General features: G+C 36.9%; 7 protein-coding genes across 12 annotated transcripts; 3 read left to right on the top strand and 4 right to left on the bottom strand.

The window, feature by feature from the left end:
- Positions 1-5,152: 5,152 nt before the first annotated feature.
- On the bottom strand, positions 5,153-24,395 carry ERP27 (endoplasmic reticulum protein 27). The gene is given in 8 exon segments (XM_070947709.1): positions 5,153-5,200; positions 7,794-7,991; positions 9,322-9,447; positions 13,241-13,357; positions 21,041-21,178; positions 24,085-24,185; positions 24,294-24,354; positions 24,357-24,395. Coding segments are annotated over 8 exon segments (828 nt in total).
- A 2,437-nt stretch (positions 24,396-26,832) lies between these two features.
- Positions 26,833-42,843, bottom strand: ARHGDIB (Rho GDP dissociation inhibitor beta). Of its 4 annotated transcripts, none has more exons than XM_070946938.1 (6): positions 42,750-42,843; positions 36,643-36,829; positions 35,252-35,335; positions 29,876-29,952; positions 28,664-28,727; positions 26,833-27,535 (listed from the first exon to the last, which is right to left on the bottom strand). In XM_070946938.1, the coding sequence occupies exons 2-6, from the start codon at positions 36,818-36,820 to the stop codon at positions 27,336-27,338; spliced, it is 603 nt and encodes a 200-aa protein (XP_070803039.1). In that variant the 5' UTR covers positions 36,821-36,829; positions 42,750-42,843; the 3' UTR covers positions 26,833-27,335. The 4 variants fall into 4 exon arrangements, with proteins under 4 accessions (XP_070803039.1, XP_070803040.1, XP_070803041.1 ...); XM_070946939.1 differs by having other exon boundaries at positions 42,746-42,779; XM_070946940.1 differs by lacking the exon at positions 42,750-42,843 and adding an exon at positions 42,619-42,675.
- Positions 42,844-55,282: 12,439 nt separating this feature from the next.
- PDE6H (phosphodiesterase 6H) lies at positions 55,283-59,139 on the top strand. Its single transcript, XM_070947423.1, has 3 exons — positions 55,283-55,422; positions 56,856-56,896; positions 59,063-59,139. The coding sequence occupies exons 1-3, from the start codon at positions 55,283-55,285 to the stop codon at positions 59,137-59,139; spliced, it is 258 nt and encodes an 85-aa protein (XP_070803524.1).
- An 8,797-nt stretch (positions 59,140-67,936) lies between these two features.
- On the top strand, positions 67,937-112,759 carry AGBL3 (AGBL carboxypeptidase 3). The gene is made up of 21 exons (XM_070947357.1): positions 67,937-68,002; positions 71,388-71,448; positions 74,363-74,545; positions 77,943-78,050; positions 80,412-80,559; positions 86,492-87,274; positions 87,885-88,047; positions 89,001-89,127; positions 89,902-90,002; positions 90,088-90,179; positions 90,346-90,394; positions 92,362-92,460; positions 93,332-93,400; positions 94,754-94,867; positions 96,608-96,701; positions 104,803-104,874; positions 105,758-105,931; positions 107,692-107,722; positions 108,657-108,868; positions 111,321-111,570; positions 112,528-112,759. Exons 1-21 carry the CDS (start codon positions 67,937-67,939, stop codon positions 112,757-112,759), a joined length of 3,228 nt encoding a protein of 1,075 aa, XP_070803458.1.
- A 3,379-nt stretch (positions 112,760-116,138) lies between these two features.
- TMEM140 (transmembrane protein 140) lies at positions 116,139-119,107 on the top strand. 2 transcript variants are annotated; one of them, XM_070947244.1, is made up of 2 exons: positions 116,139-116,310; positions 117,679-119,107. In XM_070947244.1, exon 2 carries the CDS (start codon positions 117,694-117,696, stop codon positions 118,303-118,305), a length of 612 nt encoding a protein of 203 aa, XP_070803345.1. In that variant the 5' UTR covers positions 116,139-116,310; positions 117,679-117,693; the 3' UTR covers positions 118,306-119,107. The 2 variants fall into 2 exon arrangements, with proteins under 2 accessions (XP_070803345.1, XP_070803346.1); XM_070947245.1 differs by lacking the exon at positions 116,139-116,310 and adding an exon at positions 116,978-117,034.
- A 2,634-nt stretch (positions 119,108-121,741) lies between these two features.
- CYREN (cell cycle regulator of NHEJ) lies at positions 121,742-125,875 on the bottom strand. 2 transcript variants are annotated; one of them, XM_070946860.1, is made up of 5 exons: positions 125,783-125,875; positions 125,054-125,191; positions 124,212-124,335; positions 122,615-122,681; positions 121,742-122,278 (listed from the first exon to the last, which is right to left on the bottom strand). In XM_070946860.1, exons 3-5 carry the CDS (start codon positions 124,331-124,333, stop codon positions 122,048-122,050), a joined length of 420 nt encoding a protein of 139 aa, XP_070802961.1. In that variant the 5' UTR covers positions 124,334-124,335; positions 125,054-125,191; positions 125,783-125,875; the 3' UTR covers positions 121,742-122,047. The 2 variants fall into 2 exon arrangements, with proteins under 2 accessions (XP_070802961.1, XP_070802960.1); XM_070946859.1 differs by having other exon boundaries at positions 125,753-125,832.
- Positions 125,876-127,744: 1,869 nt separating this feature from the next.
- On the bottom strand, positions 127,745-143,916 carry WDR91 (WD repeat domain 91). Its single transcript, XM_070946668.1, has 15 exons — positions 143,737-143,916; positions 140,950-141,129; positions 140,129-140,336; positions 139,502-139,584; positions 138,952-139,082; positions 138,220-138,397; positions 137,891-138,049; positions 135,043-135,242; positions 134,770-134,920; positions 132,967-133,061; positions 131,807-131,975; positions 130,913-131,021; positions 129,691-129,803; positions 129,119-129,316; positions 127,745-128,477 (listed from the first exon to the last, which is right to left on the bottom strand). Exons 1-15 carry the CDS (start codon positions 143,857-143,859, stop codon positions 128,313-128,315), a joined length of 2,262 nt encoding a protein of 753 aa, XP_070802769.1. The 5' UTR covers positions 143,860-143,916; the 3' UTR covers positions 127,745-128,312.
- Positions 143,917-144,179: the final 263 nt, after the last annotated feature.

Here is a 144,179-nt window from a genome sequence, read left to right as displayed (position 1 = left end):
ATATCAATGGAAAGATAATTTAATCAAGAATGTAATGCAATAACTTTTATGAAGGATTTGCTATTAGAATAGCAGTTAAAGTATAAAGAAGAAAAGTGAAACACGTAAAAAAACCGAGATATACAAAAATTATCACATCCGTTAATACTTAGTTGGGTAACCTTTAGCATGAATTGCCATGGAGTGAACCAAGTTCTGCAGCTGTTATAATGCGAAACCAAGATTGAATGATTGCTTCTATTAACTGGGTTTTATTGCTGGGTCACTTCTGACTAACAAGTTTCTTTAGTCAGCTCCATAGATTTTCAATTGGGTTAAGGTCTGGGCTATTCCCAGGCCATTCTAGCAGTGGAATATGATTATCTTGAAACTCCAAAAAAAAAAAAAAAGTGGTGTTATTAGCCCTCAAACCTCAAAAATACACTTTTCCCAAAAGGTTCCACAATTTTGGCCACTACTGTATAATGTATAAACCTGCAAATGTAAAGATTTTCAATATCCAAGATATGGACAGAAACAATCCAGCATGCTTTCCCTTTGGACATAAGCATTCTCTTCTTGTTGTAATCATGAAATCTAGAGTGACAGATCAATGTATATTTCAGCCAATATTTCTCCTATTGAGGAGACAGCAACTTCCTTTTTGACTTCTATTTCTTAAGAGGTTGTTAACAGTTTCAGGGCAAATGGTTAAGGGGAAAAGTGACTCAGGTTTGATTCTAATTCTAAAATTCTGCTTAGAAATCTCACATCATAAGAACCATATCTATAGCGATTTATAGTCTAGTATATTTCAGAATTGTAAATGGTGGCTAGTCTTGGACACTGGAAAAGCAAAAGAACCAGTCTGTTTATTAATAAATGTAAGTAGAATTATCTAAATGAAATTACAGGGATCATATTCTATTTTTTCTAAGAAACACTCGGAACATTAGTAAAGATTGACTTATATCTGCAAAATTAGATGCAAACACATTTCATCAGGCATAAGAAGAAATTTCTATTTCCAGCTTTCAGGGGTTCTTGTTGGACTGTAAGATCTTCCCTTGAACAAGATGAAAACTAAAATGCATATAAAATTATAATTCTTTGCTGCCATCTTGGTGTTTGGTTTGTTTCGAAGTCCAGCTCCAGTAGTCCTCGTGTTCAGATATTTGAGGGCTGGATTTTGGATCTCCTGCAAGTCATAAGTAAATTGTTCCTGTTGATTGTACCAAAAATTAGACAAATTAAAAAATAATGCAAGTTAAATCAGATATGCACTGTACAGCTCTTACTTTTTTTTTTCTATGCATGGAAATTTTAATAAGCAAATTCCTTAAAACAGAGCATTTCTCTTTTTTCAGTCTCACCCAGAAGCCTGAAAAAAGGTTAGGTTCCTTTGACAAATAACAGAGAGATGCTATGCTTGCACAACATCTTCATCACTTATCTGATTTTTGAAGGATGCAAAGCCCAAGTGCCTAGACATGTTGGTTCCATATCTCAAAAATGCAGTTTTGAAATTCTTAAGGAAGTCACTATCTTCTAGCTAAAATCTTCATAACCATTCCAGTAGTTGAAGGACATCTGAGGACATCATATTATACTGTAGGTTTCAATGTTTTAGTATTAGTTGGGTATGGACAACTGTGGGAGGATTGGGGCCTTCTTAGAAAGACTGTGGTTCAAGGGCTTACTGTTTGAGATGTGTTTATCTATACAAAAAATAAGGGGGATTAAATTTACCAGTGTGCAGAACAAGCTTCTTTAAAAAGTTGTATATAATTATCAGTGTAGACGTGCAAAACAGTACTGTGTATAATTCTTCTTCCAAGGACATAAGCATAGCCACAAGACCCTGTTACCTTCTGTTTTATTTTTCCACTAGTTTGCATGTGTAAAAGTTATTTTCATTATTACATGTGAGAGGCTGATTGGTGAAGCTGTTCTACCCCCTTCTTTTGTTAGGATGTAGCTCTTCTCTGCTCCTTACACGGTACTTTTGGCCAAGCCATTTCACTATTTATAAATATTGCAAGTATTTCAGGCAACTCTGAAATATTTAAGATTCTTTCAACACCTAATGCTCAAATCAAGGAAACAATTTTAGCTTCAATGTGGAAGACACCATTATATTAGTGAAAGAATTCACCACACTGTTGGATTAATTTTGCATACACATATGGCCCTTTTTTTCAGGTGACTGTGGTTGAACTAGGTTTGAAATTTTTTCCAGGGAAAGGAAAAATTCTTTAACAATTTCTTAAAAGTAGGATTCCCTATAACACCACTGCTGAAGGAATCTAGTTAAATGAATTCCTTCTTAATCTCTTTCATGGGATTTAATGGACATGAAGAAAGGATTATACAGTAAAAGTCAGGCCACTCAAACATAGCCTTCAACTACCTGATAACAAATAATGTAGAACAGGGCTGTCAAACTCGTGGCCTGTGGGCCAGATGCATCGTGCACTGGCCACACCCATGCCAGGTTTAGCGAAGGGGGGGAAAAGTCACGATATGTCACATGACAACGCCGTGATGACACGGGTTTGACACCCCTGATGTAGAAGAAACGCACAATCCACCATAAAAATGTCTCCTTTGATAGAATTTCTAAAGCAAATTTCCTTTCCTCTAATTCAGTGGTTCTCAACCTGTGGGTCACGACCACTTTGGGGGTCGAACAATCCTTTCACAGGGGTCACCTAAGACCATCAGAAAACACATATTTTCAATGGGTTTAGGAATAATTTTATGGTTGGGGGTCACCACAATATGAGGAACTGTATTAAAGGGTCGCGGCATTAGGAAGGTTGAGAACCACTGCTCTAATTGAATGATAATTTGTAGGGAAAAGAAGGAACATCATTTATCTGCAAAATGCTATTCTGCAGGAACACGAAGACTTCAGTTGCATGGTAATATGTGTCGTGTGAAAGCCTAACTTGTAATAGCAGGCATCATAGCAACCCTAATATTAAATTGGCTTTAATCAAGTCACATCTGAAAGGCATTGGGGAAAGTGATCAATTTAAGCAGAACAGCCAATCCAACACCAATATACACAATATAGCTCTCTGTATGAGCCCTCCATCTGTCTCTGTAGTTCTTTTGAAAGTTGACTTACTACTTTTTAAATAAACTTGAAACTGATGTGAAAATTGTACTATTGGAATCAAAACTTTCTGAGTGTGGAGTATTTTAAACACTAGATCCATGCAAAAAGCAGGGGGGGAATCCCGCCAGATCAAAATTACTATTGCTTCCCCAAGAGGAGAAGAGTTATTTTATTACTCTTCAAAAACTGAGCCTTGGAAATCTTTACTGTTTTGTTACTCAAAATTCTAATAGATCCTGATCAATCTCCCAATCAATCTTGGTGCATATTAGTAAGTTATTACAGTAGAAACAAATAACACCCATTGGTTAAAAGATGGAGATGTTTTCTATCTTTTATTTATTCATTTGGGGACCAGATTTGCATGTGGTGTGTGTGACAGTGCATGCAACTGATATGTGTGCCTATGTATATTGCTGGGTGTTTTTCAGATTGGATGCTCAGCATATTACAAGAGATTTGCTTTGGCAGGTCTAAGGATTGAACAATCCAATCCTCAACCGTACCATTTTGATTCATGCAGCTCTGGCAAAATAGCATGATTTTGGCTTAACAATTCTGGTGTGTTAATTAGTTCAAATAAGAGTAGAAAAGTGAAGTTTTGGGATGAAAAAAATTAACAAGAGATAAAAATGAGACACCAAATGCATAAAAGATTACTTTTGTGATCCCTCATTTTCTTTTTTTCATCCTAGAACTTCATATGGTAAGACAGAGATTTCCTAAAGAACCATTTTCCTTATCTGGATTATTACCATACATTGATTTTGGAAACTTCAGGCTTAAAAGATGGTGACTTGAAGAAGATAAAGAAAATAAACCCTGTTTTTTATTCTCAGCTCTGCTCTTTGGACCAATCTCACACAGGAGCTGTTTTGTGATTTCTGCATTTGGCCATTCTTAAAGCTGAACACTTTTCAAAGAGACAGTGTGGTGACTGTTTGATGGCAGTAGCAAACATTCGGGCTAGAAAGGGCTAACCATTCATGAGGGAAGCACCTTGGCACAGCTTCAATGGAATGAATCAATGTAAAGGAACAGAACTGGCTACTTAATGTGCCCATGACAAATTTTTCTGGCAAAGGGCTTTCCCTTAACAACAAAACATTTTAAAAGAAGGTGCTTTTATCGGACTCTGATTTCCTTTGTTCTAAGAGCAATGTATGAAAATAAACACCACCTCCTTTCATGGTGGATATGAGAGAACAAAAACCTGTTACCCATTTTTTATTTTTCTATTTAATATTTTTAATTATATCTTCAACTTTTTCATTCTGATAATGAAAAGGTTCTCAATGGCCTTCCTTATCTGTTTGTGTTTGTTAGCCTTTTTTCATATTTCTCATCCCCACATTCTTTATCTTTTGTACTTCATATTCATTTGGTTGAAATGTCTTTCTTTGATTCATTTATTTCATGTTAACTCGGAAAAAGGCTTTAAAGATTCCTCATCATGAAAAGTTTCCATAAAAGTTCCTCACTTTCTTAAAAGGAGACAGCTGAACCTACACCTATTCCTCAATAATTTTAGGACATTTTAAACAGTTTATGAGAAGGACAATTTCCCGTCATATAGGCATATTAATTGATTCTGCTGCTATCACAGTCCAGAGATGTTTATGACATAAAGCAAAATCTGAAAAATTTCCTTATCAGAGGCAAATAAAATTGAGATACAAGATATGCAGAAATCCTTGTTCAATCTATATTCAATACTGTGTAAACAGCTATGGTCTGTTTCTACCATTCCATATGAACATTTCTCCAATATAGTATGTATTCCTTTAATAGGACTTTTGTTTAATATACAAACTCACAACTTTATTTATTCAGCCATATAATATAATTTATTCAGAGTATAATGCAAAAAGTATGTAATGTCTCCAAAATTAAAATGAACAAACACAGGGTTTGAGAATGAGTTAACACTTGTCTGGAAATTGATTCCAGATCTTAATGACAACCTCATAGAGAGAAGACATTTTTCTAGGTTGCTGTTGATTACAGTAATTGCAGTTGTCATATTTCTGTTATGGAGCTGAAAAAAATTCAGAGTTCCTCTCTGAAAAGGTTGTCCTCTGGTTTAGACGTTTTTTTCTGAAACAAAGCAGAATAAAGAGAAACACATCATATCATGAAGGGAAATATATGTAGCTTAACAAAAAGAGTTAAGCTTAAGCCCTTCCGCCTCCAATTTATTTTTCAATTTTAGCTCAGTGTCACTTGCATAAATCAGAAACATGTAACCCTAAAAATAAAACTACCTTACCACAAAAATGAATTCCTGATCACTTCTTGTAGCTTAATGGCAAAACAGATATTATGTATTTCAAAAGCCCTAGATTCAGTTTCTATTATTACCAGGTAGGATTGGGAAAGTCTCATCTCTAAAAACTTGTAGAACTTTATCCACTATTCTTCATTAGCTGGACCAATGGCCTCCTTCAGGAACAAAGCATTTTCCTCATTTCTTGAGTAATACATAAATGGGATATTGAAACTCAGTTCTAATACTTTAAAACGGGGGTCCCCAGGACCCGGGCCATGGTAGGCAGCAGCCCATTTGGAACTGGGTTGTGTAAGTGGAGCTGTGCACATGAAATGGAGTTGAGCACACACACCTGCCACTTACACAGAACCATTTCTTCTCTCCCCCCACCCACCCACCCCCAGCCACGCTGTGCCTTAACCCTAACCCTAACCCTAACCCTAACCCTAACCCTAAGCCTCCTGGTACTCAATTACCATATCATAATCACTCAGTTATATATTCCTTGATAAAAAGCAATTTCTTCCATTGTCCTCATGATGTTGTTCTCATCTCTAAGTGTTCAGATATTAAAGTAGTTACCCCTCCCCCCTTATTTCAATACCATCCAACAACAGGTAAGTAAAATCTGGTATGTTTTGCCACTTATTCAAGGAGAAGGTATTCAGCTGAAGAAAAGTGGGTATGAGCTTGTCCAGCTGCCATTCTGTAACTTAAAGAGTTATATATACTGGCATGTGCAATCTCAAAAAACCACAAAGAATCGAACAGTGATAGACAAAGCAGACTCAGGAAAACAGAGCCTTGAAATCAGACCCTCCCCATTTCTTCTCATTGGTGGGTGTTTTTCTTGCTAGCTGGTATAAAATGAGGATGGAGGACGACACAGCCAGAGGATTTAACTAGTTACTTTGCATACCAAAAGTGTTACGCAAAAAATTAGGATAACATCATTGGCAATGGTGGCAAACACAGATGGAACAGAGTGTGGCAACAGGAGCTGTATATTGCATGCCAATATTGTTTTCTGACAACTGAAAAATTTGTGGAGAACAGCACTTTTGTTTAATAATGGAGAAAGGTCCTAAGGTGTTTAATTAGCAGTTTGTGGCCCTTTTTGGCTAATAGCCTAAGAATCTGTGCAATGACTGCATTCAAATGACACATGTCATCTGATGTGCTGAACTACTAGTACTCATGAATCAACTGTCAGGATGCAAAAGCAGGTTTGAAAAGAACAAGCTAGTTATTGCTCAAAGACTAAGTATTTTACAAAAGTCTTTAAGGAAAAGACTTTAAATATAGATATCTTAAAGCAGGTGGGTCTCTAAGTGTTCCTGTTGTTTATAATAGAGACATTGTAATAGAAATGTGCAATATATGTATTTTTCCTCTAACAGAACACAGTTCCTTGGTGGGAGACACTGGTAGGCAACCTGGTAATTGGGGAACAGAGAGCATCAGGGCTTTTGACAACACATTGTATGCCATTTCTGATTACCGGTATTTACATTACAAGAATGGGTCTTCCTTTTTAACAACATCACTAAGGTTTATAATTAATTCTTAAGATTGCTTCTGTCAAAGAAGTGAATCAATTTTATGCCTATTAATTCCCAAACCTTACCCAAGGTCTGAAGTATCTGTACACACAAAGTTTACCACAGTTCTCTATTTTTCCATGAGTCTAAAGCTTCCTTTCTCTAATCCCTAGAAACACATAAATAAACATAAACCCAGAATTTCCAGAGGTTGGAAAAACAAATTGTGCAAAGGAGAAAACATAAGACACTGAATGTAATCATTCAAACTAGTCCAATTTGTATTACCTATTCCAATTCTAGAGTTTCAGGTTTAAAGATTAATAACTAATAGAACATTTCTAAATGTTATGGAATTGCACAGCTTTTCAAAAGGAGAAAGCAGTTCTTTGGTAAGACATTAGCTAAATGAGATAACATTTTCATGTCTTTCCCCTTTTTAAATGGAAATTTTAAATTTGGTTTTAAATTATTGGGGTTTTAAATTTGTTCAGCCAAATTATTTAATTCGTTTTAGTTTATTTTAAATGTTGTATCTATATGTTTTATTCTATGGCTGTTCTCCGCCCTGAGTCCTTCGGGAGTAGGGCGGTATACAAATTCAATGAAATAAATAAATAAATAAATAATGTTAACATCTTTCTGAGGAAAAGCATGAACTCCAAATACACTTAGAGAACACTAGGTTGGACAAAGCTGATAGGGGATAGGAAGAAATGTTTTGAAACCCCACAGTTTTTTTCAGACATAAACTTGGAAATGATGTTGACAGGGAGAGAAGAGCTAGCACCAAATTTCCAGGATGATGTCAAGGAAACAGCAAGCTGTTGACTAGTCAAGGAATCATGTGTGCAAAAACTCATTCTCACTTCATACTCACTTCTTCCTTTCTGTCCAAGAAGGCATTACAAAAATCAGTTATTCTCTCCACAGAGACTTCATCCAGAAGCAGCACATCCTGCTCCTCATCTGCAGTGTAGTAGGCAGCCAGGGCAGGTAGCTGGGACTTCTTTAAGTGGAAATAAGACAGAACCCGATCATTACCCTCGATGCTGATGTCCACCAGGATAAATAGAGCCTTCAAAGAAAGAACAAAAACATAATTTTAAAAAGTTCATGGAGCAAATAAATATAACACATATTTATAATGATGAGGAATTAAAGGATGATAAGGTTTCGCCAGAGTTGTCTTTGTAAATCCAATCTTTAAGGCTTCTAAATTTATCCAAAGAAGTGTAAACCGGTTGGTTTAAACTACTGTTTTGTGCCACACAGGCCTCTTAGCTTCCCTGTTCATTCTATTTAAATACAGCTTTACTACTCTTTCAACAGCATGAGGACTATATTAAAACTGTAACCATTTTGGATCCTGGCAATAAAGCAAAGTGATGCCTCCCGCATCCCAAACCAAACTGACCATGGAAGACTGTGCTAATAATGAGAGAGTGCTCCTATATTAAATGATTATGGAATCACCAGTATATTTTCCAAGGGCCAAGTAGTATTTAGGAAAATAACTTAAACAGAAATAACAAACATTTCATCCTCATAAATCCAGAAAAACTGATTTAGTGTCCTCAGTGCCCTGTTCATTTGGCAAGATTCATGGACAAGAGTGCCATGATTCTTGGAAGAAATTCTAAAGGTAGCTGAATTTTCAAAGGCCCTGGAAAAAGGCAGATGGAACACTAGTTCTACTGACTTCTCCAAATTCTTTTCTGCAATTAAAGGGTGCCCCAGATACTATATAATAGAAAAGCTAAAGAAATAAAAACTGCAAAATATACCCTGAAGGTGGTATAAAATATGCAATATTTTTACAGCCGCAGTTAACTACCAATATTAAACAAAAATGATCCAATTAACTTTTCTTTCTGCTAACAAAATAATTATCATTGTAGCATGGTGCCAGTAAATGGGTGGTATAATAAATATTGAGCCTTCTTCATTTCATCAGCTTTCCTCTAGAGAATGTATGTGAATGGAGCATATGTTCCAAATCCGTGTTTACAAAAATTTGGTTTCTGTTTGCTAACCTAGTTTTAAGTCTCACACACATACACACACACATATATATTGAAAATTCGAAGAATCTTATAATTTGAATTAATAATATGAAATTATAGAGGGAAAGAAAAGATTAAAAAATCTTAGGTGATTTTTCTAATCAGAAATGTGCATGGAGTTGGGTCCTTCCAACTCCATGTATTTATTATATATAAAATTAAAAGTTTGTTGTGTCATTCTTAATTTGAGCAGGGAAGTTGTGGGGTTTTGTGCAGTATCACACTCATGCTTAATCCTCCTGCTTCCCCCATTTGTATTTTAATATATGAAATATTATGTAAACAGAACTAGCACTTCCAAAAAATCTTTTGTGACATTGAAAAGGAATATTTCAGATTTACCTTGCCTTGAAAGGCTACTGCTGCTTCACGGTACTTGTTAATCCTCTCAGTATGTAGTGGGGAAGTCTTGTCACTGAATAGAAGAAGATGGGTCTGAACTGCACTATCAAAGAGGCCGACTGCAATCTGTCATGATTAACAGAACAGATGAAGTAATATGTTGATTAGAGAATGTAAGCATTAATCTTCACATGTTCCAAAAAACCCTCAGCCATGAGATAAATTTATAGTCAAGGGTTGGAAGAGAATGCAACTGAGTTGAAGGGCTAGAGAAACAACAAAGGAAGATAATGCTCAATAGCACAGGTAGGCATTATAGAAGTCACAAACACCTGTTTTGGTATTTACAAAGCTTCACTTTTTTTACTGTCCTTTAAATCACATTTACTTTTTTTAAAGTGGGAAATTGATATATTCTAGTTGACCTGAAACTATAAATAGAAAATTAAAATGGTGACTTTCTTTTTAAATCATTTGCTAGTGGCATTGCTGACATAAACACAATTTCCAAATGATGTATTTAAGGCTATTGAACCAAGATATAGGCCTGGTTTCAAGGAAATAAATATGGAGAGGAGGAAAGTATGACTAATGTTGGCACATCTTCTACTGAGTAATCTGTATACCTCATCCCCTCTATTTGTACAGCAAACATGACTGATAAAATGACATGAAAGAAGTTATGTCAAAGGCTAAATCTCCAACCTAGGGCTTGCTGCAATCCACACCGGAAGTGGCAAATTTTCTTTAATGTTCATTTTAATGTTGATTTTTGTATTTGCCATGGTTGTTGCTGTTATACATCTAAATACTTATTTGGAGATTTCTACCCCACACTTCATTTCACCTCACTTTACTTTACTTTAATACCTCAGTACTCATCCTTACTTGGTTCCAGGAGGTGCAAAGAGTACCAAAAACAAGGACTTCCAAACCATTTTTTTCCATAAGGAATAATGTAATGAGTCACAAAACAGCTGACACTGACATATTCTAGCTTGTGTGTTGAGTACCAAATAAATGATGAGTACCAGGATAAAATTTTCATGTCAAAATGCATTGGAAAACAAATTCGATGAATTTCAAAACAGTTGAATACCAAGGACCACTGTACTTTAATTTAATTTACTTTATTTTACTTTACCTTACTTTACTTTACCTTGCAATTCAATAGAAGGAAGTTTCACTGAGTTCAGTGCTACATTTTTTCAGTTGCAGTCTTCTTTGTTTCTTACTTATTTAAATATTTAAATAACTTGAAATTTCATGTCCCAGTAATTTTTAATAAATGGATTGTTTACTTTCATCATGAATTTAATTAAATTGGCTGTATGGCATAGTGTGCTCTTCTAAGTCAGAACAGAGTGAAAGCAAACCTGCTGAAAATACTGAAATGGCCACATATGTATTCTCTTTAATATTACAATGATTAAATTATAAAAACATAGCAGAAACCTGGAAAACATCATCTGGAACTGGAAGTCACAAAGTTGGGGCAGGTTGGAAGACAACACTAAAAGAAGGCACACATCACCTGGGGGTGGCATGATGGAGCAGCACACACTAGGTCTCTGTGAGCATCCTCCAATCCCCTGGCATTTATTGCATAGTCTCTAGGTGGTAGACAATTTGTCATCTGACTTTTCCTTTCCCCTTTCTCCCCCTGACACTTCCTGGACTGCAGCTGCTGCTCCCACAAGCCAAACAGAGAACTGGAGAGTCTGCAGCTGACCTGCTGCTCCTTCATGTGCCTCATAGAATCACAGTGAGAGAAAGACCTCTATGTCAGACCTTGCCAGCTTTTCCATTAAAAAAGAGGAATATGTGAAAGGATTCCAGAATTAATAAGAAAAGGTCAGTGAGTGCACTTCTTGAAGAACCTTCCAGCTCAGACCACTGGGACTCTACGTTGTGGGAGGTCCAGAATATTCTGGCCTTCAGTTTCAAAGCTCCATTTCTCTTTCCATGAAAATAGCTAGACTACAAGACTCAAGAAAAGACCAAGTCAGACATGGGCAATGTTCTGACTATTAACCCACAACAGGGACAAAAAAGAAATCTCAGCAAGAGATGTATTCCTCACATGCACAGTTCAAATGCCCTTGAAGTGATGTCCCAGTGTCTGGAGGCCGTGCGGATCTGGATGGGGAGGAACAGGCTCAGGCTCAACCCATCCAAGACCGAGTGGCTATGGTTTCCGATGTCCCGATATAGTCAGTTGATGCCATTGCTGACTATTGGGGGCAAATCGCTGGCCCCCACGGAGAGGGCTCGCAACTTGGGTGTCCTCCTGGATTCACGGCTGTCTTTAGAAGAGCACTTGACGGCCGTGACTGGGAGGATTTTTCATCAGGTTCGCCTGATTCGGCAGTTGCGTCCCTTTCTGGATCGGGACTCCCTACACACAGTCACTCATGCCCTCGTCACTTCCCACCTGGACTACTGCAACGCTCTCTACATGGGGCTCCCCTTGAGGAGCACCCGGAGGCTCCAACTGGCGCAGAGTGCGGCCGTGCAGGTGGTTATGGGAGCAACATGGCGCTCCAGTGTGACACCTCTCCTGCGCGAGCTGCACTGGCTCCCGGTGGTCTTTCGGGTGCGCTTCAAGATTCTGGTTACCACCTTTAGAGAGCTCCATGGCTTAGGACCTGGTTATTTACGGGACCGCCTACTACCACAAGCAGCCTCCCACCGGCCGGTACGCTCTCATAGAGAGGGGCTCCTCCGGGTGCTGTCAGCTAAACAATGTCGACTGGCGGCCCCCAGGGGGAGGGCCTTCTCTGTGGGGGCACACACTATCTGGAACGAGCTCCCCCCAGAGATACGGAGGATCCCGGATCTACGCACTTTCCGCCGTGCTCTTAAGATTCTTCTATTCCAGCAAGCCGGCCTGGTCTAATTTTCTCCCCTGTTTTAAAATTCTTTTACATTGAAATTTTAATTTGTTTTAAATTATTGGGATTTTTTAATTGTCTTGGGCTAAATTATTTAATCTGGTTTTAATTATATCTTTTAACTTTTGTATTTATGTATTTTATTTTGTGCCTGTTCACCGCCCTGAGTCCTTCGGGAGTAGGGTGGTATATAAATCTAATGAATGAAAGAAAGAAAGAAAGAAAGAAAGAAAGAAAGAAAGAAAGAAAGAAAGAAAGAAAGAAAGAAAGAAAGAAAGAAATGCAAATATCTATTATAAACCTTAAATTACACCTGTGCAACTTTTTCCAGAGCAAGAATTGCAACTTGCTTTTGAAAAGCATTGCTTGCAGATCATATTTCAAAAAAAAGATATTAGGGCAAGAAGCAAAAGAAAATACAATGTTTATATTTATGTTTACATTTAATCACAATTAAATATACTTAATGAAGTTATTTCTCTTTTTTAGAATTACAGTGGTACATTGGTGCTCAACTGCTTTGAAATTCATTAACTTTGATATTCAAGGCATTTTGACATGAACATTTTGTCCCAGTACTAATTGGTTGGTACCCAATGCACAAGCTAGAACTTGTCAGTGTTAGCTGCCTGGCGACTCACTACATTATCCTTATGGGAAAAAATTGTTTGGTACTCATCATTTTTGGTACTCATTACGCTTACAAAAACCAATTAACAATGAGTACCGAGGTACCACTGTATAAGTCATTCATTTTGGAGGTCTCTGGAAGCCACATGCAACCTAACTCTGGGGTCAACCTAAGTCTGAGGTTTGCCCTTTCTGCTCACATGACATGCACCAAGCGTATGCCAATGTGAATTATTTAGGGTAACAGATAATCTGACATTAAAACTTTCCTCCTAATATATCAATTCTTTTCTTTATAAGAATAAATTAAACCTATTATTATAAACTAAACCTAAATCATTATAAACTCAGCAGTCAACTGTACTAGTTAGGTTGTAGAAAAATTCCTTTGTTACCATGGGGTTGTACTCAGTCACCCAACGGAGTTCATTCATCCGGACAAAGCGACTCAACTTTGCAACATCGACTTTGTTACCGTCTTGGATTTCCAAATCTTGCCTTTTGTTATCCACCTGAAGTAAAGCAAATAATCTTGCTATCATCACTGCACTTCAGCCACTGTTCTTTAAAACACTTGCAGAAAGCATTTCAAGTGCAATAAGAAACAATAGCCAATAATAATCCTTCAAGACCCAGACATTTATTTCCCCACTTTCAAGCAATATGTTTTCTACACAGATTTTTAGCCTTCTGCCTCTCTCCAAACAAATTTCTTATTCCATTCATTTCATTTCCCATCGATGCTTTTGCTTAAGATTTTCATAGTACTGACTATCCTAGAAAATTAAAACAATAAAGTCTTCGCTTTTTTGATTTAGCTAGAGAAATAGTTAACATAAATTTCTGAACTATTAGCAGCTGAATTAAACCATCCTGGATTCTAAAAAACAAGGTGGATTATTAAGTGTTTGTGGGGCTTTAGGAATGAGATCTTTAAAAAAAAAAAAACTAATTTCTACTTTTTGCAAAAGTTCATCTGCTAATTGCATTACTTCTAAGCTTAATAAACACTGGCAAAAGCATGTATGGATTTCCTGGAAACATTGTGCAAGCAAGAACCCTCTCCAATAAATACAGGCATTTTTCCAGAAGATCAAGGAAAAATATTCAGACTCCAAAAACTCCATTTTGGGGAACAGATCTTCCACTGACATTTTCCGGGATCTTGTTGACAGTCCCTTAACAGACAGGCAAGTAAAACAGCAAATTCCAGAGGATTAAGTCAGTGCTCAGTTAAATTTCCTTATTGATATATGCATGGCTCTATAGAGTATAAGTGAATGATTTGCACCAGAAAGGGAGGGAGAGGGAGATCCTGGGTAATGCACATCTCTGTATTCTTTTATATCCACCAAGCAAATGTGTTTTTTCCCCAGAAATATCTGTCCCAGTCTTTTTTATATATAGAAAGTCTTTTGACTTTGTTATTACTATATGCCTTAAAATATCTAAGCAGCCATTAATGTCAATTATTCTTTGACTGGTGGGAAGAAACTAAACCAAAAGTAACTCATAGAAAATAAGGAGTGTTAAACTGGTACAAAACAAGTGAGAGCCAGAACACATAAACTCTTGAGATACTCTTCCAGTGACCATCGGAGTCAATGGAAAAAGCATTTACTAGAGCAGCGGTTCTCAACCTGGGGGTCGCGACCCCTTTGGGGGTCGAACGGCGATTTCACAGGGGTCACAAAAGCCCTCTCTCCCCCCCCCCCACGCCTTCACTCACCCTCACTCTCTGCCTCTGTTGGATCGCCGGCCGTTTGCTTACCCCGCCCACTCCCAATCTATTGCTGCCTCCTGAGTCCCAGCTGATGGCTAGAGGGAAAAAAACTGTTTAAATTCTTGCCGCGGGGCTTCAAAGGGCCGCCCTACAGCTGATCAGTGTTAAAAGAAAACAAATGAGTAGACCGGTACCTGCAAAAATAGAAAAAACAGCCCCTTTCAGCTTCAGGATAGGTTAATTAGCACAAGTTGATTAGATCAGCCTCGACTCTCAGCTGATTTGCTCTCAGCTGTTTTGCGGAGGGCTCTGTTGCTAGCTGCAAAAAAATCTCGAGCAGATTTCTTCCCCCCTAGCTATGCTGAAAAAACAAAACTGAAAGTAAAGCAGGGTTTTTGCTGCAACGTGACAAAATAAGGCAGAGAGAGATTTCTTTTTCTTTTTCCTCACCAAAAAAAAGTAGGTGCAAAACTGCAAACAATGGGAAATTTAGGGCAAAAAAGGAGGTTCAAGATTTTAAAACACAAAAGAAAAAAAGCTCTATTTAACTAGGGAATTGTAATAATTGAGATACTATTAATTGTATATTGTGTTGAAAGCAGAAATGGTTAAGTTGTGGTTTGGAGGAATATATGGGGGAAATTATTTGGTTTATTATTATTGGTAAATATAATTAATTGATTTGTAAGAAATTGGATTGTATGGAAATAATTGGAATATTCATGTTCATATTGATTAATATACAAAAAAGATAGTTATATAACTAATTGATTTATATTAAAATGTTGAATTTGTATTAAACAACTGTATTACATAATTACATAATTACATAATTAACCAATGTGAGGATGGATATAAAAATAGATGACAATGCGAAGGGGTATAATATAGAATAGAAGGGAAAAATTGAATTTGATTAAGATTAGAGATGAGGATGAAGGGTAATATTGATTTTTTAAAAAAATAGATGAGGAATAAATATGGCAAAAAGGAAATATAGAAATTGTAAATTTAATTGAAATGACTAAACACTGTTTAAATTTGTGAACCGGCCAAATACTCTGTTCAAAGAAAATACATTGTATGTTTGTATGTGTGTTTCTAATTACTGCTATTTATTCATATTTGTTCTCTTTTATTCTTTAAAGTTTAACAATTCATTCTTTATCTTAATATCTTTATATTTGTTTGGGGTTGGCTTTCTTCCCTTTCATCTTTTTTATTGTACAGCAATCTTTCTCCTCAAACCTATCACCTCTCTCTTTTCTTTCCTTCTTACTTTCTCTTCTCCCCCTCTTCTTCTCCTCCCTACTTCCTCTTCCTTTCTCCTTCTCCTCCTTTCTTTCTCCCTCTCTCACCCTCATTCCTATGCTAATTTCTCTTCCCTTCCTTCATCCCTCTCTATTGCTGTATCCTTTTATGCATATGGACTACTCAGAGGGCTGAAAAAGTTATTTTTGACGGTCCTCGCACTTTTGACCAATCCTCGAACTTACGACTGTCCTCACATTTTACGTTTTTACCCTATCTTGTCACCATGGTGAAGAGAAGCAGTTGTGAAATGAGTGACACGGTTGTTAAGAATGCTACAATGGGCATAAATGATGACCAGTCATAAGTGTGAAGACCGGTCAAAAGTGCGAGGACCTGTCAAAAATCACTTTTTTCAGCCTTCTGGGTAGTCCTTTTGTGCGCATGGACTACTCAGAGGGCTGAAAAAGTTATTTTTGACTGGTCCTCGCACTTTTGACCAGTTCTCGAATTTACGACTGTCCTCACATTTTACATTTTTTGCCCTATCTTATCACCATGGTGAAAAGAAGCAGTTGTGAAATGAGTAACATGGTTGTTAAGAATGCTGCACGGGCATAAATGTGAGGATGGTCATAAGTGTAGGACCAGTCAAAAATGCGAGGACCTGTCAGAAATGACTTTTTTCAGTCCTCTGAGTAGTCCCTATATACATAGCCATGGCCACCCGGTCACATGACCAGCTAGCCACACCCACCCAGTCACATGACCTCCAAGCCACGCCCACAAAATAAGCCACGCCCACAGAACCGGTAGTAAAAAAATTTAGAACCCACCCCTGGTTGGGGGTCACCACAACATGAGGAACTGTATTAAAGGGTCGCGGCATTAGGAAGGTTGAGAACCACTGTACTAGAGGTTGGAATGGACTACAGACTCTGTAAAAACAGATCAGCCCTATTCCAACGCTGTACGTATTTTGTTGTTGCATAAAGAATCTCCTATATCAGGGAAACAACATATATACGTATGTTAAAGCAGACCTTCTTCATGAAATTATTTGGGGAGGGTAGGTAACTCATCCAATGCCATTGGATTAGGCCTGGATTAGTGTGGTTAGTTTTTGACTGCAAAACTCTGATAGTTCCATGTCATCTTAATATATCCAGAAACCCCAAAGAATGTCAAGTATTGAACATAAACCCATCAAAAATATTTAATAATCTATCCAGCTATCCCCAGTTTAATGTTTTCAATTTATATAGCACTGTAATTCCTGTTGCCTTCTGTTTACATGTTAGCCTTGAAGATGTAGTCCAATACAGCAGTTAACTAGTTAGTTATACCCTCCATCTCTACATAACAAGGGAAGTCCTCATTTAGTGACTGCACTTGAGATCCATTATTAAGCACAATAGTCACTAAGCAGAAAATCATGCGACCGTAATGGACTTACCACATCATTTCCTATTTGGTCATTAAGTGAGCCATCTCAAGGCTGTGACTTATAATTTTACTTCCATATTCTCCATTTATCTGCTTGTCACAAGTCATTTGGGAAGTACACAAATGTCAATCATGAGATTCGAGGATGCTACAACAATCATAAATGCATATTTGTTGTAAAGTGCCTAAATGACAATCATGTGATTGTGGGACACTACAACCATCATGTATGTAAGGATTGATTGCAAGCTATTATTATTATTATTATTATTATTATTATTATTATTATTATTATTATTATTATTATTATTATTTACTTTATTCATTAAACATGAAACTCAGTCAACTGAACATATAAAAATGCATCACAAATACCATTGACTGGCGTTGATGGTTGATACGGGTTGCTGCCAGCATCCTAGGTATCAACCAAGCATCTTCTTAAAGTTGTTTATTTATTATTTACTTTATTCATTAAACATGAAACTCAGTCAACTGAACATTCAAAAATGCATCACAAATACTATTGACTGGTGCTAATGGTTGATACGGGTTGCTGCCAGCATCCTAGATATCAACCAAGTCATTATTCATCATCAACCTATTATTATTGTTGTTGTTGTTGCTGCTGCTGTTGCTGCTGCTGTTGTTAATTATTAATTATTAATGTAAATTCAGATGGTTAGGAACAAAGCAGTTCAGAAAGCAAGGACTACCTGTAATAGACTGGGGTGAGCAGATCCTCTTCAATAGTGGAAGGGAAAAAGAGGCCTTAAAGTGAATCTTGATTCCTGGCAATTACTGTATATGGATAGGTCCATGCAGTGTTCTTAGCAACAATTTTGGAAGTGGCTCGCCACTGTTTTTTTCCTTAGGCTGAGAGAAAGTGTCTGGCCCAATGTCACCCAGCTGGCCCATTCCAGCATCTTAACTAGTATGCCACATTGAATGTCAATAAAAGTATTATTTGGATGTCTAATGGGAATGGATTTTTTAAATGAAGCAGATACATTCTGTGGTAGTTTAAGATGTTAAAAAGACATCATACTAACTGTCCAAGGAAACCTGCTACCTCTACTCAAAGTAACTTAAAGAATTTTCTGTACAAATCAGTCAACTGCAAGTTCAACTTAGTAAGTGGGGACTGTATTTGTAATGCCTACCCTGTTCCTCAATAAGGACATTGTTAGTTTAGCTACCTCTCAAGAAGGAAAAAAAAATCTTCCTGACCATACTTAATTTGCAGACATGATTTATTTTCGGTCTCTACCTCTTAATATTAAGGTTAAAAACAAGAAAAAAAATCAAGATTTATAGTAGAGAAACAAAATAGGGTGAAGGTCCTAAAACACGGATGTCAAACTCGATCACATCACGTGATGTATCGCGATGTATCACGATGTTTTTTGTCTTTGTGGAGCCAGGGTGGGCGTGGCCTGCACGTGACGCATCCGGCCCATGGGCCACCAGTTTGACACCCCTGCCCCAAAATATACAAATGGAAAAATACCATTATAAATCATATTAGATAATACCGTTTTCCCCAAAATAAGACATCCCCTGATAATAAGCCCAATTGGGCTTTTGAGCGCATGGCAATAAGGCCAAGCGCTTATTTCAGGGTTCAAAAAAACATAAGACAGGGTCTTATTTTTGGGGAAACACGGTAAATATGCATAGCTATCAAGTAGGTATATGCAAATGTTTCATGGTGAAAACTCTGGAATGGACTGTTCCAACCCAACCAGACATATACCGATTTTCAGTTCAACTGCCTCAATATTTTTTCCAATATTGTTGGAATGGTCTATTTTGAGGCTGAAATGTTGATAGAATAACGTTGGAACACTTATGATAAGGCAGAAGCAGCCAGTTGGAATAGGACTTTTTAGAACTGGGTCATTCCAACCACAAAATCTTTTAAAGCAGTAACAGACAGTGCCAGCTGGTGTCTTTTCAGATTGCAGAAAAGCAACTGGTTTACTTAATGCTTTTGCATGTTTAGACATACATAGATATGTAAATACAGAAGCAATCCATGCCAAACCTATCAAAAAAGATGTTTTATAATATAGAAGTATGCTAGAATACTAGTGCAATAAATAACTAAATGTTATATTAGCACTGTAACTCAGCCAATCATTCAACAAACTTGCTATTTCTCTCCCTTTCACTTTTCAAATTCTGAAGGAGAACATTTGGGAAAAAAAAGGTATCATATGCTACTTTGGGTTTCATGGGCCCAAGTTGGATAAAGCAGCTCATTTATTTCTTCATAAAGTATATAATGCCCATACAGTTTGTACAATTCTCCTGGGCTGAAACTAAGCACAAATTCTCCAAGGTAAAATGGGGATGCATGGATTTTGGGGGCAGAAAGGCAATGAACAAGCATATTACAGAGAATAAGCACAGCAGAAATGCTACTATTTAACTTGGGTGGGGGAGTATAAATTATCCAAATTTATAAAAATGTGTACTGATTAATATCATTTGATCTTGCTTTTTTAAATGCTGGAGTCATTCCAAAATATTCCATTGACTTTGAGGAGAGAAGTTCTTTTTTAAAAAAAAGAAGGATCCCCATTGGATATTTTTCCTATGCAATATATTCATAATTTGTTTCTACTGTTCCTGGAACCATCTCTTCATACCTCTATCTCTGCCTTCATCCAGATGATGTTTTAATGAGGTAATTGATTTGCCATATTTATAGTATCTTAAACCAGACCCAACAATGCTGTTATCCTTTAGCTGTAACGCTCCCATTTTCCTAATGCATCATTTGCCATTTTTTCCTACAAAGGAGGAGGAAAATATGGGATAGTTACAGAGTTTTCCCCCTGGAAATACTCCTGAGTTGCATTGATGCTTCAGCCAGGCAATGTTCAGTGAAACACATAATCATGGAAACTTGTTTGACAATTGTCATTTAGGTAAATGAAGAGTTCATACCAAATATCTTCAGTCCTGTTTTTATCCCATAAGTCCTTGTGGTAGGAGAATACTAGTAAATTTTTGTTCTGTAAATAGTGCCTCTTCAATTGATAATATTGTTGTTTTTAACATTTGTTCTGCTTCATTATACGGTTTACTTGTTTTGTATTTGAGCTCTCTAGTTCTAGGTAGCATGGTACTCAAAAGGTTTAGTTTTTCAGTTACTTGTTATAGTGTCTAATGCTACTTTGGGGACTTGATTGGCCCATAAACATCCAGCTGGTGTCCATGCAAAAGGGAGGACTAGAACATGGACTTCCCTAGTCTTAGCCCAGCATTCTAACCATTATGTCATGCTGGCTTTCATTCCCTACTGACAAGATATAAACCATCAATATTGAGAAGGCATGTTCCATGATTAACAGGATATAACAACAAGTTTTGTAATGAAGCATCTTGTGGTTTGGGCAACTCTTCACTCAGCTTCATCACTTTACCTTTGAGGACTGCCTGAGCAGGATGCTCAACAGTCCATTAAGTTTTTGAATTCATACAGCACAACTGAATCTAAGGGAAGAAAAATAAATCAAAAGTTGTCCTAATATAGTTTGGGGTTAAAACTAATTTGTTCTTACTCCAAAGTTGGTTGGGTTAATAAGCTGCAAAACACTATCCTTGTGACTGACTCACTTAAACTTGTTTTATGAACCAAACTTTAGAATACCATAGATTCCTACATACCATAAATATGGCTGAAGAAAAGTCCCTGTTTATACCTATTAGCTGTAGCATTTAGATATTATTCAAGGAAGAAGCAGAACTGCAAAACAAAACCTACCATACGAAAGAGGGAGATGGTATTTTGGGTGATATTATAATGAGAAAGAACTTGAGAACTGGTGCAGATTCCAAATGGTACATCTGGTATATGCTTTACCATGGTAAGGAACTCTAAGGCTTCTGGTTTTTCTAAATCCTGAAAAAATAATGAACAAATTGAGAAAGATTTTGTGACACTATGATGTACATAGAGATTGGTTTTTGTCCCCAGAGCTATTCCATTCATAATTCTAGGAACAGGAAAGGGTATAAAAATTCTCTTAGAGCTTTTCCTGCAGTGCAATTTTACCATCATGGAGCAAGTCCCACTTCAGAAATTTAACTTAATGCATTATTTAAATAAAGGTTTATCTGCCACTGTCATTCAATACTGAAGCTTCCAGAGCAACAAGCAAATTGGACAAAAGTATATTTGAGGCTTTGCCAATTTTTTAATTTATTTTAGGTACAAAGATAGATGAGGAGGATGAAAATACAGGAGAAAGAGGGGGGAAAGAGAGAGGGAGAAAGTGGGGGGGGAGATAAAAAGAAAACAATGAAAGAAAATGTCCCTGCATCCTGCATCACATCAAAGTTACCCTGATTATTGCCAATTAGACAATCTGTGTCCCCTTGGGTCATCATTCCAGAGATACTTTATTATCAGATTCCTCCATGCCTTCAACAGTAGCAGAGCTTCTAATGTACTGCCTTCACTGGAAAATTTCTTTACAATTCAGGGAAATTTTTAGACATGTAGCTGTCTTGAAAATAGCCTATGTTGAGCTATATAGCACAGTCAAACATTTGCAGTTTACCACAGGAAATGTTTTGTGATCATTTTTATGTCATAAAATGTTTTATCAAATTTACAAAATTTCAACTCTCCAGGAGCCATGGGTCCAGAATTTTGGATACATTCTGTAAGTTAGTCGTTTGATATACCTTGGTTCAAAAAGTATTGCCTTATGATGCACCATTTTACCCAGTTAAACGTTACAAAGTTTAAATTTTGTTTGTGTATGTGTGTGTGTGTGTGTGTGTGTGTGTGCGCGCGCGCGTGCGTGCGTGCGTGCGTGCACATATACACACCCAGAGCTTGCAGGGAATGGTGTAAAGAGTCATCAACCTGCAACAGCCTTCCCCAATATGGGGTTCTTCAGAGGGCCAGTTAGGAGACAAGAGAGTTACAAGCCAGCTCTTGACTGTACTTGTAAGAAAGGTTGCCCTATGGCAGCAAACAGGTCATCTGTGATGACCCAAATGTTGGTGAATTAGAACTCCCAGAATCTTCTTTACTAGTGATTGTTATGGTAGAATTTGGCAATTGTGGTTCAATAATGTCTAAACAGCTACAGTTTCCCTATACTACAGCTATTCTTTTATAGAGATGTAGTGGGAGGAAAAAGGTAGAAAAAACAAAAAGAGGACAGGAATATGAAGGTGATACAGAGGAAAGGCAAAATGGTGAGGACCAGAATTTTTTTTAAAAAAAAAAATACAACATACAATGAAAGCAAGACATATTCTAAATGAAAATTATAATTCAGTAAGAATTTCTTCCAATTTGACTGTCTTTTACACTTAGCAGCAATTTAAGGGAAGAATGCTGACATCTGGTGGCTATTTTCACAGACTCCATTGAAGATGCATTTTAAGATCATTTAAAATATACAAAAACTCAGAAAGGTCTTTTATGTTTATAATTTCTTGTAATCTTTAATAATAATGAATCAGCATGATTTAGAGAGTTAAAAGTGGTATATTGGTTTATTACAAAGTGTTTATTATTGCTGTTTTTATTCTTGGAGAGAAGCATTCTTGGGATATTTTATCACTAGTGTCAACAATATTTAGCTATGTTAATGTCCTTGGTACAGGAAAGGGGATTCCTGTTCCCCTCAAATAGCAAAATGTTTTAGACTATCTTTATGGAAAGTTTAAAAATGCCCTTTTAAAACCATAGTAGAAAAGTATCTAATTTTTGTAGGTAGGTACATTTTTGTAGGTAGAATTTACATGGGCCTTCTTAAACTTCACACCTGTTTGATAAATTGGACTATAATTCTCATAATTCCCGAACAATGTGGATCAAGATTGTGAGTTGTAGATCAATCATGTCTAAAAGGACTTATTGATGCCCTTTAAGGAGAGACCCTTTTGTAGCTCTGGCAGCTGCAGGAAGGTATGTGCTCAGTTGGCTCTGATTATGAGAAACAACCTTCAGAAAACATGTTGAGAAAATAGACAAACATATTATGTGCCCTTGAGGTTAATTTGGCACTGATTCAATAACGCAGCTGTCCCTAACCTGATGCCCTCCACATGTTTTTGACCCAGCACATCCTGGAGGGTAGCAGATTTGAAAATACAGCTGTCATGATTTTTAACTCAGATTTGTCTTGTGTCCCTGTTAACAGGCAGATTAATCTTTCCTGGATTAGTTGATATCTCAGTATTTTATAACATGCTAATTATACCTTTCCAACTTCCCACAATAAATTCCTCAATTAACAAAAAGTTGTTAGTTTAAAAAACTTCTATGGCATTTTTTAAAACCCTTTAAAATAGTATAGCATAGAGAAATAATATAAAACATTAATAAACTGTTTTCAAAACAATGTTAAAGTAGCAAGGACTGTTTAAAAGTTTGAATTAAAAAGACAATCTTGATTCTTTTTGAGAGCAATGAGGAAAAAGTATTTTCTGTGGGATTGAAAAGTGAAATTGGCCACAAGAAAGATGGTCCCCTAGGTCAGTGTTTCTCACCCAGCAAGTTTAAGATGCATATTCTTCAATATATTATATATTATTATAAGAGACTTATAATATATGCAAAATAAACTATCTCTGGGGGGTGATACGATATGCTAAATATGGTTCCCTTAAATATAGTTTATGAAATGAAACACATTTTTCATAGTTGACACAATGTGCTAAACTATAAATCATAGGTAATAAGCATAATGTCTAGGTTCCACAAGTACTAAGCCCAAAGCAGGCAAACCATAGCGCACTTTCTGTAAAACCAATCACTCGGTATCTTGTTGCATTTCAACAGACCTCAAAGAATCCAACAACTGCCACCTCAGCTCCATCAATGAAGGCTGCTGTACTTGGGATATCTTCCAGAAGCACAGGCTTCCTTTCCTCTTTGATAGTATCTGGAGGTAATAGAAGGAAGGTACTGTTTAGCCAGCATCTTTTTATGGCCAATTTCTACTGATTGTCATAAAGACCCACTTTGAATTTTCATATTAACAAATCTTCACCTGGACAAATAGTTCTTTCACATTTTGTCTTTAAACAATGCCTGGGAATAACATAACCAATAGAAAAAATGTCCTTTCCTGGTTTTGGTGCCAACCTGCCATGAAGCAAGATCTGTTGTAGCATGGAGCATTCTTGGATGAGGTACCTAATGTTTAAAATTCCACTTCTCAAGTGAGGCCTAGCGCCACCTGATTTTTCAGATGGGGAAATCTGCTTGTTCCATTTGGTTTTTAAGAGATAGATGGAGCTAAAGGATGACTAACTGCATTTAGGCTTCAAGTCTTATTCATGACAGATGCATTTCCTCTTAGTGTTTCTTTTCTGCAGCTGAATTTTATTCTTCTTTGTGATTATTTTTTTCAAATAAAAAGCTAACTAAAGCATGAATTGCTTTACTATGATCCATGGCTTTATTTCCCATCATGAAGAATTGAGACTGCTGTTTGAGTGATGTCATAATACACAGGAATTTGGAATGAAATAAATAGCAATTTGGTTTACGGTGATCCCACTTGATTATACCGATGAAGGGGACTAGTCTGTGCTACAATCTCTCTTTTCAAGGTTTCCTAGGAAAATCATGAATCTGATTGTCCCTGAGTTTTTCCTAAACCATTTTCGGTATTGAGAATTGTGTTCTAGCTAGGAGTTGAGCATGCTGCCTACTAAAACAGCATCACCACAATACCCCTCAGAATGATTACTCTTCCTTAATCCAAACTACACTAGTGTAGCCGTGCTTACTGCCAAGTGATGAGGGCAGGAATCCAGTACCTTTGAAGAGCACCAGTTTCTGAAAGTTGATTTAAATGTTGCTCTCCTTGTCTATTGATATATTTCTTGGTCTATTCACTATCCCTTTTTCTAAATTTGAGACAGGCTTTCTTACCTTCAGATGAGTTTTTCTCTCCAGATCCAAAAAGGAGCACACCACTGAGGAAAACTAAAAGAAACATATGCAAGAGGGAGTTTTCCATTGCTCTGACTTCTTTTCTCCTTCTCAGTTCTTCTGTTTCAGGCAGAAAAAAAAACCTTTGAGAACTGTCACTTAATCAGACGTGACAGCTCCAAAACCTGTGGGAGTGAAACAGTTGGGAATGGCCACCTGTACCTTTTTTTTCTTCTGATAAGAAACTAGTGGGGATATGAACTCCCAAGTATTTCTCTGATGTGATAAATCTAATTATTCTATTGTAAGACAAGCTCCATTTTCACAGCTTAGCAAATAAAAAACAAAATATTGAAGTTCAGGTAAGTTAACATAGACAGAACTCTGCTTATTTCTGTACAACCAGGCTAGCATTACAACTGTTTTTAAGAGTTTGTTTAATTTTAAAAAAATCACTATAGATTTTGAATTGATTAAATCTTCATATTGTCATGAATTCCAACCCCCTCCTTGGTGCCTGATGAGACACAGAGGAAAGAGAAAGAGAAAAAAAAACTTCTCAAAGAAGTTTGCATACAAAGAGATACTATCATGTTGTCAAACACCTTTGAAACTAGATAGCAATATTTTAATTATAAAAATTAAATCGCCAATTTCATTACATACATATTTTCAATTGAAACAAATATTTTCAATTGGTTAAATATTGCAGTTCTATTTTCATAGATGTTATTTGTACTTGTTTGTTGGCCTTTACTAATATCACCCAGAAATCTTATGGACTGAAATTTACAGTCTGAAAAATCTTTTTTTTGAAAATTTGTTTTGTGCCTGTTTCATTTAACCTCTCTTATCTCATGCACATTTTGCCTGCACCACCTCCTACCGTTGTATTTTAGGTTTCTATGAAATGAGCAGTGCTTTTTATTACAGAACCCGATTTCTGCCTATTACACAGAGTAGCATTTGTAAAGGGAACATTCTTTAAGTTATTTGCTTATTCATTTTGTTCCTTAATGCTGTGATTCTGAAAATAGCCTTAAATCATCAACTAGTTCTTGTTTCACCTCAACTCCCAGGTCAACTACCATGGGAGGCACATGCATCCCATTTCCTGATTCTGCAGGCCTCCCAGACACAGCTAAGATCAAACTTCAAAATCCGGAGCAAATTGTTTTTGTGGCAAAACAGTTTATATTTTAGAGGAGAGACTGTGACACAGAAGCATTAGCCTTCTGCAAAGAAAACTCCCAACCAAACATTTCAGCCCTACAGGTTCAGAGTTGTCATTGGCCATTTTAAAAAAGGGTGCTCCCCCGAGCAATATGTACTGCCTATCTTTAGCAAAAGAATAAAAATAGACCCATATGCTGGTGACAAACCATATTCTTCCTCTGTACAATCAATCTACTTCTCATGATACCCTGAGAGTGATCCAGTGGCAATGCCCATTATGTTCTCTACAATCCTAATCATTAAGTGTTCTGCTTATGCCTTAAACTGTTAAAATGATGCAAGAAGACTAAAGTGCCTGGATCTGGGGGCGGGAGAGATGTGAGGCAAGAACTGAATTTGATATCCCTAGTGTGTAAAGAGAAAAATACTTAAATCTATGTATTGTAAGAAAAACAAGAAGCTCACTCTGAAGCAAAGGACAAAATTGGCTTTATTTTCAAAGACACTGCTATCGTTACAGGCCAGGTCAGGAACCGTATCCTATATTACTAGACAAGGCAACTCCAAATGCAATTCTGGGAACCAAATTTAAACAAGACACTATCCGCTGACAGAACTTTTCATATAAGGCAGGGGGAAAGAGAAATTCCAAAGCCAACTCTCTTTCAGTCAACTGATGTGCCATGATAGCAATAGGTTTAAGTTGGTGACTATGTATCTTCTGACCAAAGGCACTTCAAGAATTGATCCTGTGCAACCAGAGAAATGTTTTGTCCCTGTTGATTTTTGTGAGATTATTTTCAAGGTAGCAGGAGGAGAAACAGAATCTCTCCAATAGCCTATACTGGCTAAATTTCTTTTGACAATAAAAGGGTTGGGTTATGTGGAAGAAGCATGGCATGCATGTGCCAGCAACTGACACATTTGGAATAAGCACAAGCAGCAGAAGAAGGAAAAAGAGAAAACTGGGTAAAATTCATTCTGTCCATTCCTTTTTAATAGCCAAGTTCCATTCCCAGGTGAGATGGTTGTGCTTATCATCATCAGTGAAGAGAGACTTATTGCAGTAGTTTCCTCGGGCCACCAGGCCCTTTGGTGCTTCCTCAATAGGTGTCATGAATTCATACTCTTCTGGCCGTGGCCCATAGCTGCCCACCATGAATACAGCCTTATCCACTAGGAGAGAACAAGCCACAGAAAGACAATGCATCAGAAGGTAGGACAAAAATAGAATGGAACACAAAACACAAATGATTTTAAAATGCAATACAAACATTTAATATAATAATGATTGCAGTTTTCCATCGCCTGGATTGAATTCAGATTATATCATCCTTTAGTAGATTTATCAGCAGCTGCTACTGCAACTAATGCTCAGAAACCATCCCAGAAAGGAATTTGGAACAAACGTTAATTAATTTATATTCCTTATATGATAGAAAATAACAACAATAGCATCCTCCAAACTTCCAAAATACAGTTTATAAAAAATGCCCCAAATCCTCCAAGATTATTAAATGTTTCCATATTTCAGTGTTCTCACATAGGTTTTCAACCTCCCTCAATTTCCCTAGCAATCAGATCATCGTTTCTTCAGAATGTCATTAAAACTTGACAGTTTCAAAGGGTCATGAGAATGGACTTGCTGTGAGTGGAGAATTTCTGGTTTTGAGAATCTATTTTCTGCTTGATTATTTCTTTGGTGTGAAGGTTTATTAAAACAGTTTTACATTTTTTCTTTTATGTGATTTTTTTTTTGTTGATACAATTTATTGTTTTAAATCTTATTGTAAGCTATCTAAGCCTCTTAACAGATTTTTCTGAAGCTTGTATACAGGGAGGGAAGGAACGAGGGAGGGAGGGAGGGAGGGAAGACGGACTTGGGGCAATTAAAATTAGGATAGAAGAGACAGCCCAAGTTAGCTCAAGTCCTCTGATGTTATACATATAAGAGAATTTTCTCTCTGGTGTCTGAGCATACCATATAAATATCTATAAATAAGGGGGGTTTCAGGCATCTAGCTATATGCCCAGTGTTTACCATGCAAACAGAAATATCAACAGAATAATTTCTGCTCCTGTGGATTGCGGTCTCTGTATTACAGTTTAGAGGCAAAGGCTTTCTGCCATATTTGCACTGTACAAAAAGGGAAAGGACTGCTTTATCTACAAAGTGTGAAAGGTGAGTTATTCAGCGCAATCACATCAAGGTGATTTTTGAAAGAATGTGCAAGCAAGGCTATGTTTATAGCAGTATCATCTACAGGTATTGAAGAGGAGAAAAAAATAATTTCACATATTCACCTTTCACTCCTTTCCGGTAAGTGTTCTGGAGATATTTCAAACCAGATACAATCTCTTTGTTTACCTGCAAGAGAAAAACTGCCCATTGAGTGGGGTAATTCAGTTCAAATTATCAATACCCTTACTTTGGGATATGGTAGGGAGAAAACACCATTCTGTAACTAAACTAAACAATTTACTCATTTATTTTTTCAGATTATGAGGCTCCTGTGATTAGGAGTCTAATCATCAAAACCTAAATTGAAGGTAAGTTTAACAGCCCAAATCTTCATACACTCAACCATAGTAGTTCAATTTAAGATTCCTCACAGCAGCTTGAATAAGTCATATCAGATCTTCAACTAGTTTTTATGTTGTGCCAACAAATGAAACTGCCACTATCTCTTTATGAGACATTTACAATTTGAATTAATGTAAGCATCAGTGGAAATGAAACGCTAAATCCAGCACAATTACTAGCTATGTTTGTCCAATTCTGGTTGCTCTTCTTTAAGAGGAGGAGGAAATAAAGCAGTTTTCAGCAATGTAGCCTATCAGTGTGACCACTTCTGCATTTTGCCCAGATGACACTTTCCGTTAAGGGGCCATTTTACATTATAATGATCAAATAAAGTTTAGGAAAAGGGGAAATTTCTGAACAGATTTTTAAGGACCAGCAATTGGATATATTTAGGATTAAATATATTTGGGGAGAAAAAACCTAATATATTTTGGGACAATACACTTCTTACTGATATTTGTTGCTGATGCACTGTTCTGAAATATAGTAATAGATCTGTAACCTAAACAATGATAAATATTAAGCTAAAACAATAAAAGCCAATTTAAGAAAAGTAATTGAGTTCATGTTTCTTTTTTCTGCTTCTAATTAAGTTGCACAAGGAAAAAAATAAAAACTTTTTATCTGTTTTGTTGTATCATAATGTAAGAATAATGTATAGTTTCATTTAAATTTATTTTGTCTTTAGTAGAATACAAATAATTAGTCCAGTTAAAAGAATTAAAGAATACAAGATTCACTGGAAATACTTTCCTTTCTGCCTGTAGACAATGCAAATTTCTTATTTTGGTTAATGCTTTATTATTTAAATTGACAGCTGTGACATTTATGAACCAGCAATGTACACATTTGCACTACAAGAGGCTATAGTGAAGATATGCAGAATGGAATAGAATCCAGCTCCGGAAAATTTCTACAGGAAAGTCACTTACTTTGAAGTGGATCTTGACTCTATATTCAGCTCCTTCTTTTAATACAAAGGTCTCTTTCTTCAGAGCCTCAAGGTCCCCTGGAACAGGGAAAATGCCTTAATCAATCAGGTTAAAAGATGTGGAAGAAAACAGCTTTTTTCCCATGGATTCATTTGATTGCTGTACATTGGAGTACCATATATATATATATATGCATAAGCAGTGATGTGCTGGTACACATTTAATGAAAGGCTCTGCTGACTCCATTGCTACCACACAGCTAGTTACCAAATAGCTGATAGGCGCGCTAGGCGTGGTAGCTCAGCTCTGCTCTCAATCAGCTGGCAAAATTTCAGAAAAATAGCTCTTACAGCTCTAGCACTTTGTTGTGTATAAGCATATCTGGGTTGCAAACATGTTAGTATTGTGCTTGTTTTAACCAGCATGTAGCAGTTTAAAAATAAACAAACAATCAAGTAAATAAATTCTCTCAAAGAATTCTAGAAATTACATGAAAAGAGGAGGCGGTTTCTTAGTTCTATGTCCCTATTCTTCCACTGCAACATAATGTTTTTCCAAGGAAACAGAAGCCACCCTTTTATGTTTAATGTATTAAATATGTTGTTTAGATGTACCAAATAAGCATGCAGTAAGTATCTTGCCAATGAACATGAAATGTGAAAGTGCATGAATTAATAAACCAGAAATGTCTGTGCTGTGAATTTGTGCATATGAGCACACTTATATCATTCCAATTAACTAAAAAAAACCCTATTCACTGGAATCATTCATGCATAGCTATCAAAATGCATATTTGTGTAAGTAAAAGCTAGAAGCATTTTCACACAGATTGTATAATGCATTTATCAACAAACCATTTGTGGACTTGCTTCCCCTGGAGATTTCAGCTACAGAGGAAGCATCTGTGCTTTGCTAAGCCATGACTTCCTCTCTTATCAAGCAAGAACCCATATAAGGCAAACTGTGACTATTTCTTGCTGGTGTTAAACTCCTGGGAACACAGACTGTTACTTAAGTATGCAGAAGAAATTATTGCACTGGTGCTGTGCCAACAATGAAGAAATCTAAGCAGGCAGCCTTCTGGCTGTACTTGGAACACACTAAAAACTTGATCTGTGAGAAGATTGACTATATCCACTACCACTATATTTTAGTTATTTAGTTCATTTAAATTATGTATTCTCTCAACATACATCTCAGGACAGTGTATAAGTAAAATAACAATAATGCTATAAAATATTTATTAGGCCAGAGGCAATTGAACAATCAAAGATAAACTCTCCAGACAGATTCACAAAACCACCTAATCCAGTGCCTGGAAGAAAAGCTAGATCTTCAAAAGGCAGGAAGGATCAGAGCTATCCAGTTTTCATAACATTAGAGATATGGAGCATGTCAACTCTGTTAGAGCTTATCAGAAAAGGCAGAGATAATCAGAGACAAGTGGTTCCACAAATGACTAGGCACCATTCCATTAAGAGCTTTACCAGTGATAACCAGCACATTGAGATGTGTCCAGAAGCCTATTGACAACCAATGCAGGTCAAAAAATAACAGCATAATGTAGGTATACAAAGATGAGCCCGTAATTATCCATGCCATTACATTCTGGACCAACTGTTACCTTCAGAGTGGATTTCAAGGGCAGCCATACACACTAATCCAAAGAAGAGGCGATGAAGGCATGAGTGACTATGAGCTGGAAAATATAGATTTCTGCAAAGGGCCTCTCAATCATGATTTCCACCTTCTCTTCGATAGATGTCATGAGCTTAGAGGTTCCTAGCCTGAACACTGGGTCTGCCTGGCAGAAAGCAATCCAGTTCAGAACTAAAAGTGGAAGATCTCCAGGTTCATCAGGCCTCAAAATCTTCAACCACATGGACTTGTTTAGGATTAAGATTGAATCTGTTCCTCCCCATACAGACCCCAGAACCTCCAGACATTGAGTCAATGACTTGAAAATATTGCATGAGCAACTAGAAGCTAAGATGTGTAATTTAATATCATATGGGCAGTACCTAACCCTATGCCAAAGGATGACATAACCCAGAGCCTCATGGAAGATGTCATACAGGAGCAGGGAGAGAATTGAGCCATGAAGCACCTCATCCCAAACAGAGATGGAATTCTTTCCCCACCCCCCAACCCCCACATCAACACTAACTGGAACTGGCCCTAGAGGATGGAGAGAAAGCATAATAGTTTTTCTCCCAATCCCAGCCCTCTGAGCCAGTCTAGAATTATACTTTGATCCATGATGCCAAAGCTGCTGAGAAATTAGGGATAGCCAGAATGGATGCATCACCCCCACCATGCCCATTCTGGTCTCACCATAGGTCATCCACAAGCAACCCAGGGCTAATCCAGACAGAAAGATGATCCATTTCTTCCTCTGAAGTTGCAGTCAAATACCTACTCCCCAAACTCACCAAAGAAGATTTGGAAATAGGTCAAAAAATACCCAACACTGTAAAGCAATAATTTTTTGAGGAAGGGCAGATTATTGTTTCCTTAAGAGCAGAGGGACAACCCCTCTCTCAAGTATTAATCACCCTGAACCCAGCCATATGACATCTCCCAAGAAACTTTGACAAGAATAGCTCTAATACGCATGTGGTTGCACTAAGAGCTCCAAGAACCCTGTCCTCTTCGGATTAACGGGTTCAAACTCTTTTGCCATTTTATCCCCCAGAGTTCCTCTGAAAACCTGGTGACCCTCCAGGATTCATGTACAGAGAGAGGCCACGTGTACACATAAAAACTAATCCAATGCTGAAGCCATCCTCTCATTCCAAGAGGAGACTGTTGAATTGGGTATCAGAGCCTTAAGAAGTTCTCCAAGCATTGTCTAAAACCCAGTGAGGTCCATCAGATGCCTGAGGTAGACCAGTGGGTTTTGGAGAGTGCCTGGAGAAGTTCCTAAGGTGGCCTTGAGCTCCTAAACCACTTCAGTCTCTGCAACCAGAGAAGTTAGAGCGCAGTCTTCCAGTACCATAGGTTTAGAAAATTCCAAACCCAGTCAAAGCAACACAGCCACAACAAAGCCACAACACAGGAAGGAGGCTGGCAGCAGCAATAGCAATAACACTTACAGTTATATACCACTTCACAGTGCTTTACAGACCTCTCTAAGCAGTTTACAGAGTCAGCATATTGCCCCCAACAATTTGGGTCCTCATTTTACCCACCTCGGAAGGATGGAAGGCTGAGTCAACCTTGAGCCTGGTGAGATCTGAACGGCCAAATTGCAGGCAGCCGGCAGTCAGCAGAAGTAGCCTGCAGTACTGCATTCTAGCCACTGTGCCACTCATTGCCAGCAGCAATCCCATCTGTTCTCTGGAACCCAGCTACACAAACAGGGTTTCACATCTAGTCGTCTGTGGAAAACTACTTCTGAAAGCCACAAGAGATTTCCAGACAGCAGTATCCATCCTCCTATCTCTACGTAGGAGATATAGCCAGTGCCACACCCCAATATTATCAAATATTGATAATATTTCTAAGAGCCCCATTCTCACCCACTAAGTCTCAGTAATACACAGCAGGTTGGCTCTCAGAAGAGCCTTCATTTCAGGCAGACCTGGCATTAAGCTGCTATAGCTTAAGCTAAGGACTATTGAGCATGTAATATCCAGGCATGGGAGCTAAGCCAAGGAGGCTAAAAAGCAACATCGGTACTAGCCACTAAGTGAACTTTCCCAGAGAGTGGTCCACCCTGCTTCAAGTTGTTCAAACCTTTATTGTCAACGCACAACTTGTGTACAATGAGATTGGCTGAGCCTCCCTTAGTGCACCCCCCCAACACAATACATCTCAATAACTCAGTTAAAGAAAGAAAATCCCTAACTCAGTAAATCATACTAACAAACACACAATCCTCTATACATATATGTACATAACACTACATTATAATATATTGCGCCAATATGAGTATGTTGCACGTTGTGCCAGCACTGCAAGTCTATCATACTACATACTTATGATGTTATGTGGCATTCAGGAGTCTGACAGCCCATGGATAAAAGCTGTTCTTCAGCCTGTTTATACGACTGGCTATGCTTCTATATCTCCTGCCCGATGGTAGGAGAATAAAGAGGTGCTGACCAGGGTGTGAGTCATCCCTGAGGATTTTCCTCACTCTTCTAAGGCAACTACCTTATCTCCCTCTACCCTTTCCTACTGAGATGTTGCTGTCTGCACCCACACTCCAATCAAGTCAGCATAATCCAAACCTTCTCTCTTTTTCCCAGTATATGACCTCATCCCATCCAACAACGATGTGTCATCAACTAATTCCAACTAATCCCATTCTAGCTGGTCAACCAACATAGACGCAACACCCATTATAGAATTCTAAAGTTAGAAAGAGCCACGAAAATGCAGCTTTAGAATCTCTAACAGATGGCCATCCAGCCTCTACTTAGATACCTCCTACACTTTGTTAGTTCTTTTTAAATTTTACTTTTAAATCTTTTTTTAAAAATAGGAAATAACTCATGGTGGCCAGAGGAAATAAGAATATTAGGACATTAGATAGGTTAAAAGTCAGAAATCCCCTGTTCAAAATCTCTCCTACCTGAAATCTCAGCAAACAGGCAATAAGCTGTTTCTAAGATTCATCGCACTCTGCTCCCAACCCATCTGCAACTGACATAAATGCTTAAAACACCTTCCTTATAAGGAAAAAATGGAAGAATTAGTGTTTTTAATTAGTTGTGAGGAAATGCATACAGAGGCATCTGCTAGAAGTTTATATAATTACATAAACTAGACAAACAGAAAGGCTTACTTTTCTCTCGTAATTAGACAAACATAATTAAACTGGTTGATAATGGATTCAAGTCACTGCCACAAGAGTTGTTCCCTCTTGATGATTTATGGCATTGGACAAATTGATTTTCTGAAATTTACAAGTTCAGTTTTGGACTATTTTTAGATAGTAGTTTAAGGGGAAGAATGATACAGGCCAGGAGGCTACCCACTCCTACTCCTGCCTTAAATTCCTTCTCTCCAACTGTCCAAGAACCTCACATTCCTTCACGTTACATAACTGAATCAACAGTTGACCTTAAGTAGTCTTCCAGAAGGATGAGGACTGAGTTGCACTATCTAATACCCTGTTTCTCCCAAAATAAGACATCCCCTGATAATAAGCCCAATCGGGCTTTTGAGCGCATGGCAATAAGGCCAAGCGCTTATTTCAGGGTTCAAAAAAATATAAGGCAGGGTCTTATTTTTGGAGAAACACAGTACCTCAGAGGTTATCCATCCTAATCCTACTTAACTCAACATTCACAAAATCAACTTCAAAATGAAGCAAGGCCCAGGAATTCCATTCAACCTGCTATATAATAAGGAGAGAATGTTTCCTACCAGTGAGGTCCATGGTGATTGGTCCTGGAGCAGTGTCACATACAAGAGTAAGTCGAGTGACAGTCACATTCGGAAGTGTTGGGTCTGTGGTGTCAGGAAAAGGATAAAAGGTTTATTAACCAAACATTGAGAAACCTGAGGTGCTTCCTTTTTTTTAATGCAAAATTTATCTTCCTACAGCCTTCATGTGCACAGGAAATTAGCATGTCACTTAATAGCTAATATAAACCTTTTTTCTGACATATTATTAGTTTCAGTCATGCAGGGAAATTCAATCCGATCTCACTGTTCCCACTCACACCCTCCGTAGAGGGACAGTAACATTACCTCTCTTCTAATTTGTTTCTTTAATAAATTTACAAAGCTGTCTTATCTCTGGCTAACAATTAAAACAGAATAAAAGCACAACCAATAATTAAAAACATAAATAATATGACACAGCATAAAATAGCTGCCAAGAATAATCAAATACCTTCCAAGAATAAATGTAATAAAATATGTAGCAGTCAACATAACCAAAAGGTTATATTAATTACATGAATTATCTTTGTTGAAATATATACCAGGGGCAGTAAATTAATGCTTCAGGTTTTGTTGCTAACTTCAAATATTAATAATATAAATATGACTCAACTAATTCCTTCATATGCTAAGAAATACACCAATAAGTGTCTACCTAGTACTGTTGTCAACTTGACTGGAAACTTTATTTCAGAACTTGGCTAGAAGACTCTCTCAGCATTGCTGATTTGATCCTTTTAAACTATGTTCTGGTTCCTATGCTGAATAGCAAAATCCTCCACCCAGCTAGGAGGACAGAAGTAGACTTGCATACTGAAAATAGAATCCATGTCACCCAGTGGTGAAATCCAATTTTTTTACTACCGGTTCTGTAGACGTGGCTTGATGGGCATGGTGTGGCTTGGTGGACGTGGCAGGGGAAGGATACTGCAAAATCCCCATTCCCTCCCCGCTCCTGGAGGAAGGATATTGCAAAATCTCCATTCCCACCCCACTCTGGGGCCAGCCAGAGGTGGTATTTGCCGGTTCTCCGAACTACTCAAAATTTCCGCTACTGGTTTTCCAGAACCTGTCAGAACCTGTTGAATAGCACCCTTGATGTCACCTTAAAAGTAACACTGAAAGTTGATCTTCAATTATGGTAAAATATTCTCAGATCAACATAATACAGTCACCTGGAGTCGCTTTACCAGTGAGATGGCAACAAAGAAATTAAATAAATAAATAATCACTTCTCTTTCATTTTTAGGATCAAATTTAATGTTCTCCATCACTGACAATATTAATTTCATCACAGAGCAAATACAAATACTGCCTTCTTTTTCTACCCCAAAACATGATTCTTCCAAAGGACCTTTTTCCAGCTGTACCTGCAACCACTGGTACCTCCCCCAGCAAAGACTTCTTGTACTTTGCAAGGCTTTCATCATCTTTGTCCAGCTCCTGTAATTCCTGAAGTGTCTTTTGAGGTGGAGGCTTGTAGTTTAGTTTACCATCTAGCTCATCGTCATCTTCTTCCACATGTACCTCAGGGTCTTTCTCAGTCATGACTGTTGGCTACAGGAAAAAAAAAATGCCAGTTACTGTAAGGGCACTAAGTAAGGTACTGATTACAAGATTTGTAAATCCTTGGCTTTCTACAATAAAGGGAACAATTGTGGGAGTGAAGGTCACAGGCACAGCCATTTAAATACTTTTATAAGCAAAAGGATCAAAGACATTTAACCTGGCAATAGATATTTTGTCAAATTCAGTTATCCAGTAGCTGGACTGCTTTTTTCTGTAAAGGAGAGATGCATTTCTAGATAGAAGGATATAATCGCTCTTAACTAATAGACCAAAAAGAGCCCCTTCGCTGAATATTCTTCTCACTTGTAATTTGCTCATCCCAGATTCATGACATTGGCTTTATAAAAGAACACGAACTGATCCCCAGAATTTGTTAATCATTCCAGCTCTCAAACACTTTAATGGTGGGGGAGATAGCAAAAAAGAAAGCACCTGCTCTGGCCACTGAAACAGCCACTGATATTCCTGTCTTCCCAAAATAGATTTAATCAATAACTACAGCAAGATAATTTTTAAACGATATCCTCTCTCTTTCTGTTTACACACACATGCATACATGCACACATATATGTAAAATGCTATACATGCTGAGTTCTCTTAACAAAGCCAATATGAGCTATAAAATATAACCATTTTAAGAGGTGTGGACTCTAATTCCCAGAATTCCCTAGCCAGCATTTTCCAGGTTGAGAAATACTATACTAGATTCACGCATCAAGGTCAGCTCATAAGGTAAGACTCCCTCTAACCTCTGGACCTTCATCACCAGCTCTTTCTCTTTACCATTCACACCAACATATATCAATAGAAACAACAGCAGAATCTCGCTGCTGTAAAAGCTTGATAATATTTCTTGACATCCATATTTCTGCTACAGTAACCCTGCTCTCTGTGAAAGTACAGATTCTGGAATATGAGCTATTCACCCTCATCTTGCACAGCAAACCTGAATGCATACTGAGGCACCTTTCCCAATCTGGTATCTGCAGATGTGTGGAATTTCAATTCCTATATTCCTGGAATTTCATATTGGCTGAGAACTCTGGAGAAGGATGCTAATGTGAGTTTGTACTGATATACTTCCCACAATATACTCACCTTCTATGACATAAATCTAAACAAAGTCATACATGAGGATTCACCTTGTGTGTAACAACCGAGAGCTGTAATTAATGAGCCAAACATTTACAGGCTAAGGACTGCAACTAGACTCAGTCACATTTTTAAAATATATGCTGGTATGCTGGACTTGAAGTTCTTGAGCACAAAAATAAGTACGTAACCTTATTATTTGTATCCGTAACAAAATACTTCACACTGATTCCACAATGACCAGCAAATCCTCCAACTAAAGAACCTCTTTGTGTCCCGTTGACAAAGACAAATAGACCTTCAGAAGCCATAGCAGCCACATTACTACGCAATAGTTATTTCAAATCTTCATTGACATGACAGCAATAGAAATAAATTGAATAGTTCATGCAATACCATACAGAGATTTACATCAAAAGCAGACAATGAAGGAAAATACCTGAATGGAGCTTATTAACAATTTTTTTTTAAGCTGATCAGTCCAACTGCATAAATATCATGTAATTTCCCAACTGCACAACATTTAAAATAGCTGTTTTCTGTGTGGTGACCAGGTCCCCTTCTTATGCAGGAAGGAAACATGTGCCTTGTTCCTATGACAACCCATGCCCTGGCTACAGACTCCAAGGATCTACCACAATCTGTAACACTGAAACTTCTCTGAAATTGGGGGAAGCAAGACAAAATTCAGTAAGCAACATGCTCAAGAAGGACTTAAAATGAAACTCCCTTTTTAGCACCAGAAGAATCAGTCTGCTGTTAGGTTCTTGGCCAAGGAAGGATAAACAAAATACACAGTAAAGAACATAAAAAGCAGAGTAGAAAATTATTGCTAATCCATGGCACACAGTATCATGTTGCTCTTGTTTTTAATCTGAGTTCTTGAACAACTACAATGGAAGAGACATATGAACATCAAGAACAGATGTTCTGTTCTAATATCCCCCAACCTCACACATTCCAGATGCATCAGGGTTGCCAAAATTCATGTGTGCTATCATAAAGAATGGCATAAATTTTTGCTAACCTTTCATGCCCTTGCATGGATAACAGAAATAATAAATAAAGGCACAATATGGCAGGCAGCCTATTTTACTCAGAAGAACAAAATATATTTATTTGAATTTGAATTTGCGCAAGCAGTGGGCGCGCATGTGCGTGAAACCATCCCACCCCAGTGATGAAATCCAAAATTTTTTACTACCGGTTCTGTGGATGTGGCTTGGTGGGCGTGGTGTGGCTTGGTGGGCATGGCTTGGTGGGCAAAGGATACTGCAAAATCTCCATTCCCACCCCACTCCATGGGAAGGATACTGCAAAGTTTCCATTCCCACCCCACTCCAGGGGAAGGATATTGCAAAATCTCCATTCCCACCCCACTCTGGGGCCAACCAGAGGTGATATTTGCCGATTCTCCAAACTACTCAAAATTTCCACTACCGATTCTCCAGAACCTGTCAGAACCTGCTGGATTTCACCCCTGCCTTCCCCCCACTCCCCCCCCCACCGGCTGCTGCCAGTCAGCAAACCTTTTGGCTCTATTGCAGTGGTCTCCAACCTTTCTGGCTTTACAATCCAGGGTTGGGACCCCCTGCTCTATTGGATGCTTGGATGTAGATATTTTTCAGTGCAGATCATAACTTGCTAGTTTAATGCAAGGGTTATTCATGAACCATACTAAGAAGTTGGTTTATCTGAATCCTTAATTTGTCACATTCGAGCAATACAAACTAACTAATCTAAGCTAGAAGTAAAATTCTCAAACCTGCAGGTAAATACAAATTCAGCAAACTACAGGATGCTGAAAGTTGTAATTCAATAGCAACCGTTTGGACCTCAGATTCTTTACCTGCATATGATAGTAGCTAACTTAGTATAAAACTTCAACCATTATAATCCTCCAGCTTCACCTTAAATGAACATCACAGCAATAAGATACTTTTTTTTTCATTCAAATAGGCCTAATATGGCGTTATGGCGTGCTCAACATCACAGAATGATGCCTAGCCAGGTTCTGAAGAACCTGTTCTGGTCTCATAAAAATATAAATCTGAGATCTCACATAGGTCAGTTTTTCATTACAGTCCGAAGTCAGTTTATTAAAAAAATCATTTTTTAATTGTAAGAACAAGATAAAGGGATTGACTCGTGGTTCAGAAGATATGCAAATGAAGTTCCTGTTAATCTGAAGCAGATACTCACTGAAAAGAGAGAGAGGAGATTGTGCAATGATAGATAGTCAATATAATGTAAAAAATGACAAGAAATATTAAGAAATTAATTGTGCCTCAGATAATGCAGATAGCTGCTGACCCCCCAGTGATCTCATTTCAATTATGGAGGATTTTGGGACAGCTGGTACAAACAGGGTACCCTGGGATCTCTTTGGGTCTGATTGTATCCAAGCATGGCTAAGTACCAATAGGGTTTAGGATTTAAGTTATGATATGGATTGCTCATAGCCAATTATTATGAAGGAAACAATATCTTAAATTAGAAAGCCTGGAGTAACATGCAAGCTAATTAGCATTTGGAAACTAAAGAGTAAACAAAAATAAACCTGAAAGTTTATAGATATTCAGTAACTGTTGGTTACAAAAATTATTTTGAATTATTTTAAATTATTTAGGACATGACAAAAATCTAAATTACAAGTAAAAATATATGCATATGTTTAAATACTATGAAACTTTAACTGCAGATAAATTATTCACAAGTTACTTTTCTGCCTTTTAGTTTTGTTTTAAAATGTTTTATACAAATAAGCAAATATTTTCTTTCTTTCACATATTATTTCATTGTATTTGCTACATATCTATTGCAGTGGTTCTGTGTTTATACCCTATATTTTAAATTCTGTACATAATATCACTGTGCTTTGATGTTCCCAGATTTTTTAAAAAAATCTAGAACAGTTACTGCAAAAAAGGAGGAGCATGGAGCTAAACAGGAAGCAGTTTCACAGGTAACAGTTTCTCAAAAGGGTGAATTCATCCTTTCCCTTTAATTAGAATTCCATAAATTAAAAGCACAACAAAAGAACAGTGAAATTCTCATTCTTCTTGTCATTGCTATATAATTAGCAATATTATGTAAAAAGAACTACCCTATGTCCCAGAAATGCCATTTTACACCTCTGCTACTTATCTGATTTAGGACTCATCAAGCAATTATTGTATCTAGAAAGCTCCTGAAGGTTTCTATTTATGTAAAGTATCAGCTTGCTTAATACAAGAATATATTTTAGTATTATTTCCTGTGCACCCAGCCATTAATGCACTTGCTTATTATCTACAAAGCATATGCAAATTCTGGAGCTGATAAAATTACTTCTTCCTGCCAGGAAACTTGACCACATCTTGCATATGTCAGCAGTACTTTTTAAAATAAGGAACATAATCTTTCCAGGTGAGATACTTGGGTTATGGGACTTTTCATTAGCAGGTTGATGAGCTTTTATAATCATCCTTTGGTCTAAACTAGAGCCCTACCACTTCCTACCTCTGTTAAGAGCTTCCCGATTATGCTTTTCTTGCATTTCTGTTTTAAGTACTACATTTTGGAATTCATTAAGCCAAGAGGACGGAAACAAGAATTTATATAAATTAATTAAATATATATGGCATTTCTCTTGACCAATTATTCTTAATGGTGAATATCTAAATTCCTCATTCTGTATTGTGAGGACCTTGGATAGAATACATGTTCTTAGAAGAGTTACAAGTCAATCCAAAATCCACATACTTGTCCTGTAACTAACATCTGTGAACTGTCAGGAGTCAGCACATCTCCTAAGCTACAGAAGTTAAAATGTTCCACAGAAGACAGTGTCTTTACTGTCAGTCAATAAGGCCAGTTAAGGAGCTTGCACCATCACCTTCCTCCTGATTACATGCTCTTAAGCTTATTATGTCATCAGAGCTTATATTAGTTGCCATGTGGAGCTTCTCAGACATAGAATTAATCACTGTTGGCGGTCATAAATTATGGTACACCTTATCCAAAACTGCAATTGCTTCAGATTTGGTTATCACTGTATGCCAGGCATGAAGGGAAGGAAAGATGAGAAGGCAGCAGGCACTTGCTAACCAGACATGTTGGTTAAGAATACCATAGGAAGTCAGCCGCACCCTTAACCCTTTGCAGCCAACAAGCAGCCACTGCTTCCTGCCTGAAATTGAGCTAAGAATGGGCAATAAATTGTCAAGTTTCTCAGCCCCTATAACTCTAGGTTATTTGTTCTGGTGGTTCCTGGGACCTAGGTGACTGCAGGATTAATGGCAGTTGCGGTCCCAAATACCCAAAGGTCACCAGGCCACCTAACATTAGCCCACGCTAACGTTCACTGAATATCTATAAAATAATAGGGGTGGGGGAGAAGAAACATTCAGTCTATAGGTATGACGGAACAGGATGCGCAATGGATTTTACCGTGGGCAAGGATTGCCCCTTTCCCCTCCCCTCACCCTCAAATTGTGGAGCGGGCAAAATTCATCAGTTTTTTGCAGCAAAGACGCCAAGCAGAACCTTTTGCAATCTTCCTTCGGCCGTCTCTCCAAGAAGTGACCCACCCACCCCCCACGCAGCGGATTGTGCTGAAGCTTTCCCTGCATTGCAGAGCCATCGCCCTGAAGACGCTGCTCCTCCTAACCTCCCCCCTCCCCTTTGCTCTAGATTAGAGCCACCTTTTCTGCTCTGTTTCCCCGGTTTAAGGGAACCCTTCCAGGGGGTCTTCAAGAGCCTCTCCCCATCGGCAGCGCTGGGCCGCCCCGCTTTTCGCTTTCTTCTTCCACTTGCCCTGCTCGCACTTACTTACTTGCTGGCGGCTGCGTCCGGGGTTCCTTTCTGTCTCAGCGTTTGGCAGTTAAAAGCAGGAAGGAAGTTGGTTAAAAAAAAATAATAATCATTTGCAAAAAATCCGACTCGAAGAGGAAGCTGTGGCGTTGCTGGTTCTTTTATCGCGCACAGTTTATTTAGAGCCCCTCTGTTCTGGGCACACATACACACAAAATACAATAAAGCATAAAAGATGATTAGCTGTATGTGTGAACTCCTTAAGTATCCTCGCTTGTGGTCCTTAGGAATTCATGCGTTATTTCCTCTTGCTTATATGTATGCATTTCTCCGATATGTAGATCTTGGAAACTGTCCAAGCAATGATAGGTGCCTTGGATGATATTCATGTTTGGCTGTGATGTTACCGAGGTTTCTAAAGGACGCTATTTCTGGGGAGAGAGTAGTTACTAGAGTAGGAAAAAAAATCACGGGGCTCATTTTCCACCCTCTCCATTTAAAAAGTCAGCTAGTGTTTCATTTTTATGCTATCTGAATGTTCTGCCTTGTCTATAATCACACACTTGAATCAGAAGCTTTAGGTATTTGGGGAGGAGAGCTATTTTTTTAAATTAAATCCTAAGGCAATAGGAAAATTATTTTATTTGTATATGTATCTATATGCAGCCTACTGTCAGGTTCATGAATTTGTTTTGCAAAAATCTATAGAATCTTAACTACTTTATTTCAACAATGCCCAGTCATGTGTGCTTTCATTCTGAATAAAATTTGAAAACAGGAAAATTATTGCTGAAGGACCTGCTAAATACATCGCCAAAAAGTAAATCTATTAATTGCAGTGAGACAGAAACTTTTCATTGAGATCAATTGACACTAGAAATTCCATATACAGGTGAGTCCAACTTTTTTCCTTAAGAAAGAAAAATGGACATCTGTAATGCTGTACAGTTTAACAATCTGGGTTTTGATTCATAAGTCCTATTTCTTGGATCTTATTGAGAAGAATAAACTTATCATGTACAGATTACAGCCATGATGGAATACTTCCATTTCTTGACTGAAACAAATTTAGATTGTTTTTTATCGTATCAGTATTAAAGTAATGTTTCTACCCCAAGCCAATAGCATCCAATGGCAGCCAAGAAATGTATAAATTTAAGATTTGTCACCCATTATATGTTGAAACAGAAATCGGGGACAGCAGTGTGTGATAGCAGAGCTGGGCCTAATGGCTGCTTCAAGCTAATGTGGACATGCCCTTCCCCTCAGGTTCCTAGTCAGCCTCATCTGCCAACATTCTCTTGTCTCCTAACAGAGATGGACACAGCAAGCTCAGGCCAATGGTCTGTCATAATGTGCATTAGCAATTGATTGCTCAACCAGCAGTACTGCACATGCTCTAGTTCTGTGGCCCCAAGTGGTTAGCTCAAGGCGGAAACAGTGCAATAAGAGGAGGACCAAGGAATGTGGAAACCAGCATTTGTTGCATAAAGGATGTGGATGGGGGATCCTAAATAGCCTTTTAACTCAATTCCTTTATTTCTCTAATCTTTTGGGGGGTTATGATGACTTGGAACTTAAGCACCTAGAGATGAGTTACAGAACCCTGCAGCCAGAATCTTCCCATTCCTGCCAAAGCACTGTGATGGGAAGATTTTCCCCATTCATTGTTCATACATAGAAGAGGGAAGACAGCAAAGCAGAGGGAATCAAACAATTGCTTTGCTTATCATAGGCTGCACATACCAAACCAAGACAAAACCATTCAATAGCAAGCCCAAAATTCATTAAGAGAGGCAAGGTGTTGCTAATAGGCACAGCAAATTTCATATGCATATGCATATAATTTTTGGTTGACTCAATGAGGGATGGATAACATTCAGAAGTCTCTCCTTTTTTTAATTGATATATTCAAACAAAAATAAGGGCACGATTATAATATTTCTGGTTTTCCAGCCTCCTGAACAGTAGAAACATCTGTAGTGGCCTTTGAGTCTGTTGGTATGGATTCACAGCATTCATTATTTGGTTTCATCTATGAATTAAAGTGAATAGATGTACAGTAAGAGACACCAGGGCTCTTGCATATTTAATATCTTCTGCTATAGAGAAGATATTTCAGTTAGTGTAGGTTATCATACAAGCTTTTCTATAAAGAGAATTTATAAAATTTAAAGGTGCAGCAGACAATGATAGCCTAAAAACAGACTTTTAAAAGTAACTTCAAAGAATTATGACTGTTATTAATGTAAATTCCTTGACCTTGAAAAAATTCGTTATGCAGTTGTTTTGGAATGTTAACAATTTCCCCCCAAAAAAGCCTCAAGTTCATAGGCAATTTCATGGTCATTCTCAATTTCAAAAATAGCCAATATTATATGTGTAGTTTTTACACTTGCCAAATGAGACTTTGGTGGTATGTCTATCTTTTCATCACTAGAATAACTCTCTGGAAACTAAACAGAAGTGAACTAAATTTGGTGTGGAGAAGAGAAATTGGCAAAGGAAAAATCAAGTTCAAATATGGGGAGAATCAGCAAGTCTGCAGAGGGGAAATGGGGCAGAGCTTGTTGCTGATTCCTTCATTCTAAGCCCCTTCCTTCCCACTCACATGACCCAGAATGGAGCTATTTATTATTAAGAGGTCGGAAGACTTCCAGAAGTCATACCCTAACACTTTTCTTCCTCGTTTGCAAAACACTTGTTTCTAATGTTAACTATTATGATTGCCTCACATTGAGATTTCTCTTGAGTTCTTTGAAGTGTAGTTCATTTTCAGTTGATATGCATCAGTGTGCAAGCTTCTCTTATTGCTAGTTTCCTGTTGGCAAACTGTACAAATGATTTGTAAAATACGACAAGCCTATTCAACTCTTGGGAGGTCCTTTTGAATACATGTACATTTAACCCACATTAAAAGCCATACAAGAATCCCTTATGTATGTCTTTTGAAAGGCAATTGGTGTTTCAAATTGTTTTCTAGTCACTTAGCAGTTGATAACTATGTATCTTATTTAATTACCAGTTTAATAGTATTCAATACTTAGGATATAGCAGGAATTGTGTCCAAATGAAGATTGGTACAGTGATGAAATTGGTGCTAATACATGTATAATAGATACGTGCTTAAATAAACCCATATAAAACAATAAAGACTCTTGAATACATTCCTGTTAGCTACATTTTACATGTAACTCATTTAATAATTTGATAAATTGCTTTATTATTTCAAGACTGCTGGGCTATCTTGCTCAGTTTAATTTTTCCTGAATGCTCACAATGCATTGAACTACATCTGAACCCTAATATACATTTCCTTTATGGTTTAGTGAGTCATGCAAACTTTTAAAAATGGATTAATTCAATAAACAACAGTTCATTTCACAATGAGTTAGCAAATTGACAAACACCAACAACATATCAATCTATAATGTTCTTTGTACATTATGGGATGCACACAGGATGGTGTGACCTTTTCAACAAATAATGATTTATCCAGTATATGAACCATGATACTGACTCTGGTCTGCAGACTTTAAGAAAAAATATGGTTTTAGCTTTACTCTAAAACGTTTCAAATAAAATATCCAAGTTCAACAACGTATTTTTCTCAGTCATGCACTGTAGATCTGGCAATTGAAAGAGGAGTCATCTACCAAGAAGTAATTAACATCTAACTTAATTACTTTTGGCTAACTGAAAAACAAGATATTGTAAGTGAACTTTTGTTACAGAGGAAACTATTCTATTTTGGTGACAATCTTTGATTTCACCTCTTAATTGCAGATGTTTAGCCTCTGATTCATGCCAATGCAAGGCAGCTGCTTAATTCATGTCCCTAATTTAAAACTGAGTAAAATTCATAAGGTAAGTGACTATCCTTGAGTATGCTGATTAATTTACCCAACAAAGATTTTGGTGAGCATCCTTTTTGAAAAGTTGTTTGGTTCATTGAATGAAGAGCATTATGGAGGGTAAGAATCACACTGCAGTCTTTTACCTCTCTAAATAAAGTGGAAAGATCTATTGATTTTAATAGAACATACTTTCAAATAGACATATATAGAACGTCAACTTATTATCTTTTCTTGCTGTATACAGTATTTTAATCTTATTCTCTTCCTATTAAATCTTGTATGGAAAATATTTCTTGTTTCTTAATTCCTTCATATTGCTTCAGTAATTTCCTTTCGATTCTTTGCATTTTAAAATTATTTTGAATACTATGTTATCTTAAAATTTAGTGCCTGTAATTGCAATATGAAGTTTGCATTTTCTTCTAATTTGAATTATTTTTACTGGCCAGTAAAACTCATGTACATTATCTTCGTAAAATACATTAATAAACAAAACTGGGACGAAGATTGGTAAATAAAGAAGACAAATATGGAATACATAGCATTATAAATTATGTTGATTTGTTAAGACTATTTTTATTAATGAACATTTTTAGATTTTACAACTTCAGTAAGAAACAATAGGTACTTTTTTTAAAAAAAATGTCATGTGTACCATGTGTGTTTACCATGTAAGCTACTCAGACTGCTACCTGGAGAAAACTCTGGGTATGGGAACAATCATCTAACTAAGTAAAACTCAGATTTTGAACAACTATTTTAAGCTTCCTTTCTCCCATATAATTAATCATCAGCAAGCTCCTTGTCTTGTAAACTGCCATTTTATTACAGCAGATTTCAGCTTCTGTATAAATCAATCTAACCTACATTATTATCTAAAAATACTGATAACATGCTGCTGTTGCTAGTACTAAATGCCAGACTGGTATATAATAAGAATCCTACATCCATGATTTGATAGCGTGATTAAGGCCAAATTGGCATGGATAAATGAAATATGGTTGGGCATAGAGGGAGATGGTAATACGAAGCTTTACATCTCTACCCTGGGCTGGTGCCTGGTGAGGTCCTTTCCAAGTTATTTGGAGGGAGGAGAGGTTTGGATGGGAAAGAACAGGCTTTGATCAACCAATGGAGGACCTAGTAACTGTGGATTTTAGGGCATTCCCCCAGAATGTGAAGACTTCCACTTAAAGGAGATTGTCTCCCCTAATTTAACTGGTACACAATTTAGGACTTTTCTTCAATTCCCACCTTCTGATTGAAGGGCAGGTGGTAGCCATGGCTAAAGGGCCTTGGAATAAGTCCATTATGTACCTGATTTGCACCTATTTCCTGGATCTGCATTCGGATGGTTACAGTCTGCTGGCCTTCTCCAAATAAATATCTGATGTTTCCACAGCTTTGACTTATGCCTCAGTTGTACCCTCTCCTGGACTGGGGGCCTTGCTAATGGTCACTCAAGCCCTCTTGACCTCCAGGTTGAACAATTGCAACATGCCATACATGTGGCTGCCTTAAAGAGTGTTTGGGAGCTTCAGCTGGTGCAGAATGCAGCAGTGCAAGCAGTTAATGGCAATATACTGTATGACACCACTACTCCATGAACTGCATTGGCTTTCTGCTGGGGGCAATTGCAAGTGCTGGTAGTACCTTTAAAGTCCTTCAGGGCTAAAGACTGGGTAACTATGAGACCATCTCTCTCCAATTGTTTTTACCTGTCCCATCTGGTCCAGCAGGCAGGGCATGTTCCGGATGCCATTAGCTAAGGAATGTCAGCTGGCAGGGCTTAAAATGAGGGCCCTTTCTGCAGTGATGCCCACCCTGTTTAACACCATTCCTTTTGAGATTAGGTTAGTCCTGGCCCTGCTGACTTTTCAGAAGGCCCTAAAAATTTGGTTTTCTGCCTAGCAGAGGCCCAGGGGTGGGACAGAGCCCATCTCTTGACTTTGTTCATAGTTATTTTATGAAGCTCAGCTGCCATGTGTTTTTATTTTATACTATTTTATTTATTTTCATCTATTTTATTGTAATCTGTATGAGTCACATATGTGAGACACATGATTATATAAATTAAATAATTCCCCTTCCAACTCAAATGTTCTGATGAGTTTATCAGTTATCTATCAGGGATGCTTTAAATTCCTGGATAGAACAGGATGAACTAAATCCACCTTTTCAAATGAAAAATTCCATGAGCTTGGTTTTAGTTTCAGTCATCAGAATGTATTAGGCTGTCCCTGAAGAAAGCAAATTTGTAGGTGGTAAAAGACAATAACTGTGTAATTTCTTAATAATTGAAACAGACTCTTACAGTACATATCTGCCAACATCATGGTCTTAATAATTGTTTTGGTCACACAGCAGTGAGACACTTCCAGTGCTTGCTATATACAAGCACACACTTACAAAGAAACTGCAATTTCTTCATCCTCCATAAATGCTATAAATATTAGGTTGACTCTCAAAAATGTAACTAATGAAGAGGGAAGAAATGATAGCCAGAATTTATATCACAGAAAAGTTAAATTTGTCCTTGCTGCTTCGCTTGAACAAAATGGCTTATAGACTGTTTGAATATTGTTAAATTCTTTATTACAGTGAAATTTGACAAAGATAAAATAAAACTGGAAGATATTTTGCAAATAACAGCCCACTCCTACCTCAGGTGAAGTCTACACTGGCTTCCAGATTCTTCCTAGGTGCAATTCAAGGTGTAGGTCATCACCTTTAAAGTCCTGTATATGGCACAGGGCCAAGCTATCTGCAGGATTGCCTTTCCCTAAGGACACCTATCTGTCCTATCAGACCAGATATAGTGGGCATGCTCCTAGTCCCTTCCCCTAAATATTGCCATCTGATGGGAGCTAGGAAGCATGCCTTTCCTGTGGAAACCCTTGCCCTGTAAAACACTCTTGCCCCCTAAAATTTGGCAGCATCTACTCTCCTAGCCTTCCTTAAAGCTTTGAAGACCTGGCTTTTTCCTCAGGTGCTAGAATAAAACAGAATAATTGCATATTGGAAGGTTGACATGGCTCCAGATCTTTGTTGTTTTTCTGTTTGATATGTTGTCTTAACTTTTAATTGAGAGATGCCCAGAATTAGTTAGAAGATGGGTGGCTATGTTATTTATTCTAAATAAATAAATCTCAAATACAGCTTGCAAATTTTCTTTAAACTGGAATATTTAGGCATGAAAAAAATGATGAGAAAATCAATCAAAGCTAACACAGATCAAACAATCCAAGCAAGGAATTTGAATGTTAGTCCTAATATAGTCCACCTGAAAGGATTCAAAAGTTAATCCTTTAGTGTATGTGGGGGGGAGGGTTTCAGTCCAGTGCCTAAGAAAAGAAAAGTACGGTAGGTGTTGTAACATGCATATTAGTAGCTCAGTATATGTAGCAGTTTTAGTCACGTCACTTACCTTTTGGATGTGGAACATATTATTTGACAATAGGAAAACTCTCTAACACGTAAGCATGTATTTTTCTCTAAATGGTTCTTAGATATGATTTTCCATTAGTTTTGTTGTTTGCTTTTGCTCTTTTAGCCAAATAAAAACTTTCCTCAATCTTGTGCTTCTTTAGAAAGCTAAACAGCAACACTTGAAATGATCAAGAGCTGGTCAAAATAATTATTAATGTCATTGTTACAGCTTTTTATTTCTTTAGTTATTACGCTTTTGAAAAACTGTGTCTTTCGGGCAGCCTATGAAGATTTTAAAATTTCCAAATGTCTTGGGCTTTGAAATATAACTTCTCTCAAGGTTTTTCCATTGTGTAGCTTTATGACTCCTGGCTAAAAACTGGTGGGAAATGAATCCAGCTTAAAAATTGCCTTTCATTTTCAGCCCTTTTCTCTACTCCAGCTATAATGATCACCCACTATTGTCTCTGGACCAGCTGACCACAGTTGATGATACCTGATTCTTTATCCCTCCTACCCATGCCAGGAGAGCAAATAATAATTGCTTTCTTTTCTGTCCTTTCCATAGATAGAACATTTGTATGCACGCCTTTAGGTGACTCCCCTTCATCCCTGTCTACTCTAGGGCATCTACAAATAGACCCATAAAAAGAAAATATCAGCCTTTTATTATTTTTTTGGTACAGTACTTGAGTTAAAAGAGGAAGCTAGCAAAACTCTTGTTAATTTCAAGGAAGAAATGTATGAACTTGTGGAAAAAAATTCAGAAACTCACTCGTCAAATCAGTTTTGAAGTCTAAATTTCAAGAAACATGTGGCACAAATCATACTACATTGGGCAAGCATAAGCCTTGCATCTGATGTAGTAATTTGGGAATATTTTAAAAAGACATAAGCTTCCATAGTTAAGTAGCAGTTGCTCTTTCCCTTATGGACTTTTTCATGAAAATGGATAAAAATGAACTGGTGATTTCTGAATTTACCATGGCTGTGTATGGGAAGAAAGGAACTATATTATGTAATTTATGTAATTACATAATTTATGAGGAAGTGATATCGCCTAAAGCTGCTGTAAAGAAGTTTGGAAATCCCTTCTTTAAGTATTTTTTTCTTTTTCTTTGCTCTATTGTTTTCAACACTTTTTATCTTTCCTATGTTTCTTCTAATTTTTTTTTCATGTTTATCTTTATTTCTTTAATAAAAATTATGTAAGAAAATAATACCAGTTGATCTTTCCATGAACCAGCAAAATGTTCCTATTGAATTGGGGGGCTGGATGAGCAGTTTTTACAAGGCAATAAATAAAAAAAGATCAGAAGTATCTGTAAAGTGTTTTTTCTAGCCTTGTTAAATCTATTAGCCCAAGCATCTATTTTGCCTTTCCTAAGGGATCAGAGATTAAAACTGAAAAAGGAATGGATCAGGAAGAAACTAAATCCAATTAATATAGAAGCATTCCTGTTTACAAGTCAACAAATAGGAGGAAAGAAGGACAGAGATTAACATAGAAGTAGGTTGCCATCTGATAGCATCATGATAAGAACCTTCTAGGGACAGATTAAACTAGATAAAATTAGCCATCAACGCAAACAAGATGGATTGACTCCTATGCTAAACAAGGATATGTCAGAGGCAATTACATTGAGTTTCATGTTGAGAAGGGCAGAGAAAAGTGGGAAAGAAAGAACATCATTTGCACAGTAGTCTTTGTTTTACTTCACTGCTATTGCCTACACTGATTTGGTCATCATAGGATTACTTTTCCCAAGAACTGTGAGCAATTTTATTAGAAGAATCACTTTGGACATTTCTTGAGTAAGGTAAGATAGTAAATAATTTTTTGGTTAAGACATTGAGAGAAAAAAATCCAAACATAAATTGGTAGGCAAGTGGAGAAAATGTTCAGTTAGTGTTAGGCACCGGATGTATTACGGCGATGTTGAACTCCTAAATAATTTATTTGAAGTATATAAAAAAAGTGTAGTCTGATTTGATGAAAGCCATCTAGAAACAAATTCATTGACTTATAATTAGGCAAGGTCATTATAGAGAACTCATTGATGTTTCTGGTTTTGGTAGGATATGATTGTTATATGACTTGAAGTAGAATGTGAGAACCTTTTGTTAAGGATGAAGTTTTTTCTTACCCACTGTTTTTCATGTGAAGACAAGCAAAATAAGTTCACTTTAATTGTTCCCATTTTTTGCCATTTCTTTAAACAGCATGTTCACATACAAAGAAAAAATTGTGTAGATCTTGAGATCAGTTTGTGCTTATACAATTGGCCCTATAAAGGCAGTCAGGAAATCAGGAGTTTAACTAAATTTCTGCTATAAATGTCACTGTCAGCCTAGTTAATGATTTCTCCTCACCCTCCTGTTTGCAAGAATTACATATTCCTTAAATCAGGAATGGGTTCTTAAAGCAAAATATAATATATAACTAAAATGTTCCTGGGAGGAAAAGTAATTGCTAGTCCAACACGCAACAATGATCCAATGTCTATTTACTCACACAAATATTTACTCAATATAACTTTTTTCTGAGTGAACAAACTTAGAATTTTATACAAATGATATGTCTACATGCAAAATGTAATTCCAAATATGGCTCTTCGGCTTATAGTTATAGGAGATGTAAACCTAAATTGTATGAAGTTTGCTGCATTTTCATGGTATTACTTTGGCCTATGACACAGCATAGATTTTATCAATACAATCAAAATACACAAATGGGTATGGAGATTATATATTGAAATAAATGCTCTCACTTGACAAACAATTGCTAGAATATCTGATTTGTCCAACCGTGACACTCTTCTTCTGCCCCTTCTACATGTCAGTTAATAATAAGAAGAAAAAGAAGAATAAAAAATAAACATGGGAAGATAAAATATTACATGGCCAGTACATTAAAAAATTAGTTAGTTAGTTAGTTTACTTTATTGTCATTGCCATCTTCACTGTACATTATAATTATAAAAATAAAACGCAAACACACATCCTTCACATTCTATACAATTGAATTGAAAACCAATTTTGCATTAATATTGCACTATACAATAGAATTCAGTATAGTTACTGCCCTGGGATAGAAGCTGTTTTTCAGCCTATTTGTCCTTTTTTTTTATTATCCTGTACCGTCTGCCAGATGGTAATTGTTCAAAAAAAGGGTGCCCAGGATTAGATGGATCTTTAAGAATGTTTTGAACTTTCTTAAGACAGCTCTTCCAAAGAGGGGAGAGGGCAAGCAATGATCTTCTGGGCAATGATATTAACCCTCTGGAGTGCTGTCTTATCTGCCACTGTGCAATTGGCAAACCAGGCTAAATAAATAGCAATTAGCTGGCGAAGCAGATAATAACAAGACCTGGCTATGGTTTAGAGTAGGAAAGTTGAAGAAAGAGAAAGAGGGACCAATTCTGGTGGGCAAAGACCAAACATTAAGAACAAATGCATACAAAACCAGAATTGAGAAGACAGCAACAGAGAGAAAGTACCACTTTTGGATAGAAGCTGAAGAAACCAAACCACCTGGTTAGCTGTTGCAAGATTACACAGACTGACCATAAAACAACAAGTAGCAACAATAGTGCATTGGGAGAGCTGCCAGAAATATTATTTGCCTACAAGCAACAACTGGTGGGACCATAAAATATAGAAAGTAATAGAAACTGAAGAAGCTAAAGTCCTCTTGGACTTTAGAATTCAAACAGACAAGGACTTGCTGCATAACACACCAGACTTAACTATTGTCAATGAGAATGACAAAATAAAGTCTGGATAGTGGATGCAGCAGTACCTGAAGACAGCAGAATAGATGAGAAAGAACTAGAAAAGATATCAAAATACAAAGATCTGCAAATGGAAATAGAATGACTGTGGCAAAAAAAAACAAAGGCAGTATCAATAGTAATAGGCACCTTGGGTACAATCCCAAAACTGGAGCACTATTTGAATACTGTTGGCACTGACAAAACAACCATTGGTCCATTGCAAAAGGCAATTGGAACAACTTACATTCTGCCACAATATCTTTAGCACCATAAAACATCAGTATCTGCCTATCCCAGGCCCTTGAAAAGGATTTGATAGTTTGCCAAATTCAACCTAAACATCTGGCTGAGTGTGTGATGAACCAATAATATGCTATTAAATATATATGCAAACGAATTCCCACCATGTGAAAGACCTAGCTACTAAGATGTGCCCCTGTGGTTTTGTAGATGTAATTTTTATTTATGAATATTATCAGTGCTCTGAATGATGATTTTTTTTTAATTGATCATGTGAAAAGAACTCAAGACTTTATTAAGAATATACTGTTATGGTCTGATAATAAGCATTCATTTTTTTAAAAAAATAGCACTCCCTCTCATATTTGTAGTCTATGTTTTTATTTGGCTGTACACTGCCCTGAGTCCTCAGGGAGAAGGGTGGTATATAAATTTGATATAAAATAAAATAAAATAAAAAATATCTCTATGAGTACATGCAAAGAACAAATAAGAAGTATAGAAATCAAAATACTTATAAGGAGCAGAAATTAGCGGCATGTGACTTTCCATATATGAGAGAGAAAAAGTTAAAGTCAAGCACTGGTCTTATTCTGATGTGAAATAATAAAGGAATCAGATATGGAGGAAGAGGATGGGATTAAATTCATGTAAGCATAAAACCTGTAGATTGCATAGGAACAGATTGTTATCTGAGCTAAAGAACTCTAATTAGTACATTTATCTGTATTTAGTAAATATACTTACATAAATTCACTTAAGATAATTTAAACCCATTGCAGCATTATTTTATGAGAATGTTTTTAAATATTGAAAAAATAAGTTGGAGATGAAAAAGATAAATAGATATAACTTCTCTTTTTGTCAATGTATTTCTATGACCACATTCATCACCATGGCATAAGCTATCCATATTGACTGCTCTAAAATTTTATCCATTTTTTAATTCAGGGGTCATTTTATCACTGATAAAGAAGAAATACAGATGTATACATGAAACCAAAAAAAAAAAAAAAAGGAAAACCAAATCCTCTGTTTCAAGTGGGTGGGAGGAAAGAGAGAAATAGCATTATGTAACAGTATTAATTAGTCTATCTAGCTTGAAGTGCATAATGACTCTGGACTAGTTAGAATTTTCAATCTTTGTGGCATCAAGTGTTATATAAGACCCTCTCCTCTACATTATAAACGACATTATTTTCTCTTTTAGAAAGAAGAATCTGAAAAAGCCAAGTATCTCACTGTAACTCAAGATGTCTGATAATGCTGCAGCTGCTAACCTGAATGCAAAAGAGTCAACAGGGCCAACTACCCCACGCAAGGGGCCTCCTAAATTCAAGCAAAGACAAACAAGACAATTCAAGAGCAAGCCTCCTAAGAAAGGAGTAAAAGGGTAGGCGTTATTATCCATAAATCAAATGATTACGTATCTGAAGATTCTGCAACAGCCTTCTCCAACTTGTTCCTTCCAGAAGACTTAATTTGTAGCTTTCTTAACTCTCAACTGGTCTAGTCATTGGCTTTTTCAAAGACTTCAGGGCTGTCTGGCATCTTGATAATGTCCAATTACACTTAGTAGAGTATAAGAATTTAGTAATAACAATTACTAGAGGCATGAACCTAATATTCTCCATTCTCCACTATAAATGATCCTGTACATACCTCCTTAGAAGTAAGGTTTTTGAGTCCAGTGGAAGTTTCAGATAAATATGAATAGCACTAAAAATACACATTCTTAGTAGGAGGGGGAATATGCATGTAAATGAATATATTTGTGTGAGAATGTGTAGGTGTATATTCTTCCTTCATTTACTGCTGCCATTAATTCTTTCTTCATCTTCTTTGTGTTAATTCTCATTTTTAAGTGAATATATATATATATAGATAATACATAGAAAGTATACTATATTTCAAACCATAATATAAGTTACTAGTGCTGCAGCTACCTTGGTGTAATCTTAATGAAGTGCAAGGGAATAAGCCCCATGATACATAATGGGATTTATTTCTAAGCATGTATACATAGGATTGTATTGTAAATGGAATAGATAAGTGTACTGTAGTTGGTAAGAGCTAGTCAACATAGTACCCCTTTCAGAACTAAAGATATAATATTCTTGGACTACTTATAAAATGGAATGATGAAATTTTCTGAATTATCGAATTGAATAACTACTGTACTTGCCAAAACCAGTACCTCTATGACTATTGGTTTACATATTAAATGTGTACATATATAATTATATTTAAATGGGACATATTTCTATGTTTGATTATTTTATATTTTAGGCCTTAGATAAGACACCTGTGATATGTGCATAGATGTCTATGTTAATAAAGTCAATCAGGGTGGCATGATGTTAGAAATATTTTCAAAGGGCTACAAGAATTGTGTTTATTTGCTTTGGTCTTTGGTTTTTTTTAATTGAAATAGCATTTTCTATTCTGTTCTGTTATTTCCTAAGGCAGGCAACTTGGGACACTGAAAGTTCACTAGACATTTTAAGGAAGCTTTCATTCCTCTGACCTAAACCATTAGCATATAATTTATTTCAAGAAATAGATTACATCTTAATTTACATTGTCCTTCTATTTGTCCAGACAATCTATATTTTAGATCAGAACACTGAATGGCAAAACATGATAATTCAAATGTAACACACTAACGAAAACCATATTCAAGTCCTAGAGTTGAAAGAGTTCTTACATATTCATTTTTTGTCATTTTGCTCTTAGATTAGGAAAAAAGTATTGTTGTATATATATTTTTTCTCCCACCCTCCCTACCTCTCATTCATCTTCTTTCTCTGCTTTCTTTGTCCAAAGTTTTGGAGATGATATTCCAGGAATGGAAGGACTTGGAACAGGTAAATAATATAGGAAAATTGTGTTATTAAATATTCTGACTATTTAATACAGAGAATAATGACTTGGTTCATTCACCTAATTAATCTCCTACATATAATTAATAAATTTTGCACCGGGAATCTTTATGAGAAATTAACCAGTTGGCTAGTGCAGGTCACTGTATAGGCCAGAAACAAACTGGCAGTTTGATCAATCCTTTATCAATGTACATGTCACCTCTTTGAAAAGTCTCTGATTTAAAAACAGTATTTCACTCAATTCTTATTTATACCATTATCAGCACATATATGGAGTACTGCAGGCTGCTTTTCCAGTCAAAAGATACAAAATGTTGTAGTCTATTTCCTATAGGTACTAATGCCCAATAGTGTATTAAACTTGTGCTTAAGGCCTAGACTGGATGTCAATAAGCTTCTGAATGCAATTTAAAACACTAGTTTTGACATATGTAATCTTCTAAATTTGGCATCAATGCATCTGCGGTATCACTTTCTTGAGAATCTATCCACACAATATAATCTAAATTATTAAGGATTTTGTTAAATTTCATGTTCTTCATGTTCTTCTTGTTCTTCAATGTATCTCGTTCTTTATTTCATTTGAAATCTAGACTACCCTTTCTAGAATCATACATGTAGTTCACTTATTTCAAATTCTGGCTACAGTGTTTTAATCGATGGTCTCAATTCCTTTGGGGAACTTTCCATTATTCTAGAAGCTACTGAATCTGATTTAATATATTATGAAATCACAGTGCAAAATTTCATCGCACATAGTTTTGAAAAAATTAAAATGTAATCAAGGTATATATTCCACACTGTTTACCTGAAAGTACAACACTCACCTATTAAGGAGGTGATCGATCTGGAAGAGTTTTTATTTCAGCCAATTATAACCTGCCTTACTGGCAAGCTTTTTGTTTGACCAGATTAATGTTCTCAGTCCATATTAATGAAAGGGAAATAAAATAAAAGCCCAATGAAAGTTTGTTTATCCACACTTGCTAGGAAAAACCGAGACCTTTATGTATGTATTCTAAATGGCCTAGTAGTGCACAAAGTTAATGATATTCCTTTATTTAATAATTTGGTAGGCCAATAAAGGAGAACACTTGTTTTACTGCATTTGTCTGTGGAAAAAATTTGGGGAGCTATATCAGTTGTTACAAATAAATAAATAAATTATTATAATGTGTCACTAAGACCTGATTATTGGTACCATATTTGGTATACTATTTCAGATGAGATATATACAATGCAAAAATTGGCATAATTCACTAGAGCTGGACTTATGACTCTAACAGAACATCTGCATACTACAAAAAGATTTTTGTAGTATAAAAAGATAGGATACAGAAATGCCTTTAGCTATTTTTCCTAATTGCCTTCTTTTATGAGACACCATAATAAAAAAAGAAATACCATAGCTGATATCTACAAAAAGAAAATAAATGGACTTGTAATTGGCAAATAATTTATAATGGTTTTAGAAATGAAATTTCAGACCAGAAATAAAACAAAATAGCCATCAATTCCTAATTTGACTGATAGCATGTGTTAGATTAAGGGCTGCTTCCTTGCATTTCATATCCTCCATTTTCTGTGTAAATGTACACTTTAAAGTCACTTTAGAAATGTCTTCCAAGAGAACAGCTAAATTCTTCTTGAATGCTATTACTGTTTGCCACAAAATTGATTAGTTTTCCTTGTTTAGAAAGTTATAGATCCTCAGAGCACAATTTTAAGACTGTCATTTTCTGATTGCACAATATTGAATAAAAGTCAGTGATAATTCACAAATTTATATTCATTTATTCATATCAATCATCCAAGAACTATCATTTCAGTAGCCAACAATTTTAATTACATTTGAATTAAGTCTCTTACTGATCTTTCTTCTAATAATTGACAATTTGTTTTAGTAAGTAAATTAGCTTAGAGCAATCTTTTGCTTTACTTGTTATATAATACTCCATTTTATTTTTATTTTTATTGTGTTGAAGTTATACTGTTTTAGTCACAAACTATAATAATTAAGTTAACTACATTTTAAGAAAAAATGTTAACATGAGATGTTTTGCATGAAGTTTCAACTCACAGATACCCTTCTTACATGACCTTGTTATAGTTTGATCAGTTGCAGAAATTTCTTTGTCTCATTTGCAGATATCACTGTGATCTGCCCCTGGGAAGCTTTCAGCCATCTGGAACTTCATGAATTGGCACAGTTTGGAATAATATAATCAACCAAAATTCCTGCTTGGCTCTGATGGCATCTGAAGCTCCTATCTTCGTTACATACAATTCTCGTTTTCATCCTTCCATCTAAAATATTAACATTTTATACAACAGATGGTTTTGTAAATAAGGGTCAGCTTTCACCAAAGGGTGAAACTTTGGTTTTGGATTAATTTTTCAGAAAATTATGAAAGTCTCCTGAAGTATTCACCTGGTTAATCAGCTAAGAACCTCGAAAGCTTCTGTTTCCTATGAAATAGCTTGCATTTCTTTCTAAAATAAAATTGTTAATATCTAGAATTTTGTAATCTAGAATTCCTCAAGCATGGATTCATATTTCCTAATTTTGTACATTTTGTGTTTATATATTGTCTATATGTACGTATACATATACACAATCCTTGACCTGAACCCATGAATTAAACTCCCCCATGCATGTAGGCAAATTTGATATGCTAATCTCATAATCACTCCCTTGTGCTGTTGTATCAGCAAGTATAGGTGGAAATTTCCAAAGAATTATAAAACTTGTTTTATAATTATAAAACAGGTTTTATTTTGGAAAAAGAATTTGTAACTGTTCTATGAATCACAGCACCAGAAAAAAAACAAGGGCTTGATAATACTGTAAAATTATTGGCCTGATTTAGACATAATATGGTTTGGTTTTGCCTTAGTTTTTCTTGTGAAAGGGGATTTCTGGCAAGTTATATATGTGTGCTATGTAAACACATTCTTGCTTTCATGAATGGAATATTTCAAAGAGAACTAGTTCAACTATTAAGAATACTGAAGTGGCCACTTCGGGCTTCAGATATTGGAGGACACAGAGTGGCAGTAATTTAGATTACACAATCTGTCCTACTTACCTTAACTTTCCTTTTATCTTTAGTATAGAAGAGGCAACCTGCATTTAAGTGAGAGTCAGCTGATAGTTAGTCAGTTTTTGTAGATTGAATGGTAGTGGGATAGGGACCCATCTTAATTTTTCCTGATTTCAAAATCATCCTGATGCTTCCATTTATAAATTAAACTAACTAGTTTCAGATATCATATGAATTAAAAACGAATTAATAGTTTTCTGCACTTTTTCATTCCATAATAGGATGAATTTTCAGTAAAAACTAAGCTTCTTTCAAAAATATCTAGTTTTCCAGTAAAGACTATAACTTTCATAGCTATTTTATGAATAATGTTTTCCAATACTTGATTTTAGAGATAAAATCTTTTTGCCCTTTCAATAGCGATGAAATAGTGATGACTACTTAAGTTTCCTTACTTTACCACACCTATTCAGCATGAAATACAATTTTGCATGGTTCTGATTTATGGGTATGTTTTCCCTCCTTATACAGCTCAAGAAAACTTTATTGTGAACCAGCTAAGCTGTATTGTAGCACATAGATTCCAATGGTTTCAAGTTTTTTATTGGTGCTTCCAGACACAGCATTTACTCTCAAATGGCTGATTATATTCACATGTTTTGGTGGATCTATAATCTATTGTTTTTAACTCTCCATTATTTGTATATCTTCTTCCATCTTTTTCCTTGCCAGAAAATGTCATTAAGAAAAGGAAAAGCAGAATAGTGGTGCAGTGCCTTTTTATTGATAGTATAAGACCTATCCATTTGGACACTCCATTTATTTATGGAAGAATAATTATTACCCACCGTTTCTTTTAGCTTATCTTTGATATCTCATAGCTGCTTATATTATTACCGCCATTGCTTATCAACTCCACTTTCCCCTTGCTATAGTGGTACACAATTCCAGTAAATATTACTATTTATCTGATGATGATTATATATTCCCCCAATTCTATTCTACCACTAAGTCTTACTGTGTTGTTTTTTTATATTTCGTTGAACTCACTTGGAATAGGCCCAGAAAATTTTAGGATGAATCTTTGCCTTAGGGGCAAAGTTGAAAATGTTGCTGATTTAGAACTCCCAGAATCCCTCACCATCAGCTATGCTGATAGAAGCTCTGGGGAGTTGCACTTTAGCAATATTTGAAGGACAGCAAGTTCATATATATCTTATTTTATTAATGAAAACAAATAAAGGGTGAATCAGAAGAAAGAGCCAGCCAATCCTCTATATCTTATATGCTGGATCTGGAAACGCTCTGCTGTCCTATTAGTAAGGTGACCAATTTTTTTACAATGAGAAGGAGGACACGTGTGTGTGTGACGTGTCATGTTTCGGTAAGAAGTAAACAAAGCCACTTGCGCACGGCACACTCTTGCACACAGCGCACTCTCTCAAAACAATTCTCCTGTGCAGAACGCATGCGTCTCATAATCGCGTCTTGCCGCACTGTACTGAGCCTTGATGAATCGTCATGTCAAATACAAATACGTCACATCACACGCAACGGATCGGCTAGGCATCGATCGAATATGGAGATTTACAGATTAGTCTTCAAATATCGAAAAGGAGGGCATGTAGGAGGACACTTTTTGAGAGAGGAAGAACTTACAAAAGAAGGACTGTCCTCCCTAAAGGAGGACGATTGGTCACCTTACTATTAGCAGCATGGCCACAAAATTCTGTAACCATTGAACTGACAGATTTCTGTATAGTGTAGGAGTTCATCTTAAATGTCTTCTATACGATATTATATTTTACTGTCTCATATTTTGGGGTTATTCATTTTTCCCTTTTACTATTGATTTTGATTAGTACCTTTTAGAGAAGGATAGGGGTTGTCAGAGACTATTTTATTTACTTATTTATTCATCAAATTTCTACACTGTTCATCTCATCTAAGTTTACAAATAGCAAGCCATTAATTTGCATATACATGATTACTTCTGAACATGCATCCGTGATTCAGCTACTAATTGGCTTCTAGGTAAAATTTTCTTGCATTTTTAATTTTTTTTTTCTAATTATACTTTTAATTCTGTTTTCCCCTGAAATTCCTGGTTTCTCTGCTCCATGAATCCCCTATTTCCTAATATATTTTTATATTGCAACCCAGACACACACTGAAATGAATTGGAAATAAATCACATATGTTGGAAAATGGAGTTTTTTCACATAAATGTGTTTAGGATTATAATTTAAATCATATTTCTCTGCAAAAAAAATTAATAAATAAAATCCCTTTCTTAATTCTTGTTCTCAATTACCTAAGAAGTAATAGTGTCTCAGTCATGGCTTCATCTTCTAATATTTATAAATTATTTAAGAATCTAAATATGCCTTCATTCTTTTACTATAAACCTGTTTTTAAAATTGTAGTAATAACTTGGATTAAATTCTCTTTTTAAAACTGATACATGCTTCATATCATTAACATTCCTCATGTAAAGTAATTAATTCACAAAAGATAGTTCGGATAGGAATGAAGGGGGGTGGAGTCAGAAATCTGGCTGCAGGTATCCTAACATATATAGTAGGTGTTTAATATGCTTTACCATTAACTTCCATTACAAGCATCTTATGAAAGCTCACTCAGAAATTTGACACAATTTCAACAGAGATCTTCCAAATGAATCAATGAATGCTATCCTATTTATCTATTAGTGTATATAAAATGGATATCAAATCACAAGTTCAGTATAAACCAATATGAGTATTTGTACACAAAGAGATACAATGCATTGTCAGGCTCCCTGGAGTATCTTATTCCATTAGTATAAGTGTATCACCATGGAAACCACCAGTGTTAATGTAAATAATTTATAAAACTTCATCCTTAACTTCTTTTGTACTGTATATATATTATCCAACAGTATGTACGCTAAAGAACTACTGAAATTGTTTTCAGTCTTCCTAAATTTGAGTTCTCTGGACATGCTTGACTACATTTCCCATAATTCAGTGGTTATTATGAGAATAATAATTCAACGTATCTAGAGAATGCCAGAAAAAAAAGAAATATATATTATAATGGCACAGGCAAAAATATCTTCACTGAGCTGGTCCCTGAACTATATCCTATGATAAGAAAGCAATACCTCATCGACAATGCATCCTAAACTGACATCAAGTCACAAATTCTGCTAGATTCCAAGAGACAGAATCATTCAGAATCACAAATGAGCAAATTAAACACTTGTGTTTGCATAGGGAACCAAAGTGTGTATTTGGTTTTACTGTTCATATATGATCAATGTTAAAGCTGTGCAATTAATGATTACATTTTAATAATCTTATATAAATTGAATGTGAACTTGTAAGCAACTATTCTCAAAATGTTCATGAGCAGAATAAGACAGCTCCCATTTCTTTTCATTTACTGAAAGCCATGGATTACTGATTCACATTTCCCATGGATTGTCTTCTGCCCATGGAAGGGAAGCTTGGTAAATTCTAAATTTCGTAATTTGTATTTATTCCTTTGGCAGGCTATGTATAAGAACAAGCTGCAAAGATCTTTAAAAACACTTTTCCAATGATACATAAAAATATGATTTATACTATTATAACTCATTTGTATTATTTATTCATTTGCTAATTTTTTCTTATCCATGCTTCTCATGCCACATTTACATTCTTGAATCATAAGCATTAAATCTTTGTTCTTTTCAATGATGCATACTAATGCTTTAGAAACATAATTTCCAGGTTTGCTACAGTAAGCAATCAAATCACAAAGCTGAATTTAACATTATTTGTTAAAGATATTTACTATATTTCAAGAATTAGGATTCTTTCAGTCACAATCTTATTCCTATTCAATTTAGCCAATTTTAAAAATGGGATGTAAAATTATAAGCACATAAAAAGACAACAGCAGAAACAGCAGCAAATTTATTCAACGGTTCTATGCTTAGCAACATTTCCATTTAATCAAATTCCTTGCTCTTCCCAAATCTATTTCAGTGTTTACTTTCTATGTTTACACAAACAATGGAAAATGACAGTTTGTGGGCTGGTTCAAATTTCTTACATATTCCAAAAAATATGTCACATGTGATGTACTTTATACCTATATAATTGACATACAATTGGCAGTGCAGAAATGCTAAATGCTTCCAAAGTCAGAACCAAAATACATATATACACAAATTTTTTTCTCTCCCATAAATTTTCTGTCAATGTACCTGTTCAAATATAAAAGCTCTGTATTTGTACAGGTAGCCGATTATGTCAGTGTGCAGAAATGTGGACAACTACTACAGGCAGAAGTTGCAAGCCCTCTGCTTTTCACTGCATGGGGATTCAGAGCTGAGATGAACTTTTGTCAATCTCTGCCGGATCTTTCCAGGATAGGAAGGCTGGGAGGGGAAACTCACAATCTTCACAAGGCTACCATGCAGGTAAGCGCATTTTTCGGCAATCTTTCCCCCTTTTTGTGCTCCTCACCAACTCTCTCTCTCTCTCAATAAGTAGCAGAGTTGCGAACAGGGCGAAGTGCAACCAAAGAGTGCAAGCCAATTAAGAAAAAGATAGTCAAATATTTCCCACTTTTCTCCTTCGAGTCCTACGCCCGCTTTCGAGGGGAAAGCGGAGGCAACTTATTTCTCGCCTCTCCTGCCGCGAAAGCGGGGCTGCCTTTCCAAATCAAGGCGCCTCCCGGGAGAAGGAGCGGAAAAGGCGAACGATTCTAGGAAAGAACCGGCTCGCTCGGAGTCGCTATAGCAACGCTCTCCTCGTTGGAATTCACGGCCGCCGCCGCCGCCGCCATCACAGGCCACGAGAGGGTGCCGAGGCCACGCCCTGGCAGCGCAGCGGTTTGACATTGCTGCGGGCTGGATGCTGAGGTCGAAACTGAAATTTAGCCATGCGGGGTTAGGGATTCCTCTTCTTTGCCCGGCACTCGGGAATCAGCAGTCACGCGTTGTACAAAGGTGAGGGAAGAGAACACAGTGGAAGTGTGCATCGCTGAGCTTGAATGATTCTAAGCGTGCGGGAGGTAACGGAAAAGCATCGCAGGCAGTGAAATGGTATAGGGCAGTGTTTCTCCACCTTGGCAACTTTGAAGATGTGTGGACTTCAATTCCCAGAATTCCCCAGCCAGCACTTGCTGGCTGGGGAATTCTGGGAGTTGAAGTCCACACATCTTCAAAGTTGCCAAGGTGGAGAAACACTGGTATAGGGTCTCTTGCTTGAGTAGGGGGCTGGACTAGAAGACCTCCAAGGTCCCTTCCAGCTCTATTCTGAAATGAATTGAAAATTGGATTGGATTCCAACCCCCAAACCCCCCCCCCCACGTTAAGGCGACAGCTTTATGGAGCCAAAGCAGATTGTCAACAAACAGCATGCAAGATTTTGAATTCTTCATAATGCAAGTGAGATGGGGAGGGAGGATCTGATTGATGGATTATGATCTGACATAATTTCCAGACTCATCTACTGAATCTTGAGCCATATAATCTTCCACGTTCAACCAAATAGGACTTGCGATGCCTTCAAGTTGCACTTTGGACTTTCTCTAGGGCTCCTGAAATAATTACAGTGCACAGTTCTTGACCTGCTTCAAAATGCCGCATTTTGATGTAATAAATCCATCTGTTTAATTGGCTCAGTCTCCATCCAGGATAAACTATCTAGAAATTATTTAACTAGTGTTTCTGCAGAGTTGATTTATTAAAGAGGAAAACTTTAGAGCAGTGTTGCTCAGTCTTGCAACTTTAAATGTGAACTTTCAACTCCCAGAATTTCCTGGAGAACTCTGGGAGTTGAAGTCCACATATCTTAAAGTTACTTAGATTGAGAAACATTTCCTTAAAGTATGCATCTGCATATTGCTTTCGATAGAAAAGAATATTCGTAGCTCACGTTTGAATTGTGATGACCTTGGTGCCCCTCTGAGCTTGGTTGTTTTCCTGCAGCTCTTTCATTACCCAACTAGGAACTACTAACTGATAAACAGGCTAACAGTAAACAAAAGTTTAATGAAGGAACCATCAAGAACACTTCCACCAACACTGACAGGGCAAGCCACTAGTATATAAATAGAGAAAATCCCACTCCCTTCTAGCACTGAAAATGTTACCTTTTTGGGTAATGAAAGAAAACAACCAAGCTCAAGAGAGCAATAATTAAAACCACATATTGTTTTAATGTGCACTAGGAACAGATTTGCAATCTATGCTGACTTTTTAGCTTGAATCACAGCTTTTATCAGCTACCACAAGCTGAGAAATTAAACTAAGAATTATATTTCAGATGGGAGAATTATATACCTATCCTTGTGCCAAAATACTTTTTTTTTCCAAGCAGAATAATTGCTTGCAGATACAATCATGTATTTTAGGCTGAATAACATGGCTCTTTAAAGCTGGAATGCTCTTTTAAAAAGTACCCACCTTTCTCAGATGCTTCTCTGCCTGCCTTCTTCTAATTGTAGCTTAAGCAAAGTCCATCTTTAAAGTACCCAAGACTCTGTTGGGCTTAGCTGTTACAGGGCCTTTCCCAAAATTGCACCTACATCAAAACAACAACCTTTTTTGTCTTGTCTTTATGACAGTGTCTTTATTTCACCCTCAACCAGTATAAATATATGAGGTAAACACAAGACGAGCAGCCCTAAGTTCTTAGACTTTCTAGTCAATTGCACCTTCAATGGATAGTTATTCTTGATTTATGTTTTGCTGTTGAAGGATAACATTACGGGGAAGCAATGGAAATTACTAGCTTTTTCTTTACAAATATAGTTAGAAGTTAAGTTTTTATAGCATTATATAGTAGATTTTAAGAAATTTTACCAGACAGAAAAATTGGTACAGAAGAGGCAGTCACTGTGTCATACTTTTTGTTTCTATGGATACATTTTAGTACACCTCACATGGCATAAAATAATAATTTAATAATAATAATTTATTACCTGTATGCACTGGCTGACTCCCAGCAACTCTGAGCAATTTACAAATTATTTAAAACATTAAAAATAAGAAAACAAAAAGTGTAAAGATGGCAGGATGACAAAAAGATAAAGATAAATTATAATTAAAACACAGTCAAATGACACCTCAATCAATAAATGAAAAATGTGGAGAGATATTTATCCTTTCCTCAATTATAAACCCATTAATATAGTAATAATGAAATATTTAAATAAAATGAGAATATTACATAGGTGTCAGGGGAAACGTATATGATTTTAAGGATAGAACTGAGACTATAAGTGCAAGTGACTGAAAATTATTAATATTTTTGGTGGGGAGTATTGCAGATAACTCATAAGGAGTTACAAGATTACAAGATTGTTCATGGGGCTATCTAGATATTGATGCAAAATATTTAGGTTGATACAAAATAAGACAGCTAGAATACCAAGTGGAATTGTGTGTTATCATGGTAATGACAGTACATATTTTACTTATTGGTTCCCAGTTTTCTTCCAGTATAATTATGTCATGGGGCTGCACTATGTGGAAGAACATCTGCAACATGTATTCCTTTTTAAGTCCTGAGATCATAGAGTAAGGCCCTACTCCCAGTGTTTCAGGTGCCTATTCGGGTGGGTCATTTGAAGTAGGTACTCCAAGATAAGAAATACTGTTTCCAGAAGTGTCCATGTAGCACCTGTTGAGTTACTGTTTCACCCTAGAGCTTTTTAATTTCCTAGAAATTCGTCTGAAATATAGTGCTTTTAATTAGTCTGTTTCAGTGGTATTTTAATGGTTGTTCTTTAAACTGTACTTTTAGTCTTTGATTTTTAATCTTTTATTTGTGTTTTTACAGTATGTTATACTGCTATACTGAAAGCTTTCAATAGCTTGACTAACATGTTTTTAGAAATATTAACAAAGGAAGCTGTATATTTACAGTGTTCAATATAATAGATTTTGATTATGTTTCAGTCTGTGGAGGAAAAATAAAGGGCCTGGTTTCAGAAGATTATGTCCGAAGATTCAAATAAGGACAAGCAGTACATAGAACAATTAACCAGTGAAAATTACAACTCAGTATGTTTAACCTTCAGTTTTGTATATTCTTCTAACATTTAATTAATTAATTACTGGGCTTGTATGCACTTCAAACATAGCTGATTCTAAACTATATAGTCCATTTATTTGTTAAAGGGAATATACAGTAGATAACTATTCCTCTCCTATTTGCATATTTCCTCATACACATTTAAATTGTATTTGCCTAGGCAGTAGATACCATAACAATTATTTAAAATATACAGTGTGCACTTCCTTGCGTTATCTGTGCAGTATTTTCTCCACATTACATTTTTTTACATCCAATTTTTTTTTAAAAATGTGCCGTTTATAAAATCCAAACCTGCTAATCCCAAAATTGTACTGCCTCTTACAGAAATATATTACATTTAAACTATTATAGAATATCTGTAGCCATTCTCCTATCAAATGCCACATATCCAGATACAGAATAGTTATCCATAAATAATTAACACATTTCCTTGTACTTAATAACTTTAGTAGAAAATAGAATGTATTCATATATAATTAATTCTTTACTACCATCATTTTTATGGTATCTCCATCAATGTCTCAAGGCAGCTCATGTTCTAATAGAAAGAACGAAATAATAAAGCAATGATCTAACAATCACAATACAAACGTATAAAAATATATTTCTGTCATTCCTTAGCAGACCAGACCTGAGCACTTGTTTGGAATTTCTATTCCAAATGCTATACAAGACAGGATCATCTTTATAGCTTCATTAATAGGCCATAATGTCAATAGTCTTCTTCAGCCCAAGTGATAAAATGTTCCAGGGGAAGGAGCTGGCACTGAGAAGGTCTGCTTCTAGACCAGGAGCATCAAACTTGCATTATCACAGCAGCGTCATGTGATGTATCAGGACTTTTCTCCTTCGCAAAACTGGGCGTGGCCAGCGTGTGATACATCTGGCCCATGGGCCACAAGTTTCACAGCCCTATTCTAGACCTTCAACCTCCTGACATCTTTTTTTTTTTTTTTTAATTTGATTTATATGCCGCCCTTCTCTGGAGACTCAGGGCGGCTTACAATGCTTTAAGCAATAGCCTTCATTCTTTTGTATATTTTATACAAAGTCAGCTTATTGCCCCCACAAACTGGGTCCTCATTTCACCTACCTTAGAAAGGATGGAAGGCTGAGTCAACCTTGAGCCTTGGAGAGATTCGAACCAGCAGAAATTGCAGGCAGCTGTGTTAATAACAGGGTGCACTAAACCCTTGTACTATCAAGGCTCTATCTAAGAAAATAACCTCAACAAGTCCTCTCAGCCTGTTCGTACCAGATTGGCAAAATCTACCAGATATGCAAAATCAAATACAGTACTTCAGAGGCAGAAATCTTAATTCATAGTAATCTTGCCTTACCAAATAATATAAGATGTGTTGAATTACAGTTCCTCCCCCTCCCACACCTATGAGATGCTGAGAATACTGTGATATGAATTGTAATCTATTGTGTACAACTAAAAGATATGCATAGTTTTGCTTAAGTGCCGTATTACTCTCTGCTTTGACCTCTAGCAATCCATGTTGTGTTCTTTACCAAATGTACACTGGGATTAACCCAGGGGTGCTATTCAGCAGGTTCTGACAGGTTCTGGAGAACCGGTAGTGGAAATTTTGAGTAGTTCAGAGAACTGGCAAATACTACCTTTGGCTGGCCCCAGAGTGGGGTGGGAATGGAGATTTTTTTTTTTTAATTTGATTTATATGCCGCCCTTCTCCGGAGACTCAGGACGGCTTACAGTGCGTTAAGCAATAGCCTTCATACTTTTGTATATTTTATACAAAGTCAGCTTATTGCCCCCACAAACTGGGTCCTCAATTTACCTACCTTAGAAAGGATGGAAGGCTGAGTCAACCTTGAGCCTGGCAAGATTCAAACTTACTTTAATTGCAGACAGCTGGTGTTAAATTACAGTGTCTTGTCCGCAGAGCTATCCAGCTCCTTTTGCAATATCCTTCCCCCAGGAGTGGGGAAGGAATGGGAATTTTGCAGTTTCCTTCCCCTGGAGTGGGGTGGAAATGGAGATTTTGCAGTATTCTTCCCCTGCCACACCCACCAAGCCATCCCCACAGAACCAGTAGTAAAAGAATTTGAATTCCACCACTGGATTAATCTGTATTTATTTATTTAGAAAACTTATTATAGAAACCTCTATAACTGTCTGGTTTGGTTCTGTAACCCAACAAGACAGATACAGACTTCAGAGGATAATTAGAACTGCAGAAAAAACAATTACTACTAACCTGCCTTCCATTGAGGACCTGTATACTGCACGAATCAAAAAGAGGGCTGTGAAAATATTTACAGACCCCTTGTATCCTGGACATAAATTGTTTCAACTCCTACCCTCAAAACAACACTATAGAGCACTGCACACCAGAACAACTAGACACAAGAACAGTTTTTTCCCAAACGTCATCACTCTGCTAAACAAATAATTCCCTCAATACTGTCCAACTATTCACTAAGTCTGCATTACTATTACTATTAATCTCATCGTTCCTATCACCCATCTCCTCCCACTTGTGACTGTATGACTGTAACTTGTTGCTTGTATCCTTATGATTTATATTGATTGTTTCCTAGTATGATTTGATTGCTTATTGTACCCTATGAGTATCATTAAGTGTTGTACCTTATGATTCTTGCGAATGTATCTCTTCTTTTTATGTACACTGAGAGCATATGCACCAAAGACAAATTCTTTGTGTGTCCAATCACACTTGGCCAATAAAGAATTCTATCTTCTATCTATCTATCTTATATGACCACTTTATACGTGATAATCCCAGGCAGCTCACAATAATACTCAATAGATATATAGCTAATAGAGCAATACATTTCTATAAGAGTCCCACAACATATTTATATGCCACAACATCCAAACAACTTTACATTTATAACTAGAATAGCTGGTCTCACTTCCATCCTAGCCCAATGCCTGGGAAAAGAACCAAATCTTCACTGCTCTCTAGAAAGCTAATAAGGTGGGAGCCCTCTGAATCTCAAAGGGGAGATTTTTCAAAAGGGTTGGGACTAACATGAAAACATGTCTGAAATCCCACCAGATGGCAACATTTAAGAGAGAGGACTGGAGCACATTCACCTTATTTGATGCCATAGGACAGGTCATCCTGATAGATCAAGATGCCTAATAATATGCATATTTTCCATATTGTATTCCAAAGATCCGAATCTATTTTTCTTTTTACCTCATTTTTTTTAGTTTTGTCCTACAAAATTAATAATTAAGCATGAATTTTCTATTAATAGTTATTTTTACCAAATAACTATTAAATAATAGTTATTGCTAATTTTCATTTTGCAGGAAAGAATCACATTTTCTCTTTTATTTTATTTGTATTTTAGGATGAGGATTCCTTTATCCCATACGTAGCAGAAGATCTTGAGCAGTGTGCATTTGTTGCAGGTCTGAATAGTTCTATTTCTTGCAAATTGAGGGAACATATACAGTATATGGGTAATATTAAAAATGAATTGCCATGTAGCTGTAACAAAAGGTTGGCATACATAATGCCTTCTAAATATATTGGAACACATCTGAAGAAATTGTGTTCACTTTTTTGTTGATGAATTATCTCTTATACTAAGAAATAACATCCTGAAAAACATACCTATATGCTCATCATAACTAGAATTTTAATTAGGAATTAAGAAAGTGTAATCTACATAAGTTAAAACCACAAGATGATAAGAAAATATATCTAATTCTAGTTTATACAACAATATTGACTGTGTTGCCATACTTTTCAACCCTTACAAGGTATTCTTGTTTTGACCATGTCCATCCTCTTCTTCATGCATTGCCTTTTCTTCATTAAATTTCTTCCCTCTCAGTTTTTCAGGAAGTTATCAACCCCATTTAATTATGAAAGTCCTTGGTCGTCCCCTTCTCTTAACTCATTAACTCTGTAAATATTTGTTTTCTAACTTGGTTTATTCTCTCTTTATGACCAAACTATCTCAGCATAATTATTTCATACTAGTTACGTATTCATTTAGCTTCCATTCACCCCTGAGTCTATCTGTTGTTGTTTTATTATTTATACTTGTTAAGTACACCGTTCCTATTGCATTTTTCTGACATATCTAATTTCCAGTGGACTGGGAGTGGATTGTTCTACTTCATTCAGCAAGCATTTATTCCTTGCAAAAAACCATGTACCGGTAATTCCTGCTTTCTGCCAGCATTTGTACATCTTCAGACTTCCCCAATTGTTTTCTTACCTTAATCAAACATTTCAGCAAGGTGTACACATTCATCTATTTCGTCTAGTTTTAGCCATTTATGTAGCATATGGAACCATTTACTACATTTTCCCTGACAAAAACTAATTACAATAGTCTTTGATACATTTAATTTTCAGAATTAAATGTCTTGTTATAAATTGATATCATCCAAGTTCTGAAAAACATAATATCATCTGCATTAAGAGATACATGTATATTCACATTTCCAACCAATACACCTCTAATGTGTCAGACTCCAAAAGTCAAGAAAGGCACACACAAGTTCTTCCAAGCAGTTTCTTTTAGCATTCTCCTCCTATAGACAGAAATCTTGCCAAACTAAAGCAGACTACTTGCACTATTAAAATATACGCTGAAAACTCCTAGGGAGGAATTGTTTTAATTCTCTCTCTCCCACAAAAACTTAGTTTTCTTTTGCTCCTCTGGAATGCACTCCCTCCCTCGTGGGAATCTGGGCTACATTCCACCACAAATATCACCAAAAGCATTCTGTTTATATTTGTTTATAAATAGATTAAAAACTATCATGTATCAAGCTCACTATATTCAGTTACCTTCACCTCCATTGTTACACAAAACATTCCAAAATTCAACCTTATTATTATCACATATTTTATTTGAGTAAATACATGCACAATTAATTTCCTTTCTCACATTGCTACATTTCTCAGTGACTTGCTGAAAAATAAAAAACATGGCTTGTACACACACCCCGTCCCCCATAAAATGTTCTTTCCAACATTCCATCATTTCAGTTTATCACTTTTAATTCCATTCACTCTGCTCATGGTTCCTAATTTAAGATTTCTTTTCCATACTTCAATTTTGATTTAATTTCCATCAGAATAGTTCTAAATTTTCTATGCCCCTTCATTTTACCTATTTTTGTTCTTTTTATTGCATTCTTAGCAATCTTTTTTTCTGTACACTATAAATATGTTTCTACCATCCAGTATAATTCCATCATATGCTTTGCCTGTTTCATCATTCTGTCAGATTTCCTTTTTCATACTTCCCATAGAAGACTGTGGAAGAATAACTCCACAATCTTCTATGGCACTCTGTAACATTTTTTTTCATTCTTTTTTCATTTTTCACAGTTTCTTAGTACACTTTCATTCATTCTGTTGGGAGATTAATTTATATTCTAATAGCTTTTCATACTTTCATGTTTTATTCCTGTCGTTTCCACTTTTTTCCTTCAAATTCATTTTTCTCAAGTTCTTGGCACTACCAAAACTGGTCCGTTCCACATTCAGAACTATTCTTGTTTGGATCTTTAAATGTTCCAAATAATAGTAAAAAAAAATCTGCATTAGATTCATTTATTCATATTACAATGCAGAATATTTTCTCCTAGTTGTATTGATTCAGAATGTTGCAAATCAGTCATCTTTATTTTTCCATTGCCACTGGGCAATTCTTGCCAAACTATGGATTCTTTCAAATATACCCCCATCAAACTAGATTATGACACTATAAATGTCTAACCCTTCACTCAAAGTCAAGTCTTATAAATTCTGCATTTTTTTTGTGGAACAGTTTCTGTTGCTATTTTGACTAATTTGCCGCTTTTGCAAAATTTGCAGTATGCCACAGTCATAAATAATATTTTTATTTGGGATATAGAGATGACAAGATTCTTGATTTGTTTGAGCAATATAATTCCAAGATTAAAAAACTCTTAAAACTAACAAAAGAAGAATTTATTACTGTTTAAGATCAGATCCTAAAAATCAAATGCAATCTGCCACAACATCACAGTGAATAACTTACTTCTTTTGTCAGATATGAATGTAGAGGAGGTTTATAGCATTTAACAATCATATAAGTGATTTCGGGGCACTTAAGTTTTAGGAAAAAGATTTAAATTCTATTTATTTCTACTTATTCATAAGTCTATGTATTAAGTGCTGGGTTAAATGTGAGAACACAATTCTTTGAAAAATTTGTATTTCAGAAAAATGGGTAGCTGTTTAAATCTACTACCCATGATTGCAGAGGGAAGAGTATTTGAAGCATCAAGCTCAAAATTGATCAGTGATCAACACATGCACATATTTGTCTTACAGATTCTTTTTGTGATCAACTTTTGCCACGGACCACACAGATTTTATTGGAATATAACTCTGGAAAATGGGTGCCACGACTTCGTGAACCACGAGATTTATATGGCCTTTCTTCTACAGGAGATCTGCACTTAGTACGCTGGCCACATCAGTATGAAGTTATCAGAGAAAAAATTAAGCATATTGGTAAATAATAATTTAACCCTTTCTAATGTGGCGTTTATTGATAGGTCACAAAGAAATAATATTCCCAATAAAGCACTTTCTGACTTGCTGCAACCACTTACTGTAAATAATTTTCTTGATTCATCACTTTGCATTGATGCAGTTAATTCAGCTTTCAAATTTAAATGTAAAGAAATGCAAAACTCCCTTATAGGAGGTTGGACATATTAAAAGAAATGAACAATTTTAAGAATTGACTACAACTACATCAAGCCTAAAGATTCTCAAAGATTGTATATATTTTTCTTGTCAGCGGAGCAATCCCATCCTCGGTTACAGTTCTATAGTGGTTGGAAGAGGATAGGATTGCAATTGTGCCAATTTGGATAATCCAATGATATATTAATGAATGTGTTATTGCTCTGTGATTTGATCAACTTAACATTTATTTGAATTAATTTGCAATGGCAGTGAAACACTGAAGTTAGACATGTGGATGAGTTTAAAGCATTGCAGTAGATAACAACAGAGATTTCATGATGACACAAGCATTTTCTGTGATCACCAACTCTAATTTCCAAGCTCTGAGGACTTTTTAAAGAGTGAAGCATTTGCTCCAAAGGGTGACAGAGATAAGGAGAGACATCCAGAGAGACAGAATGTAATGCCATGGTTTTTGCCTTATGATCTCAGGCAGCAGGCCTCCCCTACAAAGGGAACTGACCTTGGCAAAATAGAATACTATATGAATACTTTGTTTTGGATATATTCTTTTAATTTAATTTCAGATACAGCAAGTGGGGAAAATCAAAATTAATTTAATACTCTTAAGATGACAAGTCTGACCTTTTATTTTGAAGACTTGTCTGCTTTTGTGAATCTCCATTTTTGATTATAGATAGACTACAGCTAGTAGTTTTTAGCCAACCTTGATAACTGATCTTGAGAAGCTACAAAAAGCCAGAATCTGTTGAATATTTTGATTGTGAACACCAGGAAATTTCACAACTGTAGATGGGGAAATTTTCTACATTGAAGCAATTAGTGGCACACTGTTTCCTTATTATTGCCAACTAAACAATATGAAAATGTCTATCTACTTACTAGAAATTATATTGGAAAGAAATTTCTATTTGTTTCAGGTTGTATAGGACCTTAACAAAAAGAATTGTGCAGGGTTTTTTTTCTGCTAGTCTTGAGTTCCTGTGATGACACCTTCTGGCAAAAGCAGTCTTCTGCTATTTAAAATAAAATTGAATAACTTGAAGGTAGGATACATAGACCTACAAATTGTGGCAAACCTCACATATAACAAAGGAAGCATGTATATAAATTTTTATGCTAATTTATTGAAATGATATTATATTGAAATGAATTTATATTTTTATTGAAATGAAGTCACTCATTTCAATAAAGCTCTTGTGGCATGATAGAATATTCTACCAGTACAAATACACTTGATTTTTTAACTAGTCACCCTCTTCCTATATCTTTTTTTCTTTTTACAGCCTTGTAATCCCTTGATTCTGGATAGAGTCAGGGTGGCTCACCTGGTTCCTATAATTATTTTTATAAATTTTCTTCCTGTTCCTAATAAAGTGTCAACATTGATGTTACTGTATAACTAGTTAACAATATAAGGAAGAATCTTACCTAATTTAAGAATTTTATCATAACTGCTCACTAAAATTCTGTTGCTCAGGTTATAAAGTATATTTTTGTAGCACAAGAAGAAACACAGTTCTTGAATAGTTGATTAAAAAGTGGTGTTAATTTAATAAAACATAACAAAAATTTTAAAGGAAAAAAGAAAATATAACAACCAAATGTAAATGTTCTGTACAAAATTTTACACAAGTATATAATTACTATATATTTTAATATATAATTACTATATTTTGTTATGGTTTTAAAACTTTCTACAGATTCTGTTAAAAAATCTGAACGGGAATATAATTAAAATAATTGATTAACATATATTAAAGCTACTTATAAAATGCAGATGAAAGTAATAATGAAATCATAATAAAAAGTAAATACAACAAGGTCGTAGTTGCAGAGCTGTATACACCCATGTTTCCCTGAAAATAAGACTGGGTCTTATTTTCTTTTGGGCTCCAAAATAAGCATTAGGGCTTATTTAGGTGTCTTTTTCCACCCCACCCTCCCCATGTACAGGAGGCCCACTTCTGCTTGCTCGTGGCGAGGCAGGAGGCTGCATGGTACGCTAGTGCCGCTGCCGCCGTGAGGCAAAGAGGTAGAGCTGGCCCATGTGCCCAGCACCACCTTACCTCAGGGTTCCCGCAGCCAGGCCACCCACACCCCGACATCTGCCTTGCCTTGTGATGGCGGCTCCAGCAGCCTCGTCCAGCAGAACCCCATGTGGCCACTGGCCCACTTCTTCTGCTTACTCGTGGCCACAACAGACCAGAAGGCTGAGCAGCATGCCAGTACCATGGCCACAAGGTGTGGTGGGGGGCTGTAACTGCCCCATGCACCCCACACCGGCTTTCCTCAGGGCCCCTGTAGCCAGGCCATGCACACCCTGACACCTGCCTCTCGGCCATGGCACCAGCACACCACTCCGCCTCCTGCTTTGTTGCAGACACAAGCAAGCAGAAGAATTAGGCCGGCGGCCATGTGGGCTCCTGCTGCACATGGCTGCTGCTGGTGCTGCCGCTGTGAGGCAGGTATCAGGGCATGGATAGCCTGGCTGAGGGAGCCCTGAGGTAAGCCAGTGCTGGGCACTTGGGGCAGCTCGATCACCCTCCACCTTGCCTCGTGACCATTGCACCATGCGCAACCAGACGGAATGGGTGGGCAGCCGGCTGCGCAGGTTCTTAAGTAGGGTTTATTTTGGGGGTAGGGCTTATATTAGGTGCAAGCATAAAAAACCATGCTAGGTCTCATTTTCGGGATAGGCCTTATTTTTGGAAACAGGATTTTAGTTCTTTGGATTCCAAGAACAGTATAGGAGTGGTTATCTACTGCAGAAAAGAAATAATAAAATAGCGGCTACTGCACATATTTCAGCGTTGAAGGTTTATGTTTGAATTATTGGCAATACTAAGAATCTCACTATGGAGCAAAAATTACCAATTTATTTTATGTTTTTGAAAAGATAAAATGAAGGGCCATCAATATGTCTTTTTTTAAATAGTAGTTATTAAGCATTTTCCACCTTTAAAAACAGAAATAACAGAAATAACAATAAAAAACAAGACAAACATAACAATGTATCGTATTTTTACAGCCTTCCGCATCAGCAGCATCAATATGTCTTTTTTATTTAAAAAAAAACTAAGCTAATCATCTTCTTATAAGCAGGAATAAAAATATACTGTCCTTTGCACCTGAAAATATGTTTTTGTTTTTTAACACATCATTTTAAAGCTATTTTCTTTCTTTTTCTTTCCAGAATGGATTCCATCTCATCCGGAGCCTCTCTATAATCCCACAGGTTTAGAGATTGAGCCTCCGTGTCTAGATCCAGGGGAAGGTGCTGTCGTGTATTTAGCAGATGAAGGTTTGACCAGATTTTATTGAAAACACACATATAACTTAATTATTTTCATCTTTCTTGTACAAAGTAATTTTAAAATAGAATTCTACATGCAAATTCTAATACAAAAGACCAAAAAAAAAGCTCTAGAATTTAGAATCCTAAATTTTAGCAGCATAATCTTTGTAACACTAAATGTACAATTCACAGCATTTTCCATAATCCACGCCACAATTCTTTTGAAGTATATCAGTTTTAATAAATTAATTTTATTTCTGCCAGAATTGGTTCTTTTCTTTGGTTATCCTTTTAGTTAATGTACCAGATTATTAATTTTAAAAAGATGTAATTGTGCCAAGTAATAGGATCAGTGTTTTTGAAGATAATTCATACCCTGTTATCTCCTTAAGAGTTTAATCCGATCAGAACTGTGGCTCTATTCCCTTTCCTTCCCTCCTCTCCCTTCCCTTCATCTCCCCCTTCCCATTTTTAAGCATCCTCAGGATAATGCTCTTATATATGTCTCTTGGCTGCATTTACCTTTCTGTCATTGTTCTTATTGCTGCTCTGAACTGATTTTAAATTTTAGATTTTTGAAGGATGAGAGAATAAAAGAGTAATGATGAAGATATGCCTTACACAATTATAGCTAAGGATGCTAATCAATTTGATAAACAACCACATTCTGCTTTAATCATTCAAATATTTTGTTTTTAAGCACTTGGCTTGAATAGAAAAATTGCATTTTCAGTTGAATGCAGTGAAATATCTCCTTAGCTTTTCCTGTCTGTCTTCTACTTCCCCTTGAATTACTGTATGTCTAGAGCCCAATTTCTTGAAGTTCTTTTTTTTTTTTTCTTGCAGGACCTTTATTAATCTAGAAGGCTTTCCTTGTCATCATATTTCCAACTAATACAGTCCTGAGATTTCTTATGCCAAATGGGCCCACAATATTTGCTGATGTCATCAAGCCATCTTGTTTTAGGTCTTTTTCGTGGATAATTTTTATCAAAGTGGAAGCCATTTTATGACTGCCTTGATTCACCTGGCATCAGTTCTTCTTGCTATGTGATCAGTCCATTGCAATTTGTGATTTCCATTGCAATTCTTTTACTCTCTGGATGATACCACATCAGGGGTGAAATGCTCCCAGTTCGGACCAGATCGCCAATCCGATAGCAATGGAGGCGGGTGGTTCGGAGAACCGGTAGCAAAAATCCCTGCCCCCCCATGCCCAGCTGAGCCGCGCGATTATCAGAGGCTTTTTTTCTTTTAAATGCCTCTGATGATCCAAGCTGAGTTGCCTGATCGTCAGAGGCATTTAAAAGAAAAAAAAGCCTCTGCTGATCAGGCAACTCAGCTAGGATCAGCAGAGCCTTTTGAAAGCATTTTTTTACAACCTCTTCGCCGAAGAGGTTGTAGAAAAAATGGTTTTAAAAGTTAAAAAAAATTGGCCACGCCCACCCAGTCACATTACCCCACCATCACCAAGCCACGCCCACAGAACCGGTAGTAACAAATTTTAGATTTCACCACTGTACTACATACTTTCGTTTGTTCTTTAAACCATGTGAAGGTCTTTCTATCTTGTCTTGTAATGCCAAGCATATATGTTTTCATGGTTCTTTGCACCACTTGTAGCTTTTGTATCAATTGTCAGGTTAGTGTCCATGTTTCACTGGCATATGTTAGAGCAGGTAGCACACACTGATTCTCTCTTCAGGCATAGGGGAAGGTTGTTCTTGAAAACTATGCTTAGCTTGTTGAATGTCTGCCGACTACATTTAACTTGCCATTCAATTTCCTTTATTGTATCACCTTCTATTGAGATTCATATATGTAGTGGTCTACAATGTCTAATTCTTCTCCAGATATAATTTTTTTTTCTTTCTTTAGTGAATTTATTAAACATAACCTGGCTCTTTTTCAACTTTATTTTAAGTCAGATGGTTTTCCTGCTTCATGCAGCTCTTGTTATGTGTGTTTGTAGCTCTTCTGGGTCTTTTGAGAAGAGAACAACATCATCTGCAAATCTTAAGTTATTTAAATAGGAGCCATTGATTTTTATTCCATCTTTTTCCCAGTCTAGTTTGCGAAATACTTCTTCAAAGGCAGGCTGAGAAAAGGATAGGTGATGTTGTATCGCCATGTCGTTCTATGTTGGTTTCCACTTTAAAATCATTAAGGGAAATTGTTGCCATTGTTTTTTCATATATTGATTGTAGTAACTTTATGTAAGCAATGTCTACGCCTTGGTTGAGCAATGTATTAATTATTGCTTGCTGAAATACTGATGGTTTTTTGTAGTCAATGATATATTAAGAAAATGTTTCTTTAACAATAATTTGCAATTGAAGATTAAGTATATTCTGTTCCCCTCAACAGCCAATAAGGACCCCAACTTTAGATATTCTCGAATAGGGGGAAGTTTCCCTTCAAAGCAAGTGCTTCCTCAATCATGGAATGACTGGGATAATACTTTGATCTTTGAAGCACGATTTGAAAGTGGAAATCTGCAAAAAGTGGTCAAAATGTAAGTTGCTTCCCACTTTTCTTTTAATTTGCAAAATAGTCCATTTTCTGAGGCATTAAGCTAATCCCTGGTAGACCTTGAATTTAGACAGCATGAAATGAGATGCAAAGTCCAATTCACTGTTTTAAGAAAATAGTCATTATTAATAAATTTTACTTCATATTTTCTTCAATGATCTTTGCTGATTTCCTGGCTGTGACAAATGAAGCAAAAATTATACCTGCAATCCAGTAGTGGGTTACAAATCCTGGCGCTACCGGTTTGCTATCAGTAGTGCGCGGGCATGCACACTTGCTTCGGGAGCGCACGGCGCTTCTGCACATGTGCAGAGTGTTTTTGATGATGTCTGGGTGGGTGGCAAGAGCCTTCCGCCGCCGCCACTAACGGTTTGCCCGAATTGGGGTGAACTGGGAGCAACCACCACTGCTGCAATCTAGATATGCATTTATAAGTTGTAAGTTGAGGTAGTCTTCAACTTATAACAGTTCATTTAGTGACCATTCAAAGTTACAGCGGCACTAGAAAAAGTGACTTATGACCATTTTTCACACTTATAACCATTGTAGCATTCCCATGGTCACATGATCAAAATTCAGATGCTTGGCAACTGGTTCATACTTATGACCGTTGCTATGTCCCAAGGTCACGTGACCACCTTTTACAACCTTCTGACAAGCAAAATCAATGGGGAAGCCAGATTCATTTAACAACTATGGCAAGAAAGGTCGTAAAATCAGGCAAAACTCATTTAACAAATGCAATACAATACAATACAATACAAACAAATGCTTAACAATAGAAATTTTGGGCTCAATTGTGGTTGTAAGTTGAGGACTATCTGTATTTTAGATTTTTTTATTTCATATTTTATATTTTTATCTCTTGTGCTTTTTAATCAAAATGTGATGTGAATGTGCAATATGATTCAATGGTAATTTATCAGATACTGCCCAAATACAGGATTTATGTATTTATTACATCAATTTATACACAGTTCCATTTATGAAGATTCTGAATAGTTTCTAAATTAATATCAGAACATTAAAAAAAAACATTTAGTACAGTTACAAATGCACCATCATTTGTGGTAGCTGGTATGCTTGTTTTCCTCTGTAAAGCCCTTCATTGCATAAGATCTAGCCAGCTGAAGCACTATAATTTCTGCTCATACTGTATGGTTTGACAGGCATATTTTGTGCCTTCTGCCTATTACACCTGTTATGCTGTACCCTCGTCTTTCTCCACTCTTCTGTCTGCATTCACTCTCCCAACAGTTTAAGGGAATGACAGACACCCCGTTTCTTTCCTCTTTGAACTTGACTGCATCCATCCATAACTGTAAAAGACAGACTAGATCCATCAACTGCATCCATCCATAACTGTAAAAGACAGACTAGAAATAAAAATTAAGATAAGCAAGAAAATGGTAAGAGAACACCTGTCTGACCTTGATGAATATAAATCACTGGGACCTGATGGATTACATCACAGAGTTCTGAAAGAGCTAGTAGATGTTATCTCAGAACCACTGTATCATATGTTTAAAAAATCTTGGAGCACTGGGGAACTACCAGAGGATTGGAAAAGAGCTGATGTGGTTCCCATCTTCAAAAAAGGGGGAAAAAAGAGACCCAGGAAACTACAGACCAGTCAGCCTAACATCAATACCTGGGAAGATACTGGGGGGAAAAAACAGATCTGTAAACATCTAGAAACAAATAAAGTTATAACTAGTAGCCAGGTTTGTTAAAAACAGATCATGCCAAACCAATCTTATTTCATTCTTTGACAAAGTGACTAAATTAGTAGACCAGCAAAATGCTGTGGGCATAGTATATTTAGACTTCAGCAAGGCATTTGACAAAGTAGACTATAACCTTCTACTTGGTAAGCTAGAAAAATGTGGGAAAGACAGCATCACCACCAGATGGATTTGTAACTGGCTGACAAACTGTATTCAACGAGTAGTCCTTAATGGTACCACATCCACATGGAGGGAAGTAAGCAATGGGTACCACAAGGTTCTGTCTTAGTACTCTTCAATATCTTCATAAATGACTTAGATGAGGGAATAGAAGGAGAACTCATCAAATTTGCACATGACACTAAACTGGCAGGAATAGCCAACACCTCAGGAGACAAACTCAGGATCCAAAAGATCTTGACAGATTTGAACAATGGGCCCTATCCAATAAAATTAAGTTTAATGTGGAGAAAAGCAAAGTTTTATACCTAGGCCAAAAAAACCAAAGGTACAAGTACAGGAGAAACCTAGTTCCAAAACAGTAACTGTGAGAGGGACCTTGGAGTCTTAGTGGATGATCACTTAAACATGAGTCAGCAGTGTGCAGCAGCAGCCAAAAAAGCTAATACAATCCTTGGTTGTATAAACAGAGGCATAGAATCAAAAATCACGCCAAGTATTAGTACCACTTTATAAAGCCTTGGTAAGACCACATCTGGAATACTGCATCCAGTTTCGGTCACCACATCACAAAAAATATGTTGAGACTTGGAAAAATTGCCAAGTAGAGAAACTTAAGATGATTAAAGGCCTGCAGGCTAAAACATAGAACAATTGGAGGGTTTGGGTTTGGCTAGTCTAGAGAAAAGAAGGACTAGGGAGGACATGACAACAGTATTCCAGTATTTGAGAGGCTGCCACAAAGAAGAGGGGGTCAATTTATTTTCCAAAGCACCAGAGGGCAGGACAAGAAACTATGGATGGAAACTAATCAAGGAGAGAAGCAACCTGGAATTGAGGAAAAACTTCTTAACAGTGAGGACAATTAACCAATGGGACGGCTTGCCTTCAGACATGGGTGCTTCATCACTGGAGGTTTTTAAGAAGAGACTGGACAGTGATTTGTCTGAAATGGTATAGGATCTCCTGCTTGAGCAGGGAGCTGGACTAGAAGCCTTCCTAGGTTCCTTTCAGCTCTATTCTGATTCTGACTCATCCAGTAATTGCTTTGGCAAAGTCAGTATGAGCAATTCATTCATCTACACATGAGAATGCAATCCATTACAGCCCCCCGCAACCTTCCTCACCCCCTATATACTGCTCTTATTTAAGTAAAAAATAAGTTTCCCCACGATTATTATTCAGGGGGGAGGGGGGTAACCCTACTACAACCCTTCATAACATCAGCATTTCTCCCAGTCTGATCCCACAAACTCCAGTTCAGCCATCAGACCCTCTTCAATTCTGTATTTTCTCCTCCCAACAAACAAATCCGTTACCTTAGATTTTGAGTGACCTGTAAAATGAATTCTTATCCACTTCTCCTTGCTTCTATTTTTGGAGTACAGGGAACTGCCCACCTAATTCCTTGACTACAGTTACTCCCTTTACTGAATGTCTTCCTGTAAGTAACCAAGGAGTTGCCAATGCCGAACATAAATGTCAGATTCTAAGAAGACCTTTTAAGAGCTTTGGGAATCAGCTGATGTGCATGCAGTAAAATGTTGGCAATGGTAGCAGCAGCAATTCACAAACAGCCCCACTAGACTCCAAATTGCATTAATAACATCAGCAATCTTTTTTCTTCTCTAAGACCATCCCTGGCACAGTTTCAAACAAAGGATTGTCCTTTTGAATCTCTTCAGTCACTTTATACTGCATGCTCTCATACAAGCTGCCTTGCTGGATGTTCTTCTACATCCAGTTTCCCTTCCTTATTCTTTTTTTCCATTTCTTCATCTCCAGAATCTGCTCTCCATACTCCTCGTTTCTGCATGGACCCTTTCATTTTTCTTGCCTTCACCTTCTCTGCATTTATAATTGCCCAATTTGCCTTCTTCCACAAAATTTTCTTATCTCTGTTTCAATCCAAACCATTTTATTAATTGTATTCGATTACTTTAAGCTTTATCATGAGCAGCTTAGTTTTAAAAATATTTTTCTTCTGCAGTAGGGGACTTATTGAGCTGTTAAAATGTCAGTTCCTTTGATAGTGACTGCCAATCAGTCTATTTATATGCTTTATAAGACGAAGACTTAGTTGTCAGGAAAATAATGTTGTTTTCTCAAGTACAATTAACTATGACTGGCAGAAATGCTGCTCCTGCTTACCAAAATCTTTGTAAATGCTAAAAAAAAAAAATGGAAACTAAATTAGGCATCCTGCATGTTTTCTTGTAGAAATATTCCAATCTACAGCAGGAGCAGGAGGAGGAACCTACATATTTGTATTTGTCATACTTAGCATTTTAGAGGGAGGAATGAATATCATTTGAATTTTTAACCAATTCTGAACTGGTAATGTATCTGAAATTGGATCCCAAGAATAAGACAAAGTATTTATGTATAGTTTGCACTATTAGTGGGATCTTTGTACACTGTTATCTTTGCACAATAAAGTAATAAAACCTCCCATTGTATCCTGTCTGGACATGGAAACTTGGATATATAATTTCTTCCACACAGATGTCAGCTTCTCGCATCTTTGTCAATTCCCTGTCAATTCCTTGGCATATATCTCATTGTTCACTAACATCTACTTATGCTCCCTCCAGCCAGCCAGCTGGACTTGTTAAAAGCTAGAAGCAACACATGCTTTGCCCTTGCTGTTCACCTTGCTATAATTAGCTTTACATTAAAAAAAAAAAAGAACAATTACTGTGGAAGTGACAGTTATTTCTCCAATCAATAATAAAGGACAGAAGAAGTCAAGGCACCTTAGCCCCTTGGCTTCTGAAGAAGGAGAGAATCCCAGAGGTGGGTGGTGGAATGAGGTGGGAATTCCTGTCATTGGGAAGCTACCCTACCCACCATTTTAGAGAAGCATTTTGACACTGACATCATAGCATGAGAGCCAAACTTATTAATGATTTGGAGAGCAAAAATATTAATTTGTGGAGATAATTGGCTCAACTTTACAAGCTCCATAATGTTGTGAGGCATTGATCTCAGATTGGAGGGGACTTTGGACATTGATCTATAGATCAAGACTGGGCTAGTGAGAGCTGAATTTCAAATATTCACCTGGATTTTTAAAATATGGGTTTTATTTCTTTATTTTTGCTTTCATTAAGTTGATGTATGTCTGGACTGGGAATTCTAGATTTTTACTTATTTATTTGTTTCCCATATTTATTATTTTTACAAACAACCCAAGGCCATGATATATCCAACACATTTTCCTCCTCCTATTTTCCCCACAACAACCTTGTGAGGTGGGTTGGTCTGAGAGAGAGTGACTGGCCCACTATCACCCAGCTGACTTTCATGGCTAAGGCAGGACTTGAATTCACAGTCTCTTGTTTTCTAGCCTGATGCCTTAGTCACTAGACCAAACTCACTTATGGAACCATGTAGATCTGAAAATCACATTTGGAGGGTACAAAATAAAAAACTGTTATTTTTCAAGTACACTGTTAAAATAATATCTACCCTGGATTTCCACATGTATCCAAATTCTAATATTAAAGCAATTTCTAGACATTTGTTATATAATCGAATTAAAAATGCCATTCCTGGGAAATTTAATGCACACTTATGTATGGTTTTACATCTGTAGCCTGTTTTATTTCCAATAAATGCAAAATCAGCAAACTTGATTTTCTTTTTCCATTTATCCTGATATCTCTGCAATGTAGATTAATCTGATACATTGCAATGGGTCCCAGATTACTAAATGAATTTTGTACCTCAATACCACTCAATTTGTTTGGAACTCGGTATTAATGTTAGTGTTTATTTTTAAATGTTAAAATATATCCATAAAAAAGTTCCATTCAAAGCTGATATCAATAATTGATATTAGGATCTCTAAATATAATCTCAGATAAATTTGGCTTTAAGAAAATATGTGTTGTTAACAGGCATGAAGGAAATATGAATGGTCAAATATGAATAAATGACACAACATAAATTACGTTCTATGTATAATTTATATTAAAAACATTTTTCTCCTTTTTCCCTTGCTAGTAATGATTTTGAATACCAGTTAACACTGCGTACTGATCTCTACACAAATAAGCACACCCAATGGTACTACTTCCAGGTTACCAACACCCAAGCAGGAATGCCTTATCGATTCACCATTGTGAACTTCACCAAGCCAACAAGCTTGTACAATCGTGGCATGCGCCCATTATTATATTCAGAAGCAGAAGCAAAGATCCACAAGGTGGGGTGGCAAAGGACAGGAGATCAAATCAAGTATTATAAAAACAATTTCAGCAATGATGGGCACCAATATTTTTCATTGACATGGACTTTCCAGTTTCCACATGACAGAGATACTTGCTATTTTGCCCACTGCTATCCATACACTTACAGCAACCTGCAAGACTACTTGTCAGCCATCGCCAGAGACCCAAGGCGCTCCAAATTCTGCAAAATCCGTATATTATGTCATTCTCTGGCTAGGAATATAGTCTATATTTTAACTATTACCAATCCCTTGCAAGATTTTAATAAGGAAAAATGCAAGTCAGCAGTCATTTTGACAGCAAGGGTGCATCCTGGTGAAACAAACAGTTCATGGATGATGAAGGGCTTTCTGGATTACCTTCTGGGGGATTCAGATAATGCCCAATTGCTCCGAGACACTTTTATTTTTAAAGTAGTACCGATGTTGAATCCAGATGGTGTGATTGTGGGCAATTATCGCTGCTCTTTAGCCGGCAAGGACTTGAATCGTAATTATAGATCAGATCTTAAAGACTCTTTCCCTTCTATTTGGTATACCCGCAGCATGATCAAAAGGTAAAAAGGTAACACAATCACTTCTATCTGCTTAATACATTTATTCTCTGTTTAATATTAGTTCACTGTTAATGAATGCCTGATTTTATTATCCAACTTGTTCCACTTTATTTATTTTTAGTTCAGAAGATTACTGGGTTTTTCTATATACTACTTTAATTTTTATTGTAACTATTATTGTTTTGTAATTGACATGTGAAATGAAAAGATCAATTTCCGGAGGGGAAGAAAAGAATAGGTACTATATATAACAATAAAAGTCATATTCTGTATTTTAATTAAGTTATATAAAATGATAAAGCCCATACATATGATTTAATTTAAAAATACTATGGAGAGAGCATTTTAATATTGTATATTTAATATTTCCCAAAATTAAGGGAGATGTGACAAGGAGATGAAGCTGAATCTCCAGTGTATTCAATGGAACAGCTTCTATTGAAACTGGATCACTACTAGTGGCTGTCATGCCTTCATATAATGGGTAACTTAAAATCTAAGCTATCTAGAAATGTTACCCACAATTCCTAACGTAAACAAAAACCCCAATCAGAGTATCTAAGTTTCAATAACCAAAGCTCTCATAATGTGATCTTGTCTCTTGTAACAGAATAATGGAAGAGCGAAATGTTCTTCTATACTGTGACCTTCATGGTCATAGCAGGAAAGAAAATGTCTTCATGTATGGCTGTGAAAAAAAAGAACAAGATGAAAGGGCATGCTTACTCCAGCGCATTTTTCCTTTCATTATGAGCAAAAGTTGTCCAGATAAAGTAAGCCAACTTTGAATATTGTATCTCAGTTAATTAATCAAAACTGGAATCCCTTTGCATGTTCGTTTGATATTATACTGTAATGATCATAAACTCAGAATCAGTCTGTCCCTCACTCTAATAAATATCAGATATATCATGTTAACTATTAATTCTATTAAAATATAAATGCATAACTTTTTTCAGATTTGGCTTGGCACAATACTTAGTCTTTGAGTGTACTAGACTGGGCGATAGTAGGATAAGGAGAAAAACTATTTAAAATTTAATAAATTAAACACCATCATTGTATATTCCAGGTATTTAATAATTTTTTTATTTTATTTTTATTTATTTTATTTCATCAAGCATGTATTTTATGACAGATACAAGTGTAAACATAATTATAAATACATGAAAAGGATACGAATAAAAGAAAACGTTAGGACAGGGACGGTAGGCACGCTGCTGCACTTATGCCAACTTTTATAGCAACTTTTGAACAAATATGTTCTACATTTGAACAATGTGCCCAAACCTTTGAGTAGAACTTTAGGTTGTGCATCTCTATACTAACAACAGTTTCCTAGATCTACCTCTAGAAGTTTGATCAGATTTTTGCAATTGCAGTGGGATTTTTAGTTCATATAAAACAATAACTACTGCAACTGTACATTATTTTCTCCCATAACTTAAAACCATTTTATTGTGGCTATGCTCCGCTGTTCACATTATTTTTATGCGTTACTCCAATTTTTTATACAGGAGCAGAATGTCACATCATATATTTCCCTTTTTTTCTTTCAGAAATGATGTGAATTATGCAAAGGAACCACATGAATTGATAGTTTGATGTTATAGCTTGCATGTTGAAGGGAGAGCATTATCTCATGTCTGCATATCTGCTCTGTAATGAATAATTTGTCTCTTTAGCAGGAATTGCTAAACTTTATTTCATTTCTTATCCTATTAAGTTCTCATTCCAAGATTGCAATTTTAAAATGCAGAAAGGCAAAGAAGGAACAGGTCGAGTAGCTATGTGGAAAATGGGTGTCAACAACAGCTATACCTTGGAAGTAACCTTCTGTGGCTCTAAACTGGGTAAAGGAATATTACTCCAGAATTAATAATTAATGCATTCAATAACATTGTAGAGATAATTGCTAAATAAAGATAATATAATCAATTCCTGGTGTCCAGATAGACATGTTCACTCTTGGCAAACCATGAAAGTGGTGTTGCCTTCTTTGAATATTTTTTTTTCTTAAATTGCCAGCTTAGACTGTACTAAGCTGTTCGAACCTTCCTCAAAACTGGCTAGGTTGAAATTAGCTGTTTACAAAAGTGTCTTAGAATTTCATTTAACTAAAGAAAAAATAGTTATGAATATCAATTATCACAGATGAGCAACTATGTTTCAATTACTATAGTGTGCTACCTTTAGCCATATGGGTGAAATGGGGAAGCTAGCAGTTCCTAACAAAATTCCTAATTGCCAGAAAGTTTGGAGTAGAGTTTTGAGGTAACCATCGTGCCAAACAAACAATGTAAAGACACTTTAAAATATAGCTAATTTTTCAAGGATAGTTTCAGCACTTTGTATAGTTTGTACAAATTCAGCCATCCATCAATGATTTATAAAATGTATAAGAATGCTTTCATAAGAATTTTACTTGATAAATTCGTAAAACAGTAGTCAGAATTCAGTTTTCTTATATTCTCCAGAGCAGGAGTACTTAAATCTGGCTCGTGGAGGAGAATTAAAATGCTGATCTGGCCCTCGAAGAAATCCAGTTTGACACCCCTACTCCAGAGTATATAAAATTATTGCTGGACAATTCTTTTTTCCAATATGGTTTCCCTTTTGTATTATAGGAAATAGAAATGCTACCCACTTCAGTACTAAAGATTTGGAGTCCATTGGATACAATTTCTGTGATTCATTATTGGCATTTTGTACTGAAAAGAAAAGCAAGGTAATACAGAGGAACATTTTTTTCCATACAGAACTGAATAATAATAGGCACTGACTTTCACTGCTGACCCTATGATCTTTCCTAGTACAATGAATGCCTGAAAGAATTGGAGGAACTAATAAAACAGGATGATCCAGCTGCCTCTTTCAATGATACAGGAGACAGAGGAGATTCTAGGTAAATGGATTGTTTCTCCAAAAATATTTCTACCCGTATTAAAAAGTGAAATCATTAGCTATGATGTGTTTCCCAGTTCTGTTATCTGATAAGGTAATTATGTAGTTGAGTATCTTATTGTTCACAATCCTGTAAATCAAAACAACATACTTGTTTTCTTTTGCAGTTCAGACAGTTCGGACTCTAATGAGTTTACTGATAAAACAGAAGCCCAGGTATAGTAAAATTATCATTCAACTAATAACATCACTTTTATACTTGAAATGTATTTTCTTGGCATTTAATATAGAGATAAACAAGATGGTTGGGATATATCAAAACATTATAATCTCCCCTCATTTAATTTAGAAACAATGTCAAAATAAAGTATATTAAAAATAATATACTTTTTATATTTTTATAAAATATATATTTTTAACTGTGCGTTAAAAATAATTTCAAACATTTATATACTTCCTACATCCCTACGATCGAAACTGAAAGATATCAGTGATTTGATTTGCCTTGTTTGATTATTAGTTATTGGCATAAGATTAAAAATTCTATGTTATCATTCTTTTTTTTTGCAAAACAATGTAAGGGAAAGCAATACTTAAGATAAACTGTTGCATGATAAACTATGATAAACAATTGCATTGACCTAAATATCTTTTAAATGAAGGGACCTTTTAAAGGCCTTGGAAAGCCATAAAGAACAATAGGATCTGAAAAGATCCATTAGTGAAATGCAGCTTCCATATTGTCTCTTTGGCCTGGTATAACAGAATAACAAAGTTGGAAGGGATCCACTGCTCAACAGGAACTCTATACCATTTCAGACAAATATTTGTCCAATCTCTTCTTAAAAAGTATCACACAGGAAAATAGATATTTCAGTTATGGCAGACAGACTCTCTGAGCAAGTTACAAGTAGCTAATTTACTGTACATTAGACTTTACTCCAGATACCTTGCTATCCAGCAACAAGTTTGTCTTTTGAAAGGCACTGCTATCATTGCAATTGAGAGATTGAGAGGAAGAAATATCTGCTGCGGGCCAGTAATCATTGTTATTATCCTATATTATGCATCCATTTCATGTTAGTTGCAAACAGGCCAGAATATAAATTTAGTAAGAGGAAAGTAGCTGCAGAAGCCAAGAAAAAGAGATTCCCAAGTGCCAGTAAAAATGATTTTATTAAAGCCGAATGCATAACAGAAATATAATCCTTTCTCAAGGATACTCTAAAAGCATAAACATTGCCAGAAGGAATAGGCATTCTGTTAATTAGTGAGTAAATGAAACACAAAGTTCACTTTGTACTTTAAAGAGGGAAGATATATCAAGCTCTGTGTCTATGTACATAGTTATGTATTGATAGACACCCTTGGGAAGGAACAGAAGGGAGCAGTCAGTAACAAGCAAACCCTGTCCTAACGAGTGTTGCAAAGAAAGAGCAGGTCTTATCACAAGTGTCTGCTGCACACAGAGGGAGCTGATGAAGTAGGCAAAATGGCATCTCTCCCAACTGCAGTAATAAAATCAGAAAAGTTGGGTGATCAACATTATTAGCAAAAGCAATGGAAAACCTATAAAAGTAGTCATTGGTGACAGAAGCAGCAATAAATAAGTTAGCAGATCCTGACTCCTTTTCCTGCCTTAAATCAACCTGTGCTAGTGCCCTTTTAAAAGTGCATTTGACTCATTAGAAAGCATAATGTCAGTCATTTGCAATGAGATGACACTGCAGTAATCAGATGTCCAATTTCTTCTAGAAGCAAAACCACACTACCCAATACCATGGAGGCAGGTGCCAAAAACCAAAGCAAAAGAGGGCATACCTCAAGTCTAAAACAGTCATTAGAAACTAGGCAGATCCCAACTCTTGCTCATATCAGCCACCTTTGAAAAATGGGTTGAGAAAAGAGTGAAAACACAACATTGAGTTGCTTCAGTTATGGGTGGATATGAGAGCATTGAAAAAACTTACCTGGGCATGTCAGAATAATTATAACAATTTGGAAATTGTAGGAGTTGACAGAGACGTGTCATATTTCTTATAACATTTGTATTTGCCTTTAAATATTTTGGAGAGAGTGAGGGATGGTTTAGTTTAATAATTAAAATAGACAAGTAAATATTCTACTATCTTTATCTTTAATCCTGTTAAGCTTAACTAATTTAATTTTCTCTTTCTTGGCAGACAAAATCAAAGAAAAAATATTTGAAAGTAAAGAAGGAAAGAAGTTTTGTTTTGGAATCCTCAGGAAGAAGATATTCTAAACATTTACAAGAACCAGTGGTAGATAATTATAATTATTGTATAATTATATAATTATATAATAATTATATAATTATTGTATAGTAACTACTCAGTACAGTTTGTTGATTCTTAACAGATGTTCACTACATACCAGTTATGCTATTTCCTTTTGGGATAAGAAATGTTATGTAGAAAAGAAGTAAGAAATAATAAGGCAAAAAAAGAAATCTTGAAATAAGGAAAAGTAAAGAAAAAGTGCAGAACATCATTTACTATAACTTTCCCTATTTTCTATCAAAGCACTGTTGCTTCCACTAGATCTGTTTTCTTTTTCATAAATGTATTCTTTAAATTTCTCATGTCCCTTTTTTTTCAGATCTCCTCAGTTCAACTGCGGCTCTCTTGGTCTTTTTAAATGTTTATTATTTTTTCCCGTACATAATATAGATATTCACATTTCTGTATTATATTTAAAAATGGAAAGAAATTGGAAGAATAAACAATATGTGCTGTAGTTTAAAAAAACCTATAAGATTGGTTCAGACTATATATTAGCCCAGTAAATGAACCATTTCATGAAGATATATTAGTGCTGTTGTTGGGACTATGGTTTTGTCATTTCGCCTACAAAATTCTCTCCATCATAACATCAGAAGAGGTCTTAATCAGGGGCTATTTACCTTACAGAATATTTAAGAAAAAACATACTTAGAAAATTAAATACAATATTTTCCTATTATGGGATATACAGTAATTCAGAAAGATTACATCCTGAATGTTTTGTTCTTCTGTGGAAATAGAATTAGAAAAGAAACATAGAATCTGGAAAATCTGGAAACAGTTCTATAATATCTTGAGTGATTGTTCCTTGTAGTGATTACCTTGTAGTGATTAGTTTTTTCTTATTTAGAATGAATCCAAAAAACCAGAAGACACTTCTCACAGAATTTCCAAGACTCAAGAACAAATAATTAAAAATGTAAATATTTTATTGTATCATTAAATTCTGATATAAAACTCAGTGATCTGGTACTGATTCTACAGAAAATAATGAATAATTGACTTATAGGAAACCTTATGTTTGCAATAAGTCATCCTAGCCAGTCACATTTGTTTATTTTATTTTGCTGCACATATCTGTCCATGCATAACAATATCAAATGAAAACTTATTTTTTTCTGAAATGTTTTCAACTGTCCTTCAAGAGTTAGACCAATGAGAAATATAACTGGTAATTTATCCAACCATCATTGTGACAGCATGATCATAATGAAGTAACCTTGATTTAATTTCAAGACTGCCTGAGTAATTTTATGAAGTTTCTACAAGTCACTAATACAGAAATGAACTATTTCTGAATAAGTTAATTACTGTTAGGAGAAATACTGTGTATATTTTTATAATTATAAAATACAGATTCTTCACTGCAGCTAAAGCAGTGGTGGGTTGTCCCTGGTTCGCACCGGTTCTATAGATCGGGTAGTAAAACCAGCGGGAGGCTCCGCCCACCGACCTCAATGTCATCAAAATGCTTCTGCGCATGTGCAGAAGCTTCTGCGCATGTGCAGAAGAGCACAAGCGAAGCAAGTGAGCGCACACGGCTCCACTGCGAACCGGTAGCAAAGGTAAGTAGAACCCACTTCTGAGCTAAAGACATTACCATTGACGATGTAGATGTGCATCTTTTTCCATATCAACATTACAATGTTCCTATCTACTGAACTTGTTTGATGCCACTTCCAATGCAGTAGAACACTTATCAAGACACACAATTACAACTGAATAAGAATTGCTTATCATAAACTAGTCTTCCCAAGTGGGTGCTTTCCAGCTGTATTTGATTGTAACTTCATAGTTTCCAACACACATGGCATATAGGTACAATTTATAGAAGTTGTAGTCTAAATTTCTGGAGGCATTAGTTTTAAGTCTTGACAGTCAATTACCCCAAAAGCAAGATTCTCACAGAAGTCTCTTTAATCAGATTTATTGAAATGGAAAAGGGATTAAATTACAAAAATCTCAACAACTGGATTATTTTCATTTTCAGAATTCATTTTATTTCCCAGACTTCTAAAGCAGAAATCTCCGTCTCTTAACTACGGCCTCTAAGTGAACTGGCAAACAGGCATTTAAAAATTGTAAGAGAAGAATATCCAGGTGTCCAAAAGGGAATCTGTTTGAGGCACTGAACATAACATTACATCCAGATTGAATATTGTCTGTCATATGTGAAGTAATTTTTTTACTTCAAGCTTTCTTTCTGTTATCAAAGTATGTGTTTAGTTCTGTACATTAAGTATATTTGTTACCCATTTATTTTTCTCCACAGGCCCAGGTTTTTCAGAAATTAAAACTGATGGAATTACAAAACGTGGAAAGAGAAAAATATGAAATTACCAAGCAGAATGTAGAGACTTTTTCTAGAACAACAAATGCAAAAAAGGTTTGGCTGTCATCTTAGTAGAATAAATTTTGCAACATAAATAAGAGAATGCTGACTTTTTTTTCTACATACTTTTAAATCTTATTGCTATACAATTGCCATTTGCAAATATATTCATGCAGTGCATCATTTAAGTTATTGCTGATGCTTAAATATATATTTAAATTACTGAAATGGAATTATATTGTAGATCCATTTCTGCATTTCCCATTTCTTGCTTTTCCCATTCCTGACGTCATCATAAATGAAGTTGCTATAGGAATTGTTTAGTGTGTGTGTGTGTGCGCGCGCGCATGCGTGCAAACGTTGCATTTCTGTTAATTGGAATAGTACCATTATTGTTCCTCTCTACAAAGATAAAAATAAAAAAGATTAAATGCAAAAACTAGGGGGTCATATTGGTAAGTATGGGAATGCTGAAAGCTTGGGATAACCATATAAGGAATGGCTAAGGTGACTTAAATGAGATTGGTTGTGGATTTGAATGTATATGTTTGTGGATGATGGCTAACAGTCTGAATCATTTGCAGTGAATAGTGATTATATGGTTCTGAAAATTAATGTATCAGATTAGTAGATTTAACAGCAATTGCAAGTTATACATAGTGAAAAGCAGAGCAATAATATGAATATATGTTACTTTATAGAATTTCACTAATATATAAACTAAAGTTAAGGAACTAAGTGGAGAACTGTAAAGATGTGCAAACACTGGTAGAACACATTGCTACAATAGTATACTGGCTATTGCAAGGAAATATAGTATGTAACTAGCATATAGGCAGTTGTGTGTTTTATTGCAAGTAATGTCCACGATACAGCAAAAGAAGGTGACATTTTTATGTTTAAGAATATGCTTCTGCCTGTTTTGTTACACAAAATGAAAGCTGATTATGCTGGGAAGAAAAGTAAATTGAATGCATTGGAAATGAAGTATTTAACATGTAGGTATGGTAAAACAAGAAGAGATGAGTTCAAGAAAGATGGGAGCTAAGTGAATTAATGTGGATCTCATTCAAAAATGAACAATGTACAAAAAGTGTGTTCAGGTGATTTGATCATATACCAACCATGTATGACAATCAAATTGCAAAACAAATATATAAAGAAGAGTGACTTTATGGAAGACTTTACAAGAATAGAGAGGTTTGATGGCATTGCTATAAACTAGACTTCGTGTATACTGTTGCTATAAACGAGATTTGGCTTTTTTCCCCTTTGCTCATGCCTTCTGGTCGTTTGCCTTAATATTTTCTACTCCTTTTCTATTCTTTTCTATTATTGTTCTTCATTCGAAAAGAGTGTGGTATGTGCATGCGCATGTACTATTACTTTTTATAATTTTGTGTCTGATTAAATTATGTCTGATTAAAAATAAAATAGATGTGTTTATGCTTTAAAATGTTGACTTTATATGCAGAAAGAATATTTCATCTATAAGCATTCCCTTCTTTAAACCAGCCTTCCTCAGTCTGGTACCCTTCAAATGCATTAGTCTTCACTTTCTCTCATTCTCTCAATTTAGACTACAGCATCTACCTACATAATTCATTGGAATTATGGCCAAACGTAATGAGGAAAGATGCAGCAGTATTTAGCATACCCAGACTACTTCTAGTCTGTGCCATAAAACTATTTATCACATATTTTAATTAGTCTTTACATACAAAGAAAGAAATGAGGGAGTTCAGAAATATGGAAGAATAGTAATCATACATTTGTCTCTGTTTTCTCTAATAGTTAAAGACTTTAGCAGGGGTTCATGAATTGTTTAAAGAAACTAGTTCCATTTTAAAAAGTAAACCAGATCAAATGGCTTTCCCCTCTAAAAAAGGTAAGAACATTTTTATCAGCTTGTACATTTTGTTAGTTAAATGGTGCACTATAAATAGGGTATGTTCTACATTTTATATAATCTTCCCAATCCTGTATAATGTCCTTATAACTTCCATGGTCTGTTTTAGCTATGAAGTAGCAAGTACCTGCACTAGTGACCAACTTTCCCCTTAAAAATTATTAAAGATTAGATTAGAGTGATTTAGGTTAGATGACTGGAGTAGAAGTGTGATGAATAAAATAAAATGCATACATAAAACATAATTATTGAGGGACAGAGTTCCACTGGTAGTTACAACTGAATGAATGAGTGAGTGTAAGTCAAGCATATTAAAAATAACACCTATAATAAACTGTTCACTCATTTTATGACATTAAACATTACAACATTAAAAATTCAAAATACAAACCAGGAATTGTTAAATGCCAATTTTAAAAAATGATTTTTAAAATCTTTTTAGAGCCCTATCTTGTTTGCAGATTTAATGCTACTGTGAGAGGACAGAGGAAAATGTATTTTGGTGATAAAATATCTGTAAAGATATTTGATCATGTGCTCTAACACTATACTTGCATTGGACAATTTAAAAAAAATAGCATGGAGGGAGCTGGTCTTTCATTCCCTTTGGACATTTGACTCTCACTTTAAATTCCCATCCAACATAATTGCAAGCAAAGATTACAGAAGAACTGGAATTTATTCTCAGATTAGATAGTTTCTTCCAGAGTCTGAACAAAGACCCCTTATATTTTATATTGTTCACTTAGTACATCTACTGGACATTTTCTGTGTTCCCAATTGTGTATTTTAATACGTAATTAAGTGTGGAAACTTTATGTAAAAAAAATACATGATTCTTCCAACCTGCCATATAATTTCCTGATAAACTCATGGTGCATATAGACATGCTAGACATTCCCGATACATTCCAGTTCTATAAAACACAAGATGAGCATGTCTTCAGGTCTGTAATTTCATTTATTCTTTAGTGAGCCTTAGTGTGAGTATCAGTGGTGGGATTCTGCCGATTCTAGGCGGTTTGGCCGAACCGTTTGTTAAATTGCTGGCTTGCCCCGCCCCTTGCCCCGCCCCTCCACACCACTGGGTGAGGGGTGGGCGAGCCAGCAATTTAACAAACGGTTCGGTGTTTTTTTATAATTTTATTGGCCTCGCAGCTGCCGCGGGGCTTCAAAGAGCCGCCCTACAGCTGATCAGTGTTAAAAGAAAAGAAATGAGTAGACCGACGCCTGCAAAAATAAATGGGTAGACCCAGTGGTGGGATTCTACTTCGGTAGAACTGGTTAAGTAGTTAAGTAGTTAAGCCAGTGGTTGCCAAAGTGGGCGGTACCGCCCCCTGGGGGGGGTGGAATGCCTTAGGGGGCGGTAAGAGGCAAGGGGGGGCGGCAGGAGGGGCTAAATGGCAAGGAGGGTGGCCCCCACCCTTTGCCCTGCGCCTCGCAGCACTTACCTCATTGCAAGCAAACAGAAAGAAAAAACAGCCCCTTCAGCTTCAGCATTGGTTAATTAGCACAAGTTGATTAGATCGGCCTCCTGCCTCTCAGCTGATTTGCTCTCAGCTGTTTGCCAGGGCTCTATTGCTCTCTGCAAAGAGTGCTCGAGCAGATTTTTTTTTCCCCTAGCCTAGCTATGCTGAAAAAGCGAAACTGAAAGTAAAGCAGGGTCTTTGCTGCAACGTGACAAAATGAGGCAGAGAGAGATTTCTTTTTCTTTTTCCTCACCAAAAAAGGTAGGTGCAAACAATGGGAAATTTAGGGCAAAAGAGGAGAGTTCAAGATTTTAAAAGACAAAAGAAAAAAAGCTCTATTTAACTAGGGAATTGTAAATTGAGATACTATTAATTGTATATTGTGTTGAAAGCAGAAATGGTTAAGTTGTGGTTTGGAGGAATATATGGGGGAAATTATTTGGTTTATTATTATTGGTAAATGTAATTAATTGATTTGTAAGAAATTGGATTGCATGAAAATAATTGGAATATTCATGTTCATATTGATTAATATACAAAAAAGATAGTTATATAACTAATTGATTTATATTAAAATGTTGAATTTGTATTAAACAACTGTAATATTACATAATTAACCAATGTGAGGATGGATATAAAAATAGATGACAATGGGAAAGGGTATAATATAGAATAGAAGGGAAAAATTGAATTTGATTAAGATTAGAGATGAGGATGAAGGGTAATATTGTTTTTTTAACAAAATAGATGAATAAATATGGCATAAAGGAAATATAGAAATTGTAAATTTAATTGAAATGACTAAACACTTTTTAAATTTGTGAACCGGCCAAATACTCTGTTCAAAGAAAATACATTGTATGTTTGTATGTGTGTTTCTAATTATTGCTATTTATTCATATTTGTTCTCTTTTATTCTTTAAAGTTTAACAATTCATTCTTTATCTTAATATCTTTATATTTGTTTGAGGTTGGCTTTCTTCCCTTTCATCTTTTTTATTGTACAGCAATCTTTCTCCTCAAACCTACCATCTCTCTCTTTTCTTTCCTTCTTACTTTCTCTTCCCCCCTCTTCTTCTCCTCCCTACTTCCTCTTCCTTTCTCCTTCTCCTCCTCTCTTCCTCCCTCTCTTACCCTCACTCCTACTCTAATTTCCCTTCCCTTCCTTCATCCCTCTCTATTGCTGTATCCTTTTATGCATATGGACTACTCAGAGGGCTGAAAAAGTTATTTTTGACTGGTCCTCGCACTTTTGACCAGTCCTCGAACTTACGAGTGTCCTAACATTTTATGTTTTTGCCCTATCTTGTCACCATGGTGAAGAGAAGCAGTTGTGAAATGAGTGACACGGTTGTTAAGAATGCTACAATGGGCATAAATGATGACCAATCATAAGTGCGAAGACCGGTCAAAAGTGCGAGGACCTGTCAGAAATCACTTTTTTCAGCCCTCTGGGTAGTCCTTTTGTGCATATGGACTACTCAGAGGGCTGAAAAAGTTATTTTTGATTGGTCCTTGCACTTTTGACCAGTCCTCGAACTTAGACTGTCCTCATATTTTACGTTTTTGCTCTATCTTGTCACCATGATGAAGAGAAGCAGTTGTGAAATGAGTGACACGGTTAAGAATGCCGCAACGGGCATAAATGTGAAGATGGTCATAAGTGCGAGGACTGGTCAAAAGTGCGAGGACCAGTCAGGAATGACTTTTTTCAGCCCTCTGAGTAGTCCCTATGCAGATAGCCACGCCCACCCGGTCACATGACCAGCTAGCCACGCCCACCCGGTCACATGACCACCAAGCCATACACCCCAACTAAGCCACGCCCACAGAACCGGTTGTTAAAAAAATTGAATCCTACCACTTGTGACTATGTATGTATGCATCTACCACTTTCTTGAACTTTTTATATTTTATACAATAGACTCTTTTTCAGAAAAATGTACTACAAAAAAATATTTTAAAAATTAGGATTAGGGTTATTTCTGGTCCCATAGATATTTCACCAAGGTGTATGCATTTTAGAGAGAGAGTTAGAATGTGAAACCTTGAATCTAAAATTCTGTTAAATCACAAAATCTATCATATGTCTTAGGCTAATCAGTTATCCGTCTTAGATTATTGAACTGCCACATCAGTCCTTACTTTTCCTCTTTTTACTATAAAATGACTAACTCTCAAATTATTTTGTTAAATGTTGATTGTCTTTGCATTCAAATATGAAAATTATTATTACAAAATTTTTAAAGTGTGTGTGTGTGTGTGTGTGTGTCTATATATATATATATATATGTAGGTCTTTGGTTATTCGGGTCTTCTCCCACGTAAAATTGGAAGTGTCTTGGCGACGTTTCGACGAAGTCTCATTCGTCATCTTCAGGCTGGTGTTCTCGGCTTCGTGCTTCCAGGAGCAATGTGAGATCGCAGCTGTCTCTTCCTTTTAACTGCTAGTGGGGGTGTGAGCTGATTGGGTGGGAACTTGGCTGTGTTCTGATTGGGTGGAGGTGTGTTCTGATTGGTTAGGGGCTTGGCTGTGCTCTGATTGGATGGGGAGTTGGTTGTGCTCTGATTGGATGGGGGTGTGTTCTGTTTGGGTGGGGGCTTGGTTGTGCTCAGCTTAGTCTGAGTTGCAGGGGGATTTGAGCTGGTGAGCTGCGTTGTTGTTGTTTGGCTTCGTGTTTGTGGCCGTGCGAGCTCTTCATGGTGGGTGTCAGTCTGCTTCATGTATGGATTGGAGGGGTTTAAAGTGGCTAATGATGCAGCTGCGGTTTGGCTTCTGGTCCTTGGTCGTGGCTCATTATCAGTGTGGGTTTGAGTCTGCTTTCTGCGTGGATGTGTGGTGGTGACATCCTGTGTGGCTCTCGTGAGTGTGGGTCTGGTGTCATTCGTCGTGTTAGGGACTCGTTTGTCAATAAGGGCGGGTTTCCAAATGGCTGGTAGGCGGGAGGTATCGTCTCGTTTGTTCATGCTGTGTGGGCGTTTTTCTATCTCAATGGCTTCTCTGATTATTCTGTTGTTAAAGTGTTCAGTTTTGGCGATAGTTCTGGTCTTTTTAAAGTCAATATCATGTCCTGTGGCTTTAAGGTGTTGGACCAGGGAAGAAGTTGGTTCCTCTTTTCTGACTGAGTTCTTGTGTTCTTCTATGCGTGCACTTATTCGTCTGTTGGTTTGTCCGATGTATGTGGTGGGGCAGGCGGTGCATGGGATTTCATATACTCCTTGATTTTCTAACTCAATTTTGTCTTTGGGGTTCCTTAGGATGGTGGATATTTTTCGGTTTGTGCAGAATGCTGTCTTGATGTTATGTTTGTGGAGGATTTTGCTTATTCTGTCTGTGGTGCCTTTTATGTATGGGAGGAGGGCTTTGCCGTTTTCTTGTTCTCTGTCTTGGATTTTAGTGGGGGTTTCTTTTTGGATTAGGTTGGTGATCTTATTTCTTTGGAATCCATTGGATGTTAGTACGTTAGTGAGAGTGTGTAGTTCGGTTTTTAGGTGTTGTTCGTCAGCTAAGCGTTTTGTTCTGGAAATGAGTGTCTTGGCTACTGAGTTGATCTGGGCAGGGTGGTGGTGTGAGAGTGCGTGCAGATAGCGGTTTGTGTGTGTTTTCTTCTGGTAGATGGTGTGTCCTAGGGATTTATCCAAAACAAATATAACCCTCCCAAGCACATCTTAGATCTGACCAACCACTGCCTATCCAACACATACTTCATCTATAATGGACAGAAATACAAACAAACAGAAGGAGCACCCATGGGATCACCCCTCTCACCTGTCATTGCCAACCTCTATATGGAATACTTTGAAACCCAAGCTCTAGAAAAATCTGATCACAAACCCAAACTCTGGCTCAGATATGTGGACGACACCTTCATAATCTGGCCACATGGGAAAGAAAAACTGGACAACTTCCTCACACACCTCAACAGCCTACACCCCAAAATACAGTTCACCATGGAAACAGAAGCGAACAACCAACTTCCCTTCCTGGATGTCTTAGTCTACAGAAAATCCAATGGCTCCCTAGGACACACCATCTACCAGAAGAAAACACACACAAACCGCTATCTGCACGCACTCTCACACCACCACCCTGCCCAGATCAACTCTGTAGCCAAGACACTCATTTCCAGAACAAAACGCTTAGCTGACGAACAACACCTAAAAACCGAACTACACACTCTCACTAACGTACTAACATCCAATGGATTCCAAAGAAATAAGATCACCAACCTAATCCAAAAAGAAACCCCCACTAAAATCCAAGACAGAGAACAAGAAAACGGCAAAGCCCTCCTCCCATACATAAAAGGCACCACAGACAGAATAAGCAAAATCCTCCACAAACATAACATCAAGACAGCATTCTGCACAAACCGAAAAATATCCACCATCCTAAGGAACCCCAAAGACAAAATTGAGTTAGAAAATCAAGGAGTATATGAAATCCCATGCACCGCCTGCCCCACCACATACATCGGACAAACCAACAGACGAATAGGTGCACGCATAGAAGAACACAAGAACTCAGTCAGAAAAGAGGAACCAACTTCTTCCCTGGTCCAACACCTTAAAGCCACAGGACATGATATTGACTTTAAAAAGACCAGAACTATCGCCAAAACTGAACACTTTAACAACAGAATAATCAGAGAAGCCATTGAGATAGAAAAACGCCCACACAGCATGAACAAACGAGACGATACCTCCCGCCTACCAGCCATTTGGAAACCCGCCCTTATTGACAAACGAGTCCCTAACACGACGAATGACACCAGACCCACACTCACGAGAGCCACACAGGATGTCACCACCACACATCCACGCAGAAAGCAGACTCAAACCCACACTGATAATGAGCCACGACCAAGGACCAGAAGCCAAACCGCAGCTGCATCATTAGCCACTTTAAACCCCTCCAATCCATACATGAAGCAGACTGACACCCACCATGAAGAGCTCGCACGGCCACAAACACGAAGCCAAACAACAACAACGCAGCTCACCAGCTCAAATCCCCCTGCAACTCAGACTAAGCTGAGCACAACCAAGCCCCCACCCAAACAGAACACACCCCCATCCAATCAGAGCACAACCAACTCCCCATCCAATCAGAGCACAGCCAAGCCCCTAACCAATCAGAACACACCTCCACCCAATCAGAACACAGCCAAGTTCCCACCCAATCAGCTCACACCCCCACTAGCAGTTAAAAGGAAGAGACAGCTGCGATCTCACATTGCTCCTGGAAGCACGAAGCCGAGAACACCAGCCTGAAGATGACGAATGAGACTTCGTCGAAACGTCGCCAAGACACTTCCAATTTTACGTGGGAGAAGACCCGAATAACCAAAGACCTACATACAAACACCCGCGAAAACCTGAGAAAACATATATATATATATATATATATATATATACCCTGTTTCCCCGAAAATAAGACATCCCCTGATAATAAGCCCAATTTGGTTTTTGAGCACATGCACTAAAATAAGCCTCACCCCGAAAATAATCCCTCCCCAAAAATATTTAAATGCAGAGCTGGAAATCAGGTAAGACGGCAAGAGGAGCCCCATCTTGCTCCATGCACCCCAAAATAATAAGACCTCCCCAAAAATAAGGCCAAGCTCTTATTTCGGGGTTCAAAAAAATATAAGGCAGGGTCTTATTTTTGGGAAAACACAGTATTTATTATTTATTTATTATTTATTTATTATTTATTTATTATATTTATTATAAAAATATTTATTATAAAATAATAAATTATATTATGTTACAGCACAGTGCTGTTCACATGTATACAGTATACTTTGAGATGAAGAGAATGGGAAGGAGCAATGCAAGGATAGTAAGCAAACACATAAGCCTATTGCTTGTGTTTATTTATTTATCAAAATAAGCCATTTTTTTCATAGGGTATACTAATTAACATTAATTATGTGAACTTATATAAGAACTATCCCAGATATCTCTGTTTATCTCTTGGAAAGCAAAGCAAAATAGACATACTTTTAAACAAACTTTTCTGGAGGATTTATATTTTATGTGTATCATCATCATTATCTGTTAAATTTATATGGAGCCCAACTCTGGGCCATTACCAAATTTTATGGTACTTTAAAAGCTAACGGATAACAAATACCTTATCATATACAGTAAACCTTAATAAACTGTGGTATAATTCAGACGCATGAAGTTATGTTTGAGGGAGTGTAAACTGGGAAAGGTTGAGGATACTTACTGATTGCTGCGCATAAACAACCCAGCAAGATAAACACTATCATATAATAAAGGATACATCCACTGGTCTCTGTCATATATCCTACTCTATAAGCATTAGTCACCTTTGCCAGTGAACAAGGTGGCATTTTGTTCATTTATCTATGTTTTATCAATACAGATAAAAGCAACAGCCATAGGCTTCTGTGATGATGAGGAAAGGAATAAAATATGTCTAATGACATCCCAACACAAACTTCGTGAATCATATTTTTCCTCCAATATTGGGATACAAGTACAAGAGATAGGATAGCATTTTTTATCATCATGAATGTCTATGGCCACAATAAATCTGTTACTGTATCACCTTTCATATCTTTAATTTCTTTTTCTCAGATGCTATACCGAATGTGCCAAGTAAATATACTCTTCAGTATCTGAGTCATTATTTCCCTGAGCAAGGATTAAGTGAGTTTATTTATAAGTATGATTAAGATAGAAATGCATGTATAAACAGTATATTTACAGGCAGCACAGTATAGTGAAATTATGACTATGAAATACATATTTGTAGCCAAGCTGTTTCAACAGTGCTTGTTCCCAGGCCTACTCAAAGTTTGCAAGAATACATTCTTTAATTCTGCATTTTATTACAGTGGAAGTGGAGTATGCTTCTTGATTTCCATAGGCAAATTAAGAATTAGATTCCAGTGTGACAAATTGATACTATAAAAAAACTACTGAAGAGTAAATACTGTTACAGAATGTAAACAGAACATAAAATGTTCAAATGAAATCTAATCCCTAAAATGCTGACAGCTAAAATGTTCCTAACAGTGTTTTGGGTAAAAATTATCTTGTCTAAGGGTGGAAGTGGAATGTGGTGTGAAAGAAGTGGAAAGTGTTAAGTGTTTGATACAATTTCTATGGGCCAAAGACAGACTTACAAAATCAAGTTGACATTTGCCATAATTCTTTTTGCAAATTTGCAATTCTTGATAAAATAATTACTCTTCCAGGTTTTACGATTATGAGGGAAAACTAAAAACAAAATATGATTATAGTAGTAGTGTTTTACAAAATAAATTCATTAATGTGATTTGCATTTTTCTTAATTTTCAAGCTTAGTTACATATGTTAGTAAACTTAATTGTATATAAATGTGCACTCATTCAGCATTTTGTAGTTAATAAGATTATGTGTGTGTGTATACATACACACAGTATGAGAGAGCAAATCTAGGCACTTAAGAGCTAGCTAGATTCCTTAACAATATTTGATACAGTCAATTTTTATCATGTCAAGATTGTATTACAGTACTATGTCTGGATTTGGTCTTTTATTTAAACAGATTTTGGATGGGATTTATCCCACCCTTTTAAGCACGTTGTTTCCCAGAGACTTTTCCTACCTCCCACTGCCCATAACCAAATGGGCAATACACCAAAGAAAAATAGTGCACTTCTGGGTTGCCGACTTCCTAGAGTGGAAAATATGAAGAGGGAAGTAAGCATCCATCAAAAAAGTTAAGTATTGTAGCACAATATTATGAGATGGGGGAGGGGGAGGCAATACATAGTAAGAAGTGATCAACCATGCAGATATAGTAAATATATGGTAATTTCCTTTCATAGACAAATCTGATGGGAATTATAGACAGTTTTAGAAGCCTTCTGTAACCTGACAACCTTCAGTTGTGTTAGGGTAGGGGTGTCAAACTGGCAGCCCATGAGCCAGATGCATCATGTGGAGGCCACACCCACCCCAGCTCTGTGAAGGGAAAAAAGTTGCAATATATCACATGATGGCAATGTGACGCTGCAACTTTGACACCAATGTGTTAGGGCTATGACTCTGTTTACTGGTTCTCAGGACACCCAAAAGGTGACAGACTGGGAAGACTCATTTTACTCAAAATCATGTATATATTAGAAAAAATGTAGATATTAGAAACTATCAAACATCATAGAGGTGCTTAGAAATTTTCTCATTTTTATCTAGACCAGTGGTGTCAAACTCAAGGCCCGGGAAATGCTTAGATCTGGCCATGAGGCCAGCCTGGAAACAGCAAAGGAGCAACCCACAGGGCCTCTGCTAGTTAAAATGGAGCTTGGGTGGGCTGCATGTTTTCACTGGCAGAGGGCTATCAAAACAAACTAAAAACAAAACAAAAGGAGAAATGTTTCCCCTTTTGCATTTGAGCATCCAAGAAGGGACAGGAAAGGAGAAAGGAAAAGAGGAAAGACAGAAAAAGAAGGAAATATGGGAAGAGAGCAAGGAAGGAAAAAGAAGGAAAGAAGGGAAGGAGAAAGAAAAGAGAATGAAGAGGGAAAGAAAAAGAAGGGAAGGAAGGAACGAATGAACAAACGAACAAAGATTATAATGAGAGTGAGGGAGGGTCTCAGGACCACCACAGGTGCCCCCAACACAAGTTCTGTGTCACACCCACCATGGCCATGGCCACGCCCCACGCTCCCCCCCGCCTGGCCCTCCGAGATCAAACACAACCCTGATGCAGCCTCAATGAAATCGAGTTTGACACCCCGATCTAGACATCTATCCAATAAAGTGTGCTAAATTACAACTTGCCCAAGCCCCAGTGTAGAGTTTAATGGCAAAATGGAGGTTTGAATTTTCATCTTATTTCATCAAATATAAGAGGCTTAACAGCAAAATCATTGCCAGTTGTTAATAACTGGCAATGGTTAGGGTTGGAGTTACACCATACAAAAACAAAAGGTTATCCTTTCTTGAATAGTACATACTATATCATTCTAGAATAGTTAAATATACATGACCTCAAGTACAAAAACAAATGTGCTTAATTTCTTGAGTTCTTCAACAATAATCTAAAATATCACAACAATAATTTTGATGTTCATAATTTTTGTGAGTCATGTTTTCATAAATTCTGTATTTTTATATAATCATAGAGTTGGAAGGAACTATTTAGGCCAAGTCCAATTTTGTTTTGTTATAAATCATTAATAAATCAAAATGATTTTTTTAATGATAGAAGCTAAAATTTTGTGTTAAAAGTTGATTTACAATATCTTGAAAATATTTAAAACAAGAGGCCATGCCATCTGCTTAATTTTAAGTGTCCAAATGAACCAACATAAGCAGAATTAATTTCTTGTACAAAAACTACATTAGTAATCGAAAATATTAATGTGGTTCTCTACTAGGGAAGAGAATAATGAGAAAGGGTTAAATTCCATGTAATAAATAAGGACCTTTATTTTTAATTATGCCGTATGTCATCTTTGTATCTCTTATTTGTAGCATCTCTCATACAACTGGACAATCACCCAAGGTAGGAAAACTGTGTATTTGTTATTAGCGATTTCTGAAAGCCTCATATTAAACCTTAGGAAAAATCTCACAGAATCTAATTTAATTTAATATGGATCAGTATCAGACTGCACATGTGCTTTATAAATTATTTTCTCTAATCTTTATTTTAATTAATATTTTTAAATCTTACAATAAATTTTACATTGCAAGTTTGGGTACAAGTACTATTTAGTGGATTTACTCTAAAGTTCACTCTAATTAACTGAGCAATAAAGTTCATATAACTTATATTAGAAGTAATTATTAAAGAAAATCTGCAAAGGGTAAAACATCGTTCTAAGATAATTTCTTCTCTTTCATATTAAAGGTTGGAGTGCTCTCTTCTGGGATAAAGCTTGCCATGTAACTTACATATAAACTAAAGAGAGAGAAGAACACTTATTATTTTAGAAATGATATTTTATTAGTGCAGATATAAGCAGTAGGTTATTCAGAAGTCATAATTTCACATTTTAAATGGATTGTAGCCCAAGTGGTAATATCTAGATCTTAATTTATTCAGCATTTTAATAAGTTTTATGATTCTGCCTCAACAGTAAGTTTTCTAACCTGAAAAATACTGAATGCTATAAAGTCATTTTACTGTTTATCAATACTTTAAGAATCCACTTATTTAAAGTGAATTATGGAAAAATTGCTTACAAAAAATAGAAAAGAAACATTTGCCAGGAGTTCCTGAAAGCTCAGAAACAAGTCAAAATTTTCATATCCAAATATAGCATAAATGGAAGCATAAGTACTATTTCACAAAATTGTTGAGTTGACTGTACTGTATATTTCAGAAGTCACAACATTTTTGAAGTGTATCCTTTTTGTATAAAATCTAAGAATTGGTTCATTTTGCATGTTATTTTCTTCTGAGTTTTGAGATGCTTAATCTTAATCTGTTTCAGCCCTTTATATCTGTCTCAGCCAGAAGCAGAAAATCACTCTGAAAGGGGCTGTGTCACACTACAGTTAGAAGAAAAAGAACTACAAAATATTGCTCTAGCTCAAGAAATCCATTTAAATGCTCCATATAACAAAGCTGCAACCTGGAGATTAGAAAAGTATCAAGCTGGAAAGACCAATAGTTGCAGAGAGAAGGCATCTCCAGATATCAAAGGTTTTTTCTCATATTGGAAATTAAATCTTTACCAATTACAATGGGTTTTATACTCTCATCAAAATTTCTAAAATATATTGACTAGTTTACTTGTATATTAAAAGGGGCTGGACCTTATAGTCTTTGAAGTCTCGATGAGCAACTTGTTACATAAAATATTTTAGTCGATTCATTATCTTTCTTAGGAAAAGGAACATTAACTTTAACTTGAGGATTTCTTAATTGATGAAGAATATTCTGATAAATTAATCAACTACAGAATCAATAATAGCAAAAAGTAGAACAGTAAAACATATTTGGATCACATATGCTCATGAGCAGCCATTTTAACCTGCCTGTCAAGCTGCCAAATCAGAGAGATAGAGCAAATTTTAGGGTTGGGTGGGTTACCATTTGTTACAAAAATAAAATGTTTTTCACATTGTATTTTCTCTTTCTCATTTACTCCTTCTCAGAGGAGAGGAATAACTGGAAATAATGCTTGAACTACAAATTTGTATTCTGGTGGGAAAAGCTAGTGTTTAGAAGCTGAAGAACGTTTAATAAAATATAATTTCCAAAGCTACTTTATGAAATGTACATCCAGTACTGCTCAAAAGAGGATATGGAGAATGAATTAGCCTCACATACATAAACCATATATATATACATAATGCCTTCTGTGAAAAGACTGATACAGAGTATCAGTTAAATTTAACAATATTTAAAATGTATTTTTAATAATTCACATTGTTATATCATTACTTATTTTAAAGTAAGATTTTGAAATATGCTTTTGATGTTGAGTGAACCGCTTCTGTGGTAGTGCAGCTAGTTCTTATATTTCCTCACAAAACTGTAGAGTGGACGTCTGAAAATAGATTACAATGGAAGTCAGTTTTTAAGACTTAAATATATATTGAGTTGAGATTTTAGAATCCCATTTTTAATTATTAATTTATTATACTTTTATATCACCTTCTATTTGGGTTGTGCATAAAAGAATTTTGGGAAAAACACATTGGAGTTTTCAGTGGAACTCTGCTATGTGGTTCATTAAATTATGTAACTAAACAAGCTGAACTTGCAAACTGTACAGCCTTCCTTCCTTCCTTCCTTCCTTCCTTCCTTCCTTCCTTCCTTCCTTCCTTCCTTCCTTCCTTCCTTCCTTCCTTCCTTCCCATCCAACTTAAACAACGGGGTTGGTAGCAAGAATATACAAACAATATAATGACAGAACAAAAAATACAATTAAAAACAATCATAATACATTAGAAGAGTTGAGGCATCATACTTAGTCCCCAAAATGTGTGTATCAGAATCCAATAGCAGCCTGGCCCTAATGCCTGAAGGAAAAGCCAGGTCTTCTGGCTTTCTGGAAGGTTGGGGCCATGTGGATTTCGAGGTGGATGTTCCATAGCACAGGTATCACTACAGAGAAGACATGTCTCTTGTCTTGGGTTCCAGAATATAGTTTCAAATAAGAAGCCTGAAGCACTCAGCACTATTGGATGTGGTGGGATGGACAAAAACTACTGGAGACAGGTGATCCTCAATTAAGATGACCCTATAGGGTTTTAAAGGTATAACCAGTACTTTGAATTGCACCTGGAAGCCTACTGGAAACCAGTTTGGGGCCATGCAACAGTTGTGTCATAGTGATGAACCTAATGCATCCAGTACTGGCCATTGCTGCACTCTGGACCATTTGAAACTTCCAAATGCTTTTCAAGGGCTGCCCCATGCAGAGTATGCTGAAATCCAAATGGGAAGTGACTAAGGCATGAATGACTACAAGCAGAGCCTCCTAATCCAGGAACAGGTAAAACTTGCATACATGATGGATTTGTTGAAAGGTCAAGGTCACAGATTTCACACCAATTCTGTCTGGGGGAGAGATATCCCAAACAGAGTTATCAACTGAAAAGCTTTACTTCGAAAGAATTAAAAATTAATCTGGGACAGAATAATAGTTGGCTGAAATCCTTTGCTGAAGTTTAAAATGGGAAGCAAAAAAAAATCCCTCAGCAATGACATGTCACTTCCATATTACTGCCAAATAAACTTATTTACTTTCCTTCCTTCCTTTCCTCCCTCTTTCTCTCAGACATGCACACATTCTCTGCAGAGCACAGAATCCTTTTATTCATAAGAGACGGGGATTTGAGAAAATTTTAAAATATCAGCTTGAATTATCATAAATGAACATAATTATTTATGACACAAAGGCCAACTTGAAATACATTTTTTCCTAATTGAGTATAAGAAGATAAATGCTCACATGACTACAAGATCTGAAAGAAGGATAATGCAGGGTGGGAGATTATTTTTCTTCTGTAGGATAGGCTAATGTGAATTTATTAATATGTCACAGAAAAAAATCATGTAAAGAGGGTTAAGACTAAATTGTTGAATTGTAGGTTAAATTGATCTTTGGAAAGATTGTCTCAAATTTACTTGTTTTTCATTACAGCTTTCCTTGAGACACAAAAAAGTACTTTACCTGGAACCAAAGAGAAAGTAAAGGGATTGTCACCATCAAGGAATGCTAAAACTAACAAAATTGGTGGAGGGAACTGCGAAGAAGGTCTTAAACTGAACAGGTCTTCTATTAATCAAGATTTACTGCTCTCCCTTCCTTTGATGTCTGAAGAAAAATACAGTCAACCCACCGAAAAATATTTGAGGAGTGAACGACATCTAAAATCCTTGGGCCGACACCGGTAAGTAAAATGTAGTATCTATTCAGTCTGACTTAATGCTTCCATCCAAAATTGTTTTGTGATTTCTGTTTTTAATGAGAAAATCAAGTTTGTGTAACAAAACAGAAGTACAATTCCAGATCAAGAAATACTTCACTGAAACACTTCACTTTAAATAATTTAAAGTATTTAAAAGATACTTTAAATTATTTTGCAAATAATATAAAGAAGCATTCTGAATAAAGAATGTGGTCACAGGAAGAAAAATATACTTAGCCTTATATATATTTAGCCTTATATAAATATATTTAGCCTTATATATAACATTTTGTACGTTTTCAAAATAAGCAGCTTGCAGTTATCTATTGTTTTACATCCTGATTCACTGATTCTTAAAAAAACATGGCCTCTGTTGTGGTGGGCAGCCTGGATTATCAACAAGCTTGTTATGAACCATATATATATAACTAGCTGAATACTCATGCTCCACTACAAAACTATGTGATCGGCCTTGATAAATCAATACTTACAGAAAACTAATGAGTAGTTACGATTGGCCTCTCCTCTCCCCTTCTCTCCCTCAGCCTTGCCCCACAGAAGCCTCCCCTATTCTATCCCCTGCTTGCTGCTGTGAAAGTAAAATTGAAACTGAAACTCCTCTCCTCTGCTTCTGTTTTGCATTTGGAACAGATTTCTTTTCAGGTGGGGAGGGGGAGTAAAACTCCTTAGCATCAGAGCATGTTAATAATAATATAGGAAATACTAATGCTCTGATGGTCATTTCGAAAAATCCTTTCTTAGTGAGCACCTAGAAGCCAAGAGGAACATATGTGGCAAATTTCAAGCTTGTAGGCTTTACAGTTCTGGGGATTTTGTGATGATGCGTGAGTGGTATGTTGCTTTTATATATATATAGATTAGCAAAACAATTTTAAGATATAGCTGTTTAAAATTACTTTGTTTTGCTTATTTGTGCAGACCACGCCTGGCTACTTTACTGACTACAAAAGGGCCCAACAAAACAATTTTAGTGAAACATTCTGAAGACGATGAAACATCCAGGTCTCTATTACAAAGCAGGCCAAAAATGCCATCAAGAAATCTGCTTTGCCAGAGTGAAAGCAAATTTTTTCCTAAGAGATGTAAAAGTGACAGACCTTCAGTGCAAGATCTTCCAAACACAACTGAGAGGATTTCTTTTCATGCGTAACTTGAGATGCAGTTTCTTTTGTACCATTTCAGACTACCCAGCAGTGATATCATCCGAGCATACTGCTTTATCTCTTTAGACATCATACTGGGAAGATGTTGCATGCAGAGCAGTTGCACTTCCACAAGATTGGAATATTGGATACAAACTAGAACATCTGGGAGGGAGGTGGCTGTGAATAATATAAAGAAAACTAAAATATGATCTGATTTATTTATTTATTTTTATTGTTAGCCAATTGCACAGGGAAGCAAGTTGAATCATTTCATTTCTAAATATAATATTTCAAGAAAATGATCTGGAAAAAAATGAGATGGGAATTGGGTTTCTCAGTGCTGAATCATATTAAACACTAGTAGGATTTTCATTCCATAAGGTGTTGAACCTAAAAAGCAAAAAACTATAAACTTGAATGGTTTCTCTTTGGGGTTTGTCTTAAGAATGTAATAGAGGAAATAAGGTCACTTTTCCAATTTGGGCTGCTGTCATTAACTCCATGTTTCTTACGAAGAGGCAAAATATACATCGCTGTATATAAATGTCTTGGACAATCCTTATAATTAACTATTTCCAATTTCCAATGAACTCCAGCTTAATTATGTCAAATCTACAAATAACTGCCATGTGACCAATTTTGTATTGGAAGACACCAGTTTTTGCTGATCTATGGCAAATTCCAAATATCAGTAATTATGTGTACCTGCCAGCTGATGGATCCAGTGAACTGAAATCTCATCCAAGAAAACTTATGTTCTAATACATATAGTTGCTTTTAAATCACATTCTTAATTTTTGTCACTTGCTAAGGCAATGCTGATGATGTTTTCCATTCAGTCAAGTCCGACTCTTGACGATTCTATGGGTCAGGTCTTTCCACATCTTCCAATCTTGCACTATTTTCTTGAGTTGTTCTATGTTGTGGCTGGTGTCATGTTCGATGGTATCCAACCACTGTTATTTGGCAGCTTGGTTTTCTTTTTACTGCTAAATCTTCCAAACAATTGCTATCACCAATGAACATGTTAAGGCCGTGATGGCGAACCTATGGCACGTGTGCCACAGGGGGCATGCAGAGCCCTCTGTGCGGGCACACAAATCGTCACCCCAGCTCAACTCCACCACGCATGCGCACGCACCTCCCGCCAGCCAGCTATTCTCTGCTGTGCATGCAGGGATAAATGCATGCATGCGCAGGGTGGTCACACGTGCATACGAGGGGGGCAGGGCACACATGGGGTCACACACACATTGCATTATGGGATATAAGTGCAGGGAGATCTACTAGGCCCAAAACAGGGCGCAGGGGGGTGATGCACCCCCCTCTGCGGCCCATTTTTGCTCCCAGGAGAGGCAGGGAGGCCTACTAGACTCAAAACAGGACACAGGTGTGTGGTGCGGCCCCCTGCGGCCCATTTTTGCTCTCAGGAGGCTGCAGGGAAGCCTACTAGGCCCAAAATGGAGCATGGGGGAGCACCGGGGGGGGGGGGTCACATGCACATGACTTTTTTAGTTAAGATAGGAGGGAAAATCAAAATTAAATGTATCTCATTTCCATTTCTATACCCACATACAACACTCAAAGTGAACTTGCTCATATTCAGATATAAGAGTATAAAGAACACTAAGATTTCATCTTAGCAGGTGGCTTCTACGCTGGGTAGACATTATACCTGTAACAAGAAAGGAGTCCTTGCTTACTGGCCACTTGTTCAGAGACTGTTCAGTTACCCAAAGTGCTGAAAAAGATTTCCAACCAGTTGTCAAAGTTGTCCCCATGGTCACATGATCACCATTTGCAATCTTCATAGCAGGCTTTGGAAAAACAAAGTCAGTGGGGAAGCCAGTACGAAAATACAAGCAGTGACATGCTTAACAACTGCAGCTGGAACTGGTGTCCTATAATCATAATTATCACATGATGTTTCACTCTATGATCTGTCACTTAGCCAAGGAGTTGCCAGCTCCACTTGTAAATGAGGACCAGCTGTACAGATAAATTAGGCTGCACAAATGGATCACTTTTAGATTTTAGTAAGCTTTTTCGGATCTTATGTGAAAAGATCCTGAGCAATAAGACAGCAATGAAATATTCGCCTATGAAAGCATTAAAAAAAAAATTTGCTTGTTCAAATTGGGCTACTTAAGAAGAAAAACCCTGATAAGCCAAGCAACAAAATCCCAACCCTGCAAAAACAAAAAAACAGGAAGGAAGCCTACAATTACAACAGAGTTATAATAACTGCCTAGAAACAATGTACCTTATGCATTTTGTGTCTTGTGTCACGTTGATGCATATGTGCACGAAGGCACAACACTTTTTCATAAAGGTTTTTGCTCTCTGGCTATTGGCGTTTGCAGGCAGGTGGCTTGTTCTGCTTCTAAGAGGAAATCTTTTAAGACAAGAGGTCTTCAAACTTGGCAGCTTTGAGACTTGTGGACTTCAACTTGTGCTCTCTGGCTATTGGCGTTTGCAGGCAGGTGGCTTGTTCTGCTTCTAAGAGGAAATCTTTTAAGACAGAGGTCTTCAAACTTGGCAGCTTTGAGACTTGTGGACTTCAACTCCCAGAATTCTCCAGCCAGCTATGCTGGCTGGAGAATTCTGGGAGTTGAAGTCCACAAGTCTCAAAGCTGCCAAGTTTGAAGACCTCTGTTTTAAGAAGTGCGGTGTGTTAGGAGCGATTGCGCAACGCATCCCAATCGCTACCATCTCTCTCCTGGAAAGAGCGTGGAAATACTGGAGTGCCCTACTTAGCGGGGCCGTTTTAAAAAGACCGGGTTTCTCCATTGGAACAACTTTTGAGATGCGTGAACGTCAACTTCGTACGGGCTGAGGAATGTTGGGAGTGGAAAATCGCTGAGGTCGAGAAGCGCTGGCCGAGACCTCCGCCCTACGACAAATGATTTCTGCCATCCTCTCTGTATTTACAGAAACGCTTATTAGGCCAGCTCTGAAATTTGGAGTCGTTGGGCCTTTTGTGTTTCGCGAAAGCCAGGAAGGCCGAAACAAAAGCGCCTAAAAACAGCACAATTGTGGTTCTTTTACAACCTGAGGACTTCAACTCCCAGAATTCCTGAGACAGCCAAGCTGTCTCAGGAATTCTGGGAGTTGAAGTCCACAGGTTGTAAAAGAACCAATCTTGACATTTCTGCTTTGTCACTGACGTATTTCTCACAATTACAACATTCATAATTCTGTGAGCCTTACAGAGGCGTGCCTAAACTGCGACGTGATTATTTAAAAAGCAGAAACACAAGAAAATGTCAAACAGTACTTTCTGAAAGATGACTGGATTCCCGTGGGGGGGGGGAAGGAAATGCAAGAAAACAACCACGAGACAGTAGACACACACACACACACACCCTCTGGTAGGAAAGCACCCGATTGCGGAGAAACGTACACAAACGAAACCGAAAGGGAAATCGGCTGACTTTAGCACGTGATCCGAAAAGTAAAAACAGACCGAGCAGTAAACAAGACTGAAAGTGAGAGAGCCTGAGCTCTTAGGAGGATCCCTTCCAGCAGTGGGACTTGAATGCCTGTGGATTCGCCGGCAAGTATTCTAACCTTTTTAAAATTATTACTACTCCTGGCTACTACTTTAAGCGTTCACGAGGTGTAGGGCCATTGTAATACGGAATTAAGAGATAGGCAAGAGCGCTCTTTAATTCTTCTCGGTTATTTTGCAATGGTCTTGGAATATTTGGCAGCCCCCGTTTTCGACCTCGCCTCCTGACTGGGCCGAGAGAACGGAGGCCCCTGCGGGTTTGCCAATTGAATTGGCTTCAACGGCGGGCACCCCAAACGAAAGCAAGCGGTCGGGGTGCCCCCTTTTTTTCTTTCTTTCTTTCTTTCTTCTGGTACTAAGTCAGAAGATAACGAACGAGGTCTTTAACCCAGCCTTCCTCATCCTAATGCTCCGCGGTTGGGATGGATTGCGTGTTGCCTGCGATTTTGAATATGTTCATCGTACTTTTCAAACCGTAGATTTGTTTCTCTTTTAGTGCATATGAATGAAGTTGCATTTTTAATGCAGGCTTAGTTCACCTTTAGATCTTATCCTCAACCTAAAGAGCATTCTTTGCCTACTGAATTTGAAGGACAAGGGTGTAATAAGTATTGTACACATGCTTCTTCTACCTTGTAAAAGGAAGCATGTCTTTAGTCAATATCCAAATATAAGAGCCACCATGAATCACAGAAGAAAGCCAATGATTATGTTCTGATTTGCTTCAGCTGCTCCTGGTGTAAGGGACGTATTGCCTATGAAACTGGAGGTAATATATAACTACATATTGTTAGAACTATTATCTAGGAACTTGTATAATTCCCCCTTTAAAATGTTAACTAGGCTAGGAGCTAGACTTGGTCTTTGAAAGTTCTGTTGGAAGCATCTCCAAGCAAATTAAAAACATTCAAATTCATTCCATTTCTACAGTATGAAATTCTTTTTATCATTTACACCAGGGGTCTCCAAACTTGGCCACTTTAAGACTTGTGGACTTCAACTCCCAGAATTCCTCAGCCAGCTGAGGTCAGCCAGTTCAGCCAGCTGAGGAATTCTGGGAGTTGAAGTCCACAAGTCTTAAAGTGGCCAAGTTTGGAGACCCCTGATTTACACATTACAATTTGTAATAACTTTTGGAAATCTCAATGGCTGCACCCAAACCTTTCCAGGAGTGTGAATGATCTTGTGTGTGATGTATATCTACCAACTGTAGATTGTAAACCATCACGTATAGCTTGATATTGTGTGAACTAGGCAATTGTAATTTATTAAAAACACTGTTGATAATAGAAACGTGGTTAGAATCACATTGTTATAACATTGTATAAAACTGGTCCCTAAGACAGTTGGGAAGTATGTGAGTAAGTGGAGACATAGTTCCTAGAAGCCAACCTGTTTACTTTCTTCTGCTAGGTATTCAGGTGAAAAATGCAGCTGAAGATCCAAAAAAATATTGTTGAATTCATTAAAGGGTTAAGAGAGACAAACTACAGTTCCTGCCTCTTGTACCTGAGTCATTTCTCTCTTGCCATTGGTTATAATGCTTTGCTATTATATGCCCTTGTCTTGGAAGCTGGGAATATCGTCAACCTTCCCACCAAAAGAATTGGCTTCTACAATTTCTGTTTGTGGAATCAGAAAGGAGAACTGGATTGCCTTATGATCGAAGAAATAGAGAAACTGGGAATCAGCAAGGTTGCACTGGTGCTATCAAGACTCTGTGTATACATTAGCCCAGTTTTGTGTCTCTTCAGTGCCAGTACAATCATGCAGCAGGCCCTGTGTTTCAAAGACAGAGATGGGTGGAAACTGGCTCAGATTCTTCTGTCCGTTAGCAGTGTGAGTTTGCCTGTTGGTCTCGTTTTGTTTATCTTTCCCAGTCAGAAATGGATTCAAGTCTCTGAACTCAGTGAGGGATTTGCAGCCCTATGTGGAGCTTACGTTTTACTTCTCCACCACCTGCTCATAATTACCATCTACCTTGAAAGTACAGACACTCTTCATAAGAGACCTCTCACTGCTGCCAAGAGCCTTCCATGAGTTTTTGTTCAATTGACACACTGAACTGCAAAATAGACTACAAGAATTTGTCATGCAACACCATCCTCTGTTTATTTCTGGTTCAGTGAACTGAGCGTGAACCCAGAAAATAGAGTTCAATAAATCTTAGTTGGATATGGAATAATTTGTGTGACAAATGTGAGGCAACATCTGAATCTAACACACACTGTAGTGAGTTGAGTGGCGGAACCAGTGCAAAAACACCTTCCAAGGTCTGAATAAATTAAATTCGGAGAATGCTTTCCAACATAAGTGAACTGGAAGGGAGGTAACACTCTTAACACATACATTTAATGCATAGCTTCCCCTATTTCAAAGGCTGGAAGATCAACTAAAGCTCTCTCAAGAGGAACCACACTTAGATTTAAGAATGTACTAAGTTTGAGAAAAGGATTAAGGTAAAAAGGAGTAAAGCATTGAAGCTCCGTAAAATCCTCCTACAAACTGTTTTTAGTCTTCTATTTTTGGAGCACAGTCCTTGCCATACGAAGCATGGTATGGCCTATAAACTCGGAGAGGGAGAGAAACAGAGAATTTCCATTGCTGAAAACGATTATTAGTTGAATCCTAGCACATAACGGAAGACTTATTCAATCTCCACAAGTATTATAGGTATATCTCTCTTAATATTTGGTTATTGTGCAAATATTTGGTTATTGTGCAAATAAAATGGTGGTAAGATTATCTACATACCAATGTATTGCCGTTAAGCCTTAAATGGGAAATTTTTCTTTCCCCAGGGTTCTAATTGTATGTGAAAAATGCTGAGCTTTCGATTAAAACTGAATTATTTGTATTTTTATATTAGTATATGCTAAGTCCATCTTTCTGTCAACTGACTTTGATAGAAACAAAGTAATTCGTAAATAAAACAATCTTAATTATTAATAGATATGTCAGAGTTGCATTTGTAAATAGCAATAGCATTTAGATTTATATACAGCTTCATAGGGCTTTACAGCCCTCTCTAAGTGGTTTACAGAGTCAGCATATTGCCCACAACAATCTGGGTCCTCATTTTACCGACCTTGGAAGGCTGAGTCAACCTTGAGCCTGATGAGATTCGAACTGCCAAATTACAGGCAGCTGGCAGTCAGAAGTAGCCTACAGTACTGCATTCTAACCACTGCGCCACCGTGGCAGCATGTCAAGGACATTTTTTTCTATATAGCATTTTTATATCTTTCCCGGTCTGACAAACATTAACACAATACTTTTTTAAAAAAGAACCACATGTCCCAGATCCGTGGTTTAAAGTTACCACATGAGTAATAAATGCATTGAGATAAATTCTTGGTTCTTAGTCATAACCTGGCTAATTGTCAAATGATCTGAACATTAGTGGAGAAGAGACACTTATTTAATGAAGACAAATAATAGAACCTGATCCAAAAATGCCCGTCTTTAGGGTACTTGAGCACTTTAGCAGATTTTTTCCTATTATTGTATTATATTCTTGCATCATAGGAATTTAATCATAAATTAAAATATAGGTAATTCTCATTTCCTGACCACTCATTCAGCTACTATTCAAAGTTGCAATGGTGCTAAAAGAGGGGAACTTAAAACTGGTCCTCATAGTTCTGTCTGTCACAATGCCTCCATGATCACATGATCACAATTCAGGTGCTTGGCAGCCACCTTGCACTTACAATGGCTGTAAGCATCACAGGGCCACATGATCACCATTTGCAACCACCCATGCGAGCTCCCCACAAGCAGCCAATGAGGAAGCCGCCTACCCAGGTTTTGTGGCTCCTGGTGTTTTCTGTGGGAAACAGGTATCTGTCTCTGTTTCTCTCTCATCTTTCATCTGTCTCTCTGTCTCTTCTCTCGCTCCTCTCTTTCCCGTCTGTCTGTCTGTCTCTCCCTCTTTTGTGTGTGTGTGTGTGTGTGTTTTCCCTCTTGAACCATTTCCCAAAACAGGCGAGGGTTGGTTGTTTTTTTTGCTGATGATGTTTTTTCTTCTTTGGGTGCTTTTTACCATGATTTAAATCAAGAGTAATTTCAGGTTCCCAGATAAATGAAGCTCTTTTGTACCCCTGCTGTAGCTCTCTGTCAGCTGAACTGGCTGGCCCCACCCCGCCTCTCACCTCCCCTCCCTGCCTGGCCTGAGAAGGTAAGGGCGACAGTGGGAGATGAAGACTCACTCCATGTTCCATAGCAGAAGCGAAGCGCCCCTGTATTTACCTCATCTCTCAGGCACTTCTTCCAGCCCTTGTTGGTGCTGTGCACACCTTGGTCATTCAGGGAGTCACACGACTTGCTGTCCGCCCCGAGACACTGCCCAGCCCAGCTGTGGCCGATGCTCTGCGTCGTAATGAGCTCCAGGATGAGGAGGCAATGCCGTCTCCCCCATTGTGAAGTGCACTAAATTTAACTGTGCTGTGTAAGGTGCTGCGAGAGCAGTGGGCAGGCCACGGGGGTGGTGAGAGCAGCAGCGTTGGACGCAGCCAGGTTGGGCCAGGCCAGTGTCTCAGGGCAGAGAGCAAGTCGCGCATCTCCCCAAGCAACCGAGGTGTGCACAGCACCAACAAGGGCTGGAAAAAGCGCCCGCGAGATGAGGCAAATTCAGGGACACTTCATTCCTGCTCTGGAATATGGAGCGAGTCTCCATCTCCCACAGTTGCCTTTATCTTCTCAGGCCAGGCAAGGAGTGACTGGGAAGGGAGGTGGCAGGGAGGAGCCAGCCAGTGGTGGGTTCAGCCGACGGAGCCACAGCAAGGAGATGAAAGAGCCGCATGCAGCTCCGGAGCCGCAAGTTGCCGACACCCGCACAGTCATTCACCTTCCTGAAGCCTTTTTCTACCAGAAATCTCATACTTTGTTGCATGTGCCCACAACACCCCCTCCCTGGCACCAGGCCCCTTGTGCACCCTGCCTCATCCGGCAGAAGTCACCTTGGCCCTGCCACACTCACACCACAGCAGCCACTTGTTCAACTGTTGGCCTGTTTGCAAATTACCTGGGACTTCCCAGTGACTTTGTTGAAAACTGACAATAAGTTGTGAGGGCCTCAACGACAGCAAAGGGGACTGTCAGGATCGCCATCACCAAGCGATGCAGTCATGTGATGTTGTATTTTATGACTGCATTACTTAGCGCTGGAAATTCCAGTCCTAATTACTGTTGTTAAGCAAGAACTACCTGTTTACAAAATGTAACAGAGCTAATGGGAGCCCAAAATTAGAGAAATAATTTTCTGAGTCAGGAATCAATTAAGTCAGATACTTCAGGAAGCTGGAACACTACTTTTTCTATGACTGGATTCACACAATTTGCTAAGCCAAAATGTTTGCTTGTTTGTAAGTATAAACTTACAAACTAGTAAAACCTTAGGCACATATACACTGAACTGTTATTAAACAAACTGTAGCTCTTAATTTAGCATGAAAATGACCAGTGTAAAGAGAAGTCAGAACTACTTTCATTTATTCTTTAAATACAAAATTCAAGTCTTTGAAGTCAAGCAAAACAAAAGTGCTTATCAAACCAAGGAACCCAGCAGGATATTCCTCCATTCTTTCCCCAATGTATCCCATTAAATCTCCAATTATAAAAATAGATTTCCAAAGTCTCCCCTCCTGATCAGTTTATTTCATGAAGTCCTACCATTGTGATTTTCCATTACTTCACCTCTGGCATACAAGCCACCACTATCCTAGCTGTATCTCCTATTTATCAATTTAAAAAACCTAGATGTTGCTTATAAATGTTAAAATTATGCAAAGAAAATCTCCCTGACATATTTTAAGGCATCATCATCTTCCTCCAGTTTGGTCTCCTCACTGCTACTTAAAGAAGCTGACTGATCTGGAGGTGTGGATGGTACAGGAGGATCCTTGGCAATGTTGAGAGCAGTCCTTGGAAGATGACCATCTATCAAATCCTGTTGACGCTCTTGAACCTTATCTTCTGATGAAATCACATCATCTTCTATAGTCTTGCAATTCTAAAAAGGAAGCAATCATATTTTCTTTCATTTTGGGATGAAGCCACAAGTTTCTCTTTCTGCTATCTAAATAAGGATAAGTGAGATGCTCAATGCCTGGTAGAATATCTACAATCATGCCTGGTTGATAAATATATAAAGAAGTCTCTGTGGTCAAAAGAAATGTGCCCAAGTGTCCTTGAACTTATCAGTGAGTTTGATCACCCAGTACAATTGGCTGTATTTAGGCCCAATTCTTTTTTCCAATTCTCAGAGAGCAAGATGTTCTGGCAAAATTAACTGAAATATGAAAAAAGGAAGAAGCTGCCACCTGGGCAACATCTTTACATTGCTCACCTCAGCTAAAATACAAAGAGCCATATCGACCAACTCTGCTTCATTCATACAATATACAGTTTCAGTCCTACAAAAGAAAATCATATTGTAAAGTATGTACAGTAAGAAGGAAGACCAACCCTCCCTTCAGTAAATATCAATTTATAGACAATCAGCAGATATCAGAAAATGCACATTAAATCTTGTCAAATTCTCTGTAGCCTTATTCAGTATATCTTATTTATCTTATTATTTCAGTCTAACTATATATATTTTAGCCCTGGTGTCAGGAAAAATAGCAAAGACCAACTCATACATCAATCAATTTAAAAAAAAAAACAAAAGCATTAAAACAGTAACAAAATAAAAATAAAACCTGACAAAATAATATATTATAATTAGTGGTAATTACCAGCGGGCAGTTAGTGTCTACCTAATTTTGAATACATTATAACAAAATTTGGCAACATTCAAAGAAACTATTTCGTACTCAACTGATAACAGCAGTTGTAGATAAGAGTTCAGTTTGTCCACAGGGCAACCATCTCAAATATTTTAAAGCTCTTTCCTATATCTCAAACAGCTCTTTGCCGTGATCTCCCTTTAATTTTGGGTAATCTGTCTCCCACAATCACTGTACTGTATAACAAAATTGTGGCTGTTGTTTAAAAATGTTTCCTACTCTTCAAACTGTAAAAGGAAAGCTTTTTAACATTTAATCCTAATTTAACCTCAACTGAATCTAAAATATTTATTTATTTATTTATTTATTTATTTATTTATTTCATGTATTTATATGCCGCCCTTCTCCAGAAGGACTCAGGGCGGTGAACACAAGTTAAAAACATGTACAACAAAATCTCCTTTTAAACCAAATTAACTATTAAATAATACATAATAAAACCCAGAATCAGAGTCAGCCTATTTGTTTGAACAGCCAAGTCTTCAGGTCCCAACGGAAGGAGCGGAGATCAGGAGCTGTCTGGAGCTCAGTAGGCAACTCATTCCAGAGGGTGGGAGTACCCACAGAGAACGCCCTACCCCTGGGCGCCGCCAGACGACATTGGCTCGCCGTCGGAACCCTGAAGAGAGCAGCCCTATGTGAGCGAACAGGACGGTGAGAGGCAGGCAGGCAGAAGGTCCTGCAAATATCCCGGACCTAAGTCATGTAGGGCCTTATATAAAATATAAGTCAAACTTTCAAGATCACCCAGTACAATTGGCTGTACTTAGGCCCAGAGTTTAGCTATTTAGGATGATATATTCTGTAAACAGTAAAACCATAGCAAATACCTTTTTAATTAGTCACAAACTGATTCCATGGACTATATTGGATGTGTGTGAGTATACATGTGCATGACTATTTAAGGGTATAAAAACAAAAAGATAAAGCTGAAATCAAAGAATGTGATAGTTCTACAATTCTGGAGAAAATCTATTGATGTAACCACTAAGGGTCCACACTGATTGGATGTCCCCTAGTCTATCAATAGTTCTACACACACATCACACCACACACACACCCAACCCTCCTCCCCATTTGGCCTTTGGGGGTAGAAAAGGAAGTTTAGAACAACCCATTCTTCTCTGATTTTTAAGAAACAGGTAGGCAGCACACCTTGCTAAAGCTGTCTTTTTTTTTCTCTTTGACCTCATTTTTGCCCATTCTTCTGGTTCAGCTATATTTTTGGTCATCCATGCTGGGAGGATCCTCTTCTTTGCTGCCTCAGGGGAACTCATTTCTATTAATTCAAGAAGAAAGAGAACAATTTGTGCAACAAGAACACTTGAAATTAAACTTTAGCAATTGAATTAAGGGTTCCATGCAGCCTACTGTTCCTCTCCAAGACAATGTTTACATATCTCAGTCATTTGGTGGTAACCATAGGCAATAACTGAACTGGCAGCAAACAGAGCAATTGAAACTACTTTTGGTGTGTCAATCAAAAAACAAACTGGCTCATCTTTGCCATAGCTGACCAGCTAACCTTTTATTTTATAAATATATTAAAAAATAAATAAAACTATGCAATTACATTCAGAGTCACCATTGTGGGGAGGAAAGTTAAGTATCGTCCACTCCATTTGTGTTCCCTTTTCATTAACTTGCAGGGACAAGCATATATGTAGAAAAAATAACAGATGGAGCTCGACAGTTTAAAATATTCTAAATAAAGGGGAGGTACTGAAGGTTTTTATGTTGCTTCAATTTGCTCCCACTCAGCCCCCCCCCCCCCCCCCCAATGTTCATCCCTGGACCAAAAGATCTTCAAAAGGTTTTCTGCTTCTGGCTTCTACACAGCAAGTCTCTTGCATGAAGAGTTAAAGAGGCAATCTTTACTCTATAACTCAGAGGTCTTCAAACTTGGCAGTTTTAAGACTTGTGGACTTCAACTCCCAGAATTCTCCAGCCAAGTCTTAAAGCTGCCAAGTTGGAAGACCTCTGCTATAACTCCTTACCTGTAACAATCTGAATTTGGGGATTTATAGACACTTGTGGGACATACAATTCCTAAATTGGGCCAAATCCACCCAGTGTTGGAACTTGTCCAATAATAAGGGCCTCTCCACTCTCTCCCATGGTATTACGCTGCAAATCTAAATAGAAAGGAAAAAAAAAGTGGGAGTTCTGGAAGAGAACCAGCATTAAATTGTTTAGGCATCGAATATTTCAGAGATTTACCGACATCACTAATCACAACAGGCAATGTTAACTCGTTTGCATTATGTACTTGGGAGCCATAACGACCAGGCACAAGAATGATACAAAGCCCCCACCACAAAATTACCACTGGTGCACATATAAAAAAGAAAAGGCACAAATAGTGCTGTGCACTTAATTCAGCCTATATAGTCAGGTTCACTATGCTCCATGACCGCTTCTTCTTCCCAAACCACCACACAAGACCGCAGGCTGAATCCAATTGCTCCCAGTTCCTCGGGCGAGAAGCTGTGCAGTTACTCTTTTAAATATCTCAAGCTGGGATCCGTAAGACCAATAAAGCCCAGTTTTTAAAAGAAAAAAGACCGCCCTGCGAATGAAGATGCTTCGCGTCGCTTGGATAGAATGGAAAGCCGGAGCAAGGGCGGGGGCTTTCCTCGAAAAGTGCTCATAGAAGGGGGGGGGGAGAAAAACAACCCTCCCCCCCACCATCGCACCTCCAAACACAAAGCAACGGCATAAACAACCTTTCCACTGGCAGCCGGGGAGGGGGAGAGGGAGGGGCGAAGGGATGAGGAGCGCCGGAAACGAGGATTGACTCCGTCACGTGAGTTGCACAACAGGAGCTTCTGGGACTTGAATTTTAAGGAGACACCCGGAAGCAGAATGAGACGTGTGTTGCGTCCACTAGATTACGCAGGGGTCTCCAACCTTGGCCGCTTTAAGACCTGTGGACTTCAATTCCCAGAATTCCTCAGCCAGCTTTGCTGGCTGAGGAATTCTGGGAATTGAAGTCCACAGGTCTTAAAGCGGCCAAGGTTGGAGACCCCTGGATTAAAGCTCTTCGCGAGAAGGAAAAAAAATGATCAAAACCAGGTTGTTGTTTTTTTTTTCAAACTCGGCACCTTTAAGATGTGTGGACTTCAATTCCCCAAATCCCCTCAAGGCCACACCTTAAAGATAAGAGTTTGAAAACTCACTGATCCAAATGTCGTGTGGTAACCCCCCCACTCCTCCGTCCTTTGAATAATTGCCACAGTTCCTTTTGTATCATTTTTATAGGTTGATCTCGGAAATTTCCACATTTTTCATTTATCACAATTAGGTACTTTTTAAGGTGATAAAAAGGGTTTTTAGGTGCAGTTTTTAAATATACTTGATTTTTTCCTCTAAGAAATCTGACACGCATTTATTCTTCCCCTTAATTTCCTATGCTGTTTACACAAGATATTGAAATATACAATATCTGTACAGGTAATCCTCAATTTACAACAGTTCATTTAGTGACCGTTCAAAGTTACAACGGCAATGAAAAAGGTGACATGTTCACACTTACGATCTTTGCAGCATCCCCATGATCACGTGTTAAAATTTCAGATGCTTGACAAGTGGTTCATATTTATGACCATTGCTATGTCCCAAGGTCATGTGATCACCTTTTGTGACCTTCTGGCAAGCAATGTCAATGGAAAGCTGGATTCCCTTAACAACCAGATTACTAACTTATCAACTGCAGTGATTCACTTAACAACTGTAACAAGAAAGGTCGTAAAATGGGGCAAAACTCACTTAACAAATGTTTCACTTAGCAACAGAAATTTTGGGGTCAATTGTGGTTGTAAGTCAAGGACTACCTGTATTTTAGACTAGGGTTTTGTTTTATTGAAGTTAATGTAGTTAGTTCATGATTTGTTGTGCAATGTCAAGCCCTTAATAAACCTTAATTGTTAACCATAAAACTTGTCATAGGAATGCAGCCACATTTGAACTCCACATATGAGTTTCTATTTACAGGAATGCTTAAGTATGGAAATTGCATATCCAACTCAGATTTCAAACTGTTGCAGTGCGGGTTGCTGCCATTTGAAATTCTATCTGCTCAACGCTTTTCCTCCAGTGAAAAAGACCTTACCAATAATGACAATATTCAGCCTTAAGAGGATCATTCTGGGCTCCCCTCCCCCACTTTTTAATCGGTCTATATTGCACTTCCATAAGCATGCTATGGTTGCAATGGTGCCATTTCATCTATCTCCACCCTAACAAAAATAGAATGACCCTAAATTATTATAGGCTGTAGACCTGAACTTTTCTCCATTTCTTTTAACCAAACCACATTTATTTTTTTATAGACACTATTGTTCACCTTCTGCTTGGAATTCTGTTGTGTTCAACCTGTTACAGCTGAAGGCCATAGCTGTGCCTCCTTAGATGTATTTCTGAGTGTAACTGCATTTGGTGAACTCAGGCTGATGACCAAGAGTACTATTCACATTACAAGTACATCTAAAAAATTATGGATTGACATAAAAACAATTCCAAGGTATCATATGCTGGTGTGTGTTTCACTGTGTACAGCGTATTCTTATCCTCTCCAAACATGCAAATTTCTAGAAATATAGAAGAAAGCAGAGAGTTCTATAAAATGCTCGGCTTGCTTTCTTTCGTAACAGAACTTAATTAGGATGAACTGATTAGTAATGAACAAATGCCATTTCATAACATTTTACTATCATATGCTTTTTGTAGTCTATATCAGATGTCCAAAACTCGAAAGGAAAATAAACACTATGAATGATATATTTTTTTCTTCTAGGAGCATAGCACGGAATGTTCTTCAAACAATCAAAGCAACATAATGTAAAGGCAATCAAGTTTTCTTCTAGTACAAATGCAGTCAATACTGTTAGAGTTTTGAACAAGACTTCCCACTCCATCTCCTACCTGCTACATCCACAACAAATCTGTACTCCATCTTGGGACTAACCCAGAGAATTATGGCTCTATGCTAATGAAGACCAAGGGGAAAAATGGGTTGATCCTTACTGAAAGAAACTTGATCGGGGAATGTTTAATATTTGTTGAAATGAACTGTTAGAATGTACTAAGTGGCAGTAGTTTGGCAATTAAACTTAACTCCTAATTTAAAAAGAGATGATGACATTAAGACAAATGATTAAACCTTCCCTCCCTACAAAAGTTTGAATATAATAGTTAATACTGATCATTCATTCTTCTGTAAAAAAAAATTGTTCACATCTTGGAGCACAGTTTCATTTAAGACTTCTGTGCAAGTAGAGTAGTTAGTTTGATCTTCCCATCCATGGATGCAGTGAGGCAGGTCCCACAGTCCATGGCTGTGCACCAGTCCACAGTGACCACCGGAGCCCTATGTCCTCCAAGGGAAAGACAGCTCTCTAGTGCTTTGTCATTGCTATTCAGCTGAAATAGAGAAAAGATAAATCAAAGATTAGCAAGGTTTTATGGTAGAAACCACTTACCAATCTGGAATCTAAAATTCTAGGACAACTCTGGTCCTTTAAAAAAATTAGAATATTACCCTGGACTTTAAGCCATAGAGCAGAGCTAAGACAAATAATGCCAGAATGATTATTAAAGTACAATATATACTAATGTCAACACAGGCTACATGGATCATAAAATAGACCAAAATTTCATCACTCTATTTCTCAAAATATGCTGCATTTACTCTGTCTCCACTCATGAGTTTCCCAGACACTTTAACTTTAACAAGATATATGACCATAGGAAAGACCTATCTGATGTAGTTAGCTGTTTTCAATATCTATCCAGATGGCTACAAGAACCCTTCTGACCTTCTTTGGTAAATTCCACCCAGAGGCACTATATGTAGTCAGATTAACATATAATACTACATTTCAACGTGGCTACTTGGTTTTGGCTTAGACATGTGATTTCTAAACCATTTATGCTTTCGCAAGTTATGCAAGTCCATCAGATTGATGCTTATTCATAAATCATAGCTGAAGGCCTGGTTTAGAATGAAAAAAATCAGTTCTTGTTAGAGACAGCATGTAATTATCTTAACCGATAGCTAGTACCTTGTAGATAACACCTCCAGTGGAAGAACAGGTTAACATGTAGTTTCCTTCAGAATCAAATGCAAAGAGCCTTCCACGTGGAAATTGGACTTGTTTGTATCCGCTATAGCCAGACAACACAAAGGGCCCAGTGGCATCTTTAGGGAGACTAAATTCAGAAATTTTGCATCCGCTTTTATGGATATTCCATTGAATAAACTACAATGGTAGAACAGATCCCAGTAAGATATACAATACACATGCATTCTTTACTTTGCAATAGCACCTACAGATACAGAGAGAAAAAATCACTGATACCAGAAGAAACATAACCAATGGGGTCCCTACAAATTAGGACATCTGCTAGTTTTCAAAATTATTTATAGATTCACTGGATTAACAGCTTTCAGATGAAACTTCTAAAGATACAGAGGGTTGCATCGTCTTTTCCAGATAAGGTGACATTAATTAGATATAGTTACCAGCTATTTTGAGGGCCAAATATATCTCCAAAGAAAGACATATAAATACTGATATAAATAAATGTGTTGCTGTCATATATGTCAGTTTGGCCACAATTTTTTAAAACCTACCTTTCCATCTTCACCTATGCTGTAAACAGCATTCTCGTCATAGCTGAATTCAACAGAATAAACCTCTCCATCGTGGGCCTTCCAGCTCATAGCACACTCATGCTGCTGCATATCTGGAAGACAGAAAGGAAAAAAGTGCAGGTGGATTATCTTTACAGGCTTCTAAGTCAGTTTTTGAACTTGGTGTCTCTCTTGCCAGCCCTGTTGATACTCTGACAAGAAAGACTTGTGCTGGCTGGTATTATAACAGGATGATTTCTCTAGAGGAAGGAAACAATAAAGGAGGAAAATAATTATCTTTATAACAGTTACAATGTTGTTCAACATGACTAATTCCACTAACTCTCCATCTCCATTCTATGGCTATAGAAGTTCTGAAGCTTGGAAGACAGCTATTTGGTAACCTCCATTGATTTTGGGCACAATATGTATTTGTGGATTTCATCATTGGCTTTGTTTTGGGAGAAAATGGGAGTTAGAACTTCATTCTTGGGGGAGGGGGGGAAAGAAATGGTACTCATCCCTAATTGAAGCTACGTGCAGCAGCAACAACAAAAAGACAAATTTTGAAATGTTAACAATCTCTACCAAAACACAAACAATTATTAGTTCTGTTTATTCCAGTATGAGATAAGAAAGCAGAGAGAAAAGAGTGAGCCAATTTGATCTAGTGGTTAAAGCACCAGTCTAGAAAGCAGGAGGCTGTGAATTCAAGTCCCACCTTAGCTATGAAAGCTAGCTGGGTAACCTTGGGCCAATCACTCTCTCTCAGCCCAATTCACCTCACAGGATGTTGTCAGGAGGAAAATAGGAGGAGGAAGGTGTGCTGGATATGTTTACCACCTTGAATCATTTGTAAAAATAATAAAGGTGGGATACAAATAAATAACTGCCAAGTCTAACATGGAACCTGATATAGAGACCCTCACCCAATGTTATACATATACAGAATAATAACAACCTCTCTGAATGTTGTATTCTAGCTGAGAATTATAGGCAAAATATACATAAAGTGCACTACATTCTATGTATTAAAATGGGGGAATCTAATAAAAAGTAAAGGATTAAATGAGAATAACATAACTGGTTAACTTTTGTCAGTGTACCAGCCTTTGGCCCATTTTCCTACTCCTGCTCCACAACAAAGTGTCTGCTCAGTAACTGAAAATCCTAGGACCTACAGAATTTAAAATGGGGAAAAAAAAGGAACAAAGCCATTTACCAAAGAGGCGAATTATGCCATCTGCTGCTCCAGTGACCAGGAGATTCCCATTATGGTTGAAGGCTGTGCAGTTTATAGCAATGGGCTCCGGTTCAAGAGAAAATTGGAGCTGAAACAGCAAACAAAAAATAGGGAACACAGAATATAAATTGTTTGTTCTTTCCCAAAGGAGCAGTTACTCTGAGATATCCATCTGAGAATCACGTTGAAATGAGATAGGCAGCAAATAATTCAAGTAAGTAAGTAAATAAATAAATAAATAAATCATCCAGTTGTTCAACCAAACTTACATCTGAGTTTTTTCATCTCCCACTGTATTCTGTAAATACTAAATGGACACAAGGAGCTTTTCATATTCTAGCCTATTTTTCCTGAAAGCAGAAACCAGCTATTTATAAAATGAAAAAAATCCCACCAAGAGAAGTCTAAATATAACTTCAGATTAGAGAGGAAGGCTATCCTCCTGCAGATTCATTGGAGGAGACATACTTTTCTTTAACATGTTTTCTTTGCCGTTAAAAGTGGTTCAGCTTAGAATGATTCAGTGCTTACTACAACTGGATCTTTTCCAGGAAGGATGTAAGCCCTGTGTCATTCAAACTGAACAAAAGTATATCTGGCCACAAGAGCCAACTAGGCATCCTTGAGTAACATTGAATCTAGAAGGTGACAGTAAGCAAACATAAATTGGTCAACTTAGCATTAGATCACATCAACATTAAAGCTGCTGTGATGACAATTATTCAAATGCTTTAAGCAACCATAATATTAAGGAGAAACATATGAAGGATGTTAAAAACATTAGTTAAGTATCTTCTTTTTTTGAGCTACAGATTAAGAAAACTTTATTTTTATCAAACAAGCTCAAGGGTGGGGGGAAAACACATACTATACCTGCTGCTTCATAGTTTTGGTATCCCACAAAAGCAATTTTCCAGGAACTTGATTGATGCCCTTTCCTCCAGAATCTGATGTAGCATAATCTAGCTGATTGACAAGGCCAGATGCTGCAGCTGAACAGACAAAGGAAGCACCACTTGGACTACATGCAAGAGACAAGATCCTAAAATAAAGAGACACAAAATTTACTGTGGCTTTCCACATAGATAGTCCAGAGAACCAAGAGGGACATCAATTACTATTGGAGCTGACAATCTACATTGTCTTTTTTCGTAACTCAAAAACATGCATTTATACTCACTAATACTCACTAATACTATCTTCTTCATTGTCTTCTCCTCCAATCTCCGAAGATCTCTTAAATAAATGTAAATGAGTAAGAACAGCTATGGGTGACTATGACCAAATATCTGCAGAATAAAGGCTGTGTTTCAGCTCATGCTGCACATCTACAGGAAGCCCAGGAAAATCCTTCCCTTCCCTTCCCTTCCCTCTGCAACTTGGCTTAGCCTGTGCCTGACCATCGCACCACCCTAGAATTCTGATGATATAAGAGCATTGTACTTCATCCTTCCTCTTTAACTTGGGTGCTTTTCTTACAACCCAAAATGGAGAAGGAGGTTTGTCCCACTTACCAGAAGTGGTAAGTAAAATTATTAAAATCTTATGTGGCTCTTATGTCACAGAATTTTCTGATGCAGAGAAGTCACAGTATCTAAAACACCCCAAATACAGCATTAACAACTCCTCCCCGAGACTTTTGAAATGGCACAGAAGTGACAGAAGCAAAGCCAAAAATACACTCATGATTTCAATAAAGAAGAATATTTGTAGCTCAGAGTTGAAATGAGGGGTCCTTGTTGCTTTCTTGGTTGTTTTCTTGCAGATGTTTCATTACCCAGCTAGGTAACATCATCAAACTTTACCCTAGTTTGGCTGCAAGAAAACAGACAAGTTCAAGAGAGCACTAAGGACCCCATAGCCATGATTCCAATTCACAAATAATCAATCAGCTTAAGCAACAATCAATATGTCATGGAGAAATAAATGCAGATCTCAAATAGATGCCACAAATAGCAGTACTGTCCTTATTCTTGTCACAAAAATCATCATCACTCGAGATGAAATATAAAGGCTAAAGATCAGGCTTATACCTGGGCATATCTTCATCAATGCTAATTTCACAAAGATTCTTCTTGGCTTCAGTGTCATAGAGACGAACAGTACCAACTCCACTGCCAAGCAACAACTTCAAAGAAGCAACAGAGGAAAAACAGAGATGAAGGATACGATTGGTATTCCTCTGAAAATTAACAGATTCTTTCTCTCTCTCTCTCTCTCTCTCTCTCTGTGTGTGTGTGTGTGTGTGTGTGTGTTGGTGGTTTTATCATTCAGTTTTGGCCATCTACAGCTTGCTATATAGTATGCCTTCTTAAAGTTGGGTTACATATATTTTTAAAGAGGCCTGATTGAAAGCAATGCTGTGACTTGGAGGCTAGGGCAAGACCAGATCCTTGCATAGTAAATAAATAAATCAAACCTTGTCTTTGTTCTAATCAATTCTTCTTTAACTAATCTTGTCCACAGCCTAACCTGCAACTGTGAGATACTTTCTGATAAAAAGGAAATTACCAGACATTGTCTGAAGGGTAGCCTTTTAAAATCTTGCAAACATAAGGAAAATAGGAGAAATTCGAGGAGGGAGGGAGGGAGGGAGGGATGGGAGGAAGGAAGGAAGGAAGGAAGGAAGGAAGGAAGGAAGGAAGGAAGGAAGGAAGGAAGGAAGGAAGGAAGGAAGGAAGGAAGGAAGGAATCTGAGTATTTCCGGATTCTCCTGGTATATTATTGTAAGGCTGTAAGCCATCTAGAGTCACCTCCAGGAAAGACAGGCAGCATATTAAGTTTAATAAAATAAATAAAAAATTATTGCAGACTTTCCCGTTCTTGTATGCAAGGTATTTTTATTCCAAGAATTCTATAATAGCTCCTATGGTAATCTTATTAACTATATATTTAACACAAGGCCTCTTATTTATTATTATGTTTTTATTATTTATTTATTTTATTATTTATTATGTCTTATCAATGTTATTGTAATTTGTTTGATTGCTGTGAGGTGCCCATGGTGGTTGCCATGTAAACTTAATTTATTATTATTATTATGGATGGTCACATAGTCAGCAAGATATTTAAAGAGGATTTGCATTTTTATCCACCTGAGTCCTTCCCAAATAAGCAAATGTTGTTTGATGGTGTGAAAGGTCTCACAGGATGTAAAGCTGCCTTTTGAAATTGATGGGGATTTTGTCAATGCCAATGGTGTTCAAGTGGCGCTCCAGATGTTTGGGAATTATTATTATAGAATCAATTTAATGATTTGAGATGGCACACATTTAAAATAAATCACAGCATCAGCCAAGGAATACAAACAAGCTGTAAGAAACGATCAATTGGATAATCAAAATAGTTTTTAGCCACCGAATATTCCCAGTTCAGAGATCCTTATGCAGAAATCCTTATGCAGAAGAAACACAAAATTGCTCAGCAATAATGAGCTGATACCTGTTAAACTGATGGAAGACATTGGAAGAATGCTTGTTGGCCTAATATCCAAGCTACAATCTTTTAGTTTCACTTTCTGAATTTGTTTTCCAGAAAGCACCCAACACATAAAATTTGAATTCTGCAACATTTTTCTATTAATTTTGCATAACCCTAGTAGCTTCATCAGTGGACATGAAGATTATGCATGTCTACTGCGATGCCCTAAAACCGTAAGTGTCATCACAGCTAGGTATCTTAAGGTACTTTATGCCTAGGAACATCCAAGCAAAAAGGAAGATAGCTTTAGTACAACTTCAATATGGTTCCCTCCTCATGCACTGGACTAAAAATCATCCCTGGCCAAAATTGTTGTCCCAGTAATTCACCCACCCACCCACCCCACAGCTACTCACCAGCCTGTCCCGTTTGGTTGCCCATTCCAGAGAAAGCAGTGGAGACTTGGAAATTGAAGATGCTTTCGTCTGCATGATAGGATTGAAAGACCACACCTTGATGACTCCATCCACATCTAAACTGGCTACTCTTCGGCCAGAGCAATCCACCCTGCACACAGAAAGAAGATATGCTTTTGCATTGAGTAAGTTCACAAAGATTTGGATTCCACTCTACTGAGATGATATTGACAAATATGACATTCAGTTTTCTAAACATTAGCTAATTGTTACCGGCAATGCATGATGGATGAGTGGTGTTCTCCATATTCCTCTTGACTCAGAACAATGAAGGGCTGCTCATGCCTGATGCCTCCAGCATCCATGCCAGTTCCAAATATTTTTGTCTGGTTTTCCAATTGTTCAGCATGAAGCTCAGCGAATGGCTCTGTTTCAATGGCAGTAATCTCCACTTTCTTCTCAGCATTCTGTCCCTAAAAAGACACAGCCAGCTAGGGAAATCAATTAAACTATTCAAACCTGTCTTGCCCTAAGGTAGATTTTAGGTAACTAAGGCTACAGATTTGTATCCTATCAGCAACAACACAAATATTATTGTGAAAGTTACATAGGGCTGGTTATACACATTTTATGGTGGAGATGTAAAAAAAAATCAAAGGTAAATTGTATCACATGACTTGGCTGTATCTTCTGATTAAATATTCATTTTTATTAAGGATTCAAGTTTCAAATGTGTAAATATATTATTATATTACATTTACATTTCTAAAAATTTAGAAATAATCTATTTAGGATCCATCATGCATGGATGGTAACAAAAGTTATTAAGTGTCTTAGGAAAGATACATATATATCAGGGACCAAAAAACTGGCTAGATTAAATGTGTGCACTCTCACTTTTCAAAATATTTCCTTAGCGATACAATAAAAGGATTGGACAATATGTTTGCCTGTGGTCAAGATTTAATTTGTTTAAAAAAAATAGGTATTATTTATTTTACTTTCCTTTTTGTACTTTATATGTTTTCTGCTTCTTTTCTATTCTATTAAACCATTTTTAAAAAATAAAAAGCAGTAAATATTAAATGGAGGAAAAAATGGCTAAATATTAAATACTCTTCTATAAAGTATATTGCCATTCCTAAAATGTAAACTTTCTAAACAGCAAATACAGCAAATGGTCTCATGCAGCCTTTAGGGAAACAGAAACGGGAACTTGCAAAAAAAAATCACTTCTGCATAATGTTAGCTCCATGTCACAGAAGCATAATGATTTTAATCAGTAATCACATAGATTGCGATCACGTTGCATCCTCATATTTATGTTTGTATACAACTGTAGTCTGAAAAGATTCCCAATAGTGTACACTATAACAATGCGGACAGACAAATCAGCATCTCCCAGAGACATGAATAGTCTATAGACATTTCTACCCTTTTTCAATATGTCCTTACCATCTATTTTGTTTTCAGAATATGATTTTATACTATAGAATATTTCGCATATCTACAAACCTTACCAACAGTACCCTGGACAATGAATTCTTAATGCAACAATTGCCAAACAGAACGTATTTTTTTGGTTTAGAGAAGGTGATTATTGCCAAATTGAACTTGACATTCAGACACATCCTTAATGCCACATCCTGCATTAAGCAGGATTAGGCAGGAATATTTAGTATTTGCCATTTCCTCACTGAAAAATGGAACCACTGAACAATTTTGACACAAACAGAAGATAACATACTGTACAAAAAAAGGAAAAATATAAAGCACAAGCAGACACTTTTTTTCAATCATCACTCACTAAACAAAAATGAACCAATTAACCTTTTTTGTTGAAACAGTTAAAAATCAGAAAACAGAGGGCAAGATTAAAGGAACAGTTTTCAATATGAAAGAAACCAGACTCTTGAGTTCCACATTAAAAAATATTCTACACAAGGATATTTAATTTAGGTTGAGGAAACCAAGGCTTCTTCCAATATTGTAATACTCTCTGAGGATTATAACAGCAAGAATAAAAAAGTCCAAAAAAAAAAATTTGGCACTTTTCTTTGGCTGATAAAGCTAATTCATTTCATATGTACATGCACACACAAACACATTCAGCAACAAATTCAAAAGTTAAGAATTAATTCTTAACAGGAACCTTAATCTTCCTGAAGAGAGATCTCAGAGATCCAACAAAAAGCAAACAAACACAAAAAACTAAAAACTAATGAGACAAGTTTAGAATTACAAACATTTAGGAAAAAGATTGAGAACACCAAGTATCATAATGTTGTAATCTACACTGAAAATATTGTCAAGATTCTAATTGCCCAAATTAACAAAATATTGAAGGGCAATGGAGAACCTATATTCTAAGTTTATTTCTAAGGGTTCAATTTGAAGGACATTTTGTTTCTAAAATCAGTGCTGCTAAAATATCCTCTCTGTACATGTACCATGTCTTAGTAACATGTTATTTGCCATTAGAAAGGTAACTGTAAAAAAAGACATCATAGCCCACAGTCAGTTCTAATAGAAGAGGCAACTGATAGCAACTTTCTACCATTCTAAAAATAAGTAACTGAGGGCTTATCAGAATCCACAAGAAGTGTTCGTATAAAATGCAATTATATTTTCTGACTCACATATCACATTGCATCTTTTGGTCTTTCGTAATCAAAAATTTTAAAGAGGGGAAACTGCTGCTTATCTCTTTTCTATCAAGTTTCAAAAGCTGAGAAGGCTTGCACAACTTCTTCCCCTATGTAATATTGCAGGAGAAATAGGCAACTGACTAGTCATAAGGCAAAAGGCTCACATAAACTTCTGCTGCTCAAACAATTTTAGGGAAAATTGTTTGGGATATTTGTCCCTTTTGTGATTCATAAGAGAACATCAGCTGGCAGAAGAAATAACACTGATGTTTCACTTCCCCAGTTCAAATAGGTGACTCATTTAAAAAAAAAAAAAAAAACCAAACAAACAAGTAACTGCTCAGAAACCAAGGGTCGTTTTTCCTTACACCAATCAGCTGATTATGAGCAGAAAGCCACATAATTCACTTTACTCAGAAATACTCAGGAAAAGGAAAACTTGCCCTATCCACACAAGACACTAGCTGCACTACCTGGAAAGTTATTTTAGTTCCAAACTCTTTCTTTTCCTTTCCGTGATCCTGTAAACGTCTCTGATTCTGTTGTATCAAGGTAGGCTCCATGGAAACCACACCACTGACATGACTTTTTGATTCCTTGCTTCCAATTGCTGCCTCTTTCCCTCTGGGCACCTAGAAAACAAAGGGAAGATTTGACATGTTTTTATTCTCCAAAGCCCCATGCTAACTAAATTAATAGTTCAGGTACAAAACAGAATAGCAGATACAGAAACATTACTGTATTGTGTACTCTGATTCTTACATATCACACAGGGAGAGAAACCACAATTATTTCTCCTCACCTGATGGTTTGGCAGCTCTTTTTTGCTTCCCTGTGTGGTTCCTGTCTGTGCTGAGGTGGCTGCTGTTGGCTGAGTTGTTCTTGCAGGGCCCTTCTTGCTCTGAGGTAGCAAGGAAGACAGAAATCCTCCTCGGGCCTGTAGAGAATGTGCAGTGCTTCTCTGGCTGCATATCAAGTCACTAAATGAGATGCAGGGAGTAGTGGTAGGGAGGCAAATTAATGGTGGTGAACCCTAAATCTCCATACCTGACAGAAATCCCGCTTTCCAAAAGAATTTTCATTTATGTCACACAATGTTCATTTTCAGACAAAGTCCTGAACTAGACTTTTCCAACCTGCCTTGTTCAGAAATATTATAGGGTTCCAATTTTCAGGTTTCCTACTCTTGCATAGCCAGCTAGCTGACAATTTATAACAATATAATCCCAAAATTCTTCAAGGCACCCAGTTGGGGGATGCTTTCTTACATGAAGTGTATTTAACAACTCATGAAGATTTTTTTGTAAAAAAGGGATACCTAACCATCAGTTCTACGAGAACGTGGAACACCACAGAGAGGGAGAAGATGCAAGACAAGCAATAATTTTCAAATGTCTCCTTATCTTTCTCTTCCATAGTACTGGTATCTATCTATGTCTCTAGGAAAGCTGACTAAGTAAATCATGCAAACACTTCTAAAAGGTCCAAAATTTCTCTGGGTAATCTAATTGACTGGCCTCTCACATACACTCACAGCTCTGAGTCTCCCAGATGGTCCATGTTAACTACATATGAAGGAAGCTTATGTTGAAGCATCAAATCCTCCTCCTGCTCCTGTAGTTCCTCTTTTTTTATATGGGAGTATTCTGCTTGTAAAGCAAACAACTAGAAAAAAATGGGAGAAAAAATAAAAAATTGAATTGCTTTCCCTCTGAATGAATGCAAGCCATAGATATGGAAATTAATTGGTCATTAATTTCAAAACAGCAATTATATTAGCACAACTTATTAGGCAGGAATCTTAGTTTATCAAACTACATCATAAATGGGCAGCATGCAGAAGCATGCTTGCAAGCCACAAAGAAACATTTTTATATGACTCACTCAAGCATTTCAGGATAGTCCAACATACATTGCTTGAAATTTGGTTTATAAATCCTGACTTGTTTGATTCTTAATTCAAGTTCATATTATGAAGAACTATTCTTGCATGGTTTTTCTAACTACATATAGTGAAAGATTGAACAATATATTTCAGTGCCAGAACTGGGACACAAATCTTAATATATAGGTGCCAGTCTTACCTTTTGACAAAGGATTTCATTTTTTTCTTGCAGAACATTGTTCCGCTGACATTCTGCCTCGAAGTTCAGAATCACTGGCACAGGTAACAAAGGTTAAGGATAAAGAAACTTAAGATATTTACAGGTCTCTTCCCTTTGCATATGCACCAAAGTACTTTCAAGTACTTTCTAAGAACTTTAAATTTTTTGGGAAATAACTTTGCCTTCCATGATGCTGTTCTTGCCTTATGAAATATCACACACATACCCAGGTCCAACATTAAAAACTTGACTTTGTGAGTCCTTTTGTGCCAGGGCAATATGTGATCCCACCTGAATGCTATAATTTATAACAAGAATATCTTTCCCAGTAAACCACACAGCTATTTCTGAAGTTTAGCCAAAATTACATTCAGTTGGGTTTCTAGCATACAGTTCTAGCATGGCAGAGTGATGAATGATTATTTGAATGATGAGAGAATATATTAATTCATTAGTTATAGAAGCAGTTGTGCTAGAATGCAAAGATGATTCCTACTGCCCTCATAAAATAATTATTACTTTCTAATGAAAAAGAAGTGAAAGAAAACACACACAGAAAAGCAGTTGATTCAGGCTTACAATATTCTTCCATATGGAAAAGGATATGCATGCACTGAAATAAAACACTGAGAAAGTTATGTAGAGAAACAATGAAAATATCTATCCACCGACGGGAAAAATACATGGCAAAGTTAGGGTTTGCATCTGGATTTGGGATAAAAGGCAAAACAAACCAGTCCTTCCATTCAGTCTGATTTTGAAGTTCAGAGGCTTGCTTGAGAAAGAATTCCTGTATCTTATCATTTCTGTTTGCCTAAAATGTACAAAAAAGAGCTTCAGATATCACTTTTTTCCCCACAGCAGCAGCTGTTCAATCTTCAGCAGCTGAAAATCCAATTTTACAGCTCTCTAACAGAATAACAAGAATATATTTCCCACTAAACCATGCAGATATTTTCTGGAGAATTGTGTCAATCGTGTTTTGACAGAATGCAGGTAGTCCTTGACATGCAATCACAATTGAGCCCAAAATTTATGTGAGACAACTATGTGAGTTTTGCCTCATTTTACAACCTTTCTTATCACAGTTGTTAAGTGAATCCCTGCAGTTGTTAAGTTAATCACATAGTTGCTAAATGAATCTGGTTTCCCCATTGACTTTGCTTGTCAGAGGGTCACAAAAGGTGATCATACAACCTTGGGCCACTGCAACTGTCATAAATATGAGTCCGTTGCCAAGCATCTGAATTTTGATCACACGGCCACGGGGCTGCTGCAACAGTCATAAGTGTGAAAAATGGTCATGTCACTTTTTTCAGTGCCATTGTAACTTCGAACAGTCATTAAATGAACTGTTGTAAATCAAGGACTACCTGTAACTATTTTTAACTATCCTTATTCTGAAGACTTATTAAGTCGATACAAACCTGCACAGCATGAATGAGATAATAGCGGTATAAACTGATTTTCAGCTTGTTCACTGTAGGGCGATACATATCTTCCAGTCGACTGAAAAGGCGTCTGTCAAGATAACTCCAGTACTCCCGAAGGGCAGCTAGATCATAGTTGTGAACATACTGCAGAAGCTGGTCCACTATCTTGTCCACCTAATTAGAAACCCACCAAAGTAAGTTATGTAACCAATAACTTCAGCCATCAAGAAAAATCACAGCAATAATTAGAGGGTACAATTATCTGTCACAGGATAAAGGAGAGAAGGAAAAAATCAAAATCATGTATGTTGACCATGATTTTCCATGCAAATGCTTGCCTCCTTTATAGAAACAAGATTCAAATATATATATAATTAAAGTACATTTGACAGGATTTAATAGTCCACGGAAGGACAATAATCCATATTAAAGGGGAAGTATAGTAGTACATGTGGGGCTGTCTCTGTTACCCAATTTCACGTGGGCAATTTTTCCCGATTTCCCTACTTCCTCTCCAAAAATATCGAGGGTCTGACAGTTAGCCTGGCTAAGGACAAAATTTTACGAAACACATGTGCAACATTAAATAAATGGTTAATGGAGACTAACATCCTTTGGTTAGCTCCTTTCTATTTAAGTTTCTGATGATTCGTATCCAATATATTAGCCTACTCAAAAAACAAGACAATTGTCCTGAGAATCTACAATAAAGATTACTTCCAATTTCTTTGTTCCAGGATGAAATATAACCATGCAGTAGTATAAACAATGCAACTGAAAAGATGTCTCTCCAATTCCAAATGAAGCAAATATTTGAGGTAACAAGATACAATGGGAACATATCTGGGGTCCAGGATGCAGTTCTTAAAATGTTTGAAGAACTCCTAGCAGTCTGAAATCTTTATAGCAATAGACCTGAGAGTCACATAGCATTTGCCTAATTGTTTTAACTTTGAAAAAATCAATGGCAAATAACTGGTACAGGTATTAAGTACAGGTAGGGAAGCTTAGAACAGTTCTGGAATGACTTTGGTTACTAACTGGAACAATCCTTATTTGCTCCCTTCAAACACTGAAAAGTACCTCTAAATTCCACCTATCTTTAATTTTATTATTGAGAAGACCATAACCTTTGTTTTGGTATACAGGTAGTCTTTGACTTACAACCATTCGTTTAATGGCCACTTAAAGTTACAACAACACTGAAAATGGTGGCTTACGACAAGCTGTTTGTCTTACAACTGCAGCAGCATCCCATGATCACGGTCACATGATCAAAATTCAAGTGCTTGGCAACCAGTATGTATTTATAACATTTGCACAATCCCAGGGTCACATGTTCACCATTTGAGACTTTCCCAGCTGGCTCCCAATAAGCAATGTCAATGGGTGAAGCTGGAGTCACTTAATGGCCACGTGATTTGCTTGACAACCATAGGAAAAAAGGTTGTAAAACTGGATGCACTTAACTATTGCCTTGCTTGGCAATGGAAATTTTGGTTCTAATTATTATTGTAAGTCAAGCACTATCTGTAATTTGTAGCCAATTTTTCTTCTTTATAATCCTCTGTTTCAAATCAATTTCAGCTATAAAGGGAATTCAGGTTACTGGCCTGTGAATAGAGTAATATACAGGTATTGTCTGCTAAAACCAACAGAAATAGGAAAGAATAGGTCATTTCAAAAGGAACTTGAAACAGAACATATAAAGAAAAACGAGGGAATATAGAAACATTTATAATATGTACAGTAACTTTCTGAACAAGAGTTGCATCTAGCCTTTAAATGTTGGGTCAAGATGCTGCAATCCAAATTATTAGTTAGTAGGATCAGGAGAAAAATATTTTATTTCACTTACTTTTGCCATTCTAGATTAGTTTGTTTCATAAGTTTCCCCTTCTACCATATTTTAAAAATTACAATTTGGTAACAACTGTTCTGCATATTGATGAAGAGCTGGCTGGGACAATAAGGTTGGAGTCCAGGAATTGTGTGGTTTTTCTTAATTTTATTTTATTACTTCATTCTTTTTTCTCATATTGGTTTCATTGTTTGTATTTTTAGTCATTGTTGTTAACCAACCAGAGTTGTGGGCCACAAGGTAGATAGCTATACAGAGCTTTTAAACAAAATAATTTTAAAAGATCTATCATGACTGCACCCTGGCTTTAAAAGCATTTATTTCAGAAATTACATGGATTCCTTGAGGCTCCCGATTATGTATCTCTGTCAGATGAAATATTAAATCGACTTAATAGCTGTTAAAACTTTTTAATATGAGATATGTGCTAATTGTTTTATTTTGATTGATAATCTATTGGGCAGATTCAATAATAGAAAAAATATGTTTTATATATAAGGGAAATGTCAACATCTAAACCTAAACTAGATGCCGGAGCGATAATCCACGATGCCTATGGACTATCGCAGTCACTTACTCAGTTTTGAAAGGGATGCACTCTACACATGCTCTTCGTCTCCCCGTTCTCTGGGAAGACTGGTTCTAAAGAAGGAGCTGCAAGGGACTGGTTGCCTTCTAACTAAATCATTTCAAACCAGCCCCTGCTGAAAGGCAGGCCCGTCCAGCCAGAAACCACTGTTCCGGCAAAGCCGCTCAGAATTCCGGAGGACAACAATGCTTTCTCTGTTCCTGTTTTTGGCGGCGGCAAGTCAGCATGAAAAGGAAGACCGGGGAAGGGGCGTTCTGCCTGGACTAAATGCCCTCCCCATCACCTAAGCCTCCTCAACCCAGCCCAGGCCTTTCCTCCCTGCAATCCTCACCCGGAAGCCTTTCTCCTTGTCTGCCTTGATCTCCGCATCTAGTTGTTTCAGCGTGGCCGTGAAGCCACGGAACAGCAAGTATTCCCGCACCAATTCGTCAACACGCTCCGCCGCAGCCGCCATCGCGTCCCCGGCTCGCCGACAAGACGAAGAGACGCCCGGAGTTTCATGCGCCGCCCTACGCTCGCTCGCTGCCCCAATCCTCCTTCTCGCTCCGCCCCTGGGTGGGTGTTTTTTTTTCCTTCGCCCCCCAACTTTTTTTTATTACAAATGAATATTGACATGTATTTACAACTTGTGATTTTTGTTTTGCTTAGAAAACTGGGTCTGAGCCTTAAAGCATTGATATCCTCCAAAGACGTTCGTTCCTTTGACTGATTGCTGGTTGAAATGTTAATTTATATTGCTAGTCCATGTATGCCATATGCTAAATAAATAAATCC

Source organism: Pituophis catenifer, unplaced genomic scaffold, assembly GCF_029215685.1.
Source record: "Pituophis catenifer annectens isolate HBS135680 unplaced genomic scaffold, rPitCat1.0.hap2 SCAF_7, whole genome shotgun sequence".
NCBI lineage: Eukaryota > Metazoa > Chordata > Lepidosauria > Squamata > Colubridae > Pituophis > Pituophis catenifer.
The sequence above is the reverse complement of the archived record's forward strand: the minus strand, read 5'-3'. Positions and strand labels throughout refer to the sequence as shown.

Bases quoted from the DNA above. Each gene is read 5' to 3' on its own strand.
- AGBL3 (XM_070947357.1), top strand. From the start codon at position 67,937: ATGTCCGAAGATTCAAATAAGGACAAGCAGTACATAGAACAATTAACC. The intron at 92,461-93,331 runs GTAGATAATTAT...TTTCTTATTTAG, and splicing joins AACATTTACAAGAACCAGTG to AATGAATCCAAAAAACCAGA. The intron at 93,401-94,753 runs GTAAATATTTTA...TTTTCTCCACAG, and splicing joins AAGAACAAATAATTAAAAAT to GCCCAGGTTTTTCAGAAATT.
- TMEM140 (XM_070947244.1), top strand. From the start codon at position 117,694: ATGCAGCTGAAGATCCAAAAAAATATTGTTGAATTCATTAAAGGGTTA.
- CYREN (XM_070946860.1), bottom strand. From the start codon at position 124,333: ATGAGTTCCCCTGAGGCAGCAAAGAAGAGGATCCTCCCAGCATGGATG. The intron at 122,682-124,211 runs GTGTGCTGCCTA...TTTCTTTTGTAG, and splicing joins AAAAAGACAGCTTTAGCAAG to GACTGAAACTGTATATTGTA. The intron at 122,279-122,614 runs GTGAGCAATGTA...CTTCCTTTTTAG, and splicing joins CTCTTTGTATTTTAGCTGAG to AATTGCAAGACTATAGAAGA.
- WDR91 (XM_070946668.1), bottom strand. From the start codon at position 143,859: ATGGCGGCTGCGGCGGAGCGTGTTGACGAATTGGTGCGGGAATACTTG. The intron at 135,243-137,890 runs GTAGTGCAGCTA...GTGTCTTTTTAG, and splicing joins GAACTAAAATAACTTTCCAG to GGACAGAATGCTGAGAAGAA. The intron at 129,804-130,912 runs GTAAATGGCTTT...TCTGTCTTCCAG, and splicing joins TGGCATAATTCGCCTCTTTG to ATATGCAGCAGCATGAGTGT.
- ARHGDIB (XM_070946938.1), bottom strand. From the start codon at position 36,820: ATGACTGAGAAAGACCCTGAGGTACATGTGGAAGAAGATGACGATGAG. The intron at 29,953-35,251 runs GTAGGAAACATT...TCCCTGTTCCAG, and splicing joins AATCACCATGGACCTCACTG to GGGACCTTGAGGCTCTGAAG. The intron at 27,536-28,663 runs GTGAATATGTGA...GTTCTCTCCTAG, and splicing joins TTACCGGAAAGGAGTGAAAG to TGGATAAGGCTGTATTCATG.
- PDE6H (XM_070947423.1), top strand. From the start codon at position 55,283: ATGTCTGATAATGCTGCAGCTGCTAACCTGAATGCAAAAGAGTCAACA. The intron at 55,423-56,855 runs GTAGGCGTTATT...CTTTGTCCAAAG, and splicing joins CCTAAGAAAGGAGTAAAAGG to TTTTGGAGATGATATTCCAG. The intron at 56,897-59,062 runs GTAAATAATATA...TCTCATTTGCAG, and splicing joins AATGGAAGGACTTGGAACAG to ATATCACTGTGATCTGCCCC.